The sequence below is a fragment of the Pristiophorus japonicus genome, chromosome 2 (assembly GCF_044704955.1).
Source record: "Pristiophorus japonicus isolate sPriJap1 chromosome 2, sPriJap1.hap1, whole genome shotgun sequence".
Lineage (NCBI taxonomy): Eukaryota > Metazoa > Chordata > Chondrichthyes > Pristiophoridae > Pristiophorus > Pristiophorus japonicus.
The window spans coordinates 357,044,263-357,188,441 of NC_091978.1; the positions used below are offsets into that span (position 1 = coordinate 357,044,263).

Consider the following 144,179-nt stretch of genomic DNA (forward strand, 5'->3'; position numbering starts at 1 on the left):
CAAAAAACGGCAAGTGACGTGATGACTCCTTGAGCGGCGCGGACCGGAACACGCAAAGTTGTCTGTGATTCCCCGCTGGGCGAGTTCCCAATCTCAGCCACGCTATGGGTAGGAGGCGCTGCACAGATCTTCGGACTGATGCCTGTCAGAAGGAGCAGCTTGGAATCAAGTCGCCTGCCTGCTATCCCTTGCCAGAGGCCCGGGGAGAAGTCAGGGAGGGAGGGAGTGAGGAGAACTTTAAAGGAAGAGAGAAAAATACATTTGAAAGAGGAGCAAAGAAAATGAAATCACGGATGATTTATACTCTTCACGCAACGAACCGATACAAATACATCACTGCTTGTCACAGAAGTGTGAAACAAATGCTTACTACAGTACGGCTTTAAGATTCCAGGACACCTCATGACCTACTCCAGCTGCAGTTTCAGAAACAGTCAGAGATCCAATTTTCTCCAGACACTGTGCACAAATCCTGGTCCGGCCGCACGGCCCACAGTTTGACGTTTACAGTCAGTTCTATCTGGCCAACTCATGGGACAGGCACTCAGGAGCGACACCTCTCCGTCTTTCTTCCTCCAGATGTGTTCCCTTGCAGTAGCTTGGCGTGTATGCGCAGGCAGGCTGTGCCACTCCTACTGACTCTGCTTTTCTTTTCCTCAGACCTCCTTTTAATTTCAGCACATTGTTTTTATACCCTAAAGAAGCCAGGCAGGATCCACCCACCTTGGAGTGAGTCAGCCCTCAGAGATTGAATTACAGGCTCCCAACCCACCCTTCCCCCAACCCCAACCCCCACCCCCTTTTCCGAATCAATCACCTGACCCTCAGAATAGAAAACTGCCAAAAATACATTGACACTGGACTGCTTACAGTGAAACCAGTTGTGCAAGGCTTGCAAACTTCAGCTTGACTTTTAGAATGAGTCCGGAGAGAAAAAAAAAACATGCCATTGAACAAGAAGTCACGAAATCCACTAATATACTCTAATACAAACAGACTTGTGTTCACAAGACAAACTGATATGTCCTTACTATACAGTATAAATGCACACGAGGCCCATACTTGAGAGAAGATCACTCTGTGACCAGTTACCTTTATTACCAACACCTCAAGTGATGAAGGTGGGTGGAGCTTCCCCTTTTATACCTGAAAGTCCAGGTTAGGAGTGTCTCCCACAAGTTCACCCCCTTGTGGTCAATGTTTTCAAGGTGTACAACTTAGGTCAGCTTATACATGGGTTACAATGATAGTTGAATAAATGACACAAACACCAAGCAGATACTGGCTGCAGCTCCAAAATTAACTGTATTGTCACTTTGGAGTCTATCATCCTTTGGATTGTCAACTCCCCAGGACTAGCCCGGAGTGTCCAGGAATTGACGATTCCAGGAACTGCTGTGAGCAGCCCTGGAGAAAAATCAACGGGCTATTAAAAAAAAAAATTGCGTGTTGTTTTTTTCTGTTTTCTTTGAAAACTTTTGTTTATTGGTTATAAATATACTGGAGATGGGAAAACAAGAACATAAGAAATAGGAGCAGGAGTAGGCCATACGGCCCCTCGAGCCTGCTCTGCCATTCAATAAGATCATGGCTGATATGGCTGATCTGATCTTGGCCTCAACTCCACTTCTCCTCCCGCTCCCCATAACCCTTGACTCCCCTATAGTTCAAGAATCTGTCTATCTTCACCTTAAATATATTCAATGGCCCAGCCTCCACAGCTCTCCGGGGTAGAGAATTTCAAAGACTCACGACCATCAGAGAGAAGAAATTGCTCCTCACCTCTGTCTTAAATGGGCGTCCCTTATCCTGAAACTATGCCCCCTAGTTCTAGATTCTCCCATGAGGGGAAACATCCTTTCAGCATCTACCCTATCAAGCCCCCTCAGAATCTTATATGTTTCAATAAAATCACCTCTCATTGAAGTATAGGCCCAAGCTGCTCAACCTTTCCTCATAAGATAACACCCTCATCCCAGGAATCAACCGAGTGAACCTTCTCTGAACAGCCTCCAATGCATGTATATCCCTCCTTAAATACAGAGAATAAAACTGTACGCAGTATTCCAGGTGTGGTCTCACCAATACCTGTACAGTTGTAGCAAGACTTCCCTACTTTTCGACTCCTTCCCCCTTGCAATGAAGGCCAACATTCTGTTTGCCTTCCTAATTACTTGCTGTACCTGCGTACTAACATTGTGTTTCATGCACGGGGACCCCCAGATCCCTCTGTACCGGCTGTTTGGCTGACAGCCGAGAATCATCTGATTGGGTACTGATTAGTTTCGCTCTCCAATTGGCGGGAAAGGCAGTCGATGTGAGGAAGGGCGTGTTGGCCGACCAATAGCGAGAGCGTGAGGGGTCGGGCAGTTGCAGGCAGGAGGTCATGGTTTTGCCTCTACCTGCTTTTACACAAGATGATCAGAAGCTCCGTCAAAAAGATGTCTTTTGAGAGGCTTTAAAAGATGGGAAAGGAAGGTGGTAAGGTAGAACAGTTTGAGATGAGCTTTTCAACCAGAGCAATCTACACGAATCCCATTTCCCTGCCCTCTCCTCGCATCCTTTTATATCCATCCTTTTCAGAGGCTTATTCAATTCCCTTTTAAGTGGTTATAGACTCTGACTCAGCAGCCACTAGAAATCTTTCGCGATTCTAAATTCTCCCCTAACCTTCTCTGTTGTAATGAACAATCCACACTGTTTTGAGCCATTCTTACAACATTCTCACAGGGCTTGACAGGGTAGATGCAGGGAGGATGTTTCTCCTGGCTGAGGAGTCTAGAACCAGGGGTCACAGTCTCAGAATAAGGGGTCGGCCATTTAGGACTGAGATGAGGAGAAATTTCTTTGAGGAAGCTCAGTCGTTGGGTATATTCAAGTATATACAGAGACTAAATTCCAAGTCCTAGTCAACATCTTCACTGAGGAGTACGAAAGCATGGGCCTTACACTAAACATGCGTAAGGCAAAGGTCCTCCACCAACCTGACCATGCCACACAGCACTGCCCTCCCTAGGCATCAGCATCCACGATGCGGCACTGGACAATGTGGACCATTTTCCATACCTCGGGAGCCTATTATCAGCAAGGGCAGACATCGACGACGAGGTTCAACACCGCCTCCAGTGCGCCAGTGCAGCCTTCGGCCACCTGAGGAAAAGAGTGTTCGAAGATCAGGCCCTCAAATCAGCCACCAAGCTCATGGTCTACAAGGCTGTAGTGATACCCGCCTTCCTGTATGGCTCAGAGACGTGGACCATGTAAAGTAGGCACCCCAAATCACCCCAATGATGTCTCCGCAAGATCCTGCAAATCCCCTGGGAGGACAGACTCACCAACGTTAGTGTCCTTGACCAGGCCAACATCCCCAGCATCGAAGCACTGACCACAATCAACCAGCTCCATTGGGCGGGCCACATTGTTCGCATGCCCGACATGAGACTCCCAAAGCAAGCATTTTACTCGGAACTCCTACACGGCAAGCGAGCCCCAGGTGGGCAGAGGAAACGTTTCAAGGACACCCTCAAAACCTCCTTGAAAAAATGCAACATCCTCACCGACACCTGGGATTTCCCTGGTCAAAGACCGCCCTGAATGGGGGAAATGCATCCGGGAGGGCCCTGAGCACCTCGAATCTCGTCGCCAGGAACATACAGAAAACAAGTGCAGGCAGCAGAAGGAGCTTGCAGCAAACCAGTCCCACCCACCCTTTCCTTCAACCACTGTCTGTCCCACCTGTGACAGAGATGATAATTCCTGTATTGGACCGTCCAGTCACCTAAAAACTCACGTTTAGAGTGGAAGCAAGTCTTCCTCGATTTCGAGGGACTGCCTATGATGATGATATTCAAGACAGAGATCGATAGATTTTGGGATACTATGGGAATCAAGAGATTTGGGAATAGTGCAGGAAAGTGGAGTTGAGGTAGAAGATCAGACATGATCTTATTGAATGCGGAGCAAGCTCGAGGGGCTGAATGGCCTACTCCTGCTCCTAATTCTTATGTTCTTCGTAACTACATCCTCTCATACTTGGCTCAACCGTGGCTATCAAGGGGAATCAGGGATAGTATTAAAGCCAAGGAAGTGGCATACAAATTGGCCAAAAATAACAGTGAACCCGGGGACTGGGAGAAATTTAGAACTCAGCAGAGGAGGACAAAGGGTTTGATTAGGGCAGGGAAAATAGAGTACAAGAGGAAGCTTGCAGGGAACATTAAAACGGACTGCAAAAGCTTCTACAGATATGTAAAGAGAAAAAGGTTAGTAAAGACAAACGTAGATCCCCTGCAGTCAGAATCAGGGGAAGTCATAACGGGGAACAAAGAAATGGCAGACCAATTGAACAAATAATTTGGTTCGTTATTCACTAAGGAGGACACAAACAACCTTCCGGATATAAAAGGGGTCAGAGGGTCTAGTAAGAAGGAGGGACTGAGGGAAATCCTTATTAGGCGGGAAATTATGTTGGGGAAATTGATAGGATTGAAGGCCTATAAATCACCAGGGCCTGACGGTCTGCATCCCAGAGTACTTAAGGAGGTGGCCTTGGAAATAGTGGATGCATTGACAGTCATTTTCCAACATTCCATTGACTCTGGATCAGTTCCTATGGAGTGGAGGGTAGCCAATGTAACCCCACTTTTTAAAAAAGGAGGGAGAGAGAAAACAGGGAATTATAGACCGGTCCGCCTGACATCGTTAGTGGGTAAAATGATGGAATCAATTACTAAGGATGTCATAGCAGCGCATTTAGAAAGAGGTGACATGATAGGTCCAAGTCAGCATGGATTTGTGAAAGGGAAATCATGCTTGACAAATCTTGTGGAATTTTTTGAGGATGTTTCCAGTAGAGTGGACAAGGGAGAACCAGTTGATGTGGTGTATTTGGACTTTCAGAAGGCTTTCGACAAGGTCCCGCACAAGAGATTATTGTGCAAAGTTAAAGCACATGGGATTGGGGGTAGTGTGCTGACGTGGATTGAGAACTGGTTGTCAGACAGGAAGCAAAGAGTAGGAGTAAATGGGTACTTTTTAGAATGGCAGGCAGTGACTAGTGGGGTACCGCAAGGTTCTGTGCTGGGGCTCCAGCTGTTTACATTGTACATTAATGATTTAGACGAGGGGATTAAGTGTAATATCTCCAAATTTGCGGATGACACTAAGTTGGGTGGCAGTGTGAGCTGCGAGGAGGATGCTATGAGGCTGCAGAGTGACTTGGATAGGTTAGGTGAGTGGGCAAATGCATGGCAGATGAAGTATAATGTGGATAAATGTGAGGTTATCCACTTTGGTGGTAAAAACAGAGAGACAGACTATTATCTGAATGGTGACAGATTAGGAAAAGGGGAGTTGCAACGAGACCTGGGTGTCATGGTACATCAGTCATTGAAGGTTGGCATGCAGGTACAGCAGGCGGTTAAGAAAGCAAATGGCATGTTGGCCTTCATAGTGAGGGGATTTGAGTACAGGGACAGGGAGGTGTAACTATAGTTGTACAGGGCCTTGGTGAGGCCACACCTGGAGTATTGTGTACAGTTTTGGTCTCCTAACTTGAGGAAGGACATTCTTGCTATTGAGGGAGTGCAGCGAAGGTTCACCATACTGATTCCCGGGATGGCGGGACTGACATATCAGGAAAGACTGGATCAACTGGGCTTGTATTCACTAGAGTTCAGAAGAATGAGAGGGGATCTCATAGAAACGTTTAAAATTCTGATGGGTTTAGACAGGTTAGATGCAGGAAGAATGTTCCCAATATTGGGGAAGTCCAGAACCAGAGGGTACAGTCTAAGGATAAGGGGTAAGCCATTTAGGACCGAGATGAGGAGAAACTTCTTCACCCAGAGAGTGGTGAACCTGTGGAATTCTCTACCACAGAAAGTTGTTGAGGCCAATTCATTAAATATATTCAAAAAGGAGTTAGATATAGTCCTTACTACTAGGGGGATCAAGGGGTATGGCGAGAAAGCAGGAATGGGGTACTGAAGTTGCATGTTCAGCCATGATCATATTGAATGGCGGTGCAGGCTCGAAGGGCCAAATGGCCTACTCCTACATCTATTTTCTATGTTTCTTTGTTTCTATGTTCTATACCATTCTCGTGAATCTTCGCAGCACCACTTCCTTTGCTCTAACATCCTTACAATATTGAGGTGCCCAGAACTGCTTGCGCCTTAACCAATGTCTTGTACAAAATTCAATATCACTTCCTTGCTTTTATATTCAAGTCACACACCATCCTAACTAGGACGTATATTGCCATGACATCATCATCACTGGCTCAATATCTTGGAACGCCTTAGCCGTGCTGTCGCTACTGATTGCGGTCCAGTGACCTCCCGCCCCCCTCCCCCACTAGAATTTTGTTTCATAAACATCCTTACCACTGGACTCAACATCCACTATTGTGGGAGCAACCATCACAAAAACAACAACAACTTGCAGTGATATAGCGCCTTTAACATAGTAAACTGTCCCAAGATGCATTATCAGACAGAGCCTCATAAGGAGAAATTAGGGCAGGTGACCGAAAGCTTGGTCAAAGAGGTAGTTTTTAAGGAACGTCTTGAAGTAGGAATGAAAGGAAGAGAGATGGAAAGGTGTAGGGCGGTAATTCCAGAGCTTCGGGCTGAGGCAGCTGATCAACATAAGGACTGCAGCAGTTCAAGAAGAAGGTCCACCATCCTCCTTCTCAAGGGCAACGAGGGATGGGCGATAAATGACAGCTCTGCCAACATCACCCGCAGCTCGAGAACATATATTTTAAAAATGCCCCTGTAGACAAAATCCAGAATCCCATTTGGCTTTTAATGACCTTTTCTGCCTTCACTCAAATACATTAAAGGCGGTAGTGCAAACCGGATGACATTCTCTTCTGCTGAAGTTGAGGAAAAGAAAATCGAGCGGGGAATGAAACCAGCGGACGATTCTCTTACGCTCGTGTAGTGTGACCATGCAAATCTAACTTCACCCCCTCTGTCCCTACACCGCCAGATCTCTTTAAGAACATATCATTTTAGTTAGACTTTTCTTTCACATTTCTCTGCATTGAACTGCATCTGCCACCTATCTGCCACTCAGCTAACCAGCCAATCACTTCTTGCGTTCTTCCTTACAGTTTACCACGTGTCCAGTTTGATATTTAATATGTTTCATGATATTGCAGGGCAATATTTATCAGCTAATATATTTTCTGTTCATCAGTCCATCCAAAAGCCTAGAAAGATTGGAGTTTTGTTCAGCTAGCAGTTCACTCTCATTCTATAGAAACATTACTTTATAAATAAATATTGCAGTGATGCAGCACCAACTTTTAAAATAGAAAAAAAAACGATTTTAAAATTCCAAGCCTACAGAGGATGACCAAATTAAATACAAGAATCAAATGACCTGGAACACGCTGCCTGAAAGGATGGTGGAACTTTGAATAGTAACTTTGAAAAATGGAATTAGATATATACTTGAAACGATAAGGTTTGTGGGCCTATGGAGAAAGAGCAGGGGGAGTGGTTCTAACAGGATAGCTCTGTCAAACAGCCGGCACAGGCTCGATGGTTAGGATAATTTCCTTCCTCCAAGTGGTAAAAGGCTGTAACCGGGTACCATTGGGGATGGTCCCCGGTAACAGGGAAATGGTGCGAGTTGCTGGTAGTGGGGAGTTGGTCTCGTGATCGGGAGGGAAAGGGGACCGGAAGAGATCGCGTGGTTGATGGTGGGTTGACCGATTGCGGTGGAAGATTTGCTTCAGGGGCTGGTGGGGGCGCGGGCGGGGCTCTCCTGCTCCTCCTGGCCCACAAGCAGCGCCCTACCTGTTCGATCCAGTTGCTCCCGCCTCCCTTTAGCTGCCGGGTTTCCCAAGCCCTAGGAAACCCGTCTGGCCAGCGTTAAATTCAAATGGCTACCAAAGTCTGAGGGATGGAGCCTTCTTTAAATATGTTCATTATAGAACCCGTCTCTCCAGGGTTATTCAGATGTGTTCCGAGTAACCCTGGAGAGACGGGTTCTTGGATTTATTAGTTACGGGCCTAGGTCCCTAGTTTTGGTCCGGCACGCAACTGGAAACATCTTCTCTACGTCTACCCTATCAAACCCTTTCATAATCTTAAAGATCTCTATCAGAGCCGCTACAAAGCTTTTGCATGGTTGCCTCAGACATATAGGCCTGGAAATCCCGGCCTTCCCGGGTCCGTACGGAGTTTCTACGACCCGGAATGGCATCGGAAAAGCCGTTTTTCAGTACACAACGCGAATGCGCTGATTCCGATCTGTCAATTCTGTGGCTTGACAGATCTCGCACATCTCGGGACGTGGACATTTGCACGGGCAAGATTGCGGGACTTACGCATACCTTGCCCAGCAAATGTCCTCAAAACTCTTGCGCCCGATAAAAGCAGGCACATAGCCGACTTTTTACAGGCAAAAGGGTTTTAAAACATGCAAAAACATTATAAAATAAAAATTTTAAATCACATGTTTTTTTAAAACCCCTCCCCACTACGGTAAGTTTATTTTAAACCATAATTTTAAAAACTTTTTTTAAAAATCGGAAAAATATATTAAAAAAAAATACATAAATAACTTTAATTTAAATTAATAAAAATATACTGTCCAAATTACAGAGTTCCCATTATTATGAATGAGATTATACTGCACCTCATTGGCTGCCCAGAGCCATGCGACGCGCAGTTAGGAGAGGCCTCATGACCGGGATCACGCGTGGCCGCAGCAGCTTCATGTAGGTGGACATCTGTTTTCTAAAATCCATTCGAACACCCGCGGGAAGGAGAAACCAGGATTTATGGGCCACAGTGTACTGATCTGGTGATGTTACTCAGCACTGTTAGATCTGCAATGAATGGACGTGATAAGCAACTGAGTCTCTCCAATATTGCTGCCAGATATCTCTCAGCCTCTCCCGTCGCTCTGCCGTCCATTGAACAAGTGGCCTCAAATAATCCACATAGAAACATAGAAAATAGATGCAGGAGTAGGCCATTCGCCCCTTCGAGCCTGCACCACCTTTCAATAAGATCATGGCTGATCATTCACCTCAGTACCCCTTTCCTGCTTTCTCTCCATACCCCTCGATCCCTTTAGCCGTCAGGGCCATATCCAACTCCCTCTTGAATATATCTAACGAACTGGCATCAACAATCTCTGCGGTAGAGAATTCCACAGGTTAACAACTCTCTGAGTGAAGAAGTTTTTCCTCATCTCGGTCCTAAATGGCTTACCCCTTATCCTTAGACTGTGACCCCTGGTTCTGGACTTCCCCAACATCGGGAACATTCGTCCTGCATCTAACCTGTCCAGTCCCGTCAGAATTTTATATGTTTCTATGAGATCCCCTCTCATTCTTCTAAACTCCAGTAAATACAGGCCCAGTCGATCCAGTCTCTCCTCATATGTCAGTCCCGCCATTCCAGGAATCAGTCTGGTGAACCTTCGCTGCACTCTCTCAATAGCAAGAACGTCCTTCCTCAGATTAGGAGACCATGTTCTGATCCCAGGAGTTGCATCAGGGTGGTGCCAATCAATGTGCCCTCCTACACTGACCTTGGGGACAGGGGGGTGGCTACCTCATTAGCACAGGGCTGGTAGACACACCCACATCATTATGGGCACACTCGGGCACCCGCCTGCTAATAACTCCAGGACTGCCACTCGAAGACCCCATTCCATCCTCCCTCCCCCTTCCCCCCACCCCCTCCCCTCCTGTGTAAGGGGGCTGATTCTGGGGAAGAAAGGATATTCGCCCATCTTTGGGGGTCCTGGCTGCTTCCCCGGCTTAGACCCCCCCCCCCCCATTCCTGCCCTAGTAGGGCTACATCTAGACAAGGGGAGGAGGGAATACCACTACCTCCAAGTTCCCCTCCAAGTCACACACAACATCTTGACTTGGATATATCTGGGGAAGTCTTTGGCCCCGGCCTTGCTCACCTGACATCACTGACCTTGCAAGGGCTCACAGAATTCCCCACCTGAGGCTGAGACCTGGAAGGTTCGGATGGCAGCCTTCTTCCAAAGCCATTCTGCCGGACTCCCCCTGGAGTTACAGCAGGATCTTCCATTCTGTTATGTGTGTTTAATGTATGTACAGTAACACTAGACCACTGAATGTACCTTCACACTGTATACACCATACCTGTACCACCAGAGGGTGCTACTGATGGAGACCTAAGCGTTACCTGCACATTGCAGGTAACCAAGTATAAAAGGGAGCTCACCTCATTGTGTCCTCACTCAAGGAGCTGCAATAAACGGACTAAGGTCACTACAGTTCAAGTACAATACCCTTACCTCATGGAGTCATTATGAGAGTGCTTGCATATATTACACATTCATTCCTCCACAGCGTAACACCGTGCACATATCCATGCTGAATTTCACCAACCATAGTTCTACCTATTTGCACATTCGCTCTGTGGTTCCTTTGCTGCCTCATCAAACGTGACTGTCTCGCTGAGTTTAGTGTTTCTGTGGCTGACTTTTGACACTCAATGAACTGGAGATAGTCTTGTTCTCTGGGCAAGAAACAACGCAATGTAATTTTGACTCCCATCAAGTAAATGTTTAATTACTATCGAGGAACAGCACCTCATCTTTCAATTAGGCACTTTACAGCCTTCTGGACTCAGCATCGAGTTCAAAAATTTCAGACCATAACCTCTGCCCATATTTTTTTTCCCTTTCCTCCCTTTTTTTTTTACAGCCGCCCCTCTTTTTTCTCTCTCTTTCCCATGGCAGCTGGTGATGATTCCACCATTCACACCCCATCGAGACTCATCTTTTGTTTCCTAACTTGTGCCATTACCATCTCACTTTTTCCCATCATCCCTTTTGTCTCTCTAATCTCTCCTGCCTTCCACCCTATCACAGACCTTCCCTTTTGTTCTTTCCTCCCCTCCCCGTTACATCTCGAACGTTTCCAGTTCCGACGAAGGGTCTCAGACCCGAAAAGTTAACTCTGTTTGCCTCTCCACAGATGCTGCCTGATCTGCTGAGATTTCCAGCATTTTCTGTTTTTATTTTAATTACTATTATTGCTTTGTGAAGAGTTCAGCTAAAGGGTGCCATCTGGTGGTGCCTGCATCGTCTGCCTGGTGCAAATGGCAATTTCTGTTTTGGCAGTGAGAGGAAGTTCTTCATGTCTCATTGCATTTCACACTCTACTTTTAATTGAACCACATTTATATGAAAATAAAGATACTTTTGCTCCCTTGGCTCAGTTGGTAGCACTCTCGCCTCTGAGGCAGAAGGTCATGAATCAAGCTCCAATCCAGGATTGGAGCACATAATCTAAGCTGCCACTTCAGTGCAGTACTGAGGGAGTGCTGCGTTGTTGGAGCTGCCGTCTTTCCTATGAAACATTTATCCTCAGTTTGGTCACCAAATACAAATTATTCGCATTGCTGTGCTTTGGACCTTGCTGTGCACATATTGACCGCTGTGTTTGCGTACATTACATAAAAACATAAGAAATAGGAACAGGAGTAGGCCATACGGGCCCTTGAGCCTGCTCCGCCATTCAATAAGATCATGGCTGAACTGATCATGGACCCAGCTCCACTTCCCTGCCCGCTCCCCATAATCCCTTATTCCCTTATCATATAAGAAACTGTCTATTTTTGTCTTAAATTTATTCAAGTCCCAACTTCCACAGCTCTCTAAGGCAGCGAATTCCACAGATTTACAACCCTCTGAGAGAAGAAATTTCTCATCATCTCAGTTTTAAATGGGTGGCCCCTTATTGTAAGATCATGCCCTCTAGTTCTGGTTTCCCCCACCAGTGGAAACATTCTCTCTGCATCCACCTTGTCAAGCCCCCTCATAATCTTATACGTTTTGAAAAGATCACCTCTTATTCTTCTGAATTCCAATGAGTAGAGGCCCAACCTACTCAACCTTTCCTCATAAGTCAACCCCCTCATCTCCGGAATCAACCTAGTGAACCTTCTCTGAACTGCCTCCAAAGCAAGAATATCCTTTTGTAAATATGGAAACCAAAACTGCATGCAATATTCCAGGTGTGGCCTCACCAATACCCTGTATAGCTGTAGCAAGACTTCCCTGCTTTTATACTCTATCCCCTTTGCAATAAAGGTCAAGATTGGCCTTCCTTGATGTACCTGCATACTATTCTTTTGTGTTTCATGCACAAGTACCCCCAGGTCCCGCTGTACTGCAGCACTTTGCAATCTTTCTCCATTTAAATAATAACTTGCTCTTTGATTTTTTTTCTGCCAAAGTGCATAACCTCACACTTTCCAACATTATACTCCATCTGCCAAATTTTTGCCCACTCCTTTAGCCTGTCTATGTCCTTTTACAGATTTTCCTCCTCACACATTGCTTTTCCTCCCATCTTTGTATCATCAGCAAACTTGGCTACGTTACACTCAGGCCCTTCTTCCAAGTTATTAATATAGATTGTAAATAGTTGGGGTCCCAGCACTGATCCCTGCGGCACCCCACTAGTTATTGGTTGCCAAACAGAGAATGAACCATTTATCCCGACTCTCTGTTTTGTGTTAGTTAGCCAATCCTCTATCCATGCTAATATATTACCCCCAACCCCGTGAACTTTTATCTTGTGCAGTAACCTTTTATGTGGCACCTTGTTAAATTCCTTCTGGAAGTCCAAATACACCACATCCACTGGTTCCCCTTTATCCACTCTGTTCGTTATATCCTCAAAGAGTTCCAGAAAATTTGTCAAGCATGACTTCCCCTTTATAAATCCATGCTGACTCTGCCTGACCAAATTTTGCTTTTTCAAATGTCCTGCTACTGCTTCTTTAATAATGGACTCCAACATTTTCCCAACCACAGATGTTAGGCTAACTGGTCTATAGTTTCCTGCTTTTTATCTGCCCCCTTTTTTAAATAGGGGCGTTACATTTGCAGTTTTCCAATCTGCTGGGACCTCCCCAGAATCCAGGGAATTTTGGTAAATTAAAACAAATCCATCCACAATCCCTGCCGCTACTTCTCTTAAGACTCTAGGATGCAAGCCATCAGGTCCAGGGGATTTATCTGCCTTTAGTCCCATTCTCTTACTGAGTACCACCTCCTTAGTGATTGTGATTGTGTTAAGTTCCTCCCCCCCTATAGCCCCTTGACTATCCACTACTGTAAAATATTTGTTCAGAGTTTCCATGTTCCCCATTACTAATTCCCTGGTCTCGTCCTCTAAGGGACCAACATTAACTTTAGCCACTGTTTTCCTTTTTATATACCTGTAGAAACTCTTGCTATCAGTTTTTATATTTTATGCTAGTTTACTTTCATAGTCTATCTTCCCTTTCTTAATCATTTTTTTAGTCATTCTTTGCTGGCTTTTAAAAGCTTCCCAGTCTTCAGTCCTCCCACTAGTTTTGGCCACTTTGTATGCCCTTGCTTTTAATTGGATACCGTCCTTTATTTCTGTAGTTAGCCACAGATGGCTATATTTTCTCTTATACTCTTTCCTCCTCACTGGAATATATTTTTCTTCAGAGTTGTGAAATATCTCCTTAAATGTACACCATTGTTCATCAACAGTCCTACACTTTAATTTATTTTCCCAGTCCACTTTAGCCAACTCTGCCCTCATACCTTCATAGTCTCCTTTATTTAAGCTTAGTACGCTGGTTAGAGATCCAACTTTCTCACCCTCCATCTGAATTTGAAATTCAATCATGCTATGATCACTCATTCCGAGGGGATCCTTTACTAGGAGATTGTTTATTAATCCTGTCTCATTACACAGGACCAGATCTAAGATAGCCTGCTCCCTGGTTGGTTCTGTTACATACTGCTGAAGGAACCCATCCCTTATGCACTCTATGAACTCCTCCTCAAGGCTACCCTGACCAATTTGATTTGTCCAATCAATATGGAGGTTAAAATCACCCATGGTTATTGCTGTTCCCTTTTTACAAGCCCTCACTATTTCCTGGTTTATGCTCCGACCAACAAGATTTGCTAATGTTAGGGGGCCTATAGACTACGCTCAACAGTGACTTTTTCCCCTTATTGTTTCTTATATCCAAACTGTTTCAACCTCCTTATCATTTGAGCCAATATTGTTTCTTACTATTGCAGTGATTCCATCCTTTATCAATAGAGCTACCCCACCTCCTTTTCCTTTCTGTCTGTCCTTCCAGATTGTCAAGTACCCTTGAATATTTAATTTCCAGTTCTGGTCATCTTGCAACCACATCTCTGTAATGGCTATCAGATCATACCCGATTTGTCTCAATTTGTGCCGTCAACTCATCTATCTGGTTACAAATGCTACATGCATTTTGACAAAGCGCCTTTAAGTTTGTTTTTTCATCCTTTTCTCCTGCTTGTTTCCTCTCTCCTTCAAACTCACTTTCTTTATTTTTGCTTTCTAATTCCAGCTTTACTCCCCTGCCTACTGAATCTATTCTCAGGTTCCCATCCCCCTGCCAAGCTAGGTTAAACCCTCCCCAACAGCACTAGCAACTCTCCCCCACCACCCCCCCCCCCGCCCCGCGAGGATATTGGTCCCGGCTCTGTTGAGGTGCAACCTGTCCAGCTGTACAGGTCTCACCTCCCCCAGAAGTGGTCCCAATGCCTCAGGAAACTAAAGCCCTCCCGTCTGCACCAACTCTCCAGCCACGTATTCATCTGCTCTATCCTCCTATTTCTGTACTCACTCCGGAGATTACAACAGTACTGAAGTTTAAAACAAATTCACTGGCTGTGGAGTTCTTTGGGATGTCCTGAGGATCTGAACGGTGCTATATAAATGCAAGTTCTTTCTGCTTTGGGTGAATGTGGGTTGAGAAATCAAAGTCCGTATCTATGGCATGTGAAAAAAATGTTTATTTTCACTGCCGTTTTAGAAACATAGAAAATAAGTGCAGGAGTAGGCCATTTGGCCCTTCGAGCCTGCACCACCATTCAATGTGATCATGGCGGATCATGCAACTTCAGTACCCCATCCCTGCTTTCTCTCCATACCCCTTGATCCCTTTAGCCGTAAGGGCCACATCTAACTCCCTTTTGAATATATCTAATGAACTGGCCTCAACAACTTTCTGTGGTAGAGAATTCCACAGGTTCACAATTCTCTGAGTGAAGAAGTTTCTCCTCATCTCGGTCCTAAATGGCTTACCCCTTATCCTTAGACTGTGACCCCTGGTTCTGGACTTCCCCAATATCAGGAACATTCTTCCTACATCTAACCTGCCTGATCCCGTCAGAATTTTATATGTTTCGATGAGATCCCCTCTCATTCTTCTAAATTCCAGTAAATATAACCCTAGTCGATCCAGTCTTTCTTCATATGTCAGTCCTGCCATCCTGGAGATCATTCTGGTGAACCTTCGCTGCACTCCCTCAATAGCAAGAATGTACTTCCTCAGATTAGAAGACCAAAACTGTACACAATATTCCAGGTGTGGCCTCACCAAGGCCCTGTACAACTGCAGTAAAATCTCCCTGTTCCTATACTCAAATCCTCCAGCTATGAAGGCCAACATGCCATTTGCTTTCTTTACTGCCCGATGTACCTACATGCCAACTTTCAATGACTGATGTACCATGACACCCAGGTCTCGTTGCACTTCCCCTTTTACTAATCTATCACCATTCAGATAATAATCTGCCTTCCTGTTTTTGCCACCAAAGTGGATAACCTCACATTTATCTACAGTATACTGCATCTGCCATGCATTTGCCCACTAACCTAACCTGTCCAAGTCACCCTGCAGCCTCTTAGCATCCTCCTCACACTGCCACCCAGCTTAGTGTCATCTGCAAACTTGGAGATATTACACTCAATTCCTTCGTCTAATTCATTAATGTAGATTGTAAATAGCTGGGGTCACAGCACTGAACCTTGTAGTACCCCACTAGTCACTGCCTGCCATTCTGAAAAGGACCCGGTAATTCCTACTCTTTGCTTCCTGTCTGCCAACCAATTCTCTATCCACGTCAATACATTACCCCCAATACGCTCCTCCTGTGCCATGTGGGAACTCAGGGACACTTCCGATGTCCCTGACGACTACGTGTGCGGGAAGTGTATCCGCCTCGAGCTCCTGACGGTCCGCGTTACGGAATTGGAGCTGAGGGTGGATTTACTCTGGAGCATCCACGATGCTGAGAATGACGTGAGTAGCACGTGTAGTGAGTTGGTCTTACCGCAGGAGAAGGGTCCACAGCCAGATAGGGAATGGAAGACCAGCAGGAAGAGCAGTGCAAGGAAGGTAGTGCAGGGGTCCCCTGTCGTCATCCCCCTGCAAAGCAGATACACCGTTTTGAGTACTGTTGGGGGGGATGACTCATCAGGGGAGGGCAGCAGCAGACAAGTTCATGGCACCGTGGCTGGCGCTGCTGCACAGGAGGGCAAGAAAAAGAGTGGGAGCGCGATAGTGATAGGGGATTCAATTGTGATGGGAATAGATAGGCGTTTCTGCAACCGCAACCGAGACTCCAGGATGGTATATTGCCTCCCTGGTGCAAGGGTCAAGGATGTCTCGGAGCGGGTGTAGGACATTCTGAAATGGGATGGAGAACAGCCAGTTGTCGTGGTGCACATTGGTACCAACGACATAGTAAAAAAAAAGGGATGAGGTCCTACGAAACGAATTTAAGGAGCTAGGAGCCAAATTAAAAGTAGGACCTCAAAAGTAGTAATCTCGGGATTGCTACCAGTGCCACGTGCTAGTCAGAGTAGAAATCGCAGGATAGCGCAGATGAATACGTGGCTTGAGCAGTGGTGCAGCAGGGAGGGATTCAAATTCCTGGGGCATTGGAACCGGTTCTGGAGGAGGTGGGACCAGTACAAACCGGACGGTCTGCACCTGGGCAGGACCGGAACCAATGTCCGAGGGGGAGTGTTTGCTAGTGCTGTTGGGGAGGAGTTAAACTAATATGGCAGGGGGATGGGAACCAATGCAGGGAGACAGAGGGAGACAAAAGGGAGGCAGAGGCAGGAGACGGAGGGGAGATGGGGGGGGGAGCGGAGAGGCCCGGGGCAGGGAACAGGAAGGGCCACTGTGCGGCAGAATTCTAAAAAGACAAAGGGTGTTAAAAAAACAAGCCTGAAGTCTTTGTGTCTTAATGCAAGGAGTATCCGCAATAAGGTGGATGAATTAACTGTGCAAATAGATGTTAACAAATATGATGTGATTGGGATTACGGAGACGTGGCTCCAGGATGATCAGGGCTGGGAACTCAACATCCAGGGGTATTCAACATTCAGGAAGGATAGAATAAAAGGAAAAGGAGGTGGGGTAGCATTGCTGGTTAAAGAGGAGATTAATGCAATAGTTAGGAAATACATTCGCTTGGATGATGTGGAATCTATATGGGTAGAGCTGCAGAATACCAAAGGGCAAAAAACGTTAGTGGGAGTTGTGTACAGACCTCCAAACAGTAATAGTGATGTTGGGAAGGGCATCAAACAGGAAATTAGGGATGCATGCAATAAAGGTGCAGCAGTTATAATGGGTGATTTTAATATGCACATAGATTGGGCTAACCAAACTGGAAGCAATACGGTGGAGGAGGATTTCCTGGAGTGCATAAGGGATGGTTTTCTAGACCAATATGTCGAGGAACCAACTAGGGGGGAGGCCATCTTAGACTGGGTGTTGTGTAATGAGAGAGGACTAATTAGCAATCTCATTGTGCGAGGCCCCTTGGGGAAGAGTGACCATAATATGGTGGAATTCTGCATTAGGATGGAGAATGAAACAGTTAATTCAGAGACCATGGTCCAGAACTTAAAGAAGGGTAACTTTGAAGGTATGAGGCGTGAATTGGCTAGGATAGATTGGCTAATGATACTTAAGGGGTTGACTGTGGATGGGCAATGGCAGACATTTAGAGACCGCATGGATGAATTACAACAATTGTACATTCCTGTCTGGCGTAAAAATAAAAAAGGGAAGGTGGCTCAACCGTGGCTATCTAGGGAAATCAGGGATAGTATTAAAGCCAAGGAAATGGCATACAAATTGGCCAGAAATAGCAGCGAACCTGGGGACTGGGAGAAATTTAGAACTCAGCAGAGGAGGACAAAGGGTTTGATTAGGGCAGGGAAAATGGAGTACGAGAAGAAGCTTGCAGGGAACATTAAGGCGGATTGCAAAAGTTTCTATAGGTATGTAAAGAGAAAAAGGTTAGTAAAGACAAACGTAGGTCCCCTGTAGTCAGAATCAGGGGAAGTCATAACGGGGAACAAAGAAATGGCAGACCAATTGAACAAGTACTTTGGTTCAGTATTCACTAAGGAGGACACAAACAACCTTCCGGATATAAAAAGGGGTCAGAGGGTCTAGTAGGGAGGAGGAACTGAGGGAAATCTTTATTAGTCGGGAAATTGTGTTGGGGAAATTGATGGGATTGAAGGCCGATAAATCCCCAGGGCCTGATGGACTGCATCCCAGAGTACTTAAGGAGGTGGCCTTGGAAATAGCGGATGCATTGACAGTCATTTTCCAACATTCCATTGACTCTGGATCAGTTCCTATGGAGTGGAGGGTAGCCAATGTAACCCCACTTTTTAAAAAAGGAGGGAGAGAGAAAACAGGGAATTATAGACCGGTCAGCCTGACCTCAGTAGTGGGTAAAATGATGGAATCAATTATTAAGGATGTCATAGCAGCGCATTTGGAAAATGGTGACATGATAGGTCCAAGTCAGCATGGATTTGTGAAGGGGAAATCATGTTTGACAAATCTTCTGGAATTTTTTGAGGATGTTTCCAGTAAAGTGGACAAAGGAGAACCAGTTGATGTGGTATATTTGGACTTTCAGAAGGCTTTCGACAAGGTCCCACACAAGAGATTAATGTGCAAAGTTAAAGCACATGGGATTGGGGGTAGTGTGCTGACGTAGATTGAGAACTGGTTGTCAAACAGGAAGCAAAGAGTAGGAGTAAATGGGGACTTTTCAGAATGGCAGGCAGTGACTAGTGGGGTACCGCAAGGTTCTGTGCTGGGGCCCCAGCTGTTTACATTGTACATTAATGATTTAGACGAGGGGATTAAATGTAGTATCTCCAAATTTGCGGATGACACTAAGTTGGATGGCAGTGTGAGCTGCGAGGAGAATGCTATGAGGCTGCAGAGTGACTTGGATAGGTTAGGTGAGTGGGCAAATGCATGGCAGATGAAGTATAATGTGGATAAATGTGAGGTTATCCACTTTGGTGGTAAAAACAGAGAGACAGACTATTATCTGAATGGTGACAGATTAGGAAAAGGGAAGGTGCAATGAGACCTGGGTGTCATGGTACATCAGTCATTGAAGGTTGGCATGCAGGTACAGCAGGCGGTTAAGAAAGCAAATGGCATGTTGGCCTTCATAGCGAGGGGATTTGAGTACAGGGGCAGGGAGGTGTTGCTACAGTTGTACAGGGCCTTGGTGAGGCCACACCTGGAATATTGTGTACAATTTTGGTCTCCTAACTTGAGGAAGGACATTCTTGCTATTGAGGGAGTGCAGCGAAGATTCACCAGACTGATTCCCGGGATGGTGGGACTGACCTATCAAGAAAGACTGGATCAACTGGGCTTGTATTCACTGGAGTTCAGAAGAATGAGAGGGGACCTCATAGAAATGTTTAAAATTCTGACGGGTTTAGACAGGTTAGATGCAGGAAGAATGTTCCCAATGTTGGGGAAGTCCAGAACCAGGGGTCACAGTCTAAGGATAAGGGGTAAGCCATTTAGGACCGAGATGAGGAGAGACTTCTTCACCCAGAGAGTGGTGAACCTGTGGAATTCTCTGCCACAGAAAGTGGTTGGGGCCAATTCACTAAATATATTCAAAAGGGAGTTAGATGAAGTTCTTACTACTCGGGGGATCAAAGGTTATGGCGAGAAAGCAGGAAGGGGGTACTGAAGTTTCATGTTCAGCCATGAACTCATTGAATGGCGGTGCAGGCTAGAAGGGCTGAATGGCCTGCTCCTGCACCTATTTTCTATGTTTCTATGTTTCTATGTTTCTATACCAGTGCTTTAATTTTGCACACTAATCTCTTATGTGGGATCTTGTCAAAAGACTTTTGAAAGTCCAAATACACCATGACCACTGGTTCTCCCTTGTCCACTCTACTAGTTACATCCTCAAAAAATTCTAGAAGATTTGTCAAGCATGATTTCCCTTTCATAAATCCATGCTGACTTGGACCGATCCTGAGACTGCTTTCCAAATGCGCTGCTATTATATCTTTAATAATTGATTCCAGCATTTTCCCCACTATGGATGTCAGGCTAACCGATCTATAATTCTCTGTTTTCTCTCTCCCTCCTTTTTTTAAATGTAGGGTTACATTAGCTATTCTCCAATCCATAGAAACTGATCCAGAGTATATAGAATGTTGGAAAATGACCAGCAATACATCCACTATTTCTAGCGCCACTTTCTTAAGTACTCTGGGATGCAGACTATCAGCTGGGGATGTATCAGCCTTCAATCCCATCAATTTCCCTAACACAATTTCCTGACTAATAAGGATTTCCTTCAGTTCCTCCTTCTCGTTAGACCCTCGGTCCCCTAGTATTTCCGGAAGGTTATGTGTGTCTTCCTTAGTGAAGACAGAACCAAAGTATTTATTCAATTGGTCTGCCATTTCTTTGTTCCCCATTATAAATTCACCTGATTCTGACTGCAAGGGTCTGACATTTGTCTTTATTAATCTTTTTCTCTTCACATATCTAAAGAAGCTTTTGCAGTCAGTTTTTATGTTCCCAGCAAGCTTCCTCTCATACTCTATTTCCCCCCTCCTAATTAAACCCTTTGTCCTCCTCTGCTGAATTCTAAATTTCTCCCAGTCCTCAGGTTCACTGCTTTTTTTGGCCAATGCTTCTTCCTTGGATTTAACACAATCCCTAATTTCCCTTATTAGCCACGGTTGAGCCACCTTACCCGTTTTATTTTTACGCCAGAGAAGGATGTACAATTATTGAAGTTCATCCATGTAATCTTAAAATGTCTGCCATTGCCTATCCACCGTCAACCCTTTAAGTATCATTCACCAGTCTAACCTAGCCAATTCATGTCTCATACCATCGAAGTTACCTTTCTTTAAGTGCAGGACCCTAGTCTCTGAATTAATTGTGTCGCTCTCCATCTTAATGAAGAATTCTACCATATTATGGTCACTTTTCCCCAAGGGGCCTCGCACAACAAGATTGCTAATTAAATCTTCTCTCATTACACAACACCCAGTCTAGGATGGACAGCTCTCTAGTTGGTCCCTCGACATATTGGTCAAGAAAACCATCCCTTATACATTCCAGGAAATCCTCCTCCACCGCAATGCTACCAGTTTGGTCAGCCCAATCTATATGTAGATTAAAGTCACCCATAATAACGGCTGTACCTTTATTGCACGCATCCCTAATTTCCTGTTTGATGTCATCCCCAACCTCACTACTACTGTTTGGTGATCTGTACACAATTCCCACTTGCGTTTTCTGCCCTTTGGTGTTCCGCAGCTTTACCCATACAGATTCCACATCATCCAAGCTAATGTCCTTCCTTACTATTGCGTTAATCTCCTCTTTAACCAGCAACGCTACCCCACCTCCTTTTCCTTTCTGTCTATCCTTCCTGAATATTGAATACCCCTGGACGTTGAGATCCCAGCCTGGTCAGCCTGGAGCCATGTCTCTGTAATCCCAATTACATCATATGATACTTAAAGGGTTGACGGCGGAAAGGCAGTGGCAAACCTTTAGAAACATAGAAACATAGAAACATAGAAAATAGGTGCAGGAGTAGGCCATTCGGCCCTTCTAGCCTGCACCGCCATTCAATGAGTTCATGGCTGAACATGCAACTTCAGTACCCCATTCCTGCTTTCTCACCATACCCCTTGATTCCCCTAGTAGTGAGGACTTCATCTAACTCCTTTTTGAATATATTTAGTGAATTGGCCTCAACAACTTTCTGTGGTAGAGAATTCCACAGGTTCACCACTCTCTGGGTGAAGAAATTCCTCCTCATCTCGGTCCTAAATGGCTTCCCCCTTATCCTTAGACTGTGTCCCCTGGTTCTGGACTTCCCCAACATTGGGAACATTCTTCCTGCATCTAACCTGTCTAACCCCGTCAGAATTTTAAACGTTTCTATGAGGTCCCCTCTCATTCTTCTGAACTCCAGTGATTACAAGCCCAGTTGATCCAGTCTTTCTTGATAGGTCAGTCCCGCCATCCCGGGAATCAGTCTGGTGAACCTTCGCTGCACTCCCTCAATAGCAAGAATGTCCTTCCTCAGGTTAGGAGACCAAAACTGCACACAATATTCCAGGTGTGGCCTCACCAAGGCCCTGTACAATTGTAGCAACATCTCCCTGCCCCTGTACTCAAATCCCCTCGCTATGAAGGCCAACATGCCATTTGCTTTCTTAACCGCCTGCTGTACCTGCATGCCAACCTTCAATGACTGATGTACCATGACACCCAGGTCTCTTTGCACCTCCCCTTTTCCTAATCTGTCACCATTCAGATAATAGTCTGTCTCTCTGTTTTTACCACCAAAGTGGATAACCTCACATTTATCCACATTATACTTCATCTGCCATGCATTTGCCCACTCACCTAACCTATCCAAGTCGCTCTGCAGCCTCATAGCATCCTCCTCACAGCTCACACTGCCACCCAACTTAGTGTCATCCGCAAATTTGGAGATACTACATTTAATCCCCTCGTCTAAATCATTAATGTACAGTGTAAACAGCTGGGGCCCCAGCACAGAACCTTGCGGTACCCCAGTAGTCACTGCCTGCCATTCTGAATAGTCCCCATTTACTCCTACTCTTTGCTTCCTGTCTGACAACCAGTTCTCAATCCATGTCAGCACACTACCCCCAATCCCATGTGCTTTAACTTTGCACATTAATCTCTTGTGTGGGACCTTGTCGAAAGCCTTCTGAAAGTCCAAATATACCACATCAACTGGTTCTCCCTTGTCCACTCTACTGGAAACATCCTCAAAAAATTCCAGAAGATTTGTCAGGCATGATTTCCCTTTCACAAATCCATGCTGACTTAGACCTATCATATTACCTCTTTCCAAATGCACTGCTATGACATCCTTAATAATTGATTCCATCATTTTACCCACTACCGATGTCAGGCTGACCGGTCTATAATTCCCTGTTTTCTCTCTCCCTCCTTTTTTAAAAAGTGGGGTTACATTGGCTACCCTCCAATCCATAGGAACTGATCCAGAGTCAATGGAATGTTGGAAAATGACTGTCAATGCATCCACTATTTCCAAGGCCACCTCCTTAAGTACTCTGGGATGCAGTCCATCAGGCCCTAGGGATTTATCGGCCTTCAATCCCATCAATTTCCCCAACACAATTTCCCGACTAATAAGGATTTCCCTCAGTTCCTCCTCCTTACTAGACCCTCCGACCCCTTTTATATCCGGAAGGTTGTTTGTGTCCTCCTCAGTGAATACCGAACCAAAGTACTTGTTCAATTGGTCCGCCATTTCTTTGTTCCCCGTTATGACTTCCCCTGATTCTGACTGCAGGGGACCTACGTTTGTCTTTACTAACCTTTTTCTCTTTACATATCTATAGAAACTTTTGCAAGCCGTCTTAATGTTCCCTGCAAGCTTCTTCTCGTACTCCATTTTCCCTGCCCTAATCAAACCCTTTGTCCTCCTCTGCTGAGTTCTAAATTTCTCCCAGTCCCCGGGTTCGCTGCTATTTCTGGCCAATTTGTATGCCACTTCCTTGGCTTTAATGCTATCCCTGATTTCCCTTGATAGCCACGGTTGAGCCACCTTCCCTTTTTTATTTTTACGCCTGACAGGAATGTACAATTGTTGTAGTTCATCCATGCGGTCTCTAAATGTCTGCCATTGCCCATCCACAGTCAACCCCTTCAGTATCATTCGCCAATCTATCCTAGCCAATTCACGCCTCATACCTTCAAAGTTACCCTTCTTTAAGTTCTGGACCATGGTCTCTGAATTAACTGCTTCATTCTCCATCCTAATGCAGAATACCACCATATTATGGTCACTCTTCCCCAAGGGGCCTCGCACAACGAGATTGCTAATTAATCCTCTCTCATTACACAACACCCAGTCTAAGATGGCCTCCCCCCTAGTTGGTTCCTCGACATATTGGTCTAAAAAAACCATCCCTTTGGATTAACTCGAACAATTGTACATTTGTGTCTGGAGTAAAAATAAAACTGGGAAGGTGGCTCAACCATGGCTAACAAGGGAAATTAAGAATAGTGTTAAATCCAAGGAAGAAGCATACAAATTAGCTAGAAAAAGCAGCAAACCGGAGGATTGGGAGAAATTTACAATACAGCATAGGAGGACAAAGGGTTTAATTAAGAGGGGGAAAATAGAGTATGCGAGGAAGCTTGCCGGAAACATAACAAATGACTGCAAAAGCTTCTATAGATATGTGAAGAGAAAAAGATTAGTAAAGACAAACGTAGGGCCCTTGCAGTCAGATTCAGGTGAATTTATAATGGGAACAAAGAAATAGCAGACCAATTGAACAAGTACTTTGGTTCTGTCTTCACAAAGGAAGACACAAATAACCTTCCGGATGTACTAGGGGACCGAAGGTCTAGTGAGGAGGAGGAACTGAAGGATATCCTTATTAGACGGGAAATTGTGTTAGGGAAATTGACTGGATTGAAGGCCGATAAATCCCCAGGGCCTGATAGTCTACATCCCAGAGTACTTAAGGAAGTGGCCCTAGAAATAGTGGATGCATTGGTGATAATTTTCCAACAGACTATCGACTCTGGATCAGTTCCTATGGACTGGAGGATAGCTAATGCAACACCACTTTTTAAAAAAGGAGGGAGAGAGAAAACGGGTAATTATAGACCGGTTAACCTGACATCCGTAGTGGGGAAAATGTTGGAATCAATTATTAAGGATGAAATAGCAACGCATTTGGAAAGCAGTGATAGGATTGGTCCAATGGATTTATGAAGGAGAAATCATGCTTGACAAATCTTCTGGAATTTTTTGAGGATGTAACTCGTAGAGTGGACAGAGAACCAGTGGATGTGGTGTATTTGGACTTTCAAAAGGCTTTTGACAAGGTCTCACACAAGAGATTGGTGTGCAAAATCAAAGCATATGGTATTGGGGGTAATGTACTGACTTGGATAGAGAACTGGTTGGCAGACAGGAAGCAGAGAGTCGGGATAAATGGGTCCTTTTCAGAATGGCAGGCAATGACTAGTGGAGTGCCACAGGGCTCAGTGCTGGGACCCCAGCTCTTTACAATATATATTAATGATTTAGATGATGGAATTGAGTGTAATATCTCCAAGTTTGCAGATGACACTAAACTGGGTGGCAGGACGCTAAGAGGCTGCAGGGTGATTTGGACAGGTTAGGCGAGTGGGCAAATACATGGCAGATGCAGTATAATGTGGATAAATGTGAGGTTATCCACTTTGGGGGCAAAAACACGAAGGCAGAATATTATCTGAATGGCGGCAGATTAGGAAAAGGGGAGGTGCAGCGAGACCTGGGTGTCATGGTTCATCAGTCATTGAAGGTTGGCATGCAGGTACAGCAGGCGGTGAAGAAGGCAAATGGTATGTTGGCCTGGATAGCAAGGGGATTTGAGTATCGGAGCAGGGAATTGTACAGGGCCTTGGTGAGGCCTCACCTGGAATATTGTGTTCAGTTTTGGTCTCCTAATCTGAGGAAGGAAGTTCTTGCTATTGAGGGTGTGCAGCGAAGGTTCACCAGACTGATTCCAGGGATGGCTGGACTGACATATGAGGAGAGACTGGATCAACTGGGCCTTTATACACTGGAGTTTAGAAGGATGAGAGGGGATCTCATAGAAACATATAAGATTTTGACTGGACTGGACAGGTTAGATGCGGGAAGAATGTTTCCGACGTTGGGGAAGTCCAGAACCAGGGAACACAGTCTTAGGATAAGGGGTAGGCCATTTAGGACTGCGATGAGGAGAAACTTCTTCACTCAGAGAGTTGTTAACCTGTGAAATTCCCTGCCGCAGAGTTGTTGAAGCCAGTTCATTGGATATATTCAAGAGGGAGTTAGATATGGCCCTTGCGGCTAAAGGGATCAAGGGGTATGGAGAGAAAGTAGGAAAGGGGTACTGAAGGAATGATCAGCCATGATCTTATTGAATGGTGGTGCAGGCTCGAAGGGCCGGATGGCCTACTCCTGCACCTATTTTCCATGTTTCTATGTTTCTATATCTGTTAACAGCTATCTGCACAGTTAATTCATCCACCTTATTATGAATGCTCCTCGCATTGAGACACAGAGCCTTCAGGCTTGTCTTTTTAACACTCTTTGTCCTTTTAGAATTATGTTGTAATGTGGCCCTTTTTAATTTTTGCCTTTGATTTCTCTGCCCTCCAGACTTCCTTATCTCCTTTCTATCTTTTGCTTCTGCCCCATTTTACTTCCCTCTGTCTCCCTGCATAGTTTCCCATCCCCCTGCCATACTAGTTTAAACCCTCCCCAACAGCACTAGCAAACACTCCCCCTTGGACATCGGTTCTAGTCCTGCCCAGGTGCAGACCATCCGGTTTGTACTGATCCCACCTCCCCCAGAACCAGTTCCAATGTCCCAAGAATTTGAATCCCTCCCTCTTGCACCATTCCTCAAGGCATGTATTCATCTTAACTATCCTGCTATTTCTACTCTGACTAGCACGTGGCGCTGGTAACAATCCTGAGATTACTACCTTTGAGGTCCTACTTTTTAATTTAACTCCTAACTCCCTAAATTCAGCTTGTAGGACCTCATCCCGTTTTTTTACCTGTATCGTTGGTACCTCTATGCACCACGACAACTGGCTGTTCACCCTCCCTCTCCAGAATGCACTGCAGCCACTCCGAGACATCCTTGACCCTTGCACCAGGGAGGCAACATACCATCCTGGAGTCTCGACTGCAGCCGCAGAAACGCCTATCTATTCCCCTTAAAATAGAATCCCCTACCACTATAGCTCTTCCACACTTTTTCCTGCCCTCCTGTGCAGCAGAGCCACCTCTGGTGCCATGAACTTTGCTGCTGCTGCCTTCCCCTGATGAGCATCTCCCCCAACAGTATCCAAAGTTTTCATGCTGAATTACATATTTTGTCTTCTCAGTCATTTTCAAACTTCCCGTGTGAAGATAAGAAGTCTGGAGCAATTTAATAAACTTAACCTTAACGTCAGCATAGGCGGCAAATAGACAGCTAAACCGGAGAGAGAAAATAGACAGCTAAACCTCTGAGCAGTCTTTCATATGGTCAACTATTCCATCCTCCTCCAATAGCTGAATAAAATCAATCATTTAAGTTTAAATTTTATTTGCTTGATTCAGCCAGCAAATAGATGTATGAACATATGAAAAATGACAGCCAGGTAAAGACCATCTGGCCCATCGAGCCAGTCCCACACAACTGCGATATCTGTGTGTCACAACATATACACTCCACCCCACCCCAAACCATGTGATCTCCCGATAGAGGCAAAAAAAGATTAAAAACCCAGGCCAATTTGGGGAAAAAAGATCTGGGAAATTCCTCTCCGACCTATCTAGACGATCAAAATTACTCCATTCTGGCCATTAAATTCCCCGCAGTACCTACCTTCTGTAAGAGGTGATCTCCACCACAGCCAGAAACAAATCCAGCTTTTGCTTGAAGGAATTCAGCGAATCTGCATCCACCACATGAAACAGCAGCTTGTTCCAGAGGTCCACTATTCTCTGGGAAAAGAACCACCTCCTGACATCTAACCTGGATCTAGCCCTATACAACTTAAATTTGTGACCCCTGGCCCTGATTAACCTATTTAATTGAAATAAACTGTCAGTTAGAACACTGTCTATTCCCTTCATTATCTTATAAACCTCAATCATATCCCCCCTAAGTCTACGCTGCTCTCAGGTAGAGTCCCAGCTCTTTTAACCTATCTTGATAACTATGATGCTTTAGACTTGGAATTAGACTAGTGGCCCTCTTCCGCAACCTTTCCAGAGCCTCAATATCACCCACCATGTGAGGAGACCACAACTGGACACAGTATTCCAAGTGCAGCCTGACTAAGGTCTTGTACAAGGACAACACAGTACGCCTCGTCTTATACTCAATTGGCATTTGGATACACCCCAACATCCTATTTGCTCTAGCTATCGCTGCACGGCATTACTCATGTACCTTTAAGGATGTATGCACAAGAATGCCCAAATCTCTTTCTATCTCCGCCATCTTGAATGCCTTTCCCTGGAGGATGTATGATTGTTGAGCATTTGCCCTGCCCACATGCATAACATGCACTTATCTAAGTTATACATCATTTTCTAGTCATGAGCCCAGTCTCCCAACACATTAAGATCTGTCTGAATCAGATGAGCCTCTCCTACAGTTCTAGCATTCGCACAGATCTTGGTATCATCTGCAAATTTGCAAATTGTGCTGTCAACCCCTGAATCCAGATCATTAATAAAAATAGTGAAAAGCAACGATCCCAACACTGATCCCTTCAGGACACCACTGGTGACTGGTCTCCAAACAGATCTAAATCCATCTATAACTATTCTTTGCCTCTGTCCTGCCAGCCAGTTCTGTATCCAGCTCAATATATTTCCACTAATACATAGAAATATAGAAATTTACAGCGCAGAAGGAGGCCATTTCAGCTCATCGGGTCCGCACCAGCCGACAAAGAACCACACGGCCCTCGGTCAGCAGCCCTGAAGGTTACATATAAACCTATGAACAATGAACAATGGCGGACAGGTAAAGGGCATCCGGCCCAACCAGTGCGCCCCACACAACTGCAATACTTCATGCATCGCAACATTTTACACTCCACCTCACCTGGAGCCATGCGATCTCCTGGGAGAGGCAAAAACATAGAAACATAGAAAATAGGTGCAGGAGTAGGCCATTCGTCCCTTCAAGCCTGCACCATCATTCAATAAGATCATGGCTGATCTTAAAAAACAGATAAAAACCCAGGCCAATTGAGGAAAAAAATCTGGTAAAATTCCTCTCCGACTCATCCAGGTGATCGAAACTAGTCCAGGAGATCACTCTGGCCCTATTAGATTCCCTGCAGTACTTACCATCGTATCTACATCAGCCAACAAGAGGTTATCCAGTATAATCCCAATTACCAGCTCTAGGTCCGTAACCCTGCAGTTTTCAAAACTTCAAGTGCCCATCCAAGCACCTTTTAAATATGGTGAGGGTTTCTGCATCCACTACCCTTCCAGACAGTGAGTTCCAGACCCCCACAACCTTCTGCGTGAAGAAGTTTCCCCTCAAATCCCCTCTGAACTTTCCACCAGCAACCTTAAAACTATGCCTCCTCATAATTGACCCCTCCACCAAAGGAAATAGACCCTTGCTATCCACTATATCCAGGCCCCTCAAAATTTTATACATCTCAATGAGATCTCCCCTCAGTCTTCTCTGTTCCAAGGAGAACAAACCTATCCAGCCGATCCAGTCTGTCCTCATAACCAAGATTCTCCATTCCAGGCAGCATCCTAATAAATCTCCTCGCCAGTGCAAACACGTTCTTCCTATAATATGGTGACCAGAACAGCACACAGTATTCCAGCTGTGGCCTAACCAATGTATTATACAATTTAAATCACAATCTCCCTGCTCCTGTATTCTATGCCTCGGCCAATAAAGGCAAGCATTCGGTATGTCTTCTGAACCACCTTATCCACCTGGCCTGCTACTTTCAGGGATCTGTGGACAAGTACTCCAAGGTCCCTTTCTTCATCTACACTTCTAAGTGGCCTACCATTTAATGTGTATACCCTTAGCCCTAGGTATTAAGGGATATGAGGCAAAGTTGGGTATATGGAGTTAGGTCGCAGATCATTGAATGGCGGAACAGGTTCGATGGGCTGAACGGCTTAACACCTGTTTCTATGTGGTCATTATCACATTGCTGTTTGTGGGAGCTTGCTGTGCACAAATTAGCTGCCGCGTTCCCCACATTACAATAGTGGCTATAGTTGTTGATGCTAGTTCACTGGATATATTCAAGAGGGAGTTAAATATGGCTTTTACAGTTAAGGGGATCAAGGGGTATGGAGAGAAAGCAGGAAAGGGGTACTGAAGGAAAGATCAGCCATGATCTTATTGAATGGCGGTGCAGGCTCGAAGGGGCGAATGACCTACTCCTGCACCTATTTTTCTATGTTTCTACTCCAAAAGCCATTGAAAGCGCTTTGATGACGTCCCGAAGTCATGACAGGCGCCGTGCAAAAGTTCTTTGTTAACCAAAGGGTAAAACCCTATCCAATTTGGTTGCTGTTTTGGTTAATTTCCTCCATCTTTCTTGAGGACATTAAATAATTCCTGTCCAGCTGCTGTGGACTGAATGTGAGATAGAGAGATGCACCCTGGGAGTTGTAGTGCGCCCATGCGGCGGGCGGGACTACAATACCCAGAGGGTGCCGCGGCACGCACTGGACACGTGACAGAAAGCGCGGTGACGCATCTTCCGCCCCGCCCCCGCAGTTCATCGGCCGTGCAGCCCGGGGCGCCTCGCAAACAGTCCGAGAAGGGAAAGCTCGTAGCTGGTGTTTCATTTGCAGGTGAGCGCGCTTTCAACAAACGTATCGTTCGACGCATAATGTTTTAATAAGCAGCTGGGCGGCGCACAGCCCCGGGGTTTGTGGACCCCATCCCCTGCCTTTTATTTTTTTTTCATTTAGCCGTCCGTATAAATTTCCTGATCTAAACATCAAACACTCAGCCGGAGAAAATGCTCCAAATCGTATGTGTTTTTTTTTTAAATACATGCAACGGAACTGTGCGGGAAGAATTAACCCCAGCCCGGGTACACGCACGCACCAAAAAATAATTTTCCCCCAAAGCAGGCAGATCAGCGGAAGGCCCAAGCTGAGAGAGCGGGTTTGGGGAGTGGGGGTCCTCGGGCGTTGCGCAGCAGGGCCTGTGACGTCAATGCGGGGCAGCGCTATAAATAGGGCGGGGTGCGGACGGCAGCGGGTCAGTGAGAGCCGCCGCCGCCCGAGGAGGAGGAGGAACAGCAATAGTGAGAGCAGGAGCCGAGCGCTGCCAGGCAACGCGCGCGGGACACCGGCGGGGGGGCGGGGCGGGGGGCAGGCAGGGTGCCCGAGCCAAGCGACGTCACAATCGGGGAAACGCCAGCACGCTCGTAACCGTGGCAACGCCGCTCGCCGCCGGGGTTCCATCTCTCCATCCGCCTGAGCTGGGCTGAACTGAGCTGCCGCGCATGCTCACAAATGCAGCATTTTGCAGTGTGTAAGCCCTCCTGGGTCTCGCCGTGTGTGTGTGTGTGTGTAGCAGCCAGCCGTGCGGCTGGGTGTGACTTCCTTGCGGCCCTGCAAGTGTATTCTCTGCCCCAGAGAGCTGTGGAGGCTGGGTCATTGAATATATTCAAAGGTGAAGATAGACAGATTTTTGAGCGATAAAGAATTATGGGGAGCGGGCAGGGAAGTGGAACTGAGTCCATGATCAGATCAGCCATGACCTTATTGAATGGTGGAGCAGGCTCGAGGGGCCAAATGGCCGCCTCCTGCTCCTATTTCTTATGCAGCCAGGCTAGTGTGTATTTAATTATGTGCCCCCCCCCCCCTTCTCCCAGAGCTGCTCCCAACTGGCTGCTAATCTAATTTGAGGTTATTTTTAAATTTGCGGAATGTTGTTGATGCCAGTTCATCAGATATATTCAAGAGGGAGTTAGATGTGGCCCTTATGGCTAAAGGGATCAAGGGGTATGGAGAGAAAGCAGGAATGGGGTACTGAGGTGAATGATCAGCCATGATCTTATTGAATGGTGGTGCAGGCTTGAAGGGCCAAATGGCCTGCTCCTGCATTTATTTTCTATGTGTGTTCTATGATGGGTTTTGGGGCTCTGCAGTGTTTGGCTGCCTGTCAGCCAGCAGTTGATGTTGGGCCTTATTTTTTTTGCTGCAAGATGTTGTTTTGTCAATGGGAGATGCAGTGCTGGGTGAAGAGTAATTCTCCCAATTGGAAGCTGATCCTGCTCACTTCCTGGTTAAGAATGGAGGACGATCCTTAATCCTTGTGATCCCTCTGTTGCTGTGTGCGCGTGGCTGTCTGTCCCACTCTCTCCCTGTCTCCTCCCCCAGGCCTGGCTACATCAAGTGAGTTCAACTGATCAGAAGTCCTGTTTTTTTTTAATTCGAAAATTTACAGGGGTATCCTGTTTGTTTAGGCTATGAGGATGTGCATCTTTTGAGTATTTCTGTCTGGATTTTTGCTTTAATTATGTTTTGGTCTTTGCTCCCTTAAGCATCTGTGTTTTAAAAAAAAATCTAGTGTGTGGAAGAATGCCGTTGGGTACTTAATGACAAAAGACACGGTTGGGTGGGGTGTAGAGAAATGAGAACTGAAAGCACAGGTTTAGAAATAAATAGTGAGGTGGAGTTAAGAACATAAGAAATAGGATCAGGAGTAGGCCATATGGCCCCTCAAACCTGTTCCGCCATTCAATAAGATCATGGCTGATCTGATCTTAGCCGCAACTCCCCTATCCTGCCTGTTCCCCATTACCCTTGAATCCCCTGTAGTTCAAGAACCTGTCGAGCTCAGCCTTGAATGCATTCAATGACTCGGCCTCCACAGATCTCTGGAGTAGAGAATTCTAAAGATTCACAACCCTCAAAGTTCATGGCTATAAAAGACTGAAGGATCAGCCACTACTGGTAGAGCAGGGGACTAGGGATGAGGCAAAGATGGAAGGTGTTAAGTACTGTTGGATAATGCTTGCCCGGACGGACGGTGAGGATGAGTGGTAATGGGATTGTACAGGTTATTGCACAAGAGGACATGGGTGTGGATCTTTGAACTAATTAGAGTTTGTGGGAGTGGTGATGTGGGCACACTTTAATATTTACAATGTATTTTTTCCCCTTGCCTTTCTAGAAAATGCCAGCCATTAAGCTGCAAAGCTCTGACGGAGAGATCTTTGAGGTTGATGTAGAAATAGCAAAACAATCTATTACAATCAAAACCATGTTGGAAGGTATAGTCAAAGACTGGCTCTGAGATAACACAACTGTTTTTTAAAACTCTCTCCTTTTCTGCTTCTCCTCACCTGCGGGGGTTAATGCCTAGCTTTGACTGCTCATAATGTTGGCCTTTGGGTGAAGATCTGAATCGGATGCTCGGGTAATCATTATCACATGTTGCAAAATATTTCATGCATCACTGACCTAAATGAAGGATTGATTCTTTTCATTCACCTGGTTGTGAGCAGTACAGTTGCAGTTTGGAACACTAATGTAATTTGGGTGCTTTTGGTAATTATTGGAAAGATTCAAGGCTTTGGATTCATTCAGTTGTGGGGGTAGGGATTCAACTTTGGGGTTCCAAATAGGCTCTAATGGACCCCCCACCCCTCAGGTTCTCATTTCCATTGACTTCAAGATGTATAACAGGCAGCTGATCTGCCTCTGCACGCTTTGCACCTCTGCCCAAGTTGATTTTCACCCCTCTGCTCTCCCCTCACCCCATCCCCCCTCCCAACCCTCCCCTCTCCCCCAACAAGTTATCACAACAGCTAATGCAAATGTTTTCTACACTGATTTTTTTTCCTTCCCAACCAAAGTACCAAGGGTGCTGAATTCAGATTTTTTTGGGGGGGGTATTTTAACCTATGCAAGGTCAATACTATTTTACTAGTAATCTGAGTTTAAAATGTTGTACATCTAAAAGCAAAGTACCACCTCTGGTTAGGAATTGGATATATTTTTGTTTACACTTTTGTTTGACAATTTGACTAAATGCTAGCCTTTCTATTGCACTGTGTATGCTATGTGCGGATAGAAGGCGCTCCCTGCTGCTGACACAATGGTGAATGCAGCAGGGGATTAACTCGCTGCAGTGCCATTGCGGGATACTATTGATAGATGTGGCAGAGATCCAGCACTAATAATGTAACTGTGCAGTAAATAAGCTGGCAACGACCCGACTAATCTTGCAGTCAGAATCTTTTTTTTAAAGATCCAAAAGTAATATGAGAGTCGGGTTATAATTAATGACTTTCTGAATTTAAAGTAACAATTGTGTATTTGTTTTCATGGGGTGTTGATCCCTCTGGAAGGGTACAATTAAAATTTTCTGGGCATGACTAGCGTATCTGGGCTTTCCTCCCTCCAAATTAGCTGATGGTGAGGATTAATCATGGCTCTACCGTGGGTTGATGGGGTTTAATAATGGTTCTATCTATAGGTGGACGGGAATTTCTGCTTTCCCTGCGCACACTTCATGGCTCCTCGAGCTAGATAGCAAAATATTTTACACTGGTTGATAACTGAACCCAGGGGTAATCGCAAAGCAGTCACTTTAATGGGACGGGAGAGAATTGATGACGCATCTCGGTGTGATAACTTAACCTGGAGAAATTAGACATGAAATTGTCGAGTCACGTACAATAAAATTCTACTTTGGCCAGAACTGTAACCAATGTTCCCTGTGAGCTACGCTTTGTTCGACATGGCCTGTTTCTTTAGTTTGCGGTCCCTTTAAATTTCAACGCGTGCATGGTATTTGCAGTGGAGAAGCTGATGGGTGGCCTGTGCGAGACCTTTCTCCTGACAGCACGGCCGCTCAGAGGGAACATTGATGGTAACTCGTGTATTTTTATTTTGCATCAAAATGAGAGTAATGATCCTGAGTTTGTCGTTTGCTTCGTCCTTGTTTTTTAAAAACACACAGATCTTGGTATGGATGATGAAGGTGACGATGATCCTGTGCCACTACCAAATGTGAATGCTGCTATTCTGAAAAAGGTACTGCGGCAAAAATGTTTTCTGTACTGATCTCTCCTCTCCCGAGGGTAATGATTCTCTGCTCGGGTGCTCAGCTGGTCACGGCCTCACCGGAGAGTCAGGATGTGGTGGGTTCACGCCCCGCTCCAGAGACTTGAGCACATAATCTAAACTGACACTTCAGGTGCTGTCTTTCGGATGATTGTTAAACTCTCCGTCTGGATTATGTTAAAATCTCCGTCTGCCCGCTCAGCCATTTTTTTTTAAAAGCCAAATTTTAAATCCCATGGCACTTTTCGAAGAAGAGCATGAAAATTCTTCCTGGTGTCCTGGCCAATATTTATCCCCCCAAATACCATCATTAAAACCTTTTAATCACATTGCTGTTTGTGACACCTGGCTGCCACGTTTCCTACATTAGAACAGTGAGTACATTTCAAAAAGTACTTTATTGGCTGCAAAGCACTTTGAGACGTCATGAGGTAGTGACAGGCGTTATATAAATGCAAGCCTTTTAGATGAAGCCTATTACTGCAGTTGAAGTGCTTACCTAATTTTGTGGAGGGGAATACAGGCAACTCTCGATTATCCGGGTCCCTTGGGGATTGGGCTATTCCGGGTAAGCGATTTTTCCGTTAAGGTGGGTCTACATTTTAAAGTTAAAACTTTAATGAATCAATACAAACATTAACAAAAGATGGACATTACCAGCATGCATGTACAGGTTCTGTGCCTGGAACCCGGTGCCGGCTCTGCCCCTGTTCCCAACATCAGCGGCGGCCGCGAGAGACACACACCAGCAAAGCAAGGGCAGAGGAGGGTGATTTTTACGGTGAGAATGTGTGAGTGTGAGAGAGAGAGAATGAGCAAATACAAAGGAGCACAGTGTTTGGAAGGCGATTTTTTTTTTTCCAAATTATTTGGAGCTGTCTTTTCACTTGTTAGCAACAGAATTTTAAATCCTGTTACAGCGGTTTCCTGTTGGATCCGTGTACGGATAATCGAGAGTTGCCTGTATATGAATTGTGCAGTGCATTGGGGATGAACTGTCATTTTCCCCTATGACGTCGGCCTGAATTCAGCCCAGATTGTTGGGAGGATAATTCTTCCTGTACTAACTATTTGCTTCTGTTCAATAAGTGTGGACACTTTGAACCTGTGAGGCACAGGCACGGCTGTGTACAACTGACTAGCTTGAAGGTTGTGTTTGTGCACTAGGTGATCCAGTGGTGCACACATCACCGGGATGACCCTCCCCCACCAGAGGATGATGAAAATAAAGAGAAAAGAACCGATGACATACCAGTATGGGATCAAGAGTTTCTGAAAGTCGACCAGGGGACACTCTTTGAATTAATACTGGTTAGTATGCGCGGAGGATTTTTGGACTTTTTGTAAACTATCGGCCCAGCTTTGTTTTGTCCAATTGAGTTATGTTGTCATTGGTTGATGTTGCACAAGTGACTGTACCGCCAAAGCACTTCATGAAGCTCTGGTATACCCCGAAATGCAAATATAGTTTTGGAGAGCTACCTCCTATTTAAAAATTGAGCCAAGTTCACTATCTGAAATAGTACTTGAGGCCTAGCATGTTGACCAATGGTTTAAAATCTTGGACAGCACAGCATTTAACTACAGTACCGTGCTGTGAGGTGGCAGAATAGATTTGCTAGCAGAGAGTACTAGAGAGGGTACAGAGGAGATTTACAAGGATGTTGCCAGGACTGGAGAATTTTAGCTACCAGGCGAGTTTGATAGGCTGGGTTTGTTTTCTTTGGAATAGAGGAAGCTGAGGGGAGACCTTATTGAGGCGTGTAAAATTATGAGGGGCCTAGATAGACTGGATAGGAAGGATCTATTTACCTTAGCAGAGAGGTCAACAACCAGGGGACATGGATTTAAAGTAATTGGTAGGAGGTTTAGAGGGGATTTGAGGTGAAAATTATTTTCCCAGAGGGTGGTGGGGGTCTGGAACTCACTGCCTTAAAGGGTGGTAGAGGCAGAAACCCTCACCACATTTAAAGGGTATTTGAATTGCCGTAACCTACAGGGCTACGGACCAAGAGCTGGAAAGTGGGATTAGGCTGGATAGCTTTGTCGGCCGTCGCGGACACGATGGGCCAAAGTGGCCTCCTTCCATGCTGTAAATTTCTATGGTTCTATGTAGATGCTTATTGAGCAACGAGGCTGGCACAGGAATTGAATTTTGTGCAGTTACTGGGTAGGTTGAAGGTGCTCAAAACAATATTTGAGGGTACGGTAGCATAGTGGTTGTTACTGGACTGGTAATCCAGAGGCCTGGACTAATGATCCAGAGACGTGAATTCAAATCTCACCACGGCAGCTGAGGAATTCAAACGTAGTTGATAAAAAGCTAGTATCCGTAATGGTAACCATTGTAGTAAAGACTCATCTGGTTCACTAATGTCCTTTATGGAAGTTAACCTGCTTTTCTATATCTGGTATCATCATCATAGGCAGTCCCTCGGAGCCGAGCATGACTTGCTTCCACATTAAAAATGAGTTCTCAGATGATAAATCCGATGCGGGAACTATAGTCTTTTGTCGCGGGTTGGACAGACAGTAGTTGAAAGGACGTTGGTTGAAGTGCTTGGGTTGTCATGTGCTCCTTCCGCCGTTTGTGCTTGGTCTCCGCTTGCTCCCAGCAAAGATACTCGAGGTGTTTGGCGACTTCCCGATGATTCTTTTCCACTTTGAGCGAACTTGCGCCAAGGATTTCCAGGTGTCGGTGGGAATGTTGAACTTCAAGGAGGTCTTGAGGGTGTCCTTGAAGCGTTTCCTCTGCCCACTTGGGGCTCGTTTGCCGTGTCGGAGCTCCAAGTGGAGCGCTTGCTTTGGGAGTCTCGTATCGGGCATGCAGACGATATGGCCCGTCCATCGGAGCTGATCGAGCGTTGTCAATGCTTCGATGCTGAGGATGTTGGCCTGGGTGAGAACACTGACATTGGTGTGCCTATCCTGCCAATGGATTTGCAGAATCTTCCAGGGGCAGCGTTGATGATACTTCTCCAGTGCTTTGATGTGCCTGCTGTATATAGTCCGTGTCTTATATACCTGGTATGACCCACATGTGACTCCAGACCCACAGCCCCATCTGAACGGCCTAGCAAGCCAGTCAAGAAGGGTTGGGCAATTATTGCTGGCCAGTCCACATCCCAGGAACACATTTAAAAATAAAAAGATGCTGTATTGCAGGATGTTAAACGCATTTTAGACGACTGTATATGGCTACTACGGACAGGGCAACTACACACTCCTTAAAGCCGTCACTGGCTCCTGCATCAACATGTCTGTCGACGTGTTGTCTTCTCGGGAAGCTAGTGTGTTTTCGTAGCATGGTTGTACCCAAGCTTACCTCTCAGTATATTGAAAGCAAAGAATAAATCTTAGGGTGAGGAGCAAGGGCTTTAATGTTTGTGTTTCTCTTGGGTTTTAACAGGCGCTTTTTTTTAAATAGGCTGCAAACTACCTAGACATAAAGGGGCTTCTAGATGTAACTTGCAAAACGGTGGCAAACATGATTAAAGGAAAAACTCCCGAAGAAATTCGCAAAACTTTCAACATCAAGAATGATTTTACTGAGGAAGAGGAAGCACAGGTACAGCTGGCTTATCTTTTCTAAAGGGTTTGCAAGAAGTCCCAAAATAGCTCATAATTTGTTCTCTGCTTGAGTTGTCTTGTTTTGAACGACCACACATTTAAGGTGGTATCTCGAGTAGAAGGAAAGAGGCAACTTTTTTTCCCTCTCCTTCCCCTCGAGAGATTTATATATTATATAGGATTGTGGTACAATGGTTTAAAATACTTGGCCATGGTTGGAATCCAGCCAAGACTGGGATGCAAGAGTCCTTCGTTCAACCTCCCTGAATCACGTCGGTACGCGTCCATGGCGCAAAGCTGACTATATAAACTTTTCATATGACCAGTATTCCACAGGTGTGGACATAGTGTCAGTCGTGGCTGAGTGCGTTGCACCCTCACTTCTGCATCAGAAGGTTGTGGGTTCACGTCCCACTCCAGGCTGACAGCACAGCATTCTGTCGGAGGTGCCGTCTTTCAGATGAAATGTTAAAAACAGGCCCTGTCTGCCCCCCTCAGGTGGCACTATTTTGAAGAACAGGGGGGGGGGTTATAACCCCAGTGCCCTGGCCAATATTTATCCCTCAATCAACGTAACAAAAACAGATTATCACATTGCTGTTTGTGGGAGCTTGCTGTGCGCAAATTGGCTGCCACGTTTCCCACATTACAACAGTGACTACACTTCAAAAGTACTTCATTGGCCATAAAGCGGATTGAGACATGAAAGGCGCTACATAAATGTACATATTTCTTTTAACCAAACTATATTTGACCCTGCCAGAGCAAGCCCCACTCTGGGCATTTGGTCCTGTTTGATTGCACAGTGTACACACTCTATTTTTATAATGTTTAATGTCATGAATGCCCACATCATGACCCTTGATCTGTCAATTTTCATCTATCTACATTTTGTTCCTCATTTTTCAAAGTGTTTGTCTTAACAAAATTATTCCCCAAATTAAATTTTCTGCCAATCACATTTGAACAACAGTATTCTTCATTCTTGAGCTGGTCTTGACGGCTCCTTGCCCACACTATATGTACATGCGTCCTACAAATACTCAAATTGCCTTTAAGTTTGGCTGTAACAACCCCCATTGTCTGCAAGCAGCACAGACGAAGCAGTCTGGGCTCCTGAATGAGTGCACCAAGGAACATGCTCATAACCAGCCTTGTCCCTGAAATGCACAAGTTGGTTTCTACTTTTTCAGCAATGCTGCAGCCCAGGACAGAAACTGAGGAGAGAAAAAATTAAAACTTGCATTTATATAGCACCTTTCACGACTACCGGACGTCTCAAAGCGCTTTACAGCCAATGAAGTAATTTTGGAGTGTAGTCTCTGCTTTAATGTGGGAAACATGACAGCCAACCTGCACACAGCAAACTTCCATAAATAGCAATGTGATAATGACCAGAATCTGTGTTTTTATGTTGATTGAGGGATAAATATTATGGCTGGCGTTGACACCAATGGCCTCCTGCCGAGCTGTAAATTTCTATGATTCTATTGGCCAGGACACCGGGGATAACTCCCCCTGCTCTTCTTTGGAATAGTGCCATGGGATCTTTTACGTCCACCTGAGAGAGCAGGCAGGGCCTCGGTTTAACGTCTCATCCGAAAGACAACACCTCTGACATTGCAGCATTCCCTCAGCACTGCACTGGAGAGACTGGGTGAAGGAACAACCTTCTGAGGGAGGATCAGAAAAGATATTGAGGGGGTGTTTTGGGTGGAGGCTAATTGTATTTCTCTCTCTCTCCTTCAGGTACGAAAGGAGAATCAGTGGTGTGAAGAGAAGTGATCGAGCAGGAAACACGTGTGCAACTCAATGGAAAATCTGTGCTTGCACCAAATGTATCAGATCACTAATAGCCTGTGATACTTTGAAATATAGTGACAAGATAACCATGCATAAACAGTTGTAACTAGTATTAATTTTGAGCTTAGAGCTTGCTCCATGAAATCTATTCCTTTTTAGCGAGTTGAGCAGTAACTCTCGTGTATTTATTACTTCATATCTGAAGCTGCTTCATTGATCAGTGGCATGAAAGTTGTGTAAAGAGCTCCAACTGGCAGTATGACGGCAATTATGATTTGAAATTCTTTTTTTTTAGTATTTTCATTTGTAATTAAAGTTTACTTTTTTTATTGCGGTTTTCTGTTGGGTTTAAAAAAAAAACACATTACTCTTTGTCTTTAAAATGGTCCCGAGTTCATCTTTGTAATTGAATACACAGCATCATGGTCACTGGTGTATAGACTTTTACTTTACAGCGCCAGCTAATATCACAGCTCATAAAAACTCAACAGAATGCAGAATACCCTCAAGATTGGTGGATGCTTCAAGATCTATTCCTGCTACCTCAAAATTGAGCTGGGTTCCATTTTTGTCCAAAATGTATTACAGCCGTAGTTGGTATAGAAACGTCCTACAAGGATAAACAAAGAAATATGAGCAAGCCATATAGCCCCTTGAGCCTGCTCTGCCATTCAATAAGATAATGGCTGATCTGATCTTGGCCTCAACTCCACTATCCTGCCTGTTCCCCATAACCCTTGACTCCCCTATAGTTCAAGAATCTGTCTATCTCAGCCTTGAATATATTCAATGACTCAGCTTCCACAGCTCTCGGGGGTAGAGAAGTCCAAAGGTTCACGACCTTCGAAGAAAAATTTCCTCATTTCTGGTGACCCTTTATTCTGAAACTGTGACCCTTAGTAAAGGCAGTATGAGGGTAGTACTGGTTTAAATAAAAGACCTGTGCTGAAAGCATTGCTAGTGAGGTGGTGTGGGTTCTGTTGGGAATCAGATTAGTGCATTGTATCTTGTACCGAAGCTCTAAAAGACCCCAGATCCATACTCTGAATAAGAACATAAGATACGGCCCCTCGAACCTACTCGTGGCTGATCTTCGATCTCAACTCCACCTTCCCGCCCAGCGTACTGCCGTTACAATTTTAATTCTTTAAATTTCTGCCTAATCTAGAGGTATCCAGCTTAAGATGTGTTCCATGATCGTGTGGAGTCAGTTTGTTTGTTTTATGGGCAATGTCCTTTGATAAATTAGCGTTTCTTGCTGAATAACATTGTGGCGTTGTTTTGGAAATGGATCAGTGCCTAAAAGTGGCTTTTGCTACTCAATTACTGTAGCATTTGCCATCGCTAACGTGTTTCCATTAGATTGGAAAGCATGTAGCAAAATACTGGTTATAATGAGATACACTAATTAGGGAGAATGGCTCGAGCAGAAAAGGCTATGAGCTAGACTTTCCATTGATTCCAATATCGCCCATTTAAAAAAAAAAAATCGCTAGTTTTGCTTTTTTTAATTTGGGCGTTGGCCGTAGCGATGTGAAATGGGTGTTAGCGATTTATTCCGTCATGCAAGGCGACCATAGCAATGGCCATTCTGTGCATTTTTTCAGGTGATTAACTTTTCCTGCAATTTGGGAGGTCACATGCACAGAACAATTGAAATAGAGAGTCAAGTATTGAAAGCTGTTTTGGTGATTGAGGACCTGTTTATTGAGGGGAATAATTTAAAAATAAATGGAATACGTCGAGGAGGCTGTGTTAAGTGATTTTGGAGAGGTGAAGGGAGGTGGCAGGTGGTGTGCCAAGTGTTTTTTGGAAGAGGCAAATGCTGCCCTAGTCCACGAGGTGGAAACTTGTTGGGCCAATTGACCCAGGGTGGTCATGGAAACCCCCCCCCAAGGTGTATCAGAGAATTTGGGCGGAGATCGCCAAAGTCTTCTCATTGGCGGCACACTATGTCCGTGAGCTGAACAAGTGCTGTAAGCGCTGGAATGACCTTGTTGGTTCCGGAAGAGTAAGTTTTAAATTTATAATTGTAATGATGCAATGACTCTCTAACTCAAATATAGATCTGCTGGATTGTAATTAAGCTGATAATCTTGGTGTCATGTGTTAGTAACGGGACGATCCCGATGGAAAGTCTAGCGCTGTCTAGAATGTATTTGGGAGTTTTCAGGAACTGGGTTTTACAACAGATGCAAAGAAAAGGCCATGCTAGATTTAGTAATAAGTAAGAAACCAGAATTAGTTAATCTGGCGGTAAGGGAACATCTTTGGAATAGTGACCATAATATGATTGTGTTTGAAAGGAAGAAGGGAGTCACAAACCAGAGATTCACATTTAAGTATGACGTTCTTTGAAGGGACGAGAATAAATTGAAATGAAATGGACTACAGTTAATGGGTACAGACAAATGGTGGGAAGTATTTAAATAAGTATTTGATGCAATACAAAATCAGTATATATCCCTAAAAGGTTTTTATAGATAGGGTGCTAAAGGGGAATGTGGGTCTATGAAAGAGAGATGCAGGTGAGACTATAATGGACAATGTACATCTGCTGGCTTGAAGCAGATTTAGCAATCGTTTTTAGCTGCTTGAATCCACAGGACTCCATTACTGCTAGTTACACTTGCTGAGTTCACTCCAGTTGTCTTGTGTCAAGGCAGTGACATTGCTGTAGGCCACTGTTATGTAGATAGTATATTGACCTACCTTTAAAGAATGAGGAAGCTAGATTGCTTAAGATTCTTGCACCTTTTCTTCACTATTAAAATTAATTATTCTACAATAGATGAAGTGCTACTTTATAGGCTTATCTCTTGTCATGTGAACATCATAGTGCTTTGAAGTATGTAAACCATGTCATGTATCTACCTCTCCGATCACATTGGTAGAAATATTTTTTCAATATTGCTCATAAAACAGGTACAATTCGGGTTGGCTTTTGTTTCTGGGCTATGACCAGATAAAGGAATAGTATTGACATAGTCTACCTAATAGGATAAAGCCACTTAGCGATGGCGGCACTTAAAAATGTTAACAAAATCCATATATTTATTCATAAACCATTAAGGCTTTTTAAACAGCTATAGCTACTACTTGTAAGGCAAGGAGACATTTGGGTTCAAAGAGCGACAGCGTTGCATATAACAAGTCTCCAATCTACATTCATGGTGGCAGATGCTAAAGTAATTTCCAGAGCAGAAAAAGCTTTGTTATAATGGTTATCTGATAAACCCTAAGTGGAATTACAGCCACATAGAAGAAAAGGTTATAAATGTGCAAGGATAACTGGAGCATCAAACCTTTCAGCGTTATATTGAACAAATACTTCCACTTAACACTTCATGTTTTTAAAGTGAGTAGTTTCCATTATGCCAATAAGTACGACTAATGAACCTTTGCAAAAGGCAATAGTCTTAAATTTACTAACCTAACACCCGATTTGTAAGGGCTTATCTATCGTCAACACTTACCCACGTTTGAAGTTCATGATAGAAAAGGTGATGAAAGGAAAAGATATGAAAACAAATTAGGGGGAAAAAAGCAGGAACCGGATCATAATGAGCGAGTTGATTCTCCAAAGATAGGTTGGAGTAGAGTAATGCTTAGACAGGAGGGGTTTTTAAACGATGTGTCCAGGACTGCTCTCTAGATCAGCGTGTCTTTAGTCCAACTAGGCAAGTGGTGATGTGGGATTTACGTCTAGGAATTCAAGTGGAGTCAGTAAATAAGGACAGGGGAACAACTGGAGGAAACAGCCACTTTAGAACCATTAGATTGGATGTAAAAATTGGAAGAGAAAGTCAAAAATAAGGATATTTCACTGATAAAAGCTAATTTTAATGAGATAAAAAATAAACTAGCCCTGAGAATCCAGAAAGAAAACTTGGCAAATGAGGTAGTAGACAAACAGTGGGAGATGTTTGAAGAGATGATTAAGGACATTCCCCACAGAAACTAAGGTGGTGCAGCAAAAGCTGGATGCCTAGAAGAGTTAATGATGAAACTTAAAAAAATGATAATTAGGGCTAACAATGCAAATGAAATCAAACTGGAAAATACAGAGGTCGCAAAAAAGACGGGTAGGTAACAAGGGGAAAAAATGTTGAATAACTATTTTAAAAAAATATAGGACTGAGTAGAAATTAAAAGAAATCTTTGGAAGACTCTGATAATGGAGATAAGAAAAAACAAATACTTTGCAAAAAAGGAATAAATTAAGTAATCATTGCCCAGTCAGGTTGATATCGGTAGTGAACAGGTCATAATTCTGGATAAAATTAATACCTAGAAAGCACGGATATGTAAAAGGCAACTCACGTCTGCCAAATGAGTTAGACGAAAAAATATTATATTCAGAGGATGGCCTAGCCTTTGGGCCTCCATTCACCAAGATACTCCATTTGTTGATTTTCTAAATTCTTAACTTCACCGTTGATGTCTTTGCCCCTGGCAAATCTTTACTCTCCTGTCCCAGTTACATTACCACACTCCATTTTTGCTCCCTCAAGTCTAAGGGAATAGCAGGCAGATCTGGTTTAGCCATTTGTTGCCAGATCTGGCTGGATCACATTAGCCTAATCAGGACTGATTCTTTCCAGCTAAGACCACTCACTACTTTAGGTTTATCCTGAAGGGCGAAGATAACTCACCGTTTCTCCACTACCAAACCTATCCCTGTTATTCTCACCTTCAACAACAAAGAAGCTCATTGACTTCTTTGACACTTAAGGCCAAGATTTTGCCTACTGAGGCGGGCGACGTCCATTGTGCGTTCCCAGCTCGCTGCTTGCTCCATCCCGTTCTGTACAAGTGATTTTACTGTGGTAGGGCTTGTTAAACAAGCCCTGCGAGGGTCCTGGCCAATTAAAAGGAAGTGGATCTGATAATGTCATTTGATGATGCGTCATCAGCCGGTTTCCTTTAAAGGGACTGTCAACATTGATTTTGACAATTGTGCTATCGGTGTTTTACAGCATTGAGGTTCTGCAAACATTGCTGAGCACTGCACAGAGGCTGCACCCAGGCATATGGAGGGAGTCACAGCACACAGGGAGATTCTCTTCACTTCCAATGGGTGGAAGAGACTGCCGCAGGAGACCAAAAACAGCCTACATCCACCTCAATAATATCAACTGCCTATTGAAACCCTTGCCACCTTCAGAATCAACTATATCAATGTTCTACTGGCCAGCCTCCCAACCTTCATGCTCTGTAAACTAGCTCATCCAAAACTCTGCTACCCATATCCTACCCTGCACAAACTCCCACTCACCCATCATCAGTCTTCGCTGACCTGCATCGGCTCCTGGTTCCACAATTTAATATTTGTATCCTTGCATTTAAATCCCTTCATGGCCTCATCTGTCCCTATCTCAGCAACATCCTCCACTCCTCCAAAATTCTGATTCTGGCCATCACTCCCTCCCTCTCCCCACCAGAAAAGAGGTGAATGAAACCTGGTGACCCTCCTTGCTTTCACTAGTGGGCAAATGAGGAACAAGGTGACTGAGATTGAGGATTCTCACTGCGCTAAGGGAGCATCACAACCCAATACATGGAGATCAGTGTTCCTGTTAAGCTATGCAGCCACGCAGCTGTCTGGAGGTCCCGTGCAGGCTGCTTGCTGACCTTATAAGGGAAAAACCGCACATGCACAGAAATTTGAATGGCTGTGCAAGCCCCATTAAAAGGACTGCTCACAAAAAAAAATGAGGGAACATTGATGCGAGATACAGGAGGGCCGAATAAGAGATAGCAGTGCCATGGAGCTGGTCACACTCTTGCTGCTCCAGAGGGGTAAGTTAAAGAAATACTTATCGGCAGCCCCTTAAAGACCGCTGCAGAAAATCTTGTTGGAGCTTGCATGGCGTATGCTCCACCTAGTTGTCCGCAGTTTACAGAAGGCTCCTGGAACACGTGCATGATCCTTCTTTGCATGTTTAAATTAGTCCATGACTTGAGGCAGCTGATGGGTTTGGTGTGGACTATGCCACCAGCACAGATTAGGTGCAGGAGCACGTGTCCAGAAATTGGTATATACTGCACCCACTTCACGCCCAAAAACACAAGTTTTTGTCCGCGTAGCCAAATAAATTTTGTTGAATGCGGCCTATGCCAAGATGTCCGATCAGGCCTGCCGTGTAAATTGAGTTTGACACCCTTGGCCTAAGATGATAACAGCCTTTAGTTATGAGGCGATCAGAGAAGCTGGGGCTTTTATTATTGGAAAAAAGATGATTAAAAGATTTGAGCTCAAAATTAAGGACTTTTGATGAGGTAAATCAGGGAAACTTTTTCCACTAGTCAGTGAGTCGGTAATGAGGGGGGATAAATTTAAGGTCATCACCAAAGGAACAAAGGGAGAGGTGGCAAGTATGTTTTATGTGGAGGGTTGTCAGGACACGGAATGCCTGACCAGAAACACTGGTAGAAGAATCCCTAACAGCTTTAAAAAGTGGATATTGCAAATGAAAAATTTAAACAACATTGAAAATAGGTGCAGGAGTAGGCCATTCGGCCCTTCGAGCCTGCACCGCCATTCAATGAGTTCATGGCTGAACATGCAACTTCAGTACCCCATTCCTGCTTTCTCGCCATACCCCTTGATCCCCCGAGTAGTAAGGACTACATCTAACTCCTTTTTGAATATATTTAATGAATTGGCCTCAACTTTCTGTGGTAGAGAATTCCACAGGTTCACCACTCTGGGTGAAGAAGTTTCTCCTCATCTCGGTCCTAAATGGTTTACCCCTTCTCCTTAGACTGTGACCCCTGGTTCTGGACTTCCCCAACATTGGGAACATTCTTCCTGCATCTAACCTGTCTAAACCCGTCAGAATTTTAAACGTTTCTATGAGATCCCCTCACATTCTTCTGAACTCCAGTGAATACAAGCCCAGTTGATCCAGTCTTTCTTCATATGTCAGTCCCGCCATCCCGGGAATCAGTCTGGTGAACCTTTGCTGCACTCCCTCAATAGCAAGAATGTCTTTCCTCAAGTTAGGAGACCAAAACTGTACACAATACTCCAAGTGTGGACTCACCGAGGCCCTGTACAACTGTAGTAACACCTCCCTGCCCCAGTACTCAAATCCCCTCGTTATGAAGGCCAACATGCCATTTGCTTTTTTAACCGCCTGCTGTACCTGCATGCCAACCTTCAATGACTGATGTACCATGACACCCAGGTCTCGTTGCACCTCCCCTTTTACTAATCTGTCACCATTCAGATAATAGTCTGTCTCTGTTTTTACCACCAAAGTGGATAACCTCACATTTATCCACATTATACTTCATCTGCCATGCATTTGCCCACTCACCTAACCTATCCAAGTCACTCTGCAGCCTCATAGCATCCTCCTCGCAGCTCTCACTGCCACCCAACTTAGTGTCATCCGCAAATTTGGAGATACATTTAATCCCCTCGTCTAAATCATTAATGTACAGTGTAAACAGCTGGGGCCCCAGCACAGAACCTTGCGGTACCCCACTAGTCACTGCCTGCCATTCTGAAAAGTACCCATTTACTCCTACTCTTTGCTTTCTGTCTGCCAACCAGTTCTCAATCCACGTCAGCACACTACCCCCAATCCCATGTGCTTTAACTTTGCACATTAATCCCTTGTGTGGGACCTTGTCGAAAGCCTTCTGAAAGTCCAAATACACCACATCAATTGGTTCTCCCTTGTCCACTATTGGAAACATCCTCAAAAAATTCCAGAAGATTTGTCAAGCATGATTTCCCTTTCTCAAATCCATGCTGACTTGGACCTATCATGTCACCTCTTTCCAAATGCGCTGCTATGACATCCTTAATAATTGATTCCATCATTTTACCCACTACCGATGTCAGGCTGACCGGTCTATAATTCCGTTTTCTCTCTCCCTCCTTTTTTAAAAAGTGGGGTTACATTGGCTACCCTCCACTCCATAGGAACTGATCCAGAGTCTATGTAATGTTGGAAAATCTCTGTCAATGCATCCGCTATTTCCAAGGCCACCTCCTCAAGTACTCTGGGATGCAGTCCATCAGGCCCTGGGGATTTATAGGCCTTCAATCCCATCAATTTCCCCAACACAATTTCCCTCAGTTCCTCCTTCTTACTAGACCCTCTGACCCCTTTTATATCCGGAAGGTTGTTTGTGTCCTCCTTAGTGAATAGCGAACCAAAGTACTTGTTCAATTGGTCCGCCATTTCTTTGTTCCCCATTATGACTTCCTCTGATTCTGACTGCAGGGGACCTATGTTTGTCTTTACTAACTTTTTTCTCTTTACATATGATGGGGAACAGTCACCCAAATGGATAGCTCGTTCAGAGAATCAGCACAGGCGAGAGGGTGATGGGCTGTGTAAAGTTCTATTCTGTAAAGATTACGGGTGTGGCATTCTGCTTGATGATGCATACCCACAGGAGGCAGGCCTTGTGCATGCTGTGCCCGCCATACAGTGTCAGTAATTGCTCAGCTCAAGGGATGCCTTGGAAATCAATGCACAAGAAAACTGCTCTCATTGTCCCCAAAATCCCAATGTCCCAGTTACAGTCCACCTGCAACCAAGGACATTGCCTCCAGCCCAAATCGCGGAGACAGGACCATTTATATAAGAACATGAGAAATAGGAACAGCCTAATAGGAACATGAGAAATAGCCTGCTCCGCCATTCAATAAGATAATGGCTGATCTGATCATGGTCTCAGCTCCACTTCCCTGCCTGCTCCCCATAACCCTTTATAGTTTGTCCATTTGTCTTAAATTTATTTAATGTTACAGCTTCCACAGCTCTCTGAGGCAGTGAATTCCACAGATTTACAACCCTTAGAGAAGAAATTTCTCTTCTCAGTTTAAAATGGGCAGCCCCTTATTCTAAGATCATGCCCTCTAGTTCTCATTTCCCCCATCATTGGAACATCCTCCGCATCCACCTTGTCAAGCCCCCTCATAATCATATTCGTTTCGATAAGATCACCTTTCTTCTGAATTCCGATGAGTAGAGGCCCAACCCACTCAACCTTTCCTCATAAGTTAAACCCCTCATCTCCGGAATCAACCTAGTGAACCTTCTCTGAACTGCCTCCAAAGCAAGTATATCCTTTCGTAAATATGGAAACCAAAACTGCACGCAGTATTCCAGGTGTGGCCTCACCAATACCCTGTACAGCTGTAGCAAGACTTCCCTGCTTTTATACACCATCCCCTTTGCAATAAAGGCTAAGATTCCATTGGCCTTCCTGATCACTTGCTGTACCTGCATACAATCCTTTTGTGCACAAGTACCTCCAGGTCAGGGCAGAGGGCTCATACATGTACCGGCGCGATAGAGGTGTCCACCCCGACAGGAGAACTGGAGCCATACCATCTGGTGGCAGAGAGGAAGAACTCGCTACCACATGCAGTAGTTGAGACGAGTAGCATAGATGCATTTAAAGGGAAGCTAGAAAAACACATGGGGGAAGAGAGTGTGTTGATCGGGTTAGATGAAGAAGGGTGGGCAGAGGCTCGTGATGAGCATAAACACCAGTATGGACCTGTTGCGCCAAATGGCTATAAATTCTATGTACTGCTATCATTCTTAGCACACAGTATTGGGTCTGAATCCTAAGTGGAGTAATCGAATGCGTGATCCCAAAGTAGCTGAGCTGCATTAAGACAGAATGTCCGAAAATAACGGATAGAAGACGCCCCCCACCCCCCCGCCCCAATCCACGCAATCTGTCCCAATGCCAGATATGCTTGCAGCAAGACTCGGAAGATGGGTGGAGTGGATGCTAGTTCAGGTTGTGATTTCTCCCGGTTGGCAAGTAACCATTGTTGCATACTTCCTCTCGACAGGGAACTTGGGGAAGTAAGCTGTGTACAGAAGGACCTGAAAGTAAAGTCACCACCACTCACACCGTCCCTGCTGATCACAGGCAGCCGACTAGATCAGGCAAATGGCACTATCCATGTCACTACCGTAGGTATCAATTACAAAGGCGCCGCTTATAACGTATTAAGCACACTGGCTATTTTGTGCAGTGCAGTGCTTATCGATTTATTAGCTCCACTTATTTTAGGCAAAGTCACGCCTTCAATCAGCAGTCTGTACGGAACCATGGGTGGGGGGGGGGGGGGCGCACAATCGTAAAGCTAAGGACTAGTCAGAAGCCTGGGGCATCACGATTACACCCCCCTGCCACCATGTAATCGCCTGGGAGAGGCAAAATAACAGAAAAAACCCAGGGCCAGTCAGCGGAAATAAATCTTTAAGGGCTGCTGTAGTTTAGGGAGAAGGCCCAACACCTCACAGCAACTAGGAATGGGCAGGAAATGACCATGCCAGTGCTATCCGTATCCCAAGAGCAAAAATAAATAAATAATTAATAATCAGACTCTAGTTATCGGAAATTCAGTGCATGCATCTTAGGGCACAGCTTATGTTTGCACTCAGAATACATCAGCTGTCAAATTGGCAAGGCATTTAACAAATCGAATGTACAGGTTTTGATATTGCACTGTCTACCTCAGGTGATATGGATTCTTTAAGCACTTAGCAGTGGTATCGATTGGGCAAGCATTGCTCCATTCTGCTCGCGACACCAACTATCTGCATTTGTAGGGGTGAAAAATAACTAGTCTCAAACAAATTCCAATTTAGTTTTTTACTTCCACGTGTATACAAAACTAGATGATTCACTTCGACTTCTGGCTTTGTGCTTGTGCCTTCAGCACCTTCACGACTATCTTCTGTTCCTCAATCAGGAAGGCACGCTTGATTCTGAAAAGGAACAAAACAAAATACATCAGGCACACCCGCGAGGGCAGCTCAACAGCTGTGCGCCAGAGGGAAGAAAACGCTCGTCTCAGTACCAGACACGTATCCCACGTACTTGCACTGCAGAATCACCGATCAGCAGCAGGGGCTGAAAATCTTGTGGCTCGCTGGCACACTCGGAACATAACTTCAAGGGCCGCACTCGGCTGGTTGCCAGCCTTCTTCCCCCACCCCCCTCCCACCATGGGAGCTTCCGATGGCCTTTGGGGTGGAGCCTACCTACTTACAGGCAGCATGCACACCGCTCCTGATTTGGGATGAGGGGGTCAAAACCACCCCCAGAACCACTCACTGCAGTTTACAGGTTCTGGAGGGAGGGCAGACACTCGAGGCACTAGCAAGCCAATACCAGGGGACATAGATTTAAAGCAAATGGTCGAAAGATTAGCGGGGAGTTGAGCTGTTTTTCCACCGAGGGTGGTGGGGATCTGGAACTCACTGCCTGAAAGAGTGGTAAGAGGGAGAAACCCTCACCATATTTAAAAAGTACTTGGATGTGCACTTAAAAGTGCCGTGACCTACAGGGCTATGGACCAAGAGCTGCAAGGTGGGATTAGGCTAGTTGGCTCTTTTTCGGCCGGCAGACACGATGGACCGAACGGCCTCCTTCTGTGCCGTAAACTTCCACGGTTCTATTCTACGACACACTGCTAGTTGGGCCACCTTTCCCTGACCCCACAACCATTCAAATTTATAGTGACCAGGCCCAAAACAGGGTAGATGCTGAGAGGTTGTTCCCCCTGGCTGGAGAGTCTAGAACTAGGGGCACAGTCTCAGGATAAGGGGTAGGCCTGTTAAGACAGCAATGAAGAGGAACGTCTTCACTCAGAGGGTTGTGAATATTTGGAATTCTCTACCCCAGAGAGGCGTGGATGCGGAGCCTCTGAATATATTTAAGGCTGAGATCAATAGATTTTTGGAGTCACGGGGAATCAAGGGATATGGAGATCGGGCGGGAAGGTGGAGTTGAGGTAGATCAGCCATGATCTTATTGAATGTCGGAGCAGGCTTGAGGGGCTGTGCGGTCTAATCCGGCTCTTATTTCTTATGTTCTCAAAACCTTACATCAGATACCTTAACGCACCAACTGCACACAATGTCTAGTTTGATATCTGCTGCAGCAACTCCGTTGAAACCTTTGACAGTCTTCCCCCGCCCCTCCTCCCATACTGCGTCTTCATGATGACCCCCACAGCCAACAGAAAACCCACCCAGCAGTTTTCCTCTGTAGCTTCAACAGGCTACTTGAAGGCCTGTGCGAGACCTACTTGACCACAGTCAGATTGAACACATACTGGGCGGCAGCCACTCCATATTCAGGGTCTCTTGTTACAGGCAGGAATACTCAATCAAACAAAAGGCATCATGCTGAGGCCAGTTCGTTAGATTTATTCAAAAGGGAGTTAGATGTGGCCCTTATGGCTAAAGGGATCAAGGGGTACAGAGAGAAAGCAGGAATGGGGTACTGAAGTTGCATGATTAGATTGAATGGTGGTGCAGGCTCAAAGGGCCGAATGGCCTACTCCTGCAACTATTTTCTATGTTTCTATTACCTGTCGCGCACACACTTGGCACACATGGATCCACCATAGGCTCTGCTGACGTGCTTCTTGGTCTTTGACAATCTCATTAGGACCTTGGGTCGAACAGCCCGAATCTGCACAAGTTCAAGAGGAATCAGTTAATTATCTATTTTGCGAATGCGAAATGATCATATTCAGCACTAAAGTAATCACACATCCCCATTCGAGTGACTTGAAAATCAGCTCAAATCAACCTGACCGATGCAGGATGCTTCCTATTTGCAAGATATTTGGCCAAAATTCAAAATAGATGCTGCTCCAAACTACATCAATGGGAAACACACTTCAAACAAAGCTCGGAAGCGATGACCCAGCGGGCCAAACAGCACCTTTCATCTTGGTTCAAAGACGAGTCAGCCTGAAGGGGGTGTCCTGTGGCTGCAAGGATCCCATGTGAAATCAGTCTCGATCCAGCTTCTAGTTCGGCTGGGTCTTGCAGCAAAAATAAGTGTCTTTGAATGGAAATTTTACCCAGCCTAATGAGGGCTGCCATAGGAAATGAGAAAGTGCCACATTGGTGCAGTACGGGTGCTCGTGAGGTTAGGACAAGTGGAGAGTGCTCCGGCTTGCCTCTCGCTCTGCTGTATGTGCCCGGGGCATACGTGACTTCGAGACTGGATGCCTGAAATGGAAAGTGCAGCATTGATCTCGCTCACTTAGAGCTTGAAAAAAAAAAATGAACAAATGTATTCAGCTTTAAATAAGAGTTCAATGCTATGACGTATTTGTTCTTCAGATACGAGAGTTACTGGCAAGGCAACGGTTACTGCCCGCTCCGAATGCCCCGAGAACACTAGGCGTCAACCTCGCAGTGTGGGACTGCAGTCACGCGTTACCCCAACCGGGCAAGGACAACAGCTTCCCTTCCTCGAAGGACGTTAGTGAACCAGTTGGGTTTTTACAACAATCTGGCAACTTTTGAGGCAATTCGTTTTGGCCAAAAATATGAACTACCACAATGTACAATTGCAACGCAATTAAAACAAGCAACTACAACTGCCCAGTGATGATCACAGCGCCGTCAAAATCTGTTGAATGTTCTCAACCAAACCACAGGATCTACTAGAAACTTAAAATATTTCTTCAGGCTTTTTCTTGTACTCAACACAATAGGATGCTATGCATACAATCCTTTTGTGTTTCGTGCACAAGTACCTCCAGGTCAGGGCAGAGGGCTCATACATGTACCGGCGCGATAGAGGTGTCCACCCCGACAGGAGAACTGGAGCCATATCATCTGGTGGCAGAGAGGAAGAACGAGTTTTGTGGCCAGTGCCACCATTACTTGATCCCATGTCAGATATAGTTAGTTGCAGAGTAAAGGTCCTTTAACACGGCTACCGTTTTCTAGACTGAAATCTCTGCTCAACTACCCGACTTCAAACTACAGGCTGACCAAGAGGGAAGGACCTAAAGACCCGCAGGCAAAGATTTAATTCGGGATGGCTCGTTACGAGACAGATACCTGTACAGGCGCAGCTATTTAAGAGGAAAATTCGGGCACCTGGATTACTTATAAAAGCCATACTTGAACATGCTATTCACATCTAAATGCTCAGCATTAATTCAAAGCAGCAGTTTTACACACAGCGTGACATTTTAATAAAGAATTGGAAACACGTCAGAAGTCGATGGAATGTTCAACAATTCAACATTATTTAACAAACTCACCGCCACAAACTGCTCTTCCTCTTTGGAATTAAGAAGAATGAAAGGCGATCTCTAAGATTCTGAGAGGGTCTGACAGGATAGATTCTGAGTGGTTGTTCCTCCCGAGTGAAGAGTGTAGAACTAGGGGGCATAGTCTCAGGACAAGAGGCTGGCCATTAAGACAGAGATCTGGAGACATTTCTTCACTGAGGGTTGTGAATCTTTGGAATTCTCTACCTCAAAGGGCTGTGGATGCTGAATTGTTGGGCCCAATTTTCCCCAACCCCTTTTTTCGGCGCACTTACCTTAAATGCGCCGACTCTGCGTGCTGAAAACAGCGCCGAGAAAAAGGGCTCCATCCTGACGCGTCTCCGGTGTCCCAGTGTGGCGTAGCTAATGAAGTGGGGGGGTGGGGGGAGCAACAGGCCAGCGCAGAAAGCACTGCCGGTAGCTGTGCGCATGCGTAATGAAGTCTGCGCGCATGCTCCTGCCCTCCCAGTGTGTCCTGCGGCTGTGAGCAGGACCCAATGCTCGCAGCCCCTATCCCCGGCCGAGTGGCCTCCTGCACCAGCCGGCTGACTTCCTGGGCCGAGGTAGGACTTCAGTTTTATTTTTTTATTTATTGATGGTTGTGCTTGAAAGTTTTGATTGCGGGTTGCGGGGCCGGGGGGGGGGAAAAAGAGAGAGAGAGAGAGAGAGAGAGAGAGAGAGAGAGAAGAAAGAGTGTTTTGATGGGCAGAGGGGGGGTGGGACTTTAAAAATAATTTGATTCTGGCATAAAGGTAGGACTTCTATTTTTTTATTTGTTATTAATTGATTGCTTATTACTTTTTGTGGCTTTTTTAGTGCTTTGTAAGTCTTGGTGCAGGTCCTCAGCTTCCTTGTATTTTTTATTTGTTATTAAATAATTATTTTTGTGCTTTAAATGTACTAACCCACGCTGATTTCATAACTGCCCGCTATGTTTTTCAGAGCTGGCCACATACACTGACCTAAGTCGATGTGGAGTAAGTTTTAGCTGGTCAAAGTAGCATAAATGGCCAAAAACTGCCGTGTCTGGGAACATTCGCTTTTGAAAAAAAAACGGAACTAAAAAAAAAAAATCGTACCTAACTAACTAACTTACTCTGCAGCAAATTTTTGGGGAAAGTGGCATTTTTTTTAAAACTTACGCCAGAAAAAACGTACTCCAAAAAAATTGATACAAGTCATGGCCAAAATTGGGCCCGTTGAATGTATTCAATGCTGAGAGTGGTAGATATTTGGACTATAGGAGAATCAGGTGGGAAAATGGAGTTGAGGTCAAAGATCAGCCGCAATCTTATTGATTAAGAGCAGGCTCGAGGGGCCGCGTGGCCTACTCCTGCTCCCAATTATTATGTTCTTACTCTAAAACTCAATCCAGAAGAATTTGATAGTTGCGGTTAGACAAATCTAATTCACTCAAACAAGCCAGGACCTTGATTGCACTATTTCAACTTTGAACTTGAGTTTCAGTCTCAATTCTATTCACGTTGGTACTGAACTTATTTTTGTCAGCCCATTTCACCAGTGGCATTCCGGACTGATAGCCACCCCTCCAAGTCCTGTTATCACAGAATATATCCTAGTCAGCAATAAAATGCAAACAGTAGGAAACACTATGGAGGTGTTACTGCAAAGATTGCTACTCTTTTTAATCCAGTCCCGTTTCCTTAGACTGCATTGAACTTCTAAACCTGCGACAAAAGGGGAAGGAGTGTTTTCCCCTTTCAATGCATAGACCCATAGAAATTTACAATGCAGTCCATTATGTCGGTGCCACCTCTTTGCTGGAGTAATCCAAAACGATCTCACTCTCCCCCGGTGTCCCTATAGCTTCCTTTGCTTCAGATATTTATCCGATGCACTGGTTTCTGCCTTAACCGTGTGGCAAAGCAATCCACGCTCCATGAAATATTTCTTAACTTCTGTCCCCAGACTGACAATTTGAAATTGATGGCCCTTGTCACCGTCTTCCCAACTAGAGAAACACAATCTTTCTCTATTCACAAACAATAAATGATTAAATTCTCCTTCTGCTGCTCCTGGGGAAATAGTCCCGTCATCTCAAGTCCTTCATCATAATTATAGCCAGGAAGCCCATTACATCTGAAACCTGTGGATACAAATCCATGCTCTTTGGAACAGAGGTGGCAGAGGGAAGACTTAATTGAGGTTTATAAAATTACGAGGGGCCTAGATAGAATGGATAGCAATGACCTACTACCCTTAGCAGTGAGGTCAACAACCAGGGAGCATAGATTTAAAGTAATTGGTAGGAGGGGAGTTGAGGGGAACGTATTTCCACCTAGAGGCTAGTGGGAGTCTGGGACTCTCTGCCTGAAAGGGTGGTAGAGGCAGAAACCCTCATCACATTTAAAAAGTACTTGGATGTGCACTTAAAGAGCCGTAACCTACAGGGTTACAGACCAGGAGTTGGAAAGCGGGATGAGGCTGGATAGCTCTTGGTCGGCCGGCGCGGACACGATGGGCCGAAATGGCCTCCTTCCGTGCTGTAAACTTCTATCATTCTCTGCCACTTTTTTTAAAAATCAAGGCGGGATAACAAAACTTCTACCACCCCAGAGCACTGCTCGCGAGCAGGCGCACTGCTGCATCTCAATGTCAGACGAATACAACGACTTGTATTCGAAATCACAAGCGGCTCAAAACCAAAAAGGAACACGCACGCATTAAAGTGACTACTTACACCGCGGAGTCTGCCGGGACAGATGCCACACGCGGACTTTGGTGCCTTGCCGACCTTCTTGGTGTACAGGAACACAATGCGGTTACCGGGCGTGCGAGACCTTCACAATAAAGGCACAGGTTATTAAACAGCAAGACCGTCTTTGGGAGCAAGACACAACAACAAAGGCCAAAAGGGTTTCATTACAAGGACAGTTTGCATAGAAGCAGCTTATATTCATAGAAACATAGAAAATAGGTGCAGGAGCAGGCCATTCAGCCCTTCTAGCCTGCACCGCCATTCAATGAGTTCATGGCTGAACATGAAACTTCAGTACCCCCTTCCTGCTTTCTCGCCATACCCCTAGATTCCCCCGAGTAGTAAGGACTTCATCTAACTCCCTTTTGAATATATTTAGTGAATTGGCCTCAACTACTTTCTGTGGTAGAGAATGCCACAGGTTCACCACTCTCTGGGTGAAGAAGTTTCTCCTCATCGCGGTCCTAAATGGCTTACCCCTTATCCTTAGACTGTGACCCCTGGTTCTGGACTTCCCCAACATTGGGAACATTCTTCCTGCATCTAACCTGTCTAAACCCGTCAGAATTTTAAACGTTTCTATGAGGTCCCCTCTCATTCTTCTGAACTCCAGTGAATACAAGCCCAGTTGATCCAGTCTTTCTTGATAGGTCAGTCCCACCATCCCGGGAATCAGTCTGGTGAATCTTCGCTGCACTCCCTCAGTAGCAAGAATGTCCTTCCTCAAGTTAGGAGACCAAAACTGTACACAATACTCCAGGTGTGGCCTCACCAAGGCCCTGTACAACTGTAGCAACACCTCCCTGCCCCTGTACTCAAATCCCCTCGCTATGAAGGCCAACATGCCATTTGCTTTCATAACCGCCTGCTGTACCTGCATGCCAACCTTCAATGACTGATGTACCATGACACCCAGGTCTCGTTGCACCTTCCCTTTTCCTAATCTGTCACCATTCAGATAATAATCTGTGTCTCTGTTTTTACCACCAAAGTGGATAACCTCACATTTATCCACATTATACTTCATCTGCCATTCATTTGCCCACTCACCTAACCTATCCAAGTCACTCTGCAGCCTCATAGCATCCTCCTCGCAGCTCACACTGCCACCCAACTTAGTGCCATCCGCAAATTTGGAGATACTACATTTAATCCCCTCGTCTAAATCATTAATGTACAATGTAAACAGCTGGAGCCCCAGCACAGAACCTTGCGGTACCCCACTAGTCACTGCCTTCCATTCTGAAAAGTACCCATTTACTTCTACTCTTTGCTTCCTGTCTGACAACCAGTTCTCAATCCACGTCAGCACACTACCCCCAATCCCATGTGCTTGAACTTTGCACATTAATCTCTTGTGTGGGACCTTGTCGAAAGCCTTCTGAAAGTCCAAATATACCACATCAACTGGTTCTCCTTTGTCCACTTTACTGGAAACATCCTCAAAAAATTCCAGAAGATTTGTCAAGCATGATTTCCCTTTCACAAATCCATGCTGACTTGGACCTATCATGTCACCATTTTCCAAATGCGCTGCTATGACATCCTTAATAATTGATTCCATCATTTTACCCACTACTGAGATCAGGCTGACCGGTCTATAATTCCGTTTTCTCTCTCCCTCCTTTTTTAAAAAGTGGGGTTACATTGGCTACCCTCCACTCCAGTCAATGGAATGTTGGAAAATGACTGTCAATGCATCCGCTATTTCCAAGACCACCTCCTTAAGTACTCTGGGATGCAGTCCATCAGGCTCTGGGGATTTATCGGCCTTCAATCCCATCAATTTCCCCAACACAATTTCCTGACTAATCAAGATTTCCCTCAGTTCCTCCTCCTTACTAGACCCTCTGACCCCTTTTATATCTGAAAGGTTGTTTGTGTCCTCCTTAGTGAATACTGAACCAAAGTACTTGTTCAATTGGTCTGCCATTTCTTTGTTCCCAGTTATGACTTCCCCTGATTCTGACTGCAGGGTACCTACGTTTGTCTTTACTAACCTTTTTCTCTTTAGAAACTTTTGCAATCCGCCTTAATGTTCCCTGCAAGCTTCTTCTCGTACTCCATTTTCCCTGCCCTAATCAAACCCTTTGTCCTCCTCTGCTGAGTTCTAAATTTCTCCCAGTCCCCGGGTTCGCTGCTATTTCTGGCCAATTTGTATGCCACTTCCTTGGCTTTAATACTATCCCTGATTTCCCTTGATAGCCACGGTTGAGCCACCTTCTCTTTTTTATTTTTACGCCAGACAGGAATGTACAATTGTTGTAATTCATCCATGCGGTCTCTAAATGTCTGCCATTGCCCATCCAGTCAACCCCTTAAGTATCATTCGCCAATCTATCCTAGCCAATTCTCGCCTCATACCTTCAAAGTTACCCTTCTTTAAGTTCTGGACCATGGTCTCTGAATTAACTGTTTCATTCTCCATCCTAATGCAGAATTCCACCATATTATGGTCACTCTTCCCCAAGGGGCCTCGCACAACGAGATTGCTAATTAATCCTCTCTCATTACACAACACCCAGTCTAAGATGGCCTCCCCCCTAGTTGGTTCCTCGACATATTGGTCTAGAAAACCATCCCTTATGCACTCCAGGAAATCCTCCTCCACCATATTGCTTCCAGTTTGGCTAGCCCAATCTATGTGCATATTAAAGTCACCCATTATAACTTCCCTTGAATATAGATTACGGGGTGATCAAATTGAGGTGTTTAAGATGATTAAACAAGTTGACATGGTCGATGGAGAGCAACTATTTCCTCTGGAGGTGGGAAGTCCAGGATAAAGTGGCATAACCTGACAATTAGAGCCAGGCCGCCCAGGGGCGATAGGAGCAGGAGTAGGCCATACGGCCCTTTCGAGCCCGAATCTGCCTATCAATGACTCAATGATGTTGAGGAGCACGACTTCACACAAAGGGTGCTGGAAATATGGAACTCTCTTTTCAAAAAGCTGTTGAGGCTGGGGGTCAATTGAAAATATCAAATCTGAGATTGATTTTTGTTAGGTAAGAGTATTGAGGGTTACAGAGCCAGGGCAGGTAGATGCAGTTAAGATACAGATCGGCCACGATCTAATTAAATGGCGGAGCAGGCTCGAGGGGCTGAATGGCCTACTCCTGTCCCTACACCCAGTACTTACAATCTTTTCTTGTTGGAGGTCGTGTTGTAGGACAACCTGCGACGGTATGTCAGGCGCTGAACCATCTTTCAAAGCTGGAATAAAAGAGGAAACAGTCAGTCAATGAGAAATACCATTTGAACGGATGAAGCCTTGCAATTCAGGAATTCTGTCAACAGACGCAACCCACTGTTGAGCTCCGTGGAAATGACATAATTCATTATTTGGGTTTTAAAAAGTGACCTTGGTCTAAAAACCTCGGAAAACTATATCAGCAAATATGAAGATTGGATACCTGACACTTTTACAGATCAACTTGATCCTCACAATACTGCTAGCATGGCGACAATGTTAAAAACACAACAGAAACTCTGATCCTACTCTGCTCAAACTGCAGAGGCAGTGCTGAGAAGGACAAAGAGGCTGACCGAGGCTGTTAGAAGGCTGGAGAAACAAGGCTACTGAGCCTTGAAAGGGGGTATTTGAGACGAGATCTCAGAGATATACATTTGAAGGAGAAAAAATTGCAGGGACAAGGGTAAAGAGGGGGGGGGGGGGGGGGGAAGGGGGGGCAGTGGGACCAACTGCATTGCTCTTCGAAAAAGCTGGCGCAGACTCGATGGGCTGAAAGGCCTCCTTCTGTGCTGCTCTATGATTCTAAGATGTTAATGGTATGGGAATGAGTTACAGGTACTTTAAATTAAGTTGCAACAGCAGGACAAGGCGACAGGGTCAAACTAGTAAACGGTAAAGACAGGTATGAGGAGGAAGTGTTCAGTCACATAAATTTGGAACAACACTTGGAATGGACGCCCAGGTACAGCAAATGGAGGCAAAAGCCCCCGAAGTTGGGGTTGGAGGCTTCCCGCGGGCGGGCGCCTCCGATCACAGAAAGATTTACGAAAGTACCTGGTGGTCCCGGGGGAACGTACACTTGCGCTACGAGGCCTCCATTCGCAGCCCAGCGTCGGGGCCCACGTATCCCAGGAGCGCATGTACAGCCTGGGATCACGTGGGCTGGACCAACCAATGAAAATGGCGTATCCCCATTCACAGTAATGGCGAGTTCCGTTTGTACCGAGATCACCATTTCTATGAATGGGGATACCCCCAAAAACACACAGATTTTAAATTAAAAAACTTCACATATTTAAAATTAATTGAAATTGAATGTTCTGGACACATTTGTTTTATAAATAAAATGTTTTAATAGGGGGTAAAAATTAACTTGCCTTAATGGACAGGGTTTTTTTTTTTAAATTAAAAAATTGACATTTTATTTTTCCATCTTTTAAAACTCTTACGCTGGTAAAAGCAGGCTATACACGTGTACTTACCAGGCGTAAGAGTTTGAAGGACATTCGCCGGGCAAATAGCCCAAATCTCTACCTGCGAAGGCCCTTCGCCCACGTATGCATTGGAACTATCAAAAGAAATTCTGACAGTTCGCCAAGTGCCAGATTTTGGCGCATGCGCTTTGCGCTCTTAAACCCGGAATATCGGAGAGGCTGCAATTTCAGGGCCAGATACTGCAGTGGAGAACCTCAGGGTCTTCCCAGTCAGATAAATTAAGATGGGCCAAACGGCCTCCCCATTACCTTGCAACATCAGCTCTGATTTCATTTCCCCCAAACTCACAAACAAGCTCCAAGTATCAACACCATGTGCTTCGGTCCTCTGCCAGTTTACCACACCCCAAACCAGTGAACCAAAAGTGATTCCAAAATAGGAAAGAAAATTGACTACCGCCCAATGCCTACAAACAATGCAGCAACAGCATTCTAAACTCGACTTAAAGTGCTCAGTGGTCCATTAACTTAAAGAACTTGCATTTATATAATACCTTTAACATCGTACCTGTACAACATTCCAAGGCGCTTCACAGAAGCATTACAATTTGACGGAGTCATTAGAATAGCTGACCAAAAGCTTAGGCAAAGATACAGGTTTTAAGGAGCGCCTTAAAGGAGGAGAGGTTTAAGGAGGGAATTCCTGAGCTTAGGGCTCAGGCAGCTGAAGGCACTGCCACCAATGGTGGAGTGATTACAATTAAGGACGTGCAAGAGGCCAGAACTGGGGACCTCAGGGGGTTGTGGGGCTAGTGAATGGGTGAGGTCAGGGAGGGATTTGAAAACATCGAGTATGCCCCAAACCGCTGTACAGCAGGTTTGTGCACAGAAAGATCCCACAAATTGGAGCGTCAGCTGGGATGAGGTGCTCAGTGGGGGGGGGGGGGCCTGAACCCATGACATTCTGACTCAGATGCTACCAGTGCAGTGCTGAGGGAAGCACCGTCTTTCGTCAGGAAGGGTGCGTGTTTAAGTCCCACTCCAGAGACTTGAGCACAAAAATATAAGCCGACACTCCTAGTGCCCGTACTGTCGGAAGTGCCGTTAACTCTCAGGTGGACATAAAAGATCCGAAGGCACTATTTCGAAGAAGCGCAGGAGGAGTTATCCTGGTGTCCAGGTCAATATTTATCCCTCAGTCAACATCACAAAAACAGATTATCTGGTCATTATCGCATTGCTGTTTGTGGGAGCTTGCTATGCACAAATTGGCTGCCATGTAAAAGAATGACTAGACTCCAAATGGTAGCCATCTTTAAAAAAGGGGACAAGTCCGACTGTGGAAACTAGAGGAATCTCTCTGCTATCAGCCACCGGGAAAGTCGTCGCTAGAGTCCTCTTCAACTGCCTTCTTCCCGCTGCTGAGGAGCTCCTCCCGGAGTCACGATGCGGATTTCGTCCCCTACGAGGCACAACGGACATGATTTTTGCAGCGCAACAGCTACAGGAAAAATGCAGGGAACAGTGCCAGCCCTTATACAGGGCCTTCTTCGACCTTACAAAGGCCTTTGACACTCAACCGCGAGGGTCTATGGAGCATCCTCTTCTGTTCGGCAGCATCCTTCGGCTGCTCCACGACGACATGCCGGCCGTGATCCTTACCAACGGATCCACCAGACCCAATCCACGTCCGGACCGGGGTCAAACAGGGCTGCGTCATCGCCCCAACCTTCTTCGCAATCTTTCTCGCTGCCATGTTCCATCTCACAGTCAACAAGCTCCCCGCTGGAGTGGAACTAAACTACAGAACCAGTGGGAACCTGTTCAACCTGCGCCATCTCCAGGCCAGGTCCAAGACCACCCCAACCTCTTGTCGCTGAGCTACAGTACACGGATGACACCTGCGTCTGTGCACACACAGAGGCTGAATTCCAAGACATAGTCAATATATTTACTGAGGGGTACGAAAGCATGGGCTTTACGCTAAACATCCGTAAGATAAAGAGGTCCTCCACCAGCCTGTCCTCACCGCACAGCACTGCCCCCCAGCCATCAAGATCCACGGCACGGTCCTGGACACCGTGGACCACTTCCCATATCTCGGGAGCCTCCTATCAACGACGAGATCCAACACTGCCTCCAGTGCGCCAGTGCAGCCTTCGGCCACCAGAGGAAAAGAGTGTTTAAAGATCAGGCCCTCAAAACTGCCACCAAGCTCACGGTATACAGGGCTGTAGTAATACCCGCCCCTCCTGTATGGCTCAGAGACATAGACCATGCACAGTAGACATCTCAAGTTGCTGGAGAAATATCACCAACGATGTCTCCGCAAGATCCTACAGTTCGCCTGGGAGGACAGATACACCAACATCAGCGTCCTCGACCAGGCTAACATCCCCAGCATCGAAGCACTGACCACACTTGATCAGCTCTGCCGGGCAGGCCACATAGTTCGCATGCCAGTCACAAGACTCCTAAAGCAAGCGTTCTACTCGGAACTCCTTCACGGCAAAACGGGCAGAGGAAACGTTTCAAGTGCACCCTCAAAGCCTCCATGATAAAGTGTAACATCCCCACTGACACCTGGGAGTCCCTGGCCAAAGACCGCCCTAAGTGGAGGAAGTGCATCCGGGAGGGCGCTGAGCACCTCGAGTCGCGTCGTCGAGAGCATACAGAAATCAAGCACAGGCAGCGGAAATAGCGTGCGGCAAACCAGTCCCACCCACCCCTTCCCTCAACGGCTATCTGTCCCACCTGTGACAGAGACTGTGGTTTCCGTATTGGACTGTTCAGCCACCTAAGGACTCATGTTAAGAGTGGAAGCAAGTCTTCCTCGATTCCGAGGGACTGCCTTTGATGATGACGCTCCCAAACAATTCTTCATTGGCTGTAAAGCGCTTTGGGCCATCCTGCAAGGTGCTATATAAATGCAAGTCTTTCTTTTGAACGGATCTCCCCTCCCATCATCCATCCCATCCCTAGACTCCAATCCCGGGGAGACTTCCCAGCGGAGCCAGGCTTCGCCTGCCTGCAAACCCGACCTGCATTAGCCCCAGCCATTCGCCGAGGCCCAAAGCCCCGGCTGTCGGTGTTCCGCCCCCCCCGCCCGTACCACCACTGGCCTCCGGGAGCGAGGCCTCACTCAGACCGGGAATGATCGCTCGCAGGCCCGGTCCGGCCTCATCCCCTAGCCCGGGGAGCGCCCCTCGCAAATATCCGCTCCCGACAGGTCCGCTCAGTCAGAGAGATGAGAAGCGGCAGGGCCCCGGCGGATCCGCTGCGCGATGGCCGAGGATGGCAGCCGATTGTCTGTTTAAAAACCCCGCAGCCACCGCCAGCGCCATACCTTCAGCCGGCGTCACCGGAAAAGGAAGGAGGAAGTGGATGAAGGGCAAAGTTCAAACATGCCAATAACCGGATGTACGGAATGACGCGCCGCGATGAAGCGCTAATGGGAGCTGCCATCTTGTTGTACGGCCACTGCTCTGGGCAGGGTGGAGGAAAATGTAGAAACTATATTTGCGAGATAATGTACAGCGCCACGGGACGTCCCAACGCGCTCTTACAGCCAATGAAGCATTTTTTTGGAGTGTAGTCACTGTTGTAATGTAGGGAACGTGACAACCAATTTGTGCACAGCAAGCTCCCACAAACAGCAATGTAATAATGACCAGATATCTGTTTTTATTATTTTAATTGAGGGATAAAATTTGGCCCAGGACATCGGGGATAACACCGCTACTCTTATTCAAGATAGTGCCATGGGATCTTTTACATCCAGTTGAGGGGGCAGACTGGGTCTCAGATTAACATCTTATCCAAAAGACGGCACCTCCGACAGTGCAGCACTCCCTCAGCACTGCACTGGAGTGTCAACCTAGATTTTTGTGCTCAACTCTTTGGAGTGGTGCTTGAACCCACAAACTTCTGACTCCGAGGTGGGAGCCATGGCTGACACTGGGACTGACATTGAACCTTGGGAATTAGTAAAGAACATAGCTGTGTTCTTCTCCCACTATCAATGGCAGCCGTTGTCATTTTAAATTGGACATGTTTATTTGTACTGTAAAAATGACCTTGTCTCTGATTGGTCCCCTTAGAGGATAAGCCACACCCTGAAGTTTCTCTGGAACGTATAATTAGAACCGCCCAGCCCAAGTTCTCACTGATTTCGCAAATTGTAACTTGATCCACTTTGACTTCCAGAAGCCACAGAGGATAGATCTCCCCAGAAGCCACCAAGGGCCAGCCGAAGTTCCTTCCAGCAGCGCAAGTAATGCCTCCCCCGACAACCCCAAGCTCTTTCTCTCCCCCGCCCAGCTCTCTCTCTCCCCCGTCCAGCTCTCTCTCTCTCCCCCCACCCAAGCTCTCTCTCTTCCTCCCCCAAGCTCTTTCTCTCTCTCTTCCCCCCCCTGGCTTCTTCTCTCCCCTACTCCCCCAAGCTCTCTCTCGGCCCCCCAAGCTCTCTCTCTCTCTCTTCCCCCCCCTCCAGCTCTCTCTCTCTCTTTCCCCCCCCCCACCCCCCGCAAGCTCTCTCCCACCTTGCTGCTTCTCTTTCCCCCCCCCTCCACAAAGCTCTTTTTTCCCCCCCCCGGATCTCTCTCTCTCTTCCCCCCCCCCCAAGCTCTCTCCCCCTCCCAGTCTCTCTCTCTCCCCACCCCCCCCCCACCCCCGCTTCCCCCCCAAGGCCCTCTCTCCCCACCAGGATCTCTCTCTCGCTTCCCCCAGCTCTCTTCCCCCACCCGACCCAGGCTCTCTCTCCCTCGGTCGCTCGGAGGCATGCGAAACGTGGTTGGATTGGTTGCAGGGTCCCATTACTGGTTCAGGGCCTCACTTCCGGTTTAGGCGGGAGGCAGGAGCTCTCCAGAAAAAATATATTACAAATAGTCCCTTTTAAATTCCTACTACTTTTCATGGTTTAACATAATCAGCTCACTCCTAAATGAAACTCCTCTTCAAACAAACACAAAATGAATGAAGAAAGAAAGTCACTATCGGGCGTTCCATCTTTCAGATGAGATGTTAAACCAAGCTCCCATCTGTCCTCACAGTTGGATGTAAAAGATTCTATGGCACGAGCCAATAGCGGTGTTGTCTCCCATATCCTGACCAATATTTACCCCACAATCAACATTACTAAAACAGATTATAAGAACATAAGAAATAGGAGCAGGAGTAGGCCATACGGTCCCTCGAGCCTGTTCCGCCATTTTATACGATCTGGGCTGATCCGATCATGGACTCAGGTCCACTTCTGGTCTGGTTCCATTATCTGGTCATCATCACATTTGTGGGAGCTTGCTGTGCGCAAATTGGCTGGTGCATTTCCTACATTACAGTGGCATCACATTAGAAGTACTTAATTGGCTGTAAAGCCTTTTAGGTCGTCCTGATGTTGTGAAAAGTGCTTATATAAATTCAAGTTCTTTTGTTCTGTATAAGCCAATTTGCACCCAAATGTGCCAACACATACAGTTAAAATCACCCTGGCTCTTACCGTTCCAAAAGCCGCCATGATCAAAACATCTGTAATTTTAACCTGCCCGGACACATGTCCGGAGCCAACAGTGTCCTTCTTTACATATGCATGTTGGGGCCCGATAATATAATAGGAGGTGTGTGGGGGTGCTGACCCATCCACCTCCATGGCACGAACCTGGTATTGCAGTACTTCCAGGAACGGTGCTTGGGCTCTAGGCCTTTTGGCCAAGAGCATTGGCGCAGGGTGATCCTTGATGTGTGCAAGGTGACCTCTGGCGTTTGTGATCTGACAAAGAATTGGAAAGATTGGCTACGATTTAAAAAATATATATATAATTGGGACCCGACTGTAATTTTAACTCAGGCCTCAGTGGGGAATCCACCTGGAGTTAAAATCAGGGTCAGTATCTCAGCCTTCTTAGGTTGGGAAGGGATACATTGGAGGGAAGACATTTTCCTACTTAACGTTTTACTACATTTAAAGAGCTGTATAAATACTAGTTACCCTGCTGAGTAAATTAGACAGCAGCTTTGGGCCACAATCATTCATCTTTTGACAGAGCTAAAGCAAACAAGTCTTCTATATTGGTCGGGAAATGATAAGAGACAAGCTAGTTACGTTAGTTTAAATGGGGCTGATTTTCAGCAAGGCCTCCGCCTGCCCAAAGTGCCGCCGATGGCCGCCGAGGTACCGGACGGTACTTTGGGCGCGATATTCATGGCCGAGGTCCCTTGAAGGTCGGCGGCCGGCAAATGGACGACGTACGCCGCCATTTTGGGCGGCAGCGGGTGGCAGGTCATATTCTCGGCAGCAGAGGCGCTTGCCGCCCAAGTGCCGTCGAGGATGGAGTCAGGCCCATGGAGGGTCGAAGACCTGGAAAAGAAAATCACCAATAAAAAATACAAAAACTATCGGAAGACCTTCAGGGGACCCCCATCCATGTAAGTCGCTGTGGAATTTTTAAAAAAAAATCTTCACTTACCTTTTTTTCAGGTTCTGCATACTTACCGTCAGGGACAGACCAGCCTGCACCCCCGTTCTGCTGCCGAGTCCCGCCAACTCCCGCCTGCAGGAATCTGGGAGCTCGGCGGGCGGGAAATCAGTTGCGCCACTCGGCCGTCCGCTGACGTCAGCGGGTGGTTCCCGGCGGCTCTCTCCTACCTCCCGCTCCAGGCCACCTCCAAAGTGGCACTGGGCGGATCTTCAGAAAGAATGTCGGCGGCAGTGAGCGGCAGCGGGCGGTGAGGTGATGAATTTCGGCCCCAATGTGTTTAAATCCCTCCAAGGTCTCGCAACTCCCTATCTCTAACCTCCTTCAGTCCTACAACTCTCCAAGAACACTGCGTTCCTCTGACTCTGGCCTCTTCTGCATCACCCCTTCTTGAGAAGAATGAGAGGGGATCTCATAGAAACATATAAAATTCTGACGGGACCGGACAGGTTAGATGCAGGAAGAATGTTCCCGATGTTGGGGAAGTCCAGAACCAGGGGTCACAGTCTAAGGATAAGGGGTAAGCCATTTAGGACCGAGATGAGGAGAAACTTCTTCACCCAGAGAATTGTGAACCTGTGGAATTCTCTCCCACAGAAAGTTGTTGAGGCCAGTTCGTTAGATATATTCAAAAGGGAGTTAGATGTGGCCCTTACGGCTAAAGGGATCAAGGGGTATGGAGAGAAAACAGGAATAGGGTACTGAAGTTGTATGATTAGCCATGATCATATTGAATGGTGGTGCAGGCTCGAAGGCCGAATGGCCTACTCCTGCACCTATTTTCTATGTTTCTGTGTTTCACACTACCATTGGCGGCCATGCCTTCAAACATCATGGCCACACTCTCTGGAATTCCTTACCTAATCCTCTCCACCTCTCTGACCAAGATTTTAGTCACCCCTCCCAACATCTCTTTCATTGGTTTGGCTTCCATTTTGCCGTACGCCTCTCTGAAGTGTCTTGGCACGTTTTTCTAAGTTAAAGACACTATATAAATGTACGGTGTGATTGTTGAACAAGAATACACCGCTCTGAATAATCCGCATTTTGTTGCTTACAAAAAAGTTAGTCATCACGATGACATGTAAGCCGTGATCCTGACCAACGGATCAACCACATCTTGAGTCTCTTCGTCGGGAGCACGCGGAAGGAGCGCACGACAAACCAAGCACCCCACCCACCCTCAACCACCGTCTGCCCCACCTGTGACAGAGACTGTAGATCCCGCATTGGTCTCATCAATCACCTGAAAACTCATATTAGTGTGGAAGCAAGTCATCCTCGGCTCCAAGGGGCTGCCTAAGAGAAGAGAGTCACAAAAGAAATGACACTTCAAACCGCTGTGAGTTCTTCATCAATGTATATCGCAGACAGCTGTTATACAAAGTAAACTTTATTTAAAGCAAATGTCTGTTCACTTTCCTAAGGACAGGAGACCAGAATATGCACAAATCCCAGGCGTGTAATTCTGGCTTAAAACTGGTAAAAAAAAGGACTGGAACGAGGATGGGCCCCATTCAAAAATTTACAGCAATTTGCTCAGGAGGGCACTTCTTATACGTGCTCCAACTGTGATGCTCCAGCACGTTCGAGGCATTGCTGGAGGTGTTCCCAGGTTGCCCCGGGATATCTGCCTAAAGTACTCCTGTTAGGCCCAGCAGGAATTCTGTTAACTGACAGGTGGAATTGGTCCCGCTCTGGGCTTAGAAAAAGGGACCCCAGAAAATTGGCTGCAGCATTTCCTACATACCTACATTGCGTGGAGCGACGTGATTGGGGCCTAGAAGAGGCGAGGGCCCAGGGGCAGCACGGGCCAGCCCACACTGTGATATGTGTGCGTGCTCGGTCTGTGCAGCAGAGCAGATCTCCAGTCATCTTGGTCAACCCTTGCCACTGGATCAAGACCTAGCTCTGTCAAGCCCGTGTGGTGGCTGGTGTGCAACGGCCACCACACATTGAAAAAAAATCCATGCACAGGCATCTTCCACTCTTTAACATGTAGTTTGGGACCGGGAATATCAGGTCCTCATTGAAACACCTGTTAACTCATCCCTTTTTGGTGTGGCAGCAAGTCATCCTCGATACGAGGGACTGCCTAAGAAGAAGAAGACAGTGCAACAGTGACTACACTCCAAAAGTATTTCATTGGTTGTGAAGTGCTTTGAGATGTCCGGTGGTCGTGAAAGGCGCTATATAAATCCAAGTCTTTCTTTTATTACAACAGCGACTACATGTCAAAAAACATACTTAATTGGCTGTGAAGCACTTTGGGATGTCATGAGGTGGTGATAAGTGCTGTAAACATGGAAACATAGAAAATAGGTGCAGGAGTAGGCCATTCGGCCCTTCGAGCCTGCATCACCATTCAATAGGATCATGGCTGATCATGCAACTTCGGTACCCCATTCCTGCTTTCTCTCCATACCCCTTGATCCCTTTAGCCGTAAGGGCCACATCTAACTCCCTTTTGAATATATCCAACAAACTAGACTCAACAACTTTGTGTGGTAGAGAATTCCACAGGTTCACAATTCTCTGGGTGAAAGAGTTTCTTCTCATCGCGGTCCTAGATGACTTACCCCTTATCCTTAGACTGTGACCCCTGGTTCTGGTCTTCCCCAACATCGGGAACATTCTTCCTGCATCTAACTTGTCCAATCCCATCAAAATGTTATATGCTTCTATGAGATTCCCTCTCATTCTTCTAAATTCCAGTGAATGTAGGCCTATTTGATCCAATCTTTCTTCATATGTCAGTCCTGCCATCCCGGGAATAAGTCTGGTGAACCTTTGCTGCACTCCCTCAATAGCAAGAATGTCCTTCCTCAGATTAGGAGACCAAAACTGCACACAGTACTCAAGGTGTGGTTTCACCAAGGCCCTGTACGACTGCATTAAGACCTTCCTGCTCCTATACTCAAATCCTCTCGCTTTGAAGGCCAACATGCCATTTGCTTTCTTTACCGCCTGCTGTACCTGCATGCCTATTTTCAACGACTGATGTACCATGACACCCAGGTCTCGTTACATCTCCCCTTCTCCTAATCTGTCACCATTTAGATTTTTGCCACCAAAGTGGATAACCTCACATATATCCACATTATACTGCATCTGCCCTGCATTTGCCCACTCACCTAACCTGTCCAAGTCACCCTGCAGCCTCTTAGCATCCTCCTCACAGCTCACACTGCCACCCAGCTTAGTGTCATCTGCAAACTTGGAGATATTACATTCAATTCCTTCGTCTAAATCATTAATATATATTGTAAATAGCTGAGGTCCCAGCACTGAACTTTGCGGTACCCCACTAGTCACTGCCTGCCATTCTGAAAAGGACGCGTTTATTCCCTCTCTTTCCTTCTTGTCTGCCAATCAGTTTTCTATCCACGTCAATACATTACCCCCAATACCATGTGCCTTGATTTTTCACACTAATCTCTTGTGCGGGACCTTGTCAAAAGCCTTTTGAAAGTCCAAATACACCACATCCACTGGTTCTCCCTTATCCACTCTACTAGTTACATCCTCAAAAAATTCTAGAAGATTTGTCAAGCATGATTTCCCTTTCATAAATCCATGTTGACTTGGACCGATCCAGTTACTGCTTTCCAAATGTGCTGCTATTACATCTTTAATAAGTGACTTCAACATTTTCCCCCTATCGATGTCAGGCTAACCGTTGTATAATTTCCTGTTTTCTCTCTCCCTCCTTTTTTAAAAAGTGGGGTTACATTAGCTACCCTCCAATCCATAGGAACTGATCCAGAGTCCATGGAATTTTGGAAAATGACCACCAATGCATCTACTATTTCTAGGGCCACTTCCTTAAGTAATTTGGAATGCAGACTATCATGCCCCAGGAATTTATCAGCCTTCAATCCCATCAATTTCCCCAACACCATTTCCTGACTAATTTCCCTTAGTTCCCTCAGTTCCTCCTCGCTAGACTCTCAGTCCCCTCCTATTTTCGGGAGGTTATTCGTGTCTTCTTTAATGAAAAAGTAAAAAGTAAAAAAAGCAAGTCTTTCCTGACTCTCCTAGTATATATTGCCCAATATTGCTGATAATGGGCTTAAATGTTCATGCAACAAGAAACATGAAATATTGTTTTAAGATCTGCAATTGGTTATCCAATGTGTTCCACAGCAACCTATCAACATGTTCCATGACCACTTTACAGATAATTCTCAAAGGGCATTGGCACAATCTGATTTAAAGTTATGAATAAAAATAATTTTCTAAAATCTGTAATCTCTAACAGCATTGTAGTTCGCAGTTTGTTTTATGGGGAGGGGGGGTTGGTGGCAGGGGATAATTATTTCCTTCCTTGGCAAAGGAACCAGAGGCAACATGAGGAAACACTTTTTTACGCAGCGAGTGGTTAGGATTTGGAATGCACTGCTTGATAGGGATGTGGTTACAGATTCAGTAGTAGCCTTCAAAAGGGAATTGGATAAATAATTGAAGGAGAAAGAACTGCAGGGATATGGGGAAAGAGCGGGGGGAGTGGGACTAACTGGAATGCTCTTTGAAAGTGCCAGCGCAGATTCGATGGGCCGAATGGACTCCTTCTGTGCTGTACTGTTCTATGATTCCATTCATTCAAAATCTTTTAAAAAATTTGTTCATGGGATGGGATGTGGGTAAGGCCGGCATTTATTTCCCATCCCTAATTGCCCTTGAGAAGGTGGTGGTGAGCTGCATTCTTGAACCGCTGCAGTCCGTGTGGTGTGAGTACTCCCACAGTGCTGTTAGGTAGGGAGTTCCAGGAGTTTGACCCAGTGACAATGAAGGAACGGCGATATATTTCCAAGTCAGGATGGTGGGTAACTTGGAGGGGAACATGGAGGTGATGGTGTTCCCATGCGCCTGCTACCCTTGTCCTTCTGGGTGGTAGAGCTCAAGAGTTTGGGAGGGGCTGCTGAAGAAGCCTTGGTGGGTTACTGCAGTGCATCTTGTAGATGGTACACACTGCAGCCACAGTGCGCCGATGGTGGAGGGAGTGAATGTTGAAGGTGGTGGATGGGGTGCCAAACAAGCGGGCTGCTTTGTCCTGGATGTTGTTGAGCTTCTTGAGTGTTGTTGGAGCTACGCTCATCCAGGCAAGTGGAGAGTATTCCATCACGCGCCTGACTTGTGGCTTGTAGATGGTGGAAATGCTTTGGAGATCAGGAGGTGAGTCACTTGCCGCAGAATACCCAGCCTCTGACCTGCTCTTGTTGCCACAGTATTTATATGACTGGGCAAGTTAAGTTTCTGGTCAGTGGTGACCCCCCAGGATGTTGATGGTGGGAGATTCAGCAATGGTAATGCCGTTGAAAGTCAAGGGAAGGTGGTTATATTCTCGCTTGTTGGAGGTAGTCATTACCTGGCACTTGTGTGGCACGAATGTTACTTGCCACTTATCAGCCCAAGCCTGAATGCCGTACAGGTCTTGCTGCAGGCGGGCATGGACTGCTTCATTATCTGAGGAGTTGCGAATGGCACTGAACACTGTGCAGTCATTAGCAAACATCCCCACTTCTGATCTTATGATGGAGGGAAGGTCATTGATGAAGCAGCTGAAGATGGTCGGGCCTCGGGCACTGCCCTGAGGAAGTCCTGCAGCGATGTCCTGGAGCTGAGATGATTGACCTCCAACAACCACAACCATCTTCCCGCCCACACAGCCAGTTGTGATCCAGCATCAAATAGCTCAAATCAATGTAAACGTGCCCAGCACAACTCTCTGCCCTAAAACCATCCCCTCTGTTCACCACGGGCCTTAAACGTTGTCTTGTAAACTGGACGGAGGACCACCTTGGTGGACACTGCACTTCTGCATCTTAGTAACAATAGCTGCTGGTAATTGGCACACCAAATAATCAATGAAACCCCTGCCCCATAGCATGTGATTGAACGTCAATTCCAAGCTGGTTAGCAGGAGAATGAGCCACTTCTTGGAATGATGGACAATGAGTGAGGCCTTTGCAGTGTCGCTCGCAAATAAGAATAAGCAGCTTCAGATCACCAAGAGAACGAATGTGCCAGTCTTGGATTTTGTTATTCTGCTCTGTGAATCATTCCTTTAACTCAACGTGGACCTGGTTTTGCTACATTAAGGGGGGTTAAATTTTAACTGGGAACATGTTTCAGGCCAGCAGGGTCGGAGCGAACATCAACGCCACACCCCCGCCGGCCCCATGCTCACCCTCCCCCACATCTTCCCCGACAGAGTCAATTTGAGACCCGGGCTATTTATACGCCCCCAAGCCTCAATTACATCCCCGCCACCCTGAGATAGGCGGAAAGAGGCCACTGTCCAGCGACTGGCAGTGGAAGATCGGGCAGCCTGGAGCCCGCCCACTGCCACTCAGGTAAGTCACGGTGCGGGGAAAGGTTTGGCGGGTGGGAATGGAGGGTGGGGGGAGCCAAGAGCAGCAGTGGAAACAACCAAAGGAAACTCCAGGCCTAAAAGTCAACTGAGCAAACACCAAGAGACCATTGTTACCCGTGGTGCATCGCCAGGTGACCTTGCCTCTCCCACCCCAGCACCTCATGATGCCTTTCTCCTTCTGGAAGTTGTCGCGTCACCTTTTAAATAAAAACAGAAAATGCTGGGAACACTCAGCAGGTCAGGCAGCATCTGTGGAGAGAGAAACAGAGTTAACGTTTCAGGTCGGTGACCTTTCGTCAGAACAAAGTTAGAGATGTAGCAGGTTTTTAAGCAAGTATAGCAGCAGGGAAAGAGGGGAGGGGAAGAAATAACAAAAGGGAAGGTCTGTGACAGGGTGGGAGGCAGAAGAGATTAAATGACAAAGGGGATGTTGGAGCAAGGCAAAAGGAGATGGTAATGGGACAGGTAAATAAACAAAAGATGGGTCTAGAGGGGGTGTAAACGGGAATGGCAGACACATCAACAGCTGCCGTGTGAAAAAATATGGGCAGAGGCTATGGTCTGAAATTGTTGAACTCGATGTTGAGTCCAGAAGGCTGTAAAGTGTCTAAACGAAAGATGAGGTGGCGTTCCTCGAGCTTACGTTGAGCTTCATTGGAACAGTGTAGGAGACCGAGGACGGAGAGATCAGAGTGGGAGTGGAGTGGAGAATTAAAGTGACAGGCGACCGGAAGCTCGGGGTCACGCTTAGGGACTGAACGGAGATGTTCTGCAAAGTGGTCACCCAATCTACGCTTGGTCTCCCCAATGTAGAGGAGACCACTACATTAAGCAGTGAATACAGTATACTAAATTGACTATTTAAAAAAGGAGGGAGAGAGAAAACAGGGAATTATAGACCGATCAGCCTGACATCGGTAGTGGGTAAAATGATGGAATCAATTATTAAGGATGTCATAGCAGCGCATTTGGAAAGAGGTGACATGATAGGTCCAAGTCAGCATGGATTTGTGAAAGGGAAATCATGCTTGACAAATCTTCTGGAATTTTTTGAGGATGTTTCCAGTAGAGTGGACAAGGGAGAACCAGTTGATGTGGTGTATTTGGACTTTCAGAAGGCTTTCGACAAGGTCCCACACAAGAGATTAATGTGCAAAATTAAAGCACATGCGATTGGGGGGTAGTGTGCTAACGTGGATTGAGAACTGGTTGGCAGACAGAAAGCAAAGAGTAGGAGTAAATAGGTACTTTTTAGAATGGCAGGCAGTGACTAGTGGGGTACCGCAAGGTTCTGTGCTGGGGCCCCAGCTGTTTACATTGTACATTAATGATTTAGACGAGGGGATTAAATGTAGTATCTCCAAATTTGCGGATGACACTAAGTTGGGTGGCAGTGTGAGCTGCGAGGAGGATGCTATGAGGCTGCAGAGTGACTTGGATAGGTTAGGTGAGTGGGCAAATGCATGGCAGATGAAGTATAATGTGGATAAATGTGAGGTTATCCACTTTGGTGGTAAAAACAGAGAGACAGACTATTATCTGAATGGTGAAAGATTAGGAAAAAGGAAGGTGCAACGAGACCTGGGTGTCATGGTACATCAGTCATTGAAGGTTGGCATGCAGGTACAGCAGGCGGTTAAGAAAGCAAATGGCATGTTGGCCTTCATAGCAAGGGGATTTGAGTACAGGAGCAGGGAGGTGTTACAACAGTTGTACAGGGCCTTGGTGAGGCCACACCTGGAGTATTGTGTTCAGTTTTGGTCTCCTAACTTGAGGAAGGACATTCTTGCTATTGAGGGAGTGCAGCGAAGGTTCACCAGACTGATTCCCGGGATGGCGGGACTGACATATCAGGAAAGACTGGATCAACTGGGCTTGTATTCACTGGAGTTCAGAAGAATGAGAGGGTATCTCATAGAAACATTTAAAATTCTGACGGGTTTAGACAGGTTAGATACAGGAAGAATGTTCCCAATGTTGGGAAAGTCCAGAACCAGAGGTCACAGTCTAAGGATAAGGGGTAAGCCATTTAGGACCGAGATGAGGAGAAACCTCTTTACCCAGAGAGTGGTGAACCTGTGGAATTCTCTACCACAGAAAGTAGTTGAGACCAATTCACTAAATATATTCAAAAAGGAGTTATATGTAGTTCTTACTACTAGGGGGATCAAGGGGTATGGCGAGAAAGCAGGAATGGAGTACTGAAGTTGCATGTTCAGCCATGAACTCATTGAATGGCGGTGCAGGCTCGAAGGGCCGAATGGCCTACTCCTGCCCCTATTTTCCATGTTTCTATGTTTCTAAGTACAAATAGCTCTCTGTTTCACCTGCAAGGAGTGCCACCTGAAAGCACCTTTTAGGTAAAACATTTTGAAATACATTTCCCATAAAGGTAACAAAAATAGTTCCGAGCAGGGTCAAATAAACAAGAGGTTCTTCTCAACTTATAAAAAAAGAGGGAGCATTGTAAAGGTTCTGATATCTTACCTTAAAAAGCATAATTCAATGATATTAAATATTAACCTAACACTTCATGAGTTGTACAAGAACATAACATAAATTAACTTTTTATTTTAATGTTTGGACATAAAGGGTGGGACTTTCTACTTTGCCGTTTTCGGGGCGAAAACGGAGGCAGGGCGGGAAATTTATCGCCCGATTAACGTTAGCGATTAATTGATTAACTTTGGTAATTTGGGCCCTGTAGCGTAAAGGGAGGCAGTTGTACTACATTCGCGGCGCAAAAACGGGAACCTCGCCAACTTTAGTGTGGGGACGGGAGTGTTGAGAGAGAGGCCTTGGGAGGGGAAAACCCCCCCCCCCCCCACAAAATTCACAAAAACTTTCAAAAAACATTGGCAACACCCTTACATGACAAATAGCTTCAAGAAAGAAAAGAATGAAAACTGCAACTGACTATTTTTTTTTACAGTTTATCCACCTCACCGCAGCAGGCAGGGCTGGACTGCCGTGTTTTCCTTGGCGGAAATCGCGGGGCGTGTTTCGCGGCATACGGGTCGGGAAACGCAACGAGAGCCATTGCACACCGGCGCAGCTCTCCCGAGCGGTGCTTCTAAGCGACGCCCTGAAACCCGACCGGAGGATCGCGACCCGCCGAAAAACAGCTGGCCGCCCCATTTTTCGCCGCGGAGGGTCAAAAACCCAGGTCGCAAACGACCCGAAAATCCAGCCCACAATCTTCCTTTGGGGAATTCAATTTTACAGACTTCATAAAGAGAGAAAACCACGATGTACAAGACTCTTCAAAGCATTTTCATTCTTAATTTAGGCATCGCAGAATAGTAAATCAATTGGCTCTCCCCCTGCCACTGGCTGACAGATAGGATTTTCTTACGTGCATGGCCTAGTTAAATCACGCTTTGCTTTACATAATCATTTAGATAGGATGCTACTGGTCAACCTCTCCTCGTGTTGGGGCGTCAAGAACAACAGTGTGCCTTCGGGTGAAGCAGGGTCAGAGGGCAAGCAAGGTTTGCGGCAGAGAATTCCACACCTTAACATTTGCTCTCGTCCACCCTCCGTTAAATTTTTGTAGTAATTTTAGCTTTGTTTCCTCTCTAGCTAGTGAAAACAATCTGTCATTCATCATCATAGGCTGTTCCAGTCCTGAACTCCGGTAGAGGGGGTGGAAGATGCCTGTGCGTGGATTTTTTTTAACGTGTGGTGACCGTTGCACACCAGCCACCACACGGGCTTGACAGAGCTAGGCCTTGGACCAGCGGCAAGGGTTAACCAGGACAACTGGAGACCTGCTCTGCTGCACGGACCTAGTGCGCACACATATCGCAGTGTGGGCTGGGCCCGTGCTGCCCCTGGGCCCTCGCCTCTTCAGGGCCCAAAACCCTCATTTGCCGCACCTCCGCCACGATCTCTCATCGCTCTTCCGCCACGATCCCTCACCGCTCCTCCGCCACATTATTTACTTGATCATAACCCTTTCTAACCTAGATGACCTCTATTGACGTTGCTGGTGATTTGATCGAGGCTGATGAAATCGTGTAAGATCTAGATGGAAGAGATTAAGGGGGACTAGGGGTCAAGTTATGCAAGGACAGACTGAGCTTCGATGTTGGGAGGATCTTTCCCCTGAGAATAAGGATCTGTGGAACAGGCTGTTAGTTCGTGAATTCTGATGTGCTGAATTCCTTCAAGCGAAAGCTGAACCTGGTTCTGTCTGGGCGGAGATCACCTTGTAATGTTATTCAGGCCAGGGCGGTTTCCTGGACTATCTTCGGATGCCTAAGGGGATCGGAGAGGAATTTTCCAGTCCCCACCCGCCACCCCAATTCGGGTTTGATCAGGCTTTGTGCCTTTCTCAGCCGATTTCAGGGGGTGGGGTGGGGAGTGTATGTACCGTGATGCAATAAGACATCATGACTGTGTGGGACACGCTGGATGGTCTATTCCTGTCTGTCATTTTCATACACTTGTATATATCAGGCTGCTCGTTATGCACCCTACCCGTCATACACCCACCCGTTATACATCAGCCTGTCATACGCCCCGCCCATTATACACCCGCCAGTTATACACCCGCACATTATACCCCCTGCCCGTTATACACCAGCCCGTTCTACACCCTGCCCGTTATACACCCCACCTATTATATACACACCCGTTATACACCAGCCTGTCATATACCCTGCCCGTTATACATCCTGCCATACGGAGTCTATATCTGCTTTACTGTCTCTGTATCTGCTCACCAGAAGTTCTGTAAGGCATGCGGAAATAACCCCTCATATCACCCAACAGTTTATAGAGTTCGGACCCGTGGAAGAAAACAATTCAAAAACCAATAAATCTGTGAAAAACGACTTTTTACTTATGATCAGCAAGAAATTACAAGTAAGTTCACACAAAATTGTTTTGTATAATACCTCCTTGATTATAGTTCAGCATACACAGGATTATTCCCTTGCTTTAAAATCAAGCTACGATAAGCGAACACTACATATGCACTAATACCAGAGAGTGGTCAGTTTGGTGATGACTAGATGTACGACTTTAACTGGCAACTGACTGGGTTGTCCACGACTGCAGGCCCAAGTGTCTTTTTACAGCACTGTTTATACCTCCAAAACTGGTAACCTGCCCACTGCGTGCGTGTAGTAGTTGATTTCTTCATTTATTCTTATGAACCGTCAGTTAATTAAATGTTTTATGCTTTACATCGGTCGTCTCAAAGAAATCATTGTCTGCAGATGTTCCTGTTTTCTCCCTCATGATAGCTCAACAGTTCGTTCCTTCCGAAGGTCAGTTACTCCCCTTATCTGCAAAAGCAGTTTTACAAAGGTTCTCACAGGGATCAGCCGCTTGGCCTCCCGAAGCATGCTGGTTCATTAAATTTGGTCAAGCTTTTAAGTTTGGTCAAGTTATAGCAAATTTACAGCAAAAAATGGAGTATTGTTACAGTCCACTCTGTAGGATCCGTTCTGCCCACCTAATGGTAAAAACTGGACTATGAAATATAAAAATCCAGAACTGCGCTACAGCCCTCAAAAAAAGCTGGGCAGCAAAAGGTTAATTCAAACAACACAGCGAAACCATGGGACATCATGGGAGACATTGGCCTTGAAATTCCGGTTTGGCCTTCCCATGGGCATTTTAGAGAAAAAATACGCACTTACCTTAAGCTGGTGCCCACGTTGAACCTTCCGATGCTGAACCTGACCCGTGCGCAGGCCTCAAGCTGGAGTCACATGGCTCTGGTTAGCCAATCAGGTAAGGTATCATAATAATAGGAGTTCCACAGGGTCCTAAACTCCTATAACCATGATTGTGATAGACACAAAACACCCAAAACACAGCCCCAAACACCCAAAACACTAATTAAAAAATAGAAGATAATTGCACTACATTCATTTAAATTAAAGTTATTAATGTCTTAAAAAAAAAAATCTCCCGATTTTTAAAAAAGTTTTTTAAAATAAACTTACCGTTGTGGGGTGGGTTTTTAATGATAAAATATGTTTTAATAACTTTATGTTTATATGTTTTTGTGTTTTTTAAAACACTTGCTCCTGTAAAAGTAGGCTGTGCGCCTGCTTTTTCAGGTGCAAGATTTTTGAGGACAGTTGTAAGCGTAAATATCGGAAATTTCCACTTACAAGTGTCCTCGCTCCCAATCTGGCTATGATCTGTCAAGCCATAAACTCGACAGATCGGAAATGCCGGTTTCCAGCGCAATGCGCATTGCGTCCTGAAAAACAGCATTTCCGATGCCTTCCCGGGTCCGTAGGAACTCCGTACGGACCCAGGGAGGCCGGAATTTCAGGGCCAATGATACGGGATATCTATCAGATGACCAGTCACACATTCAATGATCCTGGTGTCTCTTTGAGAGATTGGACATCATCGGAGCATCAGAAGAGAGACATTCACACCGTTAATGGTTTCTGTCTGAAAAGGTACAGGAACATTCACATATTTATTTACCCTAAGGGGTTACATTGTTAAAGAAAGCATACCTTGGACATGGTTCTAGAAAGGCTGATATCAGTGTAGGCCTAGACAATGGACCAGACCCTGAACCATGTGAATATGAATGCTACTAGAAACCAACAACTAAGTCACCTTGGGAAGGTTACATTGTAAAGGACCCTACATCATCATCATCGGCAGTCCCTCGAAATGGAGGAAGACTTGCTTCCACTTCAAATGTGAGTTCTCAGGTGACTGAACAGACCAATTCAGGAATTACAGTCTCTGTCACAGGTGGGACAGACAGTGGTTGGAGGAAAGGGTGGGTGGGGAGTCTGGTTTGCCGCACGCTCCTTCCGCTGCCTGCGCTTGCTTTCTGCATGCTCTCGGCGACGAGACGCGAGGTGCTCAGCGCCCTCCCGGATGCTCTTCCTCACCCTACAGACAGGCGGTGGCCAAAGTAATCATGGACAATGACCCGAAATGAGGGACAATTAGCCATCAAGAGTTCACATTTGATGCTGCCATTGTGTTAAATCTGTTTCCAGATTGCAAGTTGGTTTTTGGTATGAAGAAGACCCGTTTTTGAAGGCAGAGAAGCAGTACAGGAACAGGATCGAAACAGCAACAGAAGCCAGCGGTGTGTCTTCAGGACACACAGCTGCAACCAAGAAAAGGACCTGCAGTCAACCTCAGAAGATAGCCGACGAATTGGTGATCGTATGTTTGTTCCAGCCAAATCTTAAAAGGGTTTTGTGATTGGGGCAGGGTAACTTTATGTGTAGCAGTCAAATCGCGGACGGGTTTAACTGTGTCCAGTTGTGCCGATGCAAATGACCCTTTCGTAGGGATTTGTATTCTGGGGTTTGTTAGTCTCATGTAGATCGTCGTGATTTATAAAGGGGAGGTAATTGTGTGTAAGCTCAATAAAACGAACAAATCTTGGTTGAGCCAAAACACTGCGGTGTGTATTTTATTCTTATAAATCCTGACATTGAAGAACTGTGTAATGGGGGAATTGGTATTTAGAAACCATTACAACCCTCAAGTGGCCTTGCTGAATCCTGGGTCACAGGCACTTACACTCTGCTGTTGACATCTTCTTCCTTCGACATCTTCTGGAAAAGCTCGACCCACGCATGCTGCCTGCGTCGCCTGTTAACACGGCAGGTTATTATCAATAGGTACAACACAATCACGAACTGAGCAATGACCAAACCGTGTGAGAGAATCCTTATCCAGGGATAAACTTCGATATTAATACCGATGTCCCACCGGGACTAATTGTCCCCGATCTTAGACACTTCTTTACTCAGCTCACGGTTTTTCTGGGCCAAGGTATTTCATCAACTCTACCAAGTGTTCCGGCAGAGGTGGAACGTCATAGCCGAACCGAGTCACATACTGGTGTAATTGCTCTTTGAACTCATCTTTTACAAGCGATGTCTACTTGCCTAAGCGAATAAATGCTTAATAAAACCCACGCCCCAAGTCTCACAGGTTGGACTGGGGTAAAGCAAAAAGTTCCCGCCTCGATAGGGCAAGTCAGGTTGTTACTGCATTCTCGGTGCGTGGTGGTGACACAATATTCACCCTTCCCTCGGTATGCCGATCGTACGAGGAAATGCTGTCCCGCAATTACCTTCATGGTGCAGTTCCATGCTATCCCATCCCAATCAAACTCGCATACTGGTGCTGCATACTCTACCACATCATCTGGGCAAATGACAGTGTCCCGAGCTTGAGCACACCCGGTAAGATCTGGGGCCACCCATGTAGACCCATTCACCCGGGTCATATACTTCGGGTGGGGGGGTCACTATACTCTACTAAATGGTCTCCCTGACGTGCTCCTATGGAACAGAAGATTTGGGATTAACTTTTCAGGCAGGATGGGATAATACAATACCAACCCTATCAGGGCGATGTTGTTCTGTTCCTGTAGGTGGTATTCGTGTCTCACCAGGTACACCTGTACCAACCCTCTGACCTGGCACATAGCCGTGGTAAGTTGGTAAGTGGACATTGCCCTCAGATCTCGATCAATCACCCACGTGAAGTGCTTCCCCTCGGCAATAGACTGCAGGTTTCCTCGAGCTTGTTCCACTAACCGAGATCCATGCATTACACACACATCATTTCGCGTGGCCTCATTAGAGGCTTTCCAGTTCTCCTCTATATTCTGAGTTATCTTTTTAGCATGGGATTCTAAATGTTCAACCTCATCCTGCAGATGAATGGTCATAATTTGGCCCTCTTCCAATTCCTCTTGTTCCAGAATATTCAAAATGTTCTTTAAACAATTCCTGACTGCCCTTACGGATTGATCCAGACTAACCAAATCAACGAGGGAGGTTCCGGTATTAAAAACAATTGCGGCATCGTTTATCAGGCCTCGCCGCATCCTGTTATGATTTTCTTTAATGGATTTAGTAATACTCTTTACAACAGTATCGTTAAGCCTATTACCCTCCTTGGATTCCACATAATACAACGGATTTTATTCTGATTCCGCCACGGTTGTATTGGCTCTCTCCCAAAATCCCTTGATTAATTCCTGGATCATTCTCCCGTACAATCGCGCTGTCTCAGGCTTGCACCAACCAGGTAGTCCCACTTCGGTCAGATTCAATATTACAGGCACCACCTTGGGGTGCACATCATGGTACAATGCCATCCGAGCTGGGATTACCACAAGCCCATTTGTCGGTCCTGGGGTGTGTTTAGGGCAGACAACCTGGGTTACATGTTGTCTTTCCCGCAAGTGTGTTTTATTCACAGGGGGAGGAACTCTCAGACAAGCTTTTAATTCCACTGCGCGTACAACCGCACTCCCATCACCACATCCCTTTAAATGATAGATGGTAACACGGGTATAGTTACTATACCACTGATCGAGTTCCCTGGCCCTATCGTGAGCAAACATCGTACAGCGAGTCACCTCCTTGTACTCTCGAGCTCCACCTAGTGGACTACTGCTCCACCAAGTGGACCACTTTGGTATTGCAACTGCTGATGTATAATAATAAAAGAGTCACCTGACAAGTTTTCGGGAGAGCCACCTTGTGTTCTGTGGGGCCGAAATTGGTGAAGGCCCTGCCTGCCCAAGTGCTGCCCAAAAGACCGCCGATGGCCGCCGGGGTACCTGACGGTACTTTGGGCGGGGTTTTCGTCAAAAAGGTCCTTGAAAGGGCGGCGGGTGGCAAAAGGGCGCCAGCCAGCGGGAGCTTCCAATCTCGGCGGCAAAGGCGCTTGCCGACCAACCGATAAGGGAATAAGGGGTTATGGGGAGCGGACGGGGAAGTGGACCTCAGTCCATGATCGGATCAGCCATGATTGTATTAAATGGAGGAGCAGGCTCGAGGGGCCGTATGGTCTACTACTGCTCCTATTTCTTATGTTCTTATGAAGTCGGGCCCCTGGAGGGTCGAAGACCTGAAAAGGAAAATCATCAAAAATAAACCATTGAAACACCTTCAGGGGACCCCATCCAGATAAGTCACTGTAAAGAAAATGAAAAATAAATGTTTACTAACCTTTTTTTTCAGCTCTTCATACTCACCGTCGGGGTTAGACCAGCCTCCAGCCAGCGGTCCTTCCCCGTTCTGGTGCCGACTCCCGCCCGCATCAATATGGGAGCTTGGTGGGCGGGAGGTCAGTTGTGCCACTCGGCCGTCCGCTGACGTCAGCGGGCGTTTCCCAGCGGTTCCTCCCTCCCGCCCGCTCCACACCAAATGGGAAGTGGTACTGGGCATAACTTCAAGAGGAATGTCGGTGGCAGTGGGTGGCAGTGAGCGGTAAGGCCATCAATTTCGGGCCCTGTGTGTTTATGATGTCGTAAAGAATCTATTACACTCCTCCTTTATTTCCTGATCTGCAGCTGGACAGTCCGACTGAAACCCACAGGTTATTACACTCGGACTTACACATCCGTAAATTCCCTCATGAGTTTTCCATCATCGGGGCTAACACAATTGGGTATACCCAGTGCTTTGGGATTGGGTCGGGTTACCTACATTTCCCCTAGGGTCCCCTACTTGGTGATACCTTGAGTGGTCACCCACTTCCACCTATACGAACAATACCTATAGTTGATTAGGATGTACTATAAGAACATAAGAACATAAGAAATAGGAGCAGGAGTAGGCTATTTGGCCCCTCGAGCCTGCTCCGCCATTCAATATGATCACGGCTGATGTGATCATGGACTCAGTTCCACTTCCGCGCCCGCTCCCCATAACCCCTTATCCCCTTATCGTTTAAGAAACTATCTATTTCTGTCTTAAATTTATTCAATGTCCCGGCTTCCACAGCTCTCTGAGGCAGCGAATTCCACAGATTTACAACCCTCTGAGAGAATAAATTTCTCCTCATCTCAGTTTTAAATGGACGGCCCCTTATTCTAAGATCATGCCCTCTAGTTCTAGTCTCTCTCATCAGTGGAAACATCCTCTCTGCATCCACCTTGTCAAGCCCCCTCATAATCTTATACGTTTTGATAAGATCACCTCTCATTCTTCTGAATTCCAATGAGTAGAGGCCCAACCTACTCAACCTTTCCTCATAAGTCAGGGCAATTGTTGCATTTTATGAACACCCGTCCACCGTCTTGAACCACATAGGTGGTAACTCATACTGTACCTGAGCACATGGTTTCACAATCACCCTTGAAGAACCGAAGGCTATTTTTACGGGCCTCACCTTGGGGCGGTGTTGCCGGGACAATTGTGATCGAGCTGGTATAACGGAAATAACTAAGAATGTTCCAGTATGCCGAATAGGCAGATGTTGAATCTTCTAGACAAAGCAGAATGCCGATCATGGGCCAGAATAATTCCTTCATGCTTTTCATCTTCATGCCTGTGGGAGACAAGGGACAAAAATGGAGTGTTACTCCCGGCTTTGCATCCCATGTCCACCCACACTATACCCTCGGCCGTCCCTACTCCTACCACTCACTCAGACAATGTTTGAGGAGGTAACAAGGAGGGTAGTTGAGGGCAGTGCGTACGATGTAGTGTATATGGGTTTTAGCAAGGCTGTTGATAAGGTCCCACATGGCATACTGGTCACGAAATTAAAAGCCCATGGGATCCAGAGCAAAGTGGCAAGTTGGATCCAAAATTGGCTCAGAGGCAGGAAGCAAAGGGTAACGGTTGATGGGTGTTTTTGTGACTGGAAGGATGCTTCCAGTGGGGTTCCGCAGAGCTCAATACTGGGTCCCTTGCTTTTTGTGGTGTATATCAATGATCTAGACTTGAATATAGGGGGTATGATTAAAAAGTTTGCAGATGATACTAAAATCGGCTGTGTGGTTGATAATGAAGAAGAAAGTTGTGGACTGCAGCAAAGTATCAATAAACTGGTCAGGTGGGCAGAACAGTGACAAATGGAATTCAATTCGGAGAAGTGGGAGGGCTAACTAGGAAAGGGAATATAGGTGTCACACCTAAAATCCGGAACCCTTGGGACTAAGGCTGTTCCAGATTCCGGGTATTTTCGATTTGCTTTTTGACGTCATGAATCTGGAAATACCTGAACCCAGTTTGGGTATTTCCGGATTTCGGAACGTCAGAAGGGGGAGGGGGGGTGGAGGTGGGGAGGATTCCTGCCGAGGAGATGTGCGGGCCGTCCGGCCCCACCGAGGAGATTGTCGTCAGGCGGGCCCCACCAAAGAGGTCATTGGGCGGATCCCGCTGAAGAGGTGTTCAAGGTGATATGGGGGAAAGTTCAGGAAATTGGAGCTGTGGTAGAAAATCAGTCACGACCTTACTGAATGGCAGGGCAGGCTTGAGGGGCCGAATGGCCTTATCCAGCTCCTAATTCTTATGTTCTTATGTTACCACCCACGCTTTTCCATGTCGCGGGGGTATACCGACTATTTCGCCACAATTATTATCCATGTCCACAATCACATTATGGGCCAACATCTAATCAGAGCCCAACACTCCCATTCCTGGGCTGGTCGCAGCTCATTAATATTCATGTCCACCTTGTTTGGAGGGTTCCTATCTTGAAGCTCAAAGGTTTTGAGTCTGACCCAGCCTTTGAGTCACCCGTGAAGCTGCCTAAAGCATGGGAAGGCCCCTCTTGACTAGGGGGACATCATCAAGAAGGGAGATGCTCCGATGTCTACTCAATAGTCCCCTCTCTCTCTCCCTCAATTATGATGACTACACATGGCCTTTCCCCAATCATGGTACCTGAGCGGACACAGGAACTCGAGCTGGGCGCGGCACTTTCATGCTTGGGCCCACGCGCCCCCGCTGCTTGGACTTTTCCTTGAGGGGGTCTCATTCTCTTTCATATGCTTAGCTACATATTTGATCAACTCCTCATAACTGGGGGGCACGAGACTGAGACCCTGCTGATTGTGGAGCCTCAACATTTCCCTCTCTTAGGTTTTTTTGGCCGTTACGCAGAAACTCTCCACAATTATAGCGTTCCTTATCCTGACCCCACCCTGTTCCTGGCGTGGGTCCCTCTCGCTGCCACTTACACTGTCTTCCACCCTACATTTCACAGACACCTTGGGCTGGATTTCGGGGCGGTAATGGCGGCGGGGAGGTAACGTTTGCGCCGGGAAATGGTTTGCGCCTGCAGCCACAGAATTTGCCATGTGGACCCTGAGTGTGGAGCGGAGCACTAAGGGAGGCGTTGTACACCTCTTTCAGGGTGCCAGGCAGGATGAGCAACTGAAAATCTGTTGCTGAAGTGCCGTTCTCGGAGTGCCCCGAGTGAGGCTTACGCGGGGAAAAAAAAAACACCCCCCACAAACAAAAAAACATTCCCAATACTTTGCCCACCCCACATTAGGATAAATTGCAAAGATAAAAATAAACGAAACAATCACACTTCGCGCATTCATTACTTACTTCGCTCACTGCCGCCGGGACAGCTCCTGGTTTTCTCGGTGGTCTCCCACTACGGCACACTAGGGGGCGCTAGAGGGTCAGCGTGAACCAAAAATCAATGCGCTTCAAAACCGATGGCGTTGCACACCGGCTCAACGCTCCTGGGCAGTGCTGCTCCACGTTCCCGCAAAACCGGCAACTAATTTCAAGGTGGGGTGCCGGGAGCTGGCCGCCAGCCTGGAAATCATGCCCCCCGCCAGTACCGGGGCGCGAAAAGGGGCGCCATCATCGGTAAAATCCAACCCCTTGCCTTTCGGATTGTTCATCCTCCCGGTATTCCCTTTATCTTGCTTGGCGTGCCTGGAAGAAAAGGGTCATTTTCCTCAAGAGCCTGGCCTCGGGTGTTTCCATCACTCACATCCTCCGGATCAAACGCTGACATAACGGCTTGTACACAGGGCAGACTGTGAGAAACATAGAAACATAGAAAATAGGTGCAAGAGTAGGCCATTCGGCCCTTCGAGCCTGCACCACCATTCAATAAGATCATGGCTGATCATTCCCTCAGTACCCCTTTCCTGCTTTCCCTCCATACCCCTTGATCCCCTTAGCCGTAAGGGCCATATCGAACTCCCTCTTGAATATATCCAATGAACTGGCCTCAACAACTCTCAGCGGCAGGGAATTCCACAGGTTAACAACTCTCTGAGTGAAGAGGTTTCTCCTCATCTCAGTCCTAAATGGCCTACCCCTTATCCTAAGACTATGTCCCCTGGTTCTGGACTTCCCAACATCGGGAACATCCTTCCCGCATTTAACCTGTCCAGTCCCCTCAGAATCTTATATATTTCTATGAGATCCCCTCTCATCCTTCTAAACTCCAGTGAATAAAGGCCCAGTTGATCCAGTCTCTTCTCATATGACAGTCCAGCCATCCCTGGAATCAGTCTGGTGAACCTTCGCTGCACTCCCTCAATAGCAAGAACGTCTTTCCTCAGATTAGGAGACCAAAACTGAACACAATATTCCAGGTGAGGCCTCACTAAGGCCCTGTACAACTGCAGTAAGACCCCCACTGCTCCTATACTCGAATCCCCTAGCAATGAAGGCCAACATACCATTTGCCTTCTTCACTGCCTGCTGTACCTGCATGCCATCTTTCAATGACTGATGAATAATGGCATCCAGGTCTCGTTGCACCTCCCCTTTTCCTAACCTGCCGCCATTCAGATAATATTCTGCCTTCCAGTTTTTGCCCCCAAAATGAATAACCTCACATTTATCCACATTATACTGCATCTGCCATGCATTTGCCCACTCAGCTAACCTGTCCAAGTCACCCTGCAGCCTCTTAGCGTCCTCCTCGCAGCTCACACCGCCACCCAGTGTAATGTCGTCTGTAAACTTGGCGATATTACACTTAATTCCTTCATCTAAATTGTTAATATATATTGTAAAGAGCTGGGGTCCCAGCACTGAGCCCTGCGGCACTCCACTAGTCACTGCCTGCCATTCTGAAAAGGACCCGTTTATTCCGACTCTCTGCTTCCTGTCTGCCAACCAGTTCTCTATCCACGTCAGCACATTACCCCCAATACCATGCGCCTTGATTTTGCACACCGATCTCTTGTGCGGGACCTTGTCAAAAGCCTTTTGAAAGTCCAAATACACCATATCCACTGGTTCTCCCTTGTCCACTCTGCTAGTTACATCCTCAAAAAATTCCAGAAGATTCGTCAAGCATGATTTCCCCTTCATAAATCTATGCTGACTGGGACCAATCCTGTCACTGCTTTCCAAATGTGCTGCTATTTCATCCTTAATGATTGATTCCAACATTTTCCTCACTACTGATGTCAGGCTAACCAGCCTCTAATTACCCGTTTTCTCTCTCCCTCCTTTTTAAAAAAATGGTGTTACATTAGCTACCCTCCAGTCCATAGGAACTGATCCAGAGTCGATAGACTGTTGGAAAATGATCACCAATGCATCCACTATTTCTAGGGCCACTTCCTGAAGTACTCTGGGATGCAGACTATCAGGCCCCGGGGATTTATCGGCCTTCAATCCCATCAATTTCCCTAACACAATTTCCCGCCTAATAAGGATATCCTTCAGTTCCTCCTTCTCACTAGACCCACTGTCCCCTAGTACATTTGGAAGGTTATTTGTGTCTTCCTTCGTGAAGACAGAACCAAAGTATTTGTTCAATTGGTCTGCCATTTCTTTGTTCCCCATTATGAATTCACCGAATTCTGACTACAAGGGACCTATGTTTGTCTTCACTAATCTTTTTCTCTTCACATATTTATAGAAGCTTTTGCAGTCAGTTTTTATGTTCCCTGCAAGCTTCCTCTCGTACTCTATTTTCCCCCTCTTAATTAAACCCTTAGTCCTCCTCTGTTGAATTCTAAATTTCTCCCAGTCCTCAGGTTTGTTGCTTTTTCTAGCCAAATTATATGCCTCTTCCTTGGTTTTAACACTATCCTTAATTTCCCTTGTTAGCCACGGTTGAGCCACCTTCCCTGTTTTATTTTTACTCCAGACAGGGATGTACAATTGCTGAAGTTCATCCATGTGATCTTTAAATGTTTTCATTGCCTATCCACCGTCAATCCTTTAAGTATCCTTTGCCAGTCTATTCTAGCCAATTCATGCCTCATACCGTCGAAGTTATCTTTCCTTAAGTTCAGGACCATAGTTTCTGAATTAACTGTGTCACTCTCCATCTTAATAAAGAATTCTACCATATTATGGTCACTCTTCTCCAAGGGGCCTCGCACAACATGTTTGCTAATTAGTCCCTTCTCATTACACACCACCCAGTCTAGGATGGCCGGCTCTTTAGTTGGTCCCTCGACATATTGGTCTAGAAAACCATCCCTAATATACTCCAGGAAATCCTCCTCCACCGCATTGCTACCAGTTTGGTTAGCCCAATCAATATGTAGATTAAAGTCGCCCATGATAACTGCTGTACCTTTATTGCACACATCCCTTATTTCTTGTTTGATGCTTTCCCCAACCTCACTACTACTGTTTGGTGGTCTGTACACAACTCCCTCTAGCGTTTTCTGCCCTTTGGTATTCCGCAGCTCCACCCATACCGATTCCACATCATCCAGGCTAATATCCCTCCTTACTATTGCATTAATTTCCTCTTTAACCAGCAACGCCACCCCGCCTCCTATTAGGGATATAAGGGCAATTCTCCTCTATTTCTTAGTGCCGCTCCCAGGGCCGGGAAATTAGTGGGCCACAGTCTGTCAGCAAATGCCTATGGGGACATCATTGGGGCCATGATCCACGTCCGCTATAGCCTTAAAAGGACTCTGCCTTCCTGCCACCCACCCCCCCATAACATGAGCAATTCTCAGTTTCAGACCCTCATAATCACCCTCCGCTCTCATGTTTTCTGGTGGGAGGGCAGCAAAAACACTGGGAGTTAGGGTGAATAGTGATAAGCGCTTCTTCTCCTCATCATCCAGGCCGTTCAGGGCGGCTATTTGTTGTAGCTCTAAGTAATGCCCTGAAGGGGTGTTCCTCCCATCTCTAGTTTCCTCATATCAATCGACATCATTCTCAATCTTCCATTTTGTACAGAATCACAAATTCCCGATCTAGTGTCCCCCAGGGCTCCTCGCCCCGCCTCAGCGGCTGGTGGTGCATACTGTTGTTGGCGCATTGGGGCCAGAGGCAGGGGCTGAGTCCCCTCTGGTGGGCCATTCCCTGGGCCCTGTTCTACCTTCATACAAAATAAACATATAAGATTCTGAGTGGGCTTGACAGGGTAGATGCAGAGAGGATGTTTTCACTCGTGGGGGAATCTAGAAATAGGGGGCATAGTCTCGGAATAAGGGGTCGCCCATTTAAGACAGAGATGAGGAGGAATTTCTTCTCTCAAAGGGTCGGGAATTTTTGGAATTCTCTACCCCAGAGAATTGTGGAGGCTGGGTCATTGAATATATTCAAGGCTGAGATAGACAGATTCGTGAACTATCGGGGAGTAAAGGGTTATGGGGAACAGGCAGGAAAGTGGAGTTGAGGTCAAGATCGGATCAGCCATGATGTTACTGAATGGCAGAGCAGGCTCGAGGGGCTATATAGCTTACTCCTGCTCCTATTTCTTATGTTCTTATGTTATGTTCGCTTCCCCTTCATCACATTCACTTTCCTGTACTTCTTCTGCAACTTACCTCCCAACTCCTTAATCTTCTTTTGCACTTCGTGTGATACCCCTTTGTGTTCCATTCCTCCCGGGCCTGTTCCTCAGCAACCCGATACACGGCTTACAGGTTCTCCTTAGCCCTCACTGCCTGTTCTGCGTTATGTCTCTGATCAGCTTCCCTCATGGCCCACATATCGCACTGATTCTGACTATTGATACACTGGCTTGCGAGGTATTGTTCTTTATTACACCATCTCTCCTTCTCCTTTTCGAACTTTTCCCCTCTCTTTCCTTCTTACTTTCCTTTACTTTCCTCTAACTCCTTCTTACTCCTCTCTCTTTCTTTCTCTAGTTTGTTCAGAAGTTTCTATGTCTCTGGTGTTATGTCTTTAGATGCTCTGATAATGACTCCACGAGACAATGTGTTGTACTTGAACTGTAATGACCTCAGTCCATTTAACGTAACTCCAGATGAGGATCACACCTGGTAGCCTGCCTTTTATACGAGGCCTGCACCTGGACAGGTAACCTACAAGTTTCCCACTGCAGTGCCCTCTTGTGGCACACCTTAGTGACCATACAGCTGGTGTACAAGTTTCCCATAGTAGTGCCCTCTGGTGGCACATTATATGTAATAGTACAAGCAGTAAACATGTCTGGATACATGACAGCTGGCTTATCCTGCCATTAACTCTACCTCCTTTCATAACATATCCTTTGCACACTCATTGTTCTTAACCCGCCTTTGATAGGCTAACAAGCAAACGGCTTTCATAAACCCTGGCTGACACATGGACTCTTGGGTCCAGTGCTCAGTCTCCACAGCCGGATCATCACCATCTATAATGACCCACATCCATCTCTGTAGGAGAGGCAACTTTCCTGCCACATGCTTTGTGACTAACTCATCATTGTCTGCTCTCAACAGGTCTCTGTTCGGGTGCCAGTAATCTGTAAGACATGTGGAAATAACCCCTCGCCCCGCCCAACAGTTGGTAAAGTTCGGAGCCGTGGAACAACACAATTCAAAAAACAATTAATCCGTGAAAAGCCTCGTTTTACTTAAGGTCAGCAAGAAATTACAAGTAAGTTCACACAAAAACGATTGCATATGATACCTCCTTGATTAAGCTTCAGCGTACACAGGATTATTCCCTTACTTTAAAATCAAGCTACAATAAGCAAACACTACATGCGCACTAACACCAGAGAGTGGTCAGTTCGGCGATGACTAGTCAAGAACAACAACAACTTGTATTTATATAGCGCCTTTAACATAGCGAAATGTCCCAAGGCGTTTCACAGGGGTATTATGTGATAAAAATTTGACAGCAAGCTGCATAAGTAGAAATTAAGCAAAAGCTTGATGAAAGATGTATGTTTTAAGGAGCGTCTTGAAGGAGAAAAGAGAGGTAGAGAGGCTGAGACGTATGACTTTAACTGGCAACTGCGGTTGCCCCAAATGCCTTTGTGCTGCACTGTTTATACCCCAAAACCTGGTAACCTGCCCACTGTGTGCGTTTTGTAATTGTTTTCTTCATTTCTTCTTATCAACCGTCAGTTAATTAAATGTTTTATGTTTTACATCGGTAGCCTCAAAGAAATCATTGTCTGCAAATGTTCCTGTTTTTTCCCTTGTGATAGCTCAACAGTTCGTTCCTGCCCAAGGTCAGTTACTCCCCTTATCTGCAAAAACAGCTTGCTGCTGCAACAGTTTTACAAAGGTTCTCACAGGGATCAGCCTTTTGGCCTCCCGAAGCATGCTGGTTCATAAAATTTGGTCAAGCTTTTAAGTTTGGTCAAGTTATCGCAAATTTACAGCAAAGAAAATGGTGTATTCTTGCGGCCCCTCGCCTTCCCTGACTGTTTAAGGTGTGTTTCTTTTTGCAGTCGATGCCTTAAAGCACACTGCTGTGCAATGCTGCTAATCCAGAACGGACCATCTGGGGAAGTGTTGAATAAATTGAGGGAGGGGGAGGGAGGTGAATTGATGGAGAAATCAAACCACAAGCCTTTAATTGTGCTCCTAGCCGCTGGTTGAGGCAGCCCCGAGGAACAGGGGCTGCATCTCCAATTGAAACAGGTTCTGCGGAGCAGGTGACAAGAACGACAAAGAAATAGTTTACCAAATTGATGGAAGAAGCAACGGAAAAGGCGCAAGTTGATAACGAATGGGCATCAAAGATCAGTCACGTTTTTAAAGATGTCTTATGGAGGACTCACATTAATTAGGCGAGAAGAATTCTGAGAGAAGTCAAGCTGAGGTACCCGAAAGAAATAAGCAGATGAAAAAAGAATAATGTGCTTTGAAGTTAGGCGCTAAGATGGTAACAGAGCTAATTTTGCCTGACTGGATAAAGTAATGAAACAGCTTCTGGTCACAGCCCGAGATTGGCGGAGGAATCCAATAACTATGATTGCAACCCCCTACTGTTAGAGGTGAAGGAAGAGTTGTTTAATTGACCCCTCTGTCTCCCATGAGCATTTCACGCCTTGTAGGAGCAGGACTGCCGCTGCTAAATTATTTAAGTTGTGTTGGATCTTGTATGTTTGATGAAATGAAGGAGACTTTGTAGCAGTCCGGGCTGAGATTCAAGTGAGAGGAGCTGAATAGTCACCAGAGAAGCAAAATAGAAATAGAATTCAGACATGCATGGAATAACGTGTCAGTGGGAAAGTGCCCTGCACATTGTAGTACTGAGGCCAACAGGTACCAGGAAGGCCTCAGGTTTGGTCACTAGTCTGTGACAGGGTGTTTGTTTTTATGGGGGGGCAAAGGAGGGTGTCAAAATTGGCATCAGTGCCACCCAGGCTAAAGATTGTGGGAGGGGAAAAAATCAGCCAAGATTTCTGCTGCTGATTATTGTCCAGTTAGAAACATAGAAACATAGAAAATAGGTGCAGGAGTAGGCCATTTGGCTCTTCGAGCCTGCACCACTGTTCAATAAGATCATGGCTGATCATTCACCTCAGTACCCCTTTCCTGCTTCCTCTCAATACCCCTTGATCCCTTTAGCCGGAAGGGCCAGATCCAACTCCCTCTTGAATATATCCAATGAACTAGCATCAATAACTCTCTGCGGTAGGGAATTCCACAGGTTAACAACTCTCTGAGTGAAGAAGTTTCTCCTCATCTCAGTCCTAAATGGCTTACCCCTTATCATTAGACTATGTCCTCTGGTTCTGGACTTCCCCAACATCGGGAACATTCTTCCTGCATCTAACCTGTCCAGTCCCGTCAGAATTTTATATGTTTCTATGAGATCCCCTCTCATCCTTCGAAATTCCAGTGAATACAGGCCCAGTCGATCCAGTCTCTGCTCATATGTCAGTCCTGCCATCCCGAGAATCAGTCTGGTGAACCTTTGCTGCACTCCTTCAATAGCAAGAATGTCTTTCCTCAGATTCGGAGACCAAAACTGAACACAATATTCCTGGTTAGGCCTCACTAAGGCCCTGTACAACTGTAGTAACAGCTCCCTGCTCCTATACTCAAATCCCCTAGCTATGAAGGCCAACATACCATTTGCATTCTTCACCGCCTGCTGTACCTGCATGCCAACCTTCAATGACTGATGTACCATGACACCCAGGTCTCGTTGCACCTCCCCTTTTCCTAATCTGCTGCCATTCAGACAATATTCTGCCTTCACGTTTTTGGAAAGTTCATGTGTGTGGCCTTTGGCTGAGGCCAGGTTTGGGCTTGGCTGTGAAGGGCCGAATGTCAAGTGGCCTGCCAGTACTCTCTGAAGAATTGCCCCTCGAGAGATGATACTGACTGGGAAATAAATTCCCCCCTCTGAGAAACTTCCCACCCCGCCCACCCCCATTCAGTACTTCCGTGTTGCCTAGGCACGAAGGCAGGTGTTCAACTTTCTCCAAGGCCGCTGAAATCAGCACTGGATCTCACAATCATGGACTACCTTCGGGGAGAATTGTCTCCTGATATTCCCAACCTCCTTAAGGGGAGGCACCTGGGGCAATTTAAACTGTTGGTGAAGCAATGTACGTTGTGTTCAAAACAAAATGGATGAACTGCAGGCAATAATTTGTAGAGAGGATCCAGATATAGTAGGGATGATTGAAACATGGCTACATAGGATTGGTAATTAAATATTGCCAGATATTGCATAGTTAGGAAGGAAAGGAAAGGCAGGAGGGGAGATGGAATGGCTGCACTAGTTAAAGATTACATAACGGTTATAGAAAAAAGGATGAAACTAGCAATAAGATAGGTACAGGATCCATATGGATTGAGTTCAAAGATGAGAAGGGATCCACCACCCTAATAGGGGTATACCACAGACCACCAAATAGTGGATGGGAATTGAAGAACGAAATATGTAGGTAAATCTATGAGGCATAGAATAATAATCGTGGGAGATTTCAACTACCCCCAAATAAACTGGAAGGAAGAAATATTAAAAGGAGACAATGGAACTGAGTTTTTAGAGTGTATACAGGACTCCTTTTGCACTCGGTATGTAAGAAGTTCAACAAGAAAAGAATCACTGTTGGATCTTGTAATGGGTAATGAGCCAGAACAGATAGAGAAGTAAAAGTAAGAGAGCATCTCAGTAGTAGCGATCACAACATAGTAAGGTTCAAGGTTAGTATCGAGAATGACATAAGTAGGACAAAGACTATGGTAATACATTGGAAAAGAGCAAATTATGAGGAAATGAAGGTGGAACTAATAAAGGGTAAACTGGGAGAAAATCTTGAAAAACAAAGAGACAGAGAAACAGTGGGAAATCTTTAAAAGGGTAATCAGTAGAATTTAAGAGAAATATATTCCACTAAAAGCTAAAAATAAGCAAGCTAATTATGGGGTACTGAGGATGAATAAAGAACTAAAGGAAAAATTGAATCTAAAGAAAAATACAAATAAGAAATAATTAGATACCAAAGGAGAGGAGGACAAAAGGGAATATGAAAAACTTTGAAATACGAAATTCGAATTCTTCGAAGCGATTATGGAAAGAGTAGGCAAGGGTAATGCAGTAGATGCCATAGGCTGGGATTTTCAAAGGCCTTTGTTAAGATGCCACACGGTAGGTTCATGACAAAGTGGGGTCAGGGGACAAGTAGCTGAATGGATAGCAAATTGACTAAAAAATAGAAAGCAGAGAGTAGAGGTAAAGGATAGTTATTCAGATTGGAGGAATGTTGGAAGCGATGTCCCACAAGGATCAGTGCTGGGACCACTGTTATTCTTAATATACATCAATGATTTAGACTTAGGAATAAGAGACTCAATATCAAAATTTGCAGGTAATACCAAACTGGGGGGGGGGGGGGTGGGGGGAGGTGGTATAGCTAACACTGAAGAACATAATACAAGAAGACATTTAAAACTTGCAGACTGGGCAATTAAATGGTAAATGAACTTTAACATAGATAAATGTGAGGTGAGGCACTTTGGTAGGACCGGGAGATTTGAACTCCAGTATAAATTTGCAATTCACAATAAATAAAAATGTACGGTTTAGCCTTAACATAAGAAGGCTGATTCTTCTTGCACGCTTTCGGTCACTTCAAGTGTAAGTTTAATTTGTGGTTCGTAGGAGACGCAGGCGTGTGCATGGAAGCTGACTGTCGCAGTGATCACAAGCAAAAGATGTCGGGAGAGGTCTGCTAATCAATACAGCAGAGTTACCATGAATAGGAGCCCTCAACATCCGTTCAAAAACTGTCAATTGAAATTTTCTGGATGTCACTTGCTGTGACTCCAGAGATTTGAGCACATAAATCTAGCCTGGCACTCCAGTGCAGTGCTGAGGGAGTGCTGCACTGCTGGAGGTGCCGTCTTTCAGACGAGACGTTAAACCGAGGCCCCGTCTGCTTTCTCAAGTGGACGTTAAAGATCCCATGGCCATGGCACTATTTCGAAGAAGAGCAGGGGAGTTATTCCCGGTGTCCTGGGGCCAATATTTATCCCTCAATCAACATAACAAAAACAGATTCTCTGCCCATTATCACATTGCTATTTGTGGGAGCTTGCTGTGTGCAAATTGACTGCCGCATTTCCTACATTACAACAGTGACTGCACTTTATAAGTATTTCATTAGCTGTAAAGTGCTTTGGGACATCCTGAGTTTGTGAAAGGTGCTATAGAAATGCAAATCTTTCTTTTTCGTTTTTTATTCTGATGGGTCAGCTGTCCTCTGCAATGGTGAGAGCCTGTTCGGTTGTGTGCCACATTTTCAATGGCGGTAGTTAAAGGTAGACAACTATTGGACTTTAAGCATTTTCAGGCATATCCTTATAAAGAGCGGACACAGTCCTGTAAAAATCATAGCTGAATAATCCAGAGCGTGTTCAACGTCTGTAGTCAGGTGAACAGGCTATTAATATAATGCCTGCCAGCAGATGGCAGTAGAAGATTTGCACAACATGGACAAAGCCCTCTTGCTCTGCTAACTGGGATGTCGATCTGCCTTTGTACTCAGTGTAGTCTGTGTGCAATGCTACCCATCACATCGGGTTGTTCAGGTGTGGGAAGTGATTCACTGGTGACCATCCTCTACCCTTATCATCACACCTTGGATCCTATCGAATTCAGTGGCCACACTTGGTGCCAAACAGTTTCACCAGTTCTCAGACACGTGTCCATCTAAAGTGGCTGTATTGATCTACCTGAGTGTGTGAACGCTCTTTTGTGTGTTCATCTATGCTAATAAAGTTCATTCAAATCAACAACTATAGAAAAAAAAGAACTTGCATTTATATAGTGCTTTTCACGACCACCGGACATCTCAAAGCGCTTTACAGCCAATTAAGTACTTTTGGAGTGTAGTCACTGTTGTAATGTGGGAAACGCGGCAGCTAATTTGCGCACAGCAAGTTCCCACAAACTGCATTGAGATAAATGCACAAATCATCTGTTTTGGTGATGTAGGTTGAGGGATAATAGTTGCCCAGGACACCGGGGATAACTCCCCCACTCGTCTTTGAATACTGCCGTGGGATCTTTTACATCCACCTGAGAGAGCAGACTGGGTCGCGGTTTAACATCTCATCCAAAAGATAGCACCTCCTTCAGCACTGCACTGGAGTGTCGGCCTGGATTATGTGCTCAAGTCCCTGGAGTGGGACTTAAATCCATGAGCTTCTGATTCAGAGGCGAGAGTGCTACCCACTGAACTACGGCTGAGCCAGATTTCTGCAAATTACTGGAATCAGATGAGCAAGAAAAGAAAGACTTGCATTTATATAGCGCCTTTCACGACCACTTGACGTCTCAAAGTGCTTTACAGTCAATGAATTACTTTTGGAATGTGGTCACTGTTGTAATGTGGGAAACGCAGCAGCCAATTTGCGCACAGCAAGCTCCCACAAACAGCAATGTGAAAATGACCAGATAATCTGTTCTTTTTAGATGTTGATTGAGGGATAAATATTGGCCAGAACACTGGGGATAACTCCCCTGTTCTTCTTTGAAATAGTGCCATGGGATCACTTACGTCCACCTGAGAGGGTAGACGGGGCCTCGGTTTAACATCTCATCCAAAACTCGGCACCTTGGACACTGCAGCACTCCCTCAGCCTAAATGTTTGTGCTCAGATTTCTGTAATCACAGTAAGTGACATCCAGGAAGGGGCCAACAATTTCAGTTGTGTGTTTTGTACGGATGTTGAGGGCTCCCATTCACGGTAACTCTGCTGCAGTGATTAGCAGTCCTGTCCCAACACCCGTTGCTTGTGATCACTGCGACAGTCAGCTTCCATGCACATGCCCGTATTTAAATTCCCCAGCAGCCATGGTGGGATTTGAACTCATGTTCTCTGGATTATTGGGCCAGGTTTCTGGATTAAAAAAAAAATGTGTTTACAGAATGTGGGCGTCGCTGGCAAGGCCGGCATTTATTGCCAGTCCCTAATTCCCTGTGAGAAGATGGTGGTGAGCCGCCTTCTTGAACCGCTGCAGTCCGTGTGGTGGGGAAGGAACTCCCACAGTGCTGTTAGGGAGGGAGTTCCAGGATTTAGACCCAGCGACGATCAAGGAACGGACGATATATTTCCAAGTCAGGATGGTGTGTAACCATGAGTGGAACTTGCAAGCAATGGTGCTACCTTGCGCCTGCTGCCCTTGTCCTTCTAGGCGGTAGAGGTCACAAGTTTGGGAGGTCTTGCCGAAGAAGCCTTGGCGAGTTGCTGCAGTGCATCTTATAGATGGTACACACTGCAGCCACGGTGCGCCGGTGGTGGAGGGAGTGAATGTTGAAGATGATGGCTAGGATGCCAATCAAGAGGACTGCTTTGTCCTGGATGGTGTTGAGCTTCTTGAATGTTGTTGGAGCTGCACTCATCCAGGCAAGTGGAGAGTATTCCATCACACTCCTGACTCATGCCTTGTAGATGGTGGAAAGGCTTTGGGGAGTCAGGAGGTGAGACACTTGCTGCAAGATACCCAGCCTCTGACCTGCTCTTGTGGCCACAGTATTTATGTGGCTGGTCCAGTTAAGTTTCTGGTCAGTGGTGAGCCCCGGGATGTTGATGGTGGGGGATTCGACGATGGTAATGCTATTGAATGTCAAGGGGCGGTGGTTAGATTCTCGCTTGTTGGAGATGGTCATTGCCTGGTACTTGTGTGGCGCGAATGTTACTTGCCACTTATTAGCCCAAACCTAAATGTCGTCCAGGTCTTGCTGCATGCGGGCATGGACTGCTTCATTATCTGAGGAGTTGTGAATGGAACTGAACACTGTGCAATCATCAGCGAACATCCCCACTTCTGACCTTATGATGAAGGGAAGGTCATTGATGACTGACTAACATAACCATCACACTACCATAACCAGGCCTACTGTGGAGAACAACTCTTCAACCCTTCTTCATCTCCGTCCCCCCTCTCCCCGCCGTCCCAATGTCTCAATCAACCCCTGTCCCGGTCACCCGCCCCCTCCCAAACGCAACCCCTTCCCCTTTTAAATACCCACCTGAAAGTCACAAATGGCACTGCAGAACCCGGAAGTCAAAGCCGCTTCACTCGCAAACTGCAGATATCCGCAGCGCGCCGGGCTCAATTAAGTGAGGCCCATGGCCCAATATCAGGTGCAACTCAGGCCCACTCCTTCAAGGACCTTTCCCTGCTCCCAGTTTGAATTTCTAGGCCCTATATCCCTCCTGAGATTCGGTGGCCAAAACAGAGCGCTCAAATCCTCTTGCTGCAGAAATAAATTTGCATGTAAATAAATCTGTGCGTAACCAGATGTGGCATTGTCACCCCATTAAAGGGCAGACACGTAAAAATGAAACAGTTATAAAGATCTCTGTCAGCTGAATGGTTATCGGTCTCAGATAATTACCTCACAGTCAAAGGTTCTGTGGTTCTGGTTTCTCGAACCACGGTACAACACTCATTGCTTGCAATCTTGTTTCATGGAATTATGGACAGTGTAAGTGCAAGTCTGATTAACAACAGAAATTTGCATTTATATATTGCCTTTAATTGGGGGGAGGGGGAGATATTCAGAGGAGAAAACAGCGGCCTTGTCAAAGAGGTAGGTTTTAAGGAGCGTCGTAAAAGAGGAGAGGGAGGTGGAGAGGTTTAGGGAGGGAATTCCAGAGCGTGGGGCAGCTGAAGTAATGGCTGCCAGTGGTGGGGTGAAGGCCGAGGGACTCACAGGAGGCCAGAGTGAGAGGAACATAGGGCTGGAAATACGGGGCTGGAGGAGGTTACGGAGGTAGGGAGGGGCAAGGCCATGGAGGGATTTAAACAAAGGGAAGGGAACTTTCCGGGAGACAATGTAGGTTAGTGAGGACAAAGCAAACGCTCTACTCGGAGTTGCGACATGGCAAGCAAGCCCCAGGTGGGCAGAGCAAATGCTTCAAGGACACCCTCAAAGCCTCCTTGAAAAAGTGCAACATCCCCAATGACACCTGAGAATCCCTGGCCCAAGACCGCTCAAAGTAGAGGAGAAGCATCCGGAAAGGCGGCGAACACCTCGGGTCTCTTTGCCGGGAGCACGCGGAGGCCAAGCGCAAACAGCGGAAGGAGCGCACGGCAACCCAAACACCCCACCCACCCGTCCCTCCAACCACCGTCTGCCCCACCTGTGACAGGGTCTTTAGGTCCCGCATTGGTCTCAACAGTCACCTGAGAATTCATATCAGTGTGGAAACAAGTCATCCTCGACTCCGAGGGGCTGTCTAAGAAGAAGATGATGGGCGAGTGGGACTTGGTGCGGGATAGGATACAGGCAGCGGAGTTTTGGGCTAGCTTAAGTTTACCGAGGGTCGGCAATGGGAGAGCACTGGAGTAGTCGAGTCTGGAGGTAAAACAGGCATGGATGAGGATTTCAGCCGCACGGGGATGAGGTGGAGCGGGGGAAGGCGATATTACGATGGTTAATATCGCTTTTCTGATAGAGAGGATATGAGGTTGGAAGCTCAGCTCAGAGAAGCCCATGGTCGATGCTGTGTCTCTCCATTAGGGAGAGGAGAAACAGAATCGACCAGGGTTCTCAAGTGACGTCCACCTCATGTGCACGTTAGCAGATGTAGGGTGAGGACAGAAATGGGCTCATCTATCAGGCTTTTTGACGACGGTTGCACAAAATGGATTGCACCAAGCTCATGGTCTACAGGGCTGTAGTAATAGCCGTACAACTCAGAGACATGGCCCATCTACAGTAGACACTTCAAGTCGCTGGAGAAATACCACCAACGATGTCTCCGCAAGATCCTGCAAATCCCCTGGGAGGACAGACGCACCAACATCAGCGTCCTCGACCAGGCCAACACCCTCAGCCTTGAAGCACTGACCACACTTGATCAGCTTCGCTGGGCAGGCCACATTATCCTCTACACAAGCACTCTATTCGGAACTCCTTCACGCCAAACGGGCCAAAGGTGGGCAGAGGAAACGTTACAAGGACACCCTCAAAGCCTCCCTGATAAAGTGCAACATCCCCACCGACACCTGGGAGTCCCTCGCCAAAGATCGCCCTAATTGGAAGAATTGCATCCGGGAGGGCGCTGAGCACCTCGAGCATGTAGAAATCAAGCGCAGGCAGCGGAAAGGGCGTGCGACAAACCAGTCCCACCCACCCTTTCCCTCAACGACTATCTGTCCCACCTGTGACAGGGACTATGGTTCTCATATTGGACTGTACAGCCACCTAAGGACTCATTTTTAGAGTGGAAGCAAGTCTTCCACAATTCAGAGGGACTGCCTATGATGATGATGATATAAAGCGACAGGAAGCAAAGGTAGGCAAATGGAGTTGAGGTACAGATCAGCCTTGAGGGAATGGCCTCCTCCTGTTCCTGTTAGATTTTAACAGTGGCCAGTGGGGCAAGGCACTGGAGGCCAGTGATGCTTGTAGATCCGTACCCGAGCTGGGTTACAATCCCTCGAGGAGGGCAAAGGGGAAAATTGGTGAGGGACAAAAATAGAGGAATACCAGAAAAATATGTTCAGTGTCCTTTTTCTCATAGCAAAAGCATTCTATTCCCTATCGCTAACTTAAAACCTCAGCAAAGGAAAGGGGATCTCACCCAGAACCTGGCCTTTTCTTTCGTCCTCCTTTAAACCTAATATTTTGCCTGTGGGCTATGAGTTTTAACTGACTTAAGTAGCTGGGGAAAGAGTGGGACTTTTTTGAAAAAATAAATTGTGGGTGGATCTGAAAGTTGCACAAAGTAAATTTGCATCAAAGTGGTTTTTGGAGTGTAGATAAGTAAGGGAAAACAGTACCATCAAATGCATACTTCATAGATCAGGCCCGATAGTTGCTGGCTTTGCTGGAATGTTTATACAATCCCCACCGCTTCTGGCGGTAAATCGTGAGAGAACGCATTGGAGTAAGTGCTTCGTTGTAGTACTTTGTGCAGATCGATTTAAAAGGGCAAATTAAACAATACTGTTAAAACTGAAACCTTTAATCATTGTCTTTATTGCAGTGTACAGGTCTCTAAAATGTGCTGGGGGGAGGGAGGTGATGGGGGACGGGGGGGGGGCGTGGAGTACAAATGTTAACAGCATCATCCTGATGCTGGAGCGACGTGGTCGGGGCCCAGAAGAGGCGAGGGCCCAGGGGCAGCACGGGCCCAGCCCACACTGCGATATGTGTGCGCCCTAGGCCCGTGCAGCAGAGCTGATCTCCTGTCGTCCTGGGTAATCCTTGCCACTGGACCAAGACCTAGCTCTGTCAGGCCCGTGTGGTGGCTGGTGTGCAACGGCCACCACACGTTAAAAAAAATCCACGCACAGGCATCTTCCACCCTTCAACATGTAGTTCAGGACCTGGAATGTCAGGTCCTTCATTGAAAAACCTGTGAACTCATCCCTTTTTGGTGTGGAAGCAAGTCATCCTCAATACGAAGGACCACCTATGATGATGATGATGATGACTGGCACCATCCTGTGTGCATTACCAAGTGCCTCCATAACCTGGCTCTGGCTAAGTGCCCCCATAGCTTGGCTCTGGTCAAGTGCCCCCATAGCTTGGCTCTGGTCAAGTGCCCCCATAGCTTGGCTCTGGCCAAGTGCCCCGATAGCTTGGCTCTGGCCAAGTGCCCCCATAGCTTGGCTCTGGCCAAGTGCCCCGATAGCTTGGCTCTGGCCAAGTGCCCCCATAGCTTGGCTCTGATCAAGTGCCCCCATAGCTTGGCTCTGGTCAAGTGCCCCCATGGCTTGGCTCTGGTCAAGTGCCCCCATAGCTTGGCTCTGGCCAAGTGCCCCGATAGCTTGGCTCTGACCAAATGCTCCAATATCACAAAAATGCCGACTGTAATGTATGCACTTATGAGGATGCTCACAGGTTTGTAGAGCTGTTGCCTCCATGTGGGGGCTGCCTGTCTTTCACCAGGAGCTCATCAGGGTCTGGGACAGAGTCGCCACCAAGGGCAATTCTCCCCCGTCTGGAGTGGCGGCTTTGGGAGCCGCTGCTCAGGAATCCATACCTCCGCGACCGCGGTTTTAGGTGGCAGGCAGACGAGAGGGCTGCGTTTGCCAAGGTGACCAGGGTCAGGGACCTGCTGGATGGCTACAGAGGAGCTGGCATGGCGCCTATCCTGGGCCGACGTCCGGCGCGCGGCCAATGCCATCGAACACTGGGCCCTGACTCCGTTAGGTGTGTTGAGGAGGCTCAAGCATGTGGGGCGATCCCGTCCGAACTGACCCCCGTCCGGACGGAATTCCTCATCGGCGCTAAACCCCGAAACCTCCCTCGGGAGCCGGAGCCTCACAACTTGAACCTCCTCCGGGAAATCCCCACCGTGCCTTTCAGTTCTGCATGGGTGGGATTCCTGTATCGGCTGCTCTTGCACACGCTCCACTTTGCCATCCTTGTCTGCCGTCCAGACACGCCATGGCGCACCATCTTGCCGTCCAGAGGAGGCGGGGGTCCCCAATGGAGGACTCTCTATGTGGGAGTCCTCCCTTTATTTATTGGAGACTTGGCCCGGAGGGTGTTGCATGGCAACAATAAACCAACTAGTTCTTAACAGTAATGTGTTGTTATGACTTCCTAAGCAAAGAACCCATGAAGTAAATACATTACAAGGGCCAGTGCTAGATCCACAGCTGCCCGAAATTGTAGTGGAGATAGCGATAGGGTAAATGATGATGGGCAGTGAGCTTCAATGCAGTACAGTAGGCTGGGGTTTATGGTATTGGACTAGAAACCCTAATCCCACCATGGCAAGTTCTGAAATTGAATTCTAATAAATTTGGTAATTTGGCAGCTAATGCCGAGAAAAAGCTGCCGTAGGAACCACAAGTTCTGTAATGTGCTTCAGAGAAAGATTCCTACTGTCCCATTGTCCTTTGGTCTACAGGTGACTACAGTCAGATATTATGTGATTGACTCTTAGTCCCGTACCAGGATTGTCCATATCCCAAGGCCAAATAAAAAATGATCTCTAAAGCATTAAAATAAATATTTTATGTCACCTACTTTTTTGGACACTAAGGGAATCAAGGGATATGGGGATCGGGCGGGCAAGTGGAGTTGACGTAGAAGATCAGCCATGATCTTATTGAATGGTGGAGCAGGCTCGAGGGGACGTATGGCCTACTCCTGCTCCTGTTTCTTATCAGAATGTTTCTGGCGCCCATAACCTATGGGAAGTTAAATCCTTATTTTTAGTTAGTAGCTTCTCCTTAGGTCTAGGGTTGCCAAAGCTCCTGGTTTGCCCAGCGGTATCCCGGAATGGTGGGGTGATCAGATATCATATCGTTAGGAGGTCGCGTGATCAAACCTCCGAGAATGGCTCCAACTAGAGCTCGGGCTGCAATGGCCCCTGAAGCATCACCAATTTTTGAAAGGGGACCTAAACTTCCGCTATGTTGCCGTCTCTGTTCGTACCCCGGAGGAGCGGTATATGGCGGCAGGAAGGATTTGCCGCCGGGTGGCCAGCTCCCAGTGCCCCGCCGGGAAATCAGTTGCCGGTTTTGTGGGAGCGCGGAGCAGCACCGCCCGGTGTGCAACGCCACCGGTTTCGACAGCGCTTCGATTTTTGGTTGATGCCGACCCTCTAGCACCCGCCCGTGGTGCGCCCTCGTGGGACCGCCTGGAAAACCAGGCGCTGTCCCGGCAGTGGTGAGCGCAGTGAGTAATGAATGAGGTAAGCGTGATTGTTTTGTTTATTTTTACCTTTGTGATTTATCTTTATGTGTGGTGTTCAAGGTATTGGGAATTCTTTTTGTGTGTTTAGGGATGCCTCTCTTCGGGCGCCCCGAGGCCAGCTCTTTAGCAACGGATTTGCGTTTGCTCAGCCGGCCTTGCGCCCTAAGAGAGGTATATAACGCCTCCCTTAGCAATCCGCCCCACACTCAGGGCCCAGATGGCAAATTTTGTGGCGGCAAACGCAAACCATTTCCCGGCGCAAACTTTACCGCCCTGCCGCTGTTACCGCCCCGAAAATGCCCCTCATTTACAGGAAAGGACCCAAGGCCTGTTTTAGGCGGCTGCTCGGGACACCTGAAGAATGGCCAGACTCAATTTCGGGTTGGACATTTTTCAGGTGTCCTTGGGGTTCAGAATGTTGGTTCCCGAAATTGGGTCTTGTGTCTACTTTATGCCTGTAAAGCCTGTGTAACGAGGTTCAATTCCTACCCCCACCCCCAATTTCTGGTTTATGGTTAAGAAACTTGCAGACAGCCTGTTCAAAAAGCAGACTACAGCCACAAGGCACTGCCACATGTTCGAATCAGCACCATGCCTGAGGTTGGCCTGGTTTCCATAAGCATGATTCTATGTGCAAGCGCTATCCCGAATATACTGTGTTTCGAGGGGGTTTGTGTCAGATTACCTCTGATTCCGAGTTTGACCTGAATTTTGAAACTTAGCAGCAACCATGGCAGTAAATTGAAGGTCAGCTAGATGGTACAGGAATTAGTAAAACTATTCAAGCATCATTCATGGGTGCACAATCCCCCAAGGACACTCCATGACAGACAATTTCCTGACGACTCGGGAAACCTCCCTTTAATTACAGTTCGGCAATAACAGGAGGTGAATGCTTGTGCTGTCACATCTTCTCAGACAGGAACATTGATTCGACTTCAGTGGGTGCTGCCTTTTATATATAACTGTATGGCAAACGTTTTGTTCTTTGTGCGTGTCAGCCCAGATGGTAGCGTCCTCGCCTCTGAGTCAGAAGGTTGAGGGTTCAAGCCCCACTCTAGGGACTGGAGCACATAATACATGCTGACCTTTCAGTTCAGTACTGAGGGAGCACTGCAATATCAAGAGGTGCTGTCTTTTGGATGAGTCTTTAAGCTCTGTCTGCCCTCTCAGGAGGTTGTAAAAGATCCCGTCCGCATTATTTTGAAGAAGAGCAAGGGAGATCGCCCCAGTGTCCTGGCAAACTTGAATCCCTCAACCAACATTGCTAAAACCAGGCGATCTAGTCATGACCTCATTGCTGTTTGTGGGACCTTGCTGTGCGCAAGTTGGCCGCTGTGTGTCCATCATTGCAACAGTGACTAAACGTCAAAAGTACTTAAAGCGCTTTGCCCCACTCCGATTGGTTCTGCCGATCCAGAACGTGGCGAGGTGTCATTCTTCAAAAGCTTGGTCAAAGAGGTAGGTTTTGGATGACTGCTTGGGGACAAGGACTTCTCTCCAGCAGCTCAGGACTCCGCAACAGAAACCAGGAGCTCCAGAACCACACATAATGACATAGAATTTGCAGCAAACTTGGTCAAAGAGGTAGGTTTTAAGGAGCGTCTTGAAGGAGGAAAGAGAAGTAGAGAGGTGGGGAGGTTTAGGGAGGGAGTGCCAGAGCTTGGGGCCCAGGCAACAGAAGGCACGGCCACCAATGGTTGAGCGATTATAATCAGCGATGCTCAAGAGGGCAGAATTAGAGGAGCGCAGACATCTCGGGGGGTTGTGGGACTGGAGGAGATTACAGAGATAGGGAGGGGAGAGGACAGGGAGGGATTTTGAAAACAAGGATGAGAATTTTGAAATCGAGGCGTTGCTTAACCAGGAGCCAATGCAGGTCAGCGAGAACGAGGGTGATGGGTGAGCGGGACTTGGTGCGACCCCCTGCCTATAAATCAGGTAATTTTTAGCTCAAAATATTGTTTAAAAACTTTAAAGTGACAGCTATTTGTTATCAAAGAGGCACAGTGCAGCATTTGGAATGGGTCTCCTCACCTCCGACCAGCGATCATTGCTGCTCTGTCATGTTTGGCCACTAGAGGGCAACGTGGGGAAGCTCAGGTAGAAACATGAACAGGGGCACTGTCTGGGGCACGGATAATCACAAGTTGCCAATTTCTGGAAGGCTGTTTAACCCGAATGACTAATGCTAATGGAATTCTTTTCAGAGGTTCGATGAAGAATTGCTGGGGCATGCTGGTAAATATCAACGCAGCAAGTTTACTGTCAATCACTTCAACTAAAGTCTCCTAACACACGCCAGACCTTCCTTTGTTTTGGTGCCTGTTTTCAAATGGATTCTGGGTGGTGAGCTAAGGACACTGAAGAAAGAATTTGCATTTATATAGTGCCTCTCATAAACTCAGGGCGGCCCCACTTTTTAAAAAAGGAGGGAGAGAGAAAACAGAGAATTATAGATCGGTTAGCCTGACATCGCTAGTGGGGAAAATGCTGGAATCAATTATTAAAGATGTAATAGCAGTGCATTTGGAAAGCAGTGACAGGATCAGTCCAAGTCAGCATGGATTTATGAAAGGGAAATCATGCTTGACAAATCTTCTAGAATTTTTTGAGGATGTAACTAGTAGAGTGGATAAGGGAGAACCAGTGGATGTGGTGTATTTGGACTTTCAAAAGGCTTTTGACAAGGTCCCACACAAGAGGTTAGTGTGCAAAACCAAGGCGCATGGTATTGGGGGTAATGTATTGACGTGGATAGAAAACTGGTTGGCAGACAGGAAGCAAAGAGTGGGAATAAACAGGTCCTTTTCAGAATGGCAGGCAGTGACTAGTGGGGTACCGCAAGGTTCAGTGATGGGACCCCAGCTATTTACAATATATATTAATGATTTAGATGAAGAAATTGAATGTAATATCTCCAAGTTTTCAGATGATACTAAGCTGGGTGGTAGTGTGAGCTGTGAGGAGGATGCTAAGAGGCTGCAGGGTGACTTGGATAGGTTAAGTGACTGGGCAAATGCATGGCAGATGTGGTGTAATGTAGATAAATGTGAGGTTATTCACTTTGGTGGCAAAAATAGGAAGGCAGATTATTATCTGAATGGTGACAGATTAGTAAAAGGGGAGGTGCAACGAGACCTGGGTGTCATGGTTCATCACTCATTGAAAGTAGGCATGCAGGTACAGCAGGCAGTAAAGAAAGCAAATGGCATGTTGGCCTTAATAGCAAGAGGATTTGAGTATAGGAGCAGAGAGGTCTTACTGCGCTTGTACAGGGTCTTGGTGAGACCACACCTTGAGTATTGTGTGCAGTTTTGGGGTCCTAATCTGAGGATGGACATTCTTGCTATTGAGGGAGTGCAGCAAAGGTTCACCAGACTAAGAGGCTGCAGGGTGACTTGGACTGATTCCAGGGATGGCAGGACTGACATATGAAGAAAGACTGGATCGACTCGGCTTATATTCAATGGAATTTAGAAGAATGAGAGGGGATCTCATAGAAGCATATAAAATTTTGGCGGGCTTGGACAGGTTAGATGCAGGAAGAATGTTCCCGATGTTGGAGAAGTCCAGAACCAGGGGTCACATTCTAAGGATAAGGGGTAAGCCATTTAGGACCGAGATGAGGAGAAACTTCTTCACTCAGAGAATTGTGAACCTGTGGAATTCTCTATCACAGAAAGTTGTTGAGTCCAGTTCGTTGGATATATTCAAAAGGGAGTTAGATGTGGCTCTTACGGCTAAAGGGATCAGGGGGTATGGAGAGAAGGCAGGATGGGGTACTGAAGGAATGATCAGCCATGATCATATTGAATGGCAGTGCAGGCTTGAAGGGCCGAATGGCCTGCTCCTGCACCTATTTTCTATGTTTCTATGTTTCTACTGATCCTTCTGCCAGTGGAAACAGTTTCTCCCAACCTACCCTATCAAAATCCTTCATTATTTTGAATGCCTCTATTAAATCTCCCCTTAACCTTCTCCACTCTGAGGAGAACAATCCCAGCATCTCTAGTTTCTCCATGTAACTGAAGCCCTTCATCCCCGATACCATTCTAGTAATCTCCTCTGCACCCTCTCCAAGGCTTTGACTTCCTCCCTAAAGTGTGGTGCCCAGATGTGAATAATATTTATAATAATGTATAATAATATACCAGTATTTCAAAACAGTTCTGAAGTATCCATAGTTAACGTAGATGACTGGAGATGAAAGCCCAAGTTAATTTTAAAGGGGATAATGCCAAAGCTAAAGTAACACACTTGAATATAATTATTGCTCCGCAGATAGATGCCTTGGAGATCTGAGAAATAAAATCATTAATGTTCATTGAGTAATTCAACACCTAAACACCAGGAAAATTCAACTAATCCTGAACTACAGCATTAGGAAATGTGTTGGTGCCCCAGTGATTTAATGCAGACCTTATTTCCTCAGCGTAGAACTGTATGGCCTCAAAGATGATAAGTAAAAGACTTGCATTTATATAGTGCCTTTCACAATTTCAGGACATCTCATCGCGCTTTGCAGCCAATGAGTACATTTGAAGCGTAGTCACTGTTGTTGTAAGAAACTTGGCAGCCAATTTGGGCACAGCAAGGTCCCACAAGCAGCAATGAAATAAATGACTAACTCTACTGTTTTTTTGGTGTTGGTTGAAGAATAAATATTGGTTAGGATACCAGGAGAACTCCCCTGCTCTTCTTCGATTATTGCCATGGGATCTTTTATGTTCACCTGAGAGAATAGACAGGGCATGCGGTTTAACTCTTCATCCAAAAGATGGCACATCCAACAGTGCAGCAGTCCCTCGGTTCAGCACTGAAGTGCTGGCCTGGATTATGTGATCAGGTCTCTGGAGTGGGGCATAAACCCATGACCTTTTGACCCAAAGGCGAGGGTGCTACCAATGAGCCAAGGCTAACAACTGAGGCAATGCTGACACAAAGTCCCACGTCCCACATTTGGCCATGTCGGTCCAAGACATTGTTCTGGGGCACCAGTGCCAACAAGCGTGGCATATGTTCCAGCCATCCAGCGGGAAAGGGATGTTAGCCTTACATAGAAACATAGAAACATAGAAAATAGGTGCATGAGTAGGCTATTCGGCCCTTCGAGCCTGCACCACCATTCAATATGAACATGGCTGATCATGCAACTTCAGTACCTCATTCCTGCTTTCTCTCCATACCCCTTGATCCCTTTAGCCGTAAGGGCCACATCTAACTCTCTTTTGAATATATCTATCGAACTGGCCTCAACAACTTTCTGTGGTAGAGAATTCCATAGGTTCACAATTCTCATCTTGGCCCTAAATGGCTTACCCCTTATCCTTAGACTGTGTCCCCTGGTTCTGGACTTCCCCAGGAACATTTTTCCTGCATCTAACCTGTCCATCATGTCAGAATTTTATATGTTTCTATGAGATCCCCTTTCATTCTTCGAAATTCCAGTGAATATAAGCCAGTGAATATAAGCCTAGTCGATCCAGTCTTTCTTCATATGTCAGTCCTGCCATCCCGGGAATCAGTCTGGTGAACTTCACTGCACTCCCTCAATAGCAAGAATGTCCTTCCTCAGATTAGGAGACAAAAACTGTACACAATATTCCAGGTGTGGCCTCACCAAGGCCCTGTACAACTGCAGCAAGACTGCCTTGCTCCTATACTCAAATCCTCTCGCTATGAAGATCAACATGCTATTTGCCTTCTTCACCGACTGCTGTACCTGCATGCCAACTTTCAATGACTGATGTGCCATGAAACCCTTTTTCCTAATCTGTCACCATTTAGATAGTATTCTGCTTCCTGTTTTTGCCACCAAAATGAATAACCTCACATTTATCTACATTATACTGCATCTGCCATGCATTTGCCCACTCACCTAACCTGTCCAAGTCACTCTGCAGCCTCTTAGCATCCTCCTCACAGCTCACACTGCCACCCAGCTTAGTGTCATCTGCAAACTTGGAGATATTACATTCAATTTCTTTGTCTAAATCATTAATGTATATTGTAAATAGCTGGGGTCCCAGCACTGAACCTTGCGGTACCTCATTAGTCACTGCCTGCCATTCTGAAAAGGACCTGTTTATTCCTACTCTTTGCTTCCTGTCTGCTGACCAGTTCTCTATCCACGTCAATACATTACCTCCAATTCCATGTGCCTTAATTTTGCACACTAATCTCTTGTGTGGGACCCTTGTCAAAAGCCTTTTTAAAGACCAAATACACCACATCCACTGGTTCTCCCTTATCCACTCTACTGGTTACATCCTCAAAAGATTCTAGAAGATTTGTCAAGCAAGATTTCCTTTTCATAAATCCATGCTGACTTGGACCGATCCTGTCACTGCTTTCCAAATGCGCTGCTATTTCATCTTTAATAATTGATTTTCCCCTTGAAGTTACTATGAAGGTAGCAAGAGTTAACTCACCCTCTGGAAAGTACAACTCCTCCAGTGAGCAGCTCCCCCTCCAGGGCAACTATTGGCATCACATGCGGGAATTACAACGTTGAACCCAGGCTATTCTTGCTTTGTGATACCAGTGCCGAAATAGATCGAGGCTCTGCATTACCGTCCTGTTTATAATTGTTGTTTATAAGCAAACAATGATCATTCTGGGGCTACAATAAAAATATGCAGTTATTAGGGACTTTTGAAGTTGTTTTATTAGCTTGGTCCAATTAGCATGCAATTAAAATCCACTGTACATCCTTGCTACATTATAAAAAATTAATATATGGTTTTCTCTTATCCGTAATGTGAGATGAGGAAAATCCCTTTGGACTGAAGCCTTTGATTAGACTTGAGATGAGAAAAAATATTTCTGAACCACATATACTTGAAGGAGAACAGAATTGCAGAAATATGGGGAAAGAGTGGGGGGAGTGGGACTAACTGGATTGCTCTTCGAAAGAGCCAGCGCAGACTCGATGGGCCGAATAACCTCCTGCTGTGCTGCACTGTTCTATAACAGAGGAAATGTAGACATATTGGAAGCCATTTGCGATTGTGTCAGTGGGGGTTACGTGCATAGGAAAATGTAGAAACAGGAGGAGGCTATTCAGCCCCTCAAACATGCTCTGCCATTCAACCAGATTATGGCTGATCTGAACCTCGAATCCATTTACTGTCCTTTACTCCATATCCTTTGATGCCTTTACATAACAAAAATATATTGATCTCAGTCTTGAAAATTTCAATTGACCCCCAGCACCCACAGGGGTGGGTTATCTGCGCTCTGTTTTTCGACTCGGAGCAACGGCAATGGTGGCAGCAAGGTCTTCTGGGCGGGCAGTTAGCCTCCAGCGCCCCGCGGCGATCCTCGAGTCCAGTTTTGCAGTGGCGTGGAGCAGTACCACCCGGAAGAGCTGCGTCGATGTGCAACACCCCTGGTCGCGACACCGGCCGGCGTTTTGACTTCAGCCCGACCCGTATGCCCCGCAGCGCGCCCCGCCACGAACGGCTGGGAAATCGAGAGGTCCAACGATACCGACAGCGGAGAGGTAAGTCGTGGACTTCTGAGGTAAGTGTGATTGTTTTTTCTGATGTGTGTTGAGTTGGCATGGGCACTGTATTGGGAATGTTTCCGTGGGGTTTGTTTCAAGTTTTTTCTCTCTCCAGGCCTCTCTTGGAGCACTCCCGCCCCAGCTCTTTAGCTCGGGAGTTTCCCATACTAACGCCCAAGAGAGATGTATAACGCCTCCCTTAGCACTGTGCCCCAGACTCAGGGCCCAGATGCCCAATTTTACTTACTGAGGCGCAAACTGTTCCCAGGCGCTAACTTTACCGCCCGCTGCCATTACTGGCCCGAAATTATCAAAGCCAAAAATCCAGCCTACAATCTTTTGGGGGAAGAGAATTCCAGAATACCAACACCATTTGTGTGAAAAAGTACTTCCTGATTTCATTCCTAAATAGCCGAGCTCTAATTTTAAGATTATGTCCTCTTGTTTAAGGTTCCCCCACCAGAGGAAATAGCTTCTCTGCATCTACCCTCTCGAATCCCGCTTGTCATTTTGAACACCTCGATCAGATCGTCCCCTCAATTTTCTGTACTCAAGGGAATACAAGCTGAGTTGATGCAATCCTGTCCTCATCCTTTGCCCCTCTGAGTCCTGGTAACATTCTGCTGAATCGAATAGAAACATAGAAAATAGGAGCAGTAGTAGGCCATTCAGCCCTTTGAGTCTGCACCGCCATTCAATGTAATCATGGCTGATCCTCTATCTTAACACAATATTCCCACTTTTTCCCCATACCCCTTGATGTCTTTTGTTTCTAGAAATCGATCTATCTCCCTCTTAAATATATTCAGTGACTTGGCCTCTACAGTCTTCTGTGGTAGAGAATTCCACAGGTTCACCACCCTTTGAGTGAAAAAATTTCTCCTCATCTCGGTCCTAAATTTCCTACCCCGTATCCTGAGACTGTGACCCCTTGTTCTAGACTTCCCAACCCGGGGAAACATCCTCCCCGCATCCAGTCTATCCAACCCAGTCAGAATTTTATACGTTTCAATGGGATCCCCTTCTCATTCTTCTAAACTCTAGTGAATACAGGCCTAGTCGACCCAATCTCTCCTCATACGACAGTCCTGTCATCCCAGGAATCAGTCCGATGAACCTTTGCTGCAATCCCTCTATAGCAAGTATATCCTTTCTTAGGTAAGGAGACCAAAACTGCACACAATACTCCAGGTGCAGTCTCACCAAGGCCCTGTATAACTGTAGTAAGAATCTGTGCTGTTTCCCCTCTGGGGAACAATACTTCTTTCCTGAGGTGCGGTGCCCCAGAACTGAACTGGGTACTCCAGATGGGGTCTGACCAAGGCTCTGATCAACTGAAGCATCATTTCCTCAACTCTGGAGAGGCGGTCGGTATATGAAGCTCCAGCCATGTAATGTCTGTAAGCTTGTACTGTTGGTAGCGCCACACTGTGGATGTGGACGTATTGTGCACTGTAACTACAGAGTTAATAATTAAACAGAAGCTGGAGTTCCGGAGACTTCCGAGGGCTGCTTGCCATGTTAGAAAGCTGTGTGTACTTGTGCTCTGTGAATATATCACATTTGGCAGCAAGATGGGATTTTTCGGATGATTTAAAGCTGAAATTTTTTTGGTGAAGGATTTAGCCAGCCGACAGAGAGACTTTGAAAGCTTCCCTGCCTTTGGAAAAAGCTACAAAATCCGAGGTAAAATACAACAGACTGTGTGATCAGCTAGAAATTAAAATGGCAGCACCCGCACATGTAATGGGACATTTGGGTGAATATAAACGCAACCAGGAAAGGTTTAAAGCGTATGTGGATCGGCTAGAAATGTATTTCACTGCAAATAACATAATCGAAGTTCCAGACAATGCAGTCCAGAATCAGGCAATATTGGAACGTAAGAGAGCGATTTTCTTATCGGAAGCTGGACCGGAATTGTATGAAACTCTGATAATTCTGCTTGTGCCTGCCGAGCCAAAGGACACAATGCTTAAAGCGATTTTAACGAAGCTGGAGCAGCACTATAACCCCAAACCGTTAGAAATTGCTGAAAGCTATCATTTTTGATATACAAAATCAAAAGGCTGATGAAAATATTAGTGATTACATTGTAGCATTAAAACAGCTATCTATTCACTGTAATTTTGGAAACTTTCAAAACCGAGCATTGCGGGATCGTTTTGTTTGTGGGGTGAAAAATGATGCGATCAGAAGAAGGTTATTGACGACAGATGACTTGACTTTTGAGATTGCTTGTCAGACAGTGAAGCCGATGGGTATGGCCGATCAATATTCCCGAGAATTGCATAATAATTACCGAGGTGAATCGCCTGCAGATTCAAAATAAAAGGCAGTGGGAGCCCAAAGTCTCAGAAACTGGAAATTCTAACAGAGCATCAAAGTCGTGCTATAGGTGCCTGGGACAACACATTGCTCAAAGTTGTCCATACGTGAAGACTGGGCATGTTGCAAAGGCATGCCGATTGAAGGGTAAACCAGTTTTAAAATCTATGAGTAGAAATCCTCAGAGACTACATAGCATGGAAGAACAACAACAGGACGTGGAGATGTTAGAGTTACACGTCATCAGGAGCACGAGGTTAATGGACAATGATTCAAAAATTATCAAAATCCACATAGATGTTGCGGGATTCAAGATACCAATGGAACTCGACACGGGTGCTTCCATGAGTGTAGTACCGGAGTCGCTATACCTCGACAAATTACATGATTTCCCATTGGAGAAAGCCAAGATGGAGCTGCAAGGCTACTTGAAAGAGAAAATTCCTGCGGTAGGTCGTATCACCGTACCGGTGAAATATAAGGATCAATTTTAGAACTTGCCTCTAATAGTAGTGAAAGGAGACAAGCCTGCCTTACTAGGAAGAAATTGGTTGAGATCACTGAAGCTGGATTGGAGTGAGATTTTCCATGTTAAAGAGAGATTTGCAACAACGGATGATGTTATCAAGAAGTATCCGAAATGGACAGCCCGATCCAAGGCTTCAAGGCGAGTGTCAGGGTACAGAAGGGCGCTAGACCGGTTTACTACAAGCCACATTCCGTACCATATGCACTCAAGGAGAAAGTTGAGCAAGAACTCCAAAGACTAGAGACTGAGAACATTATTTGTAAGATAGATCGATGTAATTGGGCTACACCCATTGTTGTTGTACCTAAGTCCAATGGTAAGGTAAGATTGTGCAGTGATAATAAGGTAACTGTAAACCAGGTTCGAGAAGGTAATAACCCCGATACATTGCCAAATATAGAAGATTTGTTCACAACACTGACAGGTGGTCAGATCTTCTCAAAACTGGATCTTACGAATGCCTACTTACAGCTTGAACTAGGTGTGGAGTCCAAGTCATGTTTGACTATAAATACTCATCTAGACCTGTATCAATTTAATAGGCTACCGTTTGGAGTGTCTTCCGCCCCTGCCATATTCCAAGGGGTGATGAACCAAATTTTGCAAGGTATTGAAGGGGTAGTATGTTATTTGGATGACATACTAATTTCAGCACCAAATAGGCAAATTCATAATAACATACTGAATGAAGTCCTCAAACGGCTAGAGAAGCACAGAGTACGAATGTCTGCTCGTAAGTGTGAGTTATTTCAAAACTCAGTGGAATACTTAGGGTACAGAGTAGACAAAGATGGTTTACATCCAACCATGGGAAAGCTGGATGCAATCAGAAATTCACCCACTCCCAGGAATGTCACTGAACTTCGTTTATTTTTGGGTCTTTTGAACTATTATGGGAAGTTCCTACCAAATTGGGCTCCAGTATTATATCCACAGAATGAACTATTGAAAAAACAGGTCCATTGGAAGTGGTCAAAAGAATGCGATACAGCATTCAAAGAGAGTAAAAGCAAATTGGTAGAGAGCACCATGTTAGTTCACTATGACATATCTAAGGAGATTAAGCTAGCATGTGATGCCTCTCCGTATAGAGTTGGGGCAGTGATCTCTCATGTATCAAGTAGTGGGGAGGAGAGACCAATTGCTTTTGCTTCACGCATTCTCAGTGCCAGTGAGAGTAATTATGCGCAAATCGAAAGGGAAGCTTTGGCATTAATTTTTGGGGTCAAGAAGTTTCACAAATACTTGTATGGTCATAAGTTTACCATCGTTACGGACCATAAGCCCCTAACAGCAATCCTGCATCTAAAGTCCCCAGTTCCAACATTAGCTGTAGCCCGAATGCAGAGATGGGCTTTGATTTTGTCAGCATATACATATGATATTGAATACAGACGATCAGCTGACCACAGTAATGCTGATGCAATGTCTAGATTGCCTTCCCCATCACAAGTTACACCGGATAGAGAAGAAGTGTTTTATTTTTCATGCATTGATGAACTGCCAATCACAGCTGAAGAGATTAGTAGAGCAACCAAACATGACCCAGTGATGTCAAAGGTGTATGATTATATTGCAAATGGATGGCCAAACCAGGTAACAGACAAAGATATTCATCCATTCTTCATTCGAAGGAATAAATTATCAGGCGATAAAGATTGTATCATGTGGGGTGCAAGAGTGGTTATACCAAATAAATTCAGGTCCAAGTTATTAGGAGACCTCCATGACCAGCACCTGGGAATGTGCTTGACCAAGAGTTTTGCGCGGAGTTATTTATGGTGGCCAGGCCTTGATAAAGATATAGAGTACATCGTGAGTCAGTGTACGACATGTCAATTGGTAAGCAAGCAACCACCACCAGTACCATTACAGCCATGGAAATGGCCTCCTAGGCTGTGGCAAAGGCTACATATTGATTTTGCTGAGTTGGAAGGACAACAATTGTTCATTGTGTTTGATAGCCATTCGAAGTGAGTTGAGGTGTTTTCAATGTGGAAAATAACAACAAGTAAAACATTAGACATTTTGCAAAGTTTATTTTCTTCATTTGGCCTTCCAGAAGAAATTGTTTCAGATAATGGACCACAATTTTGTTCCGAAGAATTTGCACAGTTCACGAGCAAAAATGGTGTGAAACATATCAAGGTTCCACCATACCACCCTGCTTCGAATGGTGCAGCAGAGCGCACTGTACAAATTGTAGAATGTGCCCTCATAAAACAAATGTTAGATCCAAATCCAAGGAAATGAAAGTTGTCATTGGATCACAAATTAGCTAATTTTCTAATTACGTATCGTAATATTCCTCACACAACTACTGGTAGAACACCAGCAGAGTTGTTTCTCAAACGACAGCCATGAACCAGATTCTCATTGTTAAAACCAAATTTGGCACAGTCCGTAGAAGAGACACAATTAAGACAGAAAGGGAATCATGATAGAGGTAGAGTAAAAGAGAGAAGTGTGAAATTAAACCAGAAGAAAATCAGAATGTAAGTCTGAGTCCGAGTCAGGAAAACAAACAGCCTGAAGATAGAGTGAGTTCAAATGAAAATCAAGGAAATTCCGTGGAGGAAAACGTTCCTCTGGATGAGCCTCGAAGGAGTTTAGATTCGACACCATGTTTGGAAGGTTCTGTTCGAGAGCGAAGATATCCTCTTCGAAACAGAAAACAAGTGGTTAAGTTAAATTTGTACATATGGAAAAAAATAAGCCTATATCCTGGTTATGTATAAACATGCAAGTTATGTATGATGTTTGTAATAATAACTTCTTCATTAAGGAGGGAGAAGTGTAATGTCTGTAAGCTTGTAATGTTGATAGCTCCACACTGTGGATGTGGACGTATTGTGTACTGCAACTACAGAGTTAATAATTAAACAGAAGCTGGCGTTCCGGAGACTTCCGAGGGCTGCCTGCCATGTTAAAAAGCTGTGTGTGCTTGTGCTCTGTGAATATATCACAAGCCACAAGCTCAACTGAGATAATTCGCCCATTAGACCATCAAACCAGTGAGTTTTACAAGGTGGCAACTTTACACTGACACTTTCCATTGTAAATGTGAACACAGGAATGAATTTACAGGGGAAACAGTTGACAGGCCGTGCATGCAGACAAGATTTTTAATATATAGATTAAAATACTGTTCAAATTATATTAGACTATATTTAAAAAGAAAATCAAGAAGCTGCATCACCCGTTAAAGAAAATTGCCTGAAAAATGTTGCTAATTTCCCTCAAATGAGCTGTTCGAAGGAATTAAGTCAGAACATGAACAGATAAGGCAGGGAATATGGCAGTGATTGTATTACTTTTTTAACAGGGGACTCTGCTGGTTGTCAGAACTAAGAATTTACCGTTAATAATTTAGTTTGAGCCAACACTTCAAGATCTGAGTCTCAGTTGAGCTGTCGCCTCGATCGTATGTCAGAAAAGCTTCAGTTCTTTGCTACATTTGTGGATAGCACGTTGTGGAGTTAAAATGATCACATGTCCACTGGCAGTGGTGATTGAGGAGTCAGGTGTTAGTAACATCTCTGCGTCATCCTTTGTCAGCGTCAAGCACTCCCAGGTCAGGTACAGCATGGGTTAGACACAGAATAACGCACGCTCTACAAACCTCACTGAGCACTCCCAAGTCAAGTACAACATGGGTTAGACACAGAATAACGCACGCTCTACAAACCTCACTGAGCACTCCTAAGTCAAGTACAGCATGGGTTAGACACAGACTAATGCACGCTCTACAAACCTCACTGAGCACTCCCAAGTCAAGTACAGCATGGGTTAGACACAGAATAACACACGCTCTACAAACCTCACTGAGCACTCCCAAGTCAAGTACAGCATGGGTTAGACACAGAACAACGCACACTCTACAATCCCCACTGAGCACTCCCAGGTCAGGTACAGCATGGGTTAGACACAGAATAACGCACGCTCTACAAACCTCACTGAGCACTCCCAAGTCAAGTACAGCATGGGTTAGACACAGAATAACGCACGCTCTACAATCCCCACTGAGCACTCCCAAGTCAAGTACAGCATGGGTTAGACACAGAATAACGCACGCTCTACAAACCTCACTGAGCGCTCCCAGGTCAAGTACAACAGGGGTTAGACATAGAATAACACATGCTCTACAATCCCCATTGAGCACTCCCAGGTTAAGTATAAAATGGGTTCGCTGCAGAACAAAGCTTCCTCAAAGTTGCCCCCTCTCAAATTACCACTAATTTCAACGATCCTGAATTTCGTCAGACTTTCTGCTGCTGTCACTTCACTGGAACTATGCACGCAAACAGGGTTGCTTCCGCCTTTACAACAGAGTTACAGTGGGCCTGCAGCAGAAAGTCAGCGGAAGTTCCGGGCCGCGGGGTACTGAAGCACAACTGGCCAAGCTTCCAATGGGCATTTTGGGGCCGAAATTGCCCTGCGCTGGATTTGCAGCGGCTGGAAACGCCGGAGCTGGCGTGGATTTGCCCTCTTTTGCAGAAAAGATGGTGGCGGCGGTTACCGTGCCTTCTACTGGCGCTCCAGGGGCGCTCGCGCGGTGCTGATGACGTCAGCACGTCGGTGCAGACCTTGCTCCAGCGGGGCAATTTCCCCCGCCGGGCGATACGGGGTCGGCGCACACGGCGATAATGTCATTGCCATGATGCAGCACAAACACCTTTTTTGCTGGCGGTGTCCCGGCAGGCAATTCCAGGGGGAGCACTCTGTGCGTAGCGCCTGGGCGAGCACCCTTTAGTGCTCCCTTCTTGCCGGCCACCGGTTCTAACAGACCCTGCACATTTCGACCCCTATGCCTCTTGGACTGAATTTACACCATTTTATAACGTGACGTAAAACAAGAGATCTGATTGAACTTAAGGCATGGGCAGTATGTTGTAACAACAACAACTTGAAACTATATAGTGCCAGGGATATGGAGATCGGGCGGGAAAGTGGAGTTGAGGCTGAAGATCAGCTATGATCTTATTGAATGGCGGAGCAGGCTTGAGGGGCTGTGTGACTTACTCCTGCTCCTAATTCTTACGTTCTCATGTTCTTTAATGTAGGACAATGCCCCGAGGTGCCTCACAGCGGCGTAAGGAAAAGCAGGTGCTTGAGATAAAGAAGGAGATATTAAGAAAGGTGACCAAAAGCTTTGTCAAAGCTGTGTCTTTTCGGGAGCATCTGAAAGGAGGACAGGGAAGTCGAGATGCAGAGGAGTTTAGCAAGGGAATTCCAAAGAGTGGGACCTACATGGCTGAAGGCAAGGCTGCCAATAGTGGGGAGAGGGGAGTAGAGCATTAATTAATACTACCTACCCCATAATGACCTGTTAACACTATCTATCCTATAATGATGTATTAATATTATCTACCCCATAATGATCTAGTAATAGTACTGTAATATATGCACCTGTGAGCATGCTCATAGATTGCATTGTGAGTGGCTTAGCCAGACACGTGGTGTTCACAAGACTCAATAAAACCCCAGTCAGTTGGGTCTAGGCCATTCACGATGAGGCTGTTGTGAGCCTAGTGGATGAACTGGTAATGTGTAGTGTGATTGTTAAATCTTTGTTAATAAGCCAACTAGTTCTTAATATTAAATGTGTTGCTATGAAGTCTTAAGCAAAGAACCCATGAAGCAAATACATTACAAGTACCTACCCCATAATGATGTATTAATACTACCTCCCCTCACTATATGAGCGTGTACCTCTGGGACCTGTGACCAATTCCAGCTGGGATGAAAGTTAGCCCCTTGTGTGTGTCCAGCATGAAATGCGTTTGACAGTCTCAATGCCATTTTCAATTGGTGCCAATCCATAGCATTGAATTAGTTGGAATTGAATGATCAATCTCATCTGGATAGGAACATGATTGGTGCTGAAAAGGGGAAATGTCACACTAGTGCAGTATAAGAAAGAAAGACTTACATTTCTATAGCGCCTTTCACAACCTCAGGATGTCCCAAAGTGCTTTACAGCCAGTGAAGCACTTTTTGAAGCGCAGTCACTGTTGCAATGTAGGAGGTGCTTTTCTGAGATTAGGGTTAAGATATAACTTTACTCTATATCTAATCTGTGCTATATCGGTCTTGTAATATATCTGCCTTGCTTTATATCTGTCCTGTACTATATCCATCTTGTATTATTATTGTCCTGTGCTATATATTTGACATGTACTGGATCTGACCTATGCTGTATCTGACCTGTACTACATCTCACCTGATTTATATCTGACCTGCTCTATATCTGACCTATTCTATATCTGTCCAATGAACTACTGATGGAGCACTGCATTGTTGGAGGAGGGTGCTTTCTTTTGGATGAAACTTTAAACCGAGGCCCTTTCTGCTCTCTCAGGTGGATGTAAAAGATTCCATGGCACTATTACGAAGAAGAGCAGGGGAATTCTCCCTGTATCCTGGCCAATATTTATCCCTCAACCAACATCTAAGAAAGCAAATGATCCAGTAATTTATTTCTTTGCTGTTTGTGGGAGCTTGCTGTGTGCACGTTGGCTGTTGTGTTTACCTATATGTATTTGGAGCGGTAAAATGTTAGGGAAATGTTCGGTGAGATTTATGATCAAAGAGAGTACAGGAAATCTATTTAAAAATTGGAGGTATGGTTCTTTTTTCAGAGTGAGAGACATCGAATAGGTTATGCTTTGAAACCCAAATGAGTGAGACTTGGTGGACCCGTTGGATGGAAACATTTACTCTTGTGGGTGTTGTCCGTGTAACTCTGCTATTTTTGCTCAGCTCTGAGATCAGATCCCAATACAGATCAAAAGAAAACAGTTCCTTTCTACAAACCACTTCTGTTCATCGCAGTATAAAGCGTCGTGGTCAGAATCAAGTCTATCTGATCTGGTATCACTTTAACATAAACAAATACATATGAAGTTCCCCAGCAGCTTAACCGGTGAAAGCCTGACATCTCTCGGATTCTCGGTGTGGGGGGGGTGGTGGAAGGGTAACTGCCTCCGAGGTCCCTCCCATTACACCGCTGTAACTTTGACAGAACCCCCACCCTACCTCTCCCCCACCCTCCGTTTAGATATGTAAATGTAGTTTTGGCCGAGGTTGTATCAAAAGAGCGGGAAATCTTCAGACAAAATTCAACCCCCCCGAGGTCTTCTGAATAGATTGATCCCAACTGAGTTAAAAGCCCAGATGTGACAGTAGGGCCTTGATGTTCCTTGGGTTAAGTACAAGCAAAGAATCAGATTGCGATCCAGTGATCCACTGGAAGTTTGATTAATTGCCCCAGCTGCTGGAGTGGACTCAATAACCTATTAGGAAAATTGTGGGCACGTAGCCCCCGATTTTTCAAGATCCTCCATCTGTGAATTGTAGCCCACCGATTTCTTGAATGCAATCGATTGTGGATTTGCCCTTTTAATTTCTTGCTGTGTGTCATTCTGCTTCTGTGTATAACATCACTTCTAAATAAATGTGACTCATATTTTTTAGCCTGATGAATAGGAACAGGAGTAGGCCATTCAGCCCGTCGAGCCTGTTCCGCCATTCAATTAGGTCATGGCTGATCAGTACCACAACTCCACCTATGTGCCTTTGTTCCAATTTCCTGGATACCTGTGCACGCTGTGGTCAGTTTTCACAAATACTCAAACCAGCGGCCCCTAAAGGGACTGTTGGACGCTGCCACTCAAAGGATAATTGAAACATTGCTTTACGTACTTGAATGTGAAACCAGGAGGAGCAGGAGTGCTCGCCCCCACCTCTGCCTTCCAATCTCCTTCCTCACCCTCCTGGACTGATCTTAGGTCCCTCGGCTGGTATCATAGCTGCCCAATGGAAATTTAAAAAAGGCTGGTTTCTACAACAGACCAGACTAGTTTAACACCAGGCCAGCAAGTTGAAAATGTACCCCAGTCTGTTCAGAAATAAGAGTGTGGAGGGGGGGCGGATGGGAGGGGACAAAGTATTAAAAAGTGGCAAATCAGTTTACACCCAAAATAAAAAAGGCATTATTTGACACAACTTGAACACATGCAGTGTCAGCTGTGGCCCAGTGGATAGCCTCTGAGTCAGAAGGTTGTGGGTTCCAGTCCCACTCCAGAGACTTGAGCACAAATAAATCTGGGCGGACACTCCCAGTGCCAGTAATGAGGCAGTTCCTCGAAATCGAGGAAGGCTTGCTTTCACTCCAAAAATGAGTTCTCAGGTGACTGTACAGTCCAATACGGGAATTACAGTTTCTGTCGCAGGTGGGACAGACAGTCGTTGGAGGAAAGGGTAGGTGCGGAGTCTGGTTTGCTGCACACTCCTTCCGCTGCCTGCGCTTGTTTTTTGCATGCTCTTGGCGACGAGACTCGAGGTGGCTCGACTCACTTCAGCTGAAGCACCTTGGATGTTCCAACAACACCAGAAGGAAATTAAAAGTTACCGGGTGTGACTTGAAGATAGCACTGCACTGTCGGAGGTGCTGTCTTTTGGATGAGACATTAAACCGAGGCCCCGTCTGCTCTCTCAAGTGGCCATAAAAGATCCCATGGCACTATGTCGACGAAGAGCAGAGGAGTTATTCCTGGTGTCTGGGCCAATATTTATCCCTCAATCAACATAACAAAAAAAACAGATTATCTGGTCATTATCACATTGCTGTTTGTGGAAACTTGCTGTGCATAAATTAGCTGCTGCGTTTCCCGCATTATAACAGTGACGACACTCCAAAAGCACTTCACTGGCTGTAAGGTGCTTTGAGAAGTAGTATTAGTATTAGACAGTCCCTCCTATCGAGGATGACCTGCTTCCGCACCAAAAAGGGATGAGTTCGCAGGTGTTTCAGTGAGGGACCTGACATTCTAGGCCCCGAACTACATGTTGAAGGGTGGAAGATGCCTGTGTGTGGATTCTTTTAACTTGTGGTGTCCGTTGCACACCAGCCACCACACGGGCTTGACAGAGCTAGGTCTTGATCCAGTGGCAAGGGTTAACCAGGACGATTGGAGACCAAGCTCTGCTGCACAGACCTAGTGTGCACACATGCTCCTACTATTGGAGGCGTCCGGTGGTTGTGAAAGGCGCTATAGAAATGTAAGTCTTTTTCTTTATGTATGCAAGTCTCCAATGAGCCCAAGGCCTGATACACTGAGGGCGATCACCGTGCCATGCCTACATTGTTCTGATGATATCAATTATACCCTCCCTAGATCTTTCTCTTTTTATTCTGCTTTTGTTTTAAATATACCGCTTGCTTTTATATAATCTTAACCATAACAGCTAATGGAGCTAGTTAGCCCGAAATAATGTAATTGGCACCGACCGGTTGATCGTGAGTAGTCTGATCTTTGCCTCTGTCACTGTTCCAAAGCGATGTATTTATTCAATTTGCCTGAGGTTTACCGAAATGGAAAGTACCTTTTTTTATTTAACTCAGATTCGAGTTGTTTCTTGTGGCTTGATTGAATTAAGAGATTTTGTAGGTGTAACTTGTTTGTGATAGAGACTGCCAAAACACAGTCAGGCAAGTAATCATGTGCCAAGAAATTAGTTTGGGATGCACTTGGAGGCCCTCTGGCCTTTCCTTTCTCTGAACTGTTATTTAGGCTTTCAAAAATCACCGACATGTTATTTAAAAAATATTAATTTGGAATTTTTTTTCCCTCCTCTTTGTGGCAGTAGTGTTGTCCCCTGAGTTATCCCTCGCAGCAGACATTCTGTCTACGGAGCTTCCAGAAGTGGCCTTCAGCTTCCGGAACGTTCCGGCTTTTCTGCAGGGCGTGAATAAAAAGTGGAAGTTCATAAATCAATCAAGTCACACCCGGTAACTTTTAATTTCCTTTTGGTCTTGTTGGAACATCCAAGGTGTTTCAGCTGAAGTGAATCGAGCCAAGCAAACGATGACATTTGGTTAATGCTTTCGATCCAACGCAATGAAAGAAAGAATGAAAGACTTGCATTTATATATCATCATCATAGGCAGTTCCTCGAAATCGAGGAAGACTTGCTTCCACTCCTAAAGTGAGTTATTTGGTGGCTGAACAGTCCAACACGAGAGCCACAGACTCTGTCACATGTGGAACAGATATACATCGGGGGAAGGGACTGATTTACCACACGCTCCTTCCGCTGCCTGTGCCTGACCTCTTCACGCTCACCGCGTTGAGATTCAAAGAGCTCAACGCCCTCCCAGATGAACTTTCTCCACCTAGGGCAGTCTTCAGCCAGGGTCTCCCAGGTGTCAGTGGTGATGTCACACTTCACCAGAGAGGCTTTGAGGGTGCCCTTGTAACGTTTCTGCTGCCCACCTTGGGCTAGTTTGCCATGAAGGAGCTCCGCTTAGGGAGCGTCGTGTCTGGCATGCGAACTAAGTGGCCCGCCCAGCGAAGCTGATTGCATGTGGTTATTGCTTCAATACTGGGGATGTTAGCCTGGTCGAGGACACTGATGTTGGTGCGTCTGTCCTCCCAGGGGATTTGCAGGATCTTGCAGAGACATCGTTGGTGATATATCTCCAGCGACTTGATGCGTCTTCTGTACAGGAGGGCGGGTATTACTACAGCCCTGTAGACCATGAGCTTAGTGATAGGTCAGAGGGCCTGGTCTTCGAACACTCTTTTCAACAGGCGGCCGAAGGCTGCACTGGCACAGATGTTGAATCTCCGCATCAATGTCTGCCTTTGTTGACAAGAGGTTCCCGAGGTATGGGAAGTGGTCTACATTGTCGAGGACTGCGCCGTGAATTTTGATGACTGGGGGGCAGTGCTGTGCGGCAAGGACAGGCTGCTGGAGGACCTTTGTCTTACGGATGTTAAGCGTGAGGCCCATGCTTTCAAATGCCTCGGTGAATACATCGACTATAGCATTTATATAATGCCTTTCATGACCACCGGACGGACATCTCAAAGCTCTTGACAGCCAATGAAGTACTTTTGGAGAGTAGTCACTGTTGTCATGTGGGAAACGCGGCAGCCAATTTGTGCACAAGCAAGCTCCCACAAACAGCAATGTGACAATGAACAGATAATCTGTTTTTGTGATGTTGATTGAGGGATAAATATTGGCCAGGGCACCAGGGATAACGCCCCTGCTCTTCTTCGAAATAGTGCCGTAGGATCTTTTACATCCACTTAAGAGAGCAGACAGGGCCTCAGCTTAATGTCTCATCCGAAAGACGGCACCTCCGACAGTGCAGCACTCCCTTAGCAATGCACTGGAATGTCAGCCTACATATTTCTATGTTCAAGTCCCTGGGGTGGGACTTGAACCCACAACCTTCTGACTCAGAGGTGAGTGTGCTACCCACTGAACTACAGTAGACACTGGCGATGTCAGAAAAAACAGATTAATGTCCAGGCTAACCTTTCTGAAGTATGCCAATGCTGATTGTAGGATGTTCCAAAACTCTCAAGCAAACAGCACCAAGAAAATGCGATTAAAATTAATTCCTTTCATGCGGCAAACATCGTCATGCGTCATGAGGTTGGGAGCAATCGTCATCATTAAGGGTTACCGACGCTCCAGGACTGTCCTGGAGTTTCTAGGAATGAAAGATTAATCTCTGGGACACTGCTGTGAGCAATCTGTGAGTAAATTCATAGAACGCATGGACAAATGGGATGGAATTTGCAAGTGTATGTGGCACGTAAGCTGAGTATAGTATGTACCGTGCCATCATGTTCTGTGTGGTAGGTGCTGGGTCATGAACCCTGATCACAATCACAGTGCTAGCGAGTCAAAGACCCAATCCGTTGTCAAGAAAGAAAGAAAGACTTGCATTTATATAGCGCCTTTCACGACCACCGGACATCACAAAGCACTTTACAGTCAATTAAATACTTTTGGAGTGTAGTCACTGTTGTAATGTGAGAAATGCGGCAGCCAATTTGGGCACAGCAAGCTCCCACGAACAGCAATGTGATAATGACCAGATAATCTGTTTTTGTCATGTTGATTGAGGGATAAATATTGGCCAGGACACTCGGGATAACTCCCCTGCTCTTCTTCGAAATAGTGCCATTGGATCTTTTACATCCACCTGAGAGAGCAACAGGGCCTCGGCTTAACATCTCAACCAAAAACAGCAACTCTGACAGTGCAGCGCTCCCTCAGCACTGCACTGGAGTGTCTAGATTTTTTTGAGCTACAAGTCCCTGGAGTGGGACTTGAACCCATAACCTTCTGACTCAGAGGTGAGGGTGCTACCCATCGAGCCACAGCTGACAGTAAGACAGGAAAGCTAAAAATGAACTTCAGATGTGACAAATAGTGGGTGAGCACTTTGAGACACTTTAGGAAGACTACTCGGAATTATCAGATAGCAGCAAAAAGCTTAGCGTGCCTGTAAGATGTTCTGTCCACTATTTTGAATGGTTTCCACCTCTGTCAAAACACAGGAGTTCCGTATGGATGTGTGAATTCTGTCCTTCTGTTCTTTTCAGTAATTCCCAACATATAATGACCTCAACTTTAGCCCCAGGTGGGTGGATGCCGAGGACCCGCTGCTGGAGAACTCAGGCCCGGGCCATTTTAAGTCACGTTGCCAGCCTGCTTCCCAGCTGGAATGCGTGTGCAGTCGGGAGGAAGTGGCGGGAATCGTACTCGCATCCTGGGATCACATGGGCCTGAACCACCAATAAACATGGGCTATTCTTATTGATAGTAATGATGAGTTCCATTTGTACAGTGCTCCCATTATTATCAATGAGAATACTCCCAAAAACACAGGAACACAACACATAAATAAAAAAACACCTCACAGATTTAAAATTAATTGAAACTGAACGTTTTAGAAAAGAATTTACCTTTTTGAATTTTTAACAATATGTTTTAACAGGGTTAAAAATAAACTTACCTTAATGGACAGGGATTTTCATATATAAATTAGTGATAAAATTTAATTTTTCTATCTTTTAAAACTCTTACGCTGGTAAAAGTGGGTCTTACTTCTTCTTTTACCAGGCGTAAGAGTTTGAAGGACATTCGCTGGGCAGGAGTTGGGAAAATTGCCCAAATTTCCGCCCATGAATGTCCTTCTCCTGGGAAATTTTGACAGATCACAAGTGCCGGGTTCAGGCACATGCGCAGTGCACGCCTGAACCCGTAACTCGCGAGGCCTCTTTAGGCGCGTGCAATTTACAGCCCAATGAAACCTGCCAAAATGGCCTTTTAGTTCCGCCAACAGTTTAAAACGGCAGTTTTTCCCTAGTACATATCTTACACATGACACCTCATCTGAAGCATCCATTATGCTCAACCCTCCCTCCAGCTGGGAACTGACAAAAGTTGATCCGACTGCGTTTGCGAGACAGTCGATACTGGGGATGAAACTCATATTCAGCTGGTTATGAGTCAAGTGTTCAGTTGTCAGCGCCCCACAGCTGTTGCTGGTCTAATGAGTCTCGTTGCATCGATGACATGGTAGAGGTAGAAATCGCTCTTTCCATTGTTTTTATATTTAAAAAAGGACAGAAGAAGCAACAAAAAAAAAAGCGGCTTGAATTTGCCACTTTCAAAGACAAGTCAAAGGCAACTCTTGAGTGATTATTACCGGTTAGGTGCCCGACACCGCCACACTCCTCAACGCAAAGTTTGTTCAACATTAGATAGGGAGGTCTGAGGGGGAGGTGAGGGGAGGAGTTCAAGGTCAACTACGCCAAGGACGCAAATCAAATGTGCGGATAAAAAAGATGGCGGTATTTTGGGCATAAGCGAGTTGCGCGCTAGAGTGCGTTACGCCCAAATCTCCTCGATTGCTTACAATCGCCTATCGATCGATCCCTCCGCCTGAATGCATCTCCGCCCATATTAATGGCCTCACTCTCCCCCAGCCCGCATTGGCGGTGTTATGTCTCGAATAAAGCAATGTGACTGAGTACTGTAGACTTGAGTAAGTGTGACCTTAGTCTTGTTATCCTTACTCCAGAGTGCTGGCACAGCATGGGAGGCCTGCTTATATACAGTGCTCCCAAGGGATGCTGAGATCCCTTGGGACTCCAACAGATGTGCCCTCTGGTGGCGGTAGAAATGCTGGTTACATGGTGTTGCATACATAACATCACTCCCCCCCCCAAAGTCAATAGTACATGTATTTACAGGGTGAGATGATCTGGGGCTTTCTGCTCACTAGTCGATCGTCTCAGTACAAACACAGGTGCAGGTGAGTTGGTTGCTGAGCTGCTGCGCAGCTGGCCTTGCTGGGCTGCTGGGGATGATGAGTTCAGCTTTGTAGTCAACCGTGATGTCAGTTGCTACTTGTGTGTGTATCGGAGGGTCAAAGTCGGTGGTGTCCTCTTCAGTTTGCTCGTGGCTGTCTGTGAATCGCAGTTTGGTTTGGTCCAAATGCTTTCTGCAAGTTAGTCCATTTGCAATTTTGACCTGAAACACCGTACTCCCTATTTGGGACCATTTGGGACCATGTCCATAGTTGAGTACATATACAAGGGTCATTGACTTCAATATCGTGTGACAAATTTGCGCGATCATGGCACCTGCTTTGTTGATGCCGCCTGCCCTCAACATGATCATGGACATCAGGGTGGACTAGAGAGAGCCTTGCTTTGAGTGCCCTTTTCATGAGCAGTTCGGCAAGGGGAACCCTGGTGAGCAAGTTGGGTCTTGTACGGTAGCTGAGCAGGACTCGGGACAGGTGGGTCTGCAGGGAGCCTTCTGACATGCTTTGCTTGATGGTTTGGACTGTCCGTTCTGCCTGGCCGTTAGATGCGGGCTTGAACGGGGCAGATGTGGCGTGCTTGTTTCCATTGCGGGTCATGAATTCCTTGAATTCAGCGCTGGTGAAGCACGGCCTATTGTCGCTGACAAGGACATCAGACAGGCCGTACGTGACAAACATGGCTCGTGGGTTTTCGATGGTGGCAGTGCACGTGCTTACAGACATTATTACTGGGGAAATATCAGAAAGGATTAAGAAGTTAGTTCAGACCTGGGGTCTAAAAAACTAATAAACTCTCTTGCACAAAAAGCAAGCAGGCATTAACCTCAGGGTCAATGAGATAAGGAAGGGATGAGGTAAAGTTATAAAACAGCAGGGAAAGCTACAAGATAATAAAGCCAAATTCAAAGGAGTCGCCCTGGGTAAGAGATAGTGTGTAAATACTGAATGCCAATTAACAATGTTCTGGCAATTGCTAATGACCGAACAAAAGGTCAGGTGTAGGAATAACAGACTGAAGGCCAACGGACAGGAGGGAGTTACTGTAACAGGACCAGCTGTGGTGCCAGCAGGGGATGGTAAGAAAAGACTTCATTGATCAAGATAAGGTTCACACACGGGAAGGGAGGCTCTGACTTGGTAATAACTTTTGGAGGCAAGAGACAAGTTGCGATAACAGCAGAATATCGCTGTACTTCTTGTAAAAACAAGCAGGCATTTAATAGCAACAGACATGGTTAACTGAGAGAAAAAAAGGATATAAAGATAGACAAGATCGGACAGTCCGGAGCGAGAACCTAGGACCAACACGCGACAGAAGCTGGGACCAGGGGAGAGACCCTTGAAGGAACAGTGTCAGAACCAGATTGATCATCCGGGGATGTATTGGGTAACTAGAAGAGTATTTTGAGCAGAAAGGAACAACTTTTGGAATGCCTTTTCTGCAGAGTTAAACAGAGCAGAGTTAAACAGAGCAGAGTTAAACAGAGTTAGTATTCTGAGCGGAAAGGAACACCCTTTGAAACGCCTTTCTGCAGAGTTAAACAGAGTTAAATAGAATATAAGTAGTGAGTCTTGTACTTTTTTTGTATTGGGGAACTATAGAGTATAAGTGGTGAGTCTTGTACTTCTGTATTAAACGAACAGTAACGGTATTGCCATTTGTCTAGTGTGTAATTTGATATTTAACTCAGGAACCGTCGCAGGCAACTACTAGTCACATGATTAGCAAAATTGCCACTTGCGCAACAATTACACACTCAATCCATTTTGAATTAGCATCCACAACAACCAAGCATATTTTACCTAGAAGCGGGCCAGCGAAGTCAACGTGGATTCTAGACCACGGTTTGGAGGGCCATGACCACAAACTTAGCAGTGCCTCCCTGGGTGCATTGCTCAGTTGAGAGCAAGTGTTGCATTGGCGGACACAAGACTCCAAATCTGAGTAGATGCCGGGCCACCACACAATGGATCGGGCAATAGCTTTTATCGTTACTATGCCTGGGTGGGTACTGTGTAGGTCAGGTATAAACGTTTCCCTGCCTTTCTTAGGCAAAACCACGCAATTACCCCACAAAAGACAGTCCGCCTGTATGGACATTTCGGCTTTGCGCTGCTGGAATGGCTTGATCTCTTCATGCATCTCCGCTAGGACACTGGACCAGCTCCCATGGAGGACACAGTTTTTAACAAGGGACAGTAAAGGATCCTGGCTGGTCCAGGTCCTGATCTGGCGGGCCGTAGCAGGTGACTTTTCATTTTCAAATGCATCCATCACCAAGAGCAAGTCTGCAGGCTGTGCCATTTCCACCCCGGTGGTGGGCAATGGGAGCCGACTGAGAGCATCAGCGCAGTTCTCTGTGCCTGGCCTGTGGCGAATTACATAGTTATATGCAGACAGCGTGAGCGGCCATCTTTGGATGCAAGCAGAGACATTGGTATTGATACCTTTGCTCTCTGAGAATAGCGATATGAGTGACTTTTGCCAGAGCTTCTTTTTCAATCATGCTGTAGGGCCTTTTGGCCTTGGACAAACTCCTGGACGCATAAGCGACCGATTGCAATGTTCCCGATTCGTTAGCTTGTTTTAACACACACCCGACCCCGTACGAAGACGCATCGCAAGCTAGCACTAAATGTTGACATGGGTCATACAGAACAAGCAGTTTGTTGGAACATAACAGATTTCTGGCTTTCTCAAAAGCAGTCTCTTGTGATTTCCCCCATACCCAGTCATCTCCCTTGCGTAGCAACACATGTAGAGGTTCTAGCAAGGTGCTTAACCTGGGTAGGAAATTACCAAAGTAATTGAGGAGTCCCAGGAATGACCGCAGCTCCATCACGTTCTGTGGTCTCGGCGTATCTTGATGGCCTCTGTCTTGGTGTCGGTGGGTCTGATGCCGTCTGCCGCGATTCTTCTGCCTAAGAACTCGACCTCTGGCGCCAGGAAAACACACTTTGAGTGTTCCAACCTGAGTCCCACTCTATCTAGCTGACTTAGAACCTCTTCCAGGTTCTGCAAGTGTTCGATGATGTCCCGACCTGTGATCAATATTTCATCCTGGAAAACCATGGTGCGCGGAACCGACTTTAGCAGGCTCTCCATGTTCCTTTGAAAAATAGCCGCAGCCGATCGAATCCCAAACGGGCATCTATTGTAGATGAATAGACCTTTGTGATGCAGGTGAGGCCTTTCGAAGATTACGCCAGCTCCTGCATCATGTAGGCCGAGGTCAGGTCCAACTTGGTGAACGTCTTCCCTCCTGCCAGCGTCACAAATAGGTCATCTGCCTTGGGTAGCCGGTACTGATCCTGCAGCAAAAAATGGTTAATCGTTACTTTACATTCCCCACAAATTTTGACCGTGCCATCGCCCTTGAGAACCGGAACAATCGGACTGGCCCATTCGTTGAACTCAACCGGCGCGATGATACCCTCTGGTTGCAGCCTTTCCAGCTCGATCTCCACTTTCTCTTGCATCGTATATGGCACCACACGTGCATTGTGATGGATGCATCGTGTACTGGGAACCAAGTGGATCTGCACCTTCATCCCAGAGAAATTTCCAATGCCTGGCTCAAACAACGATGGGAGCTTGCTCAAATCGTGGGCACATGAGGCGTCGTCGACGGACAAAAGTGCTCGGATGTCGACCCAGTTCCAGCAGATTTTTCCCAGCCAGCTTCTGCCGAACAGTGTGGGGCCATCTCCTGGTACAAACCATAGTGGGAGTTCGTGCACCGCTCCATCGTGGGAGACTTTTACTGCTACGCTGCCAATTACAGGGATCAGTTCTTTAGTGTAAGTCCTCAGCTTGGTGTGAATGGGGCTAAGCTTGGGCCTGTTTGCCTTGTTGCACCACAGCCTCTCGAAGGCCTTTTTTGCTCAAGATAGACTGACTCGCACCCATGTCCAGTTCCATGGATACTGGAATTCCGTTCAACTCAACTTTTAACATGACCGGTGGACATTTTGTGGTGAAGGTGTGTACTCTATACACTTCTGCCTCCTCGGTTCGAGTCTCTAGTTCAGTTTGATCTGCCACGGATCAATTTTCCTCTGCAACGTGGTGGTTTGCAGGGTTTGCAGCTTGTCTGCACATTCGCTGGAGGTGTCCCATTGTTGCACAGCCTTTGCACGCATAGTGTTTGAAGCTGCATTGTTGGGCTGCATTGATCACCTCCGCAGCACCAACAAGGTGTCAATTGCCTCGCATTCACGCTTGATGGTGGACTCTGAGTCATCTGGGGTCGCGCAGCTACAGGCATGTACGTTCTGCCATATGCATTCCTGGCTGAAAACGACGTTACTTTGTGTACAGTACTTGCCGAAGCATCTTTATGCTGCGAAATTTGTTTGGTGTTATCGCTGGTGGACATAAATGCTTGGGCTAACGTTATGGCTTTGCTCAGGTTCGGTGTTTCAACAGTCAATAGTTTGCGAAGGATAATCTCATGCCAATGCCAAGCACAAAGAAGTCTCTTATCATTTGCTCCAGGAATCCATCGAATTCGCAATGTCCTGCAAGGCGCCTTAGTTCAGTGACGTAGCTCGCCACTTCCTGGCCTTCGACCGTTGATATGTATAAAATCGATACCTTGCCATCAGAACGCTCTCCATCGGCTTTAGGTGCTCCCGGACCAGCGTACACAGTTCTTCATACGATTTGGTTTTTGGCTTCACCGGAGCAAGAAGATTCTTCATGAGGCCATAGGTTGTTGCCCTGCAGACGGTAAGGAGGATTGCCTTTCATTTGGCAGCGTTCACATTCCCTTCCAGCTCGTTGGCCACGAAGTATTGGTCAAGTTGCTCCACGAAGGCTTCCCAATCATCACCTTCTGAGAATTTCTCCAGGATGCCAACAGTTCTCTGCATTTTTGCGTGATGGTTCGTTATCTCAGCGCCAGTTGTTATGTCTCGAATAAAGCAATGTGACTGAGTACTGTAGACTTGAGTAACTGTGACCTCAGTCTCTTTATTCTGACTCCAGAGTGCTGGCACAGCATGGGAGGCCTGCTTATATACAGTGTTCCCAAGGGATGCTGGGATCCCTTGGGATTCCAACAGCTGCGCCCTCTGGTGGCGGTAGAAATGCTGGTTACATGGTATTGCATACATAACAGGTGGGATTCTCGCTCAGAGGCTCTCTTCAAATCACGACCAGATATCCGAGTGCGTGCGGCAGCAGCAAACAAAATCATCTGTCTGGTGTTTGATTGCAATTTTTTGAGCATTTGAAAAAAAAAATCTATCCTCAGTGAGACCTTGTTAAAAATTTTTTATTCATTTACAGGATGTGGTGGTGAGCCACCTTCTTGAACCGCTGCAGTCCATGTGGTGAAGGTGCTCCCACAGTGATGACTTTTGTCACAGCGGTTTGGTATAACTGGGTGGCTCGCTGGGCCATTTCACAGGGCAGTTAAGGGCCAACTACATTGCTGTGGGTCTGGAGTCACATATAGGCCAGACCGGGTAAGGGCGGCAGATTTCCTTCCCTAAAGGACATTAGTGAACCAGATGGGTTTTTATGACAATCCGGTAGTTTCACGGTCACCATTACTGGTCCAGATTTATTGATTGAATTAACTGAATTTAAATCCCTCGGCTGCCATGGTGGGATTTGAAGTCGCTTCGCTTGGATTATTAGTCCAGACGTACTCAATATTTTCTGTTTCTTTTAGTGCATTTTTATGGCAGAACTATACGACGTTACAAATTGAAAAGCTTCCTTGATTCCGGCTTGCTAAACTTGCTATGCCTGATGTGCGTGGATGGTGGTTGAATGAGTAAAGAAGGGAAATATATGGCATGCGGTATCTTGGGATCCCCTGATTGTTTACATTGATTTCATGCCCATTGTACGTTCGGGCAGATTCTAGTGAGATTTGCAGGAAGTTTGAGCGTAACTTATTATTCGTTGCGGACTGTGGTCGTCGCTGGCAAGGCCCGGATTTATTGCCCATCCCTAATTGCCCTTGAGAAGGTGGTGGTGAGCCGCCTTCTTGAATCGCTGCAGTCCGTGTGATGAAGGAACTCCCACAGTGCTGTTAGGGAGGGAGTTCCACGAGTTTGACCCAGCGACGATGAAGGAACGGCGATATACTTCCAAGTCAGGATGGTGTGTGACTTGGAGGGGAACGTGGAGGTGGTGATGTTCCCATGTGCCTGCTGCCCTTGTCTTTCTAGGTGGTAGAGGTTGTGGGTTTGGGAGGTGCTGCCGAAGAAGCCTAGGCGGGTTGCTGTGGTGCATCTTGTAGATGGTACACACAGTAGCCGTGGTACGCCAGAGGTGGATGGGGAGCCAATCAAGCGGGCTGCTTTGTCCTGGATGATGTCGAGCATCCTGAGTGTTGTTGGAGCTGCACTCATCCAGGCAAGTGGAGAGTATTCCATCACACTCCTGACTTGTGCCTTGTAGATGGTGGAAAGGCTTTGGGGAGTCAGGAGGGGAGACACTCGCCACAGAAGACCACAGATGAAGAATCAGCAGCCCATTTTGCATTCAGCCCGATTTTCTCTTCCACTGACGTCATGGAACAGAATATTGGGCAGCGTGTAACACGGGCTGCTGATTTGCCAGCGCCCATTTTTCATCACTGCTCAAGACAAATTTTTACCCCACCGGGTTTTGAAACACTGAGACCAATGGCACAAGACTTTATAAGAACATAAGAATTAGGAACAGGAGTAGGCCACCTAGCCCCTCGAGTCTGCTCTGCCACTCAACAAGATCACGGCTGATCAGCTCCACTTACCCGCCCGCTCCCCGTAACCCTTAATTCCCTTTTTGGTTAAAAATCTATCTATCTGTGATTTGAATACATTCAATGAGCTAGCCTCAACTGCTTCCTTGGGCAGAGAATTCCACAGATTCACAACCCTCTGGGAGAAGAAATTGCTTCTCAACTCGGTTTTAAATTGGCTCCCCCGTATTTTGAGGCTGTGCCCCCTAGTTCTCGTCTCCCCGACCAGTGGAAACAACCTCTCTGCCTCTATCTTGTCTATCCCTTTCATTATTTTAAATGTTTCTATAAGATCACCCCTCATCCTTCTGAACTCCAACGAGTAAAGACCCAGTCTACTCAATCTACTCAATTTATAAGGTAACCTCCTCATCTCCGGAATCAGCCTAGTGAATCGTCTCTGTACCCCCTCCAAAGCTAGTATATCCTTCCTTAAGTAAGGTGACCAAAACTGCACGCAGTACTCCAGGTGCGGCCTCACCAATACCCTGTACAGTTGCAGCAGGACCTCCCTGCTTTTGTACTCCATTCCTCTCGCAATGAAGGCCAACATTCCATTCGCCTTCCTGATTACCTGCTGCACCTGCAAACTAACTTTTTTTTGGGATTCATGCATAAGGACTGCAATTTCTGCGGTCTGGAGGAGTCCGTGTTCCATGTTTTTATTGAGTGCACAAGGTTGCAGCCCCTGTTCCATTATTTGAAGGGGCTGCTCCTGAAATTCTGGCTGCACTTCAGTCCCACACTCCTGATCTTTGGGCACCCTGTGCGGAGGGGAGCGGGTAGGTCCGAAGGCCTCCTCGTGGGACTGCTCCTGGGCACGGCCAAGGGTGCCATCAGCCGGTCCAGGCAGCGGGCGGTCGAGGGGGTCGTTCAACCTGACTGCCTGCCTCTCTTCCGCTCTTACATCCGGTCCAGGGTGTCCTTGGAGATGGAGCACGCGGTGTCCACCGGTACGCTCGCGGCCTTCCGCGAGAGGTGGGCACCGGAGGGACTGGAGTGCATCATCACGCCCGGCAACCAAATTTTAATTTGATTTTACGTTTTAAAGTTTAATTTGTTTTAATTGCCGGTGCTTTTAGTGTCCCCCTCCCCTTTTATAGGGGGCACTGGAAAAAATTTGATTTTAGCGCCCAAAAAAAAACCAAAAAAAAAGAAAAAAAAAAGGGGCCTTGTAAATGTCTGCTGTGTCATCCAGGGCGGGTGGCACAGTTTAATGTCTTTTTTGTTCACAGATAAACTCAAAAAGAGTTTCATGCATAAGGGCCCCCAGGTCCCTCTTCACCGCAGCATGTTGTAATTTCTCCCCATTCAAATAATATTCCCTTTTACTGTTTTTTTTTTCCAAGGTGGATGACCTCACATTTTCCGACATTGTATTCCATCTGCCAAACCTTAGCCCATTCACTTAACCTATCTAAATCTCTTTGCAGCCTCTCTGTGTCCTCTACACAACCAGCTTTCCCACTAATCTTTGTGTCATCTGCAAATTTTGTTACGCTACACTCTGTCCCCTCTTCCAGGTCATCTATGTATATTGTAAACAGTTGTGGTCCCAGCACCGATCCCTGTGGCACACCACTAACCACCGATTTCCAACCCGAAAAGGACCCATTTATCCCGACTCTCTGCTTTCTGTTAGCCAGCCAATTCTCGATCCATGCTAATACATTTCCTCTGACTCCGCGTACCTTTATCTTCTGCAGTAACCTTTTATGTGGCACCTTATCGAATGCCTTTTGGGAATCTAAATACACCACATCCATCGGTACACCTCTATCCACCATGCTCATTATATCCTCAAAGAATTCCAGTAAATTAGTTAAACATGATTTCCCCTTCATGAATCCATGTTGCGTCTGCTTGATTGCACTATTCCTATCTAGATGTCCCGCTATTTCTTCCTTAATGATAGCTTCAAGCATTTTCCCCACTACAGATGTTAAACTAACCGGCCTATAGTTACCTGCCTTTTGTCTGCCCCCTTTTTTAAACAGAGGCGTTACATTAGCTGTTTTCCAAACTTCAAACTTGACAGCGACAGAATGGGTGCAGAATTGTGGGAACTCCAGGCCCTCGTCTGATTTTTCTTTCTGTTAATGGATATGTGTCATCTATGTATGCTTGGGGTTACTAGCCACCAGGTGGCGCCACTGTCGGAGGTCATTGGGCTGTGCGCACGTGTGTGCGGCCCAGGTATAAAAGGCCAGCCATCTTCTAATGTAATCACTTTGGGCCCTAATAAAATAGAGCCAGGTTTGTACCTGATCGGAGTTTACAGTATTTAGTCTATCGAGTTATTGCATACATGAAATTATGCAAACAGGAACAAAGGAACAGCAGTAGGCCATTCAGCCCCTTGAGTCTGTTCTGTCCTGAGACCACACCTGGAGCACTGCGTTCAGTTTTGGTCTCCTTAATTAAGGAGGGATATACTTGCATTGGAGGCAGTTCAGAGAAGGTGCACTAGGTTGATACTTGACATGAAGGGGTTGTCTTATGAAGAAAAGTTGAGCAGATTAGGCCTGTACTCATTGGAGTTTAGAAGAATGAGAGGTGATCTTATTGAAACATATAAAACAGGGTAGATGCAGAGAGGATGTTTCCCCTCATGGGGAATCTAGGGGGCATAGTTTCAGAATAAGAGGCCGCCCATTTAAAACAGAGATGAGGAGGAATTTCTTCACTCAGAGGATCGTGAATCGTGGAGTTCTCTATCCCAGAGAGCTGTGGAGGTGGGGTCATTGAATATATTCAAGGCGAAGATAGACAGATTTTTGAACGATAAGGGAGCGAAGGGTTATGGGGAGCGGGCAGGGAAGTAGAGTTGAGGCCAAGATCAGATCGGCCATGATCTTATTGAATGGCGGAGTAGGCTCAAGGGGCCAAATGGCCGACTCCTGTTCCTATTTCTTATGTTCTTATGTTCAATCAGATCATGGCTGATCTGCACCTCAACTCCATTTACCCTTTGCTCCATACCCCGTGATACCCTTACCCAACAAAAATCTGTCGATCTCAGGGTTGAAAATGTCAATTGACCCTCAGCATCCACAGCCTTTCATAACTATAACATTTTTATCTGTATATTAAATAACCACTGCGCCATTTTTGTAGAATGCCAACAATAATTTTTATATCGAATGTTCTGACATTTTTTTGTATTTCTTGCTTCTTTTTCCAACTATTGATAACGTCAAGGCGACTGAGCACGTTGGGCTGGATTTTTTGCTCTGTTGCCACCTCTGTTTGTGCCCTACCGGAACGTTCGGTGCCGGTTTTGCGGGACCGGGGAGCAGTACCGCCCGGGATCGGCAAGCCAGTGTGTAACGCTCCCTGTTTGCGACGCCGTTGTGAACTTTGTTTGCAGCGGGGTCCCGTAGCGCCCCCTAGTGGCACCGCCTGGGAAAGCGGGCGGCCCGAGCTGGCCCGGCGGCAGTGAGGGAAGGAATGTCTGTCTACCTGAGGTAAGTGTGATTGGTTTTTATTTTTTATTTTTGTGATTTATGTTTATGTGGGGTGAGCAAGGTATTAGGAATGTTTTTTGTGGGGTTTTTTTTGGTGATTGTTTTCCCCAGGGAAGCCTCTCTTTAGCTCGGGATTTTCAGTTGCTCAGCCGGCCTAGCGCCCTATGAGAAGTGTGGAACGCCTCCCTTAGTGCTCCGCCCCACACTCGGGGCCCAACTGATGGATTTTGTGGCTGAAAAATGGCAAACCATTTCCCGGCGCAAAATTTACCGCCCCGCCGCCATTAACGCCCAACCGAATTTCCATACCGATGTTTTGAACTTGCCAAATACTGCGGTCATTGAACAGTTTAACAGTTCTTGTGTGGAAAAAGTGCTTCCCGATTTCATTCCTAAATGGCCTAGCCATTTTAAAATTGTGCTCCCTTGTTCTGGATTTCCCCCACCAGAGGAAATCCTTTCTCCGTATCTACCCTATCGAATCCCGTTTGTCATTTTAAACACTGAGATCAGATCGCTCCCTCATCCTTCAAAACCTCAAAGGACTACAAACCAAGCTTAAAGAAAGACTTGCATTTATATAGCACCTTTCACAACCACCAGACATCTCAAAGCGCTTTACAGCCCTTTTGGAGTGTTGTAATGTGGGAAACGCAGCAGCCAATATGCGCACAGCAAGCTCCCACGAACAGCAATGCGATAATGACCAGACAATCTGTTTTTGCTTTGTTGATTGAAGAATAAATATTGGCCGGGACACCGGGGGTAACTTCCCTGCTCTCCTTTGAAATAGTGCCATGGGATCGTTTAATGTGCACCTTTAACCTCTCATCCGAAAGACGGCACCTCCGACAGTGCAGCACTCCCTCAGCACTGGTAACCTAGATTTATGTGCTTCAAGTGCCTGGAGTAGGATTTGAACTCACAACTTTCTGACTCAGAGGCGAGTGTGGTACCCAATGAGTCATAGCTGACACATCGATATTCCCTGCAACCTGACCTCATAATTTAAACCTTTAAGTCCTGTTATCGTTCTGGTAAGTTGCCGATGAGTCGGCTGAGACACCTGGGTCTCTTTCAACACCATCCTTAGCTACTGGAATATCATTCAACAACAACAACACAAAAATAACTTGTGATTATATAGCACTTTTAGCATAGTAAAAACATCCCAAGGTGCTTCCAGGTGATATAAGAAAAAAACAAATAAATTTGACACCGAGCCACATTAGGAGAAATTAGGGCAGGAAGTTTGGTCAAAGAGGGAGGTTTTAGGGAGCGTCTTAAAGGAGGAGAGAAAGGTAGAGAGGCGGAGAGGTTTAGGGATAGAGTTCCTGAGCTTGGGGCCCAGGTAGCTGAAGGAGTATGCGTGCTGTCTATTTATCCTCCCTATGCGTCCAACTTTGCACTTCTCTGCATTGAATTCTACCTGCCATTGTTCTTCTATTTTATCTTGTCCAACTCATTCTGTCATTTCTAAGCTGGCTCCTCCAATTCCACTGCCCCTCCTAGCTTGCTTTCATCCGTACATTGGTCACATCGCACTCGCTGAGATCTGATTTCAACTAACGCGCTCGTTCCCTCCGTGTAGGCTTTTCTTTGGGGTTTTTTGAGGGGTTTTGTTTTGTGGCGTGTTTGTTTTTTGAATTAAATTTCCCCAAAACAGTTTTTTTTTTTTTGGTTGTTGGCCAAACTGCAACCAAGCTGTCGGCCGTGGGCAGACGAAGAAGTCTCGGGGATGGAGGGGGGCGAGTTGTTGGTCTCGGAACCTCTGCGCAGTACGAGTGAGGGGAATTCCGGTGGAATGCAAGCAGCCAAGCCCGCGATTATTTGCGCACAGTCCCGATGATTCGTCAACAAGGAGGAGAAGCCATGAGCAGTCAGTTCCCAGAGACAATAGCAACCCCGACAACTGGGTGAGCAAGAAAGGCAGCCGTGAGAGAAAGAAGGAGCAAGTCGCTAGGTGAGTCATGCCAGGTGTGTGATCTCTGAGGGTGAGCGAGGCAGTCAGGAATGCGGCCTGGAAGCAGGGCTAAGAAACAAACAAGTGAGAGAGCGGCGTGCTTCCTCTGATAGGTTTATGACCGAGGTAGGTAACACTACAGGTGGTTGGACTGCTGCCAGAACAGATACAGAACCATAGCCTTTTTTTCAAAGTGACACACTTCTGGTGAGAGTGTACACAAAGGAGAATATCACCCATACCACCACATGAAAGCACCAGACACTAGGCAGCAGGCCAAGTAGCTGCTGTGAGGAGACAAGGATGTCACACGTACACACAGCTTGGGGTTTGAAGTTCGGTTCATTCCCAAATGACTCTTTGAGGTGGGGGGAAGGTTTTGTCTCATACTTTGTGCCACCTTTAACTCCCAGTCTGTAATTAATCCCTGCGGTACAACACAACTACAATGAAAGCCATAAGCAGGTAACTATCCCCTGGAGGCGAAAGCTGTCAACAGGCATGTGGCAGGAATATACCGACAGGCAAGTGTCGTTCATTCTGCCGCCATCACCGGGCGCTGTTTCCTCGTCTTTCTCAAACCCAGTCACCGTGCTAATAAAAGAAAAAAAGAAAGACTTGCATTTATATAGCTCCTTTCACGGCCACCGGACGTCTCAAAGCGCATTACAGTCAATTACTTACTTTTTGGAGTGTTCCCTCTCAGGTGGATGTAAAAGATCCCATGGCACCATTTTGAAGAAGAGCAGGGGAGTTATCCCCGGTGACCTGGCCAATATTTATCCCTCAATTAACATCACCAAAAATACAGATTCTCTGGTCATTATCACATTGCTGTTTGTGGGAGCTTGCTGTGCGCAAATTGGCTGCCGCATTTCCCACATTACAACAGTGACTACACTCCAAAAGTACTTCATTGGCTGCAAAACGCTTTGGGATGTCCTGAGGTTGTGAAAGGCGCTATAGAAATGCAAGTCTTTCTTTTTAAAATTAACCCCACATTGAGATCAAGGCCTTGAAACTCTTGGGAGGGTGGGGCGGGGTGGTGGGGGGGGCCTAAATTTGACTTTGGGTGATAGTTAAAACTGGGCGATATCGGATCAGGGGCCTGTTACATCTCTCCTGGTTTTTATTGACTTCCACGGGAATGAAAATCGGGAGAGATGGACAATGGGCAGCTGGTCCTCTATTGCCTGGTTTGCTCTATCGC

At 46.2% G+C, this 144,179-nt stretch overlaps 2 protein-coding genes across 6 annotated transcripts; one reads left to right on the forward strand and one right to left on the reverse strand.

Annotated features, from left to right (window-relative positions):
- The first annotated feature begins 30,474 nt into the window (after positions 1–30,474).
- LOC139249841 (S-phase kinase-associated protein 1-like) lies at positions 30,475–40,511 on the forward strand. Of its 3 annotated transcripts, none has more exons than XM_070872564.1 (6): positions 30,475–30,573; positions 32,912–33,011; positions 34,706–34,779; positions 35,977–36,120; positions 38,237–38,377; positions 40,129–40,511. In XM_070872564.1, the coding sequence occupies exons 2-6, from the start codon at positions 32,915–32,917 to the stop codon at positions 40,162–40,164; spliced, it is 492 nt and encodes a 163-aa protein (XP_070728665.1). In that variant the 5' UTR covers positions 30,475–30,573; positions 32,912–32,914; the 3' UTR covers positions 40,165–40,511. The 3 variants fall into 3 exon arrangements, with proteins under 3 accessions (XP_070728665.1, XP_070728666.1, XP_070728667.1); XM_070872565.1 differs by lacking the exon at positions 30,475–30,573 and adding an exon at positions 30,968–31,034; XM_070872566.1 differs by lacking the exon at positions 30,475–30,573 and adding an exon at positions 31,246–31,264.
- A 10,300-nt stretch (positions 40,512–50,811) lies between these two features.
- On the reverse strand, positions 50,812–106,441 carry rpl34 (ribosomal protein L34). 3 transcript variants are annotated; one of them, XM_070872568.1, is made up of 5 exons: positions 106,432–106,441; positions 60,124–60,199; positions 56,964–57,063; positions 52,553–52,656; positions 50,812–50,942 (listed from the first exon to the last, which is right to left on the reverse strand). In XM_070872568.1, exons 2-5 carry the CDS (start codon positions 60,186–60,188, stop codon positions 50,858–50,860), a joined length of 354 nt encoding a protein of 117 aa, XP_070728669.1. In that variant the 5' UTR covers positions 60,189–60,199; positions 106,432–106,441; the 3' UTR covers positions 50,812–50,857. The 3 variants fall into 3 exon arrangements, with proteins under 3 accessions (XP_070728669.1, XP_070728670.1, XP_070728668.1); XM_070872569.1 differs by lacking the exon at positions 106,432–106,441 and adding an exon at positions 79,892–79,912 and having other exon boundaries at positions 60,124–60,197; XM_070872567.1 differs by lacking the exon at positions 106,432–106,441 and adding an exon at positions 64,738–64,758 and having other exon boundaries at positions 60,124–60,197.
- Positions 106,442–144,179: the final 37,738 nt, after the last annotated feature.

What these genes read in the sequence shown, in the direction of transcription:
- LOC139249841 (XM_070872564.1), top strand. Translation starts at nt 32,915, where the DNA reads ATGCCAGCCATTAAGCTGCAAAGCTCTGACGGAGAGATCTTTGAGGTT. An exon ending in ATGCTGCTATTCTGAAAAAG is followed by an intron (nt 34,780 to 35,976) that starts GTACTGCGGCAA and finishes TTTGTGCACTAG; the next exon opens with GTGATCCAGTGGTGCACACA. An exon ending in CACTCTTTGAATTAATACTG is followed by an intron (nt 36,121 to 38,236) that starts GTTAGTATGCGC and finishes TTTTTTAAATAG; the next exon opens with GCTGCAAACTACCTAGACAT.
- rpl34 (XM_070872568.1), bottom strand. Translation starts at nt 60,188, where the DNA reads ATGGTTCAGCGCCTGACATACCGTCGCAGGTTGTCCTACAACACGACC. An exon ending in ACCTCCAACAAGAAAAGATT is followed by an intron (nt 57,064 to 60,123) that starts GTAAGTACTGGG and finishes TTTATTGTGAAG; the next exon opens with GTCTCGCACGCCCGGTAACC. An exon ending in GTCCCGGCAGACTCCGCGGT is followed by an intron (nt 52,657 to 56,963) that starts GTAAGTAGTCAC and finishes GAACTTGTGCAG; the next exon opens with ATTCGGGCTGTTCGACCCAA.